Genomic DNA, 143,734 nt, shown 5'->3' on the forward strand with positions numbered 1-143,734 from the left:
CACAGCAGAGACGTCGCACGAGCAAGCTTGCTTCCATGGCTGCCACTACCTGACCTCGGTATCACCTTGAAACGACGCCGTACCGAAGCACAATCATGAGAAAGGGACACACAAGCTGGCACTGCACGTGACTTCACCATAACCACCACCATGTCCTCCACCAATGTCGTTGTTCTAGACAACGGCGGCGGCCTCATCAAAGCTGGCTTCGGCGGCGAACGCGACCCCGCCGTCATTCTCCCTAACTGCCTCTACCGCGTCCCCTCCTCCAAAAAATGGCTTCACCCACACCCTCTTCCAACCACAACTACTTCCACCGATTCCTCCGCCGCGGAGCCGGACCTCACCTCCGCCGCCGTCCGGCGCCCATTGGACCGAGGATACCTAATAAACTCCGATCTCCAACGAGAAATCTGGTCGCACCTCTTCTCGTCAATCCTGCGCATAAACCCAACGCAGTCCTCTCTTCTCGTCACCGAACCCTTGTTCACTCTTCCCTCCATTCAGCGCTCACTGGACGAGCTCGTCTTCGAAGATTTCAATTTTAGGGCACTGTACGTGGCAGATTCCCCCTCGCTGGTGCACCTGTACGAAGCAAGTCGCAGGCCCGACGGGCTTGTGTCTCGGGCCCAGTGCAGCCTTGTTGTTGATTGCGGGTTCTCTTTCACGCATGCTTCGCCTGTGTTTCAGAATTTCACGCTGAATTATGGTGTTAAGAGAATCGATTTGGGTGGGAAGGCGCTTACTAATTACCTGAAGGAGCTTGTTTCGTTTCGGTCTGTTAATGTGATGGAGGAGACCTTCCTCATTGATGATGTCAAAGAGAAGCTCTGTTTCGTCTCCCTTGATGTGCCGCGCGATCTCCGCCTTGCCAGGTACCCGAAATGCTTACTTTTCTTTAGCAATTAGCATGCATTAGTGCAAAGGGGTGTGTGTTTGGAATCAACTTGTTGAATCTTCATGACATTGTATTCATATTTTTCTAAATCAACTGCTGGTAGAGGTAGCCACAACTTCCTGTGCTTGACTAGTTAATTGCTGGTAATGGGGTCTGGATACTAATAGTATGGTGAAAAAAAAAATAGATATTTGAATTCAATCTGTGGTTTGTAATGAGTATGAAAATAGATTGAATCACTGTGTTGCGTTGAATCCATCAAGAATTGATTGAATGGGGAATTTTAGGTTATTCATTTTGAGTTGAAATCCTTGAATACTTGATTTGCAAATCATACTCAGATGAGTCTGGTTTGATATTGGGTTGTTTGAAGGAACTGAATCCGTGAGGTGTTTCTCTATGATATTATTTAGTTTCAAGTAAAAAGGTAAATCAGTTTTAGGATGGATTCAATTTAGTTACCACTTACCAAATAGGTGGTAAGGTTTACTATTCATAACAATCCTTTTGCCTAGATGCGTTTATGTGGTGTATTTTTCTTTTTTCTTTGTCTTCACTTTTTTTTTTCTAAATAGGGAAAGTGGAAAAGAAAATCTCTTCAGGTGCACATATGTGCTTCCCGATGGTATCACATACACCAAGGGTTTTGTTAAGCATCCAGAGCGAATACACAACTATCTTGCCTTGAAGGATGGCACTTGTGGCTTTCCTCCTCTTCCAGAGGAAACAAAGGGGAATATGAACCGCCCAGAAATTGCTGAGATGCCTCAAGACCGAAACAGAATTGATCTATCGAAAAATGTATTTGTAGGCGCGTTTCTTTTAGTATGAGATGTTGATGGCAGTTGTTTGATTTTCCTGCTTTCATTTTATTATTTGTAGGAATTTGACTTGACAAATGAACGGTTTCTTGTCCCTGAGATGATCTTCCAACCTGCCAATTTGGGTTTGTATTCATATACAACACTCTTTGTTTGAATATTGAGTTTATCAAGTTAATCTAAATGGGGATAGTCCGGTTCCTAGAAATATAATTTAGATACCAATGGCAAAAACAAAGAATGATATTAGTCTACTTGGCTCTTTGCTGCTTATTATCATCCTGTGTTCTCTGAAAATACTAATAAAAACAGTTTTGCAGGTATGAATGAAGCTGGGCTAGCAGAATGTATTGTTCGAGCTGTCAATTCGTGCCATCCACATCTCCACCCTGTACTCTATGAAAGGTTTCTAATTCAAACCATTTACTCTGATGGTTCTGTTTATGGCTATTTACACCTTGATTCTCTGTTTCATCTTGCAATCTATCTATGCGATTTTCCTTTTGGCAGCATAATTTTAACCGGTGGAAGCACGCTGTTTCCTCAGTTTTCTGAGAGATTGTAAGTTCTTTGTCTTATCCACTATACCTTGTTCCATGATAACATAATTTTTGTGCACTTTGCTTCCCTGTGTTTAAATTATCGACAATCGACAATGTAGAGAGAAGGAGCTCCGACCACTAGTTCCCGATGACTATCATGTGAAGATAACTACTCAAGAAGAGTAAATCCCGTTCCCTAAGTAGTTTTGTTTCATTCATGTTGGGAGAAGTGAAGTTTCCATAAACTAACTCGTTTTTGTGTTGTAGTCCTATACTAGGTGTTTGGCGTGGAGGATCTCTGTTGGCGTCAAGTCCAGATTTTGAAGCAATGTGTGTAACTAAGTCTGAGTATGAGGAGCTTGGTTCTGTTAGATGTCGCAAGAGATTCTTTCATTAACTTCTGCATGCCATAAACTCTATTGCTCCGAGCTTGTACTAACCCATATTTTCACTATTTATTAGAGTTCAATCTACTAGATGGATTGTGAGGTGTATGTATCTTTTATTGCAAAACTTGCACTTAACATGCAGCATGCTTAGGTAGTTAGTTAGGTATGTACAGCTTTTAAGTTTATAACCACTTGGAAAGGAATCAGTAATAGCTTTGAGATTCCAAAGCTATTTTTTTGGGGGTAAGAAGATTCCAAATTTTGGTGCATTGCAAATTCGGCAAATCCACAGTGGACTAGACATTTTTGTCATCGAATTGGGCCTTGATCGTACCTCAGTTAATTGAGACTAATTTCTTATTTTTATATAGACCAAAATAGAAAAAGGACTAAAAGTCGTAACAAACTACAGATTTTTTAAGGTTATTTTTCTTTAGATTAATTTTCCAAAAAATAGATTAAAAATAATTCTAAAAAACTAAACTTTTTAAGTTAATCGTTTTTTGTTTAATCTAAGTGCTATTTTTTTAAAAAAATTTGGCTGAATACTTTTTGTTTTTTGTAAGAATTTGACTAAATACTATTTACCCCAACAACTAAACCAAATACTATTGAAGTGTTAGTTTTTCATTTTCTTTTGGTAGAGAATTGTCAATTTTTCTTCCAATTGAAATTTACCCATTATATGTTATGGGCCGAAGAAAGGCCCAAATAAAATCTGACCTAAGATTAGTAGATTACATTTAGCGTAAAGTATGTCGGAGAGATGTTTAATAACATGACCCGTCCAAAAATTAACAACTCCTCACATGATAGTTCGCTTGTCTAGTTACATGCTCCCTATCCATAAAAAAGGAAAAAAAAAGTTACATATTTTTTTCCCCCTCAAGTTAAAAGTGAGACAATCTAAAACTTTTAGTTTTTAGGTGAGGATGGAGAAACTATATCATTTGAATTATAATTTTTTGGTAAAAAAAAAAGTTAGGTTAATCTAATAGTTAGCTCAGTCCGCTTAAATAAATGTCGGGGTTCGAATCTAAAAGAAAAAAAAAAGTTAAATGACTAATTTACATAGTTCTAAAAACCAAATTAGATCAGTCGATTCAATTAAATTAACCGAAAACCAGTCACTAGGCCGGTTTGGTTAGTCCCCTAAATCGTTTGGCTAAAAATTGGTCAAAAAACCGTTCAAATCGGTAGTTAACCGTCGGTTTTTTACAAAGTTTTCGGTTTAAAACACTCCCGGTTCAAACGACATCGTTTTAAATTTAAAAAAAAAATTATAAAAGAACCCTAAATCCCCAACGCCCCTGTTCATACCCTGGCCCAACGACAAAGGCCCAGGTCCAAATAAAAGGCCTAACCTGAAGGGTTACGCCTAAACAAATACCGACCTTCACATAAGAAGTCGGTATCAACCACGACCTGATCTGAAGAAGTCGGGCAAGAGATTAGCTGGCAGATAAACACTCATTCAAATGAGTAACCGCCCCGAAAATCTCTCTAACCACTTCATGAAGCCGTATCTTAACCTCCCCAAGATAATGGGGACGGTTAGCACCCTAAAAATACGGCACTACACCAACGGTGGTTATTGGCTCACCACTATAAATACCCTGACACCCCTCAGGTATCTCTAAGCCCAATACTCTCTAGACCTGCTTACACCCTTGCTAACTTAGGCATCGGAGTGTCTTTGCAGGTACCACCCCCCATTCACACGCGAGCACAAGTCGGACGGAGCCTCCCGAGCTGCGTACCTACCCGGAGTTCTCATCCATCACACACTTGGGCCGCCAAACGCCATCCGTCGTATTAATCTCCGGTTACCTATCGTAACATTGGCGCCGTTGCCGGGGACCTGGAGCTCAACTCTTGATAATGGCGGATGATCAATAACATAGTCAGACAACCACTCGACATGAATAAGATGCAAGCATGTTAAAAAGAAGCTGGAATACAGTTTCTATGGATACTAGAAATCCCGTAAAAACTTCTCCCAATGAGCAGAGGATATCAAATAGGGATGATGATTCTACTTCTACAGTTAAATTGGATTAAAAGAGAAGAAAGCATTGTCCCAAGGCCATTGTAGAAAGCAAACCAAGATGAACTCGAAAGCTAATTGAATAAAAGAATTTTCAATTCAGAAAATTCAATTGGCAAAAGAAGTTACGTGAAAAAAAAAAGACGAACTCGAAAGCCAATTGAATAAAAGAATTTTCAATTCAGAAAATTCAATTGGCAAAAGAAGTTACGTGAAAAAAAAAAGACGAACTCGAAAGCCAATTGAATAAAAGAATTTTCAATTCAGAAAATTCAATTGGCAAAAGAAGTTACTTGAAAAAAAATAAACTCGAAAGCCAATTGAATAAAAAGAATTTTCAATTCAGAAAATTCAATTGGCAAAAGAAGTTACGTGAAGAAAAAAAAAAGAGGAAAAGGGAACGTGACTAATCCCAACCTCTTCGTGAAATAGGATGGACAATGACATCTGTGCCAACTTACAATCTCGGAAAAATCCATGATACCCACTCATGAAATGGAACAGTTGCATGTTCCAAATACACAGCATCAGCCAATTTGAACGCAACCCAATCCGACAACGGAGTGATGAATCCAGTTTTTTCTTCAGTGGATTCACCTGTCAATTACAACAGTGAATAACACAAAGAATTCTCATGGTACATCTTTCGTTGGTTGCTCACAAATTACATCACTGCCAATGAATATGGAAAGAAATATTCCTGTGGTAGAATTTGATGTTGTTTGCACACCAATAAAGATGGATGTCTTCCATGAAGAAAACTGGAATCCGATCCAAAGAAAAAAGAAAGTCGGGGTGACAAAGGCCCAATCTTCATTGGAGGGAATGATGGTCAGACTCTTCTTCAAAGGTCGGATGAGCCGGGAGCTCATCAAAGAAAATTCGACCTCTTTTAGAGAGCTCACGAATAAAAGTCCGACCTCTTTTAAAGGTCAGACTTTACAATAAGGTCGGATGAGTTGGGAGCTCATCAAAGAAAATCCGACCTCTTTTAGAGAGCTCACGAATAAAAGTCCGACCTCTTTTAAAGGTCAGACTTTACAATAAGGTCGGATGAGTTGGGAGCTCACAAAGAATATCCGACCTCTTTTAGAGAGCTCATGAAGAAAGTCCGACCTCTTTTAAAGGTTAGACTCTACAATGAGGTCTAAAACCTCATTGCTCAGAAGAATCCGACCTCTTTAGATCCGACAAGGAAAAAATCCGACCTCGTTTTGGAGTCTGTAAAAAATCCGACCTCTTTCACGATCAACTCTACAATGAGATCAAAAACCTCGAAGAATATCAGAAAGAGATTCCGACTTCTTTTAAAGATCAGGGTCTACAATGAGGTCGAAAACCTCCAAGCTTAGAAAGAAATTCCGACCTCTTTCCAAGCTTAGAAAGAAAAATCCGATCTCTTCTAAAGATCCAAGCTTATGAAGATAATTTGACCTCCTCTGAGGATTCAAGTCTACAAATAAAAATCCGACTTCCTTTAAGAGCTTACAAAGAAAAGTCCGACTTCTTTCTTGAGGTACAACTTCGAGAACCAGATCCCAAGCATAAATGGCCATGAGAAGGTCATACGAAGAAATTTCTCAACTGATAACCTCGTCTTGATCCAAAATGACATCGGGCCAAAAGCGGACGAAGAAAAGCCAACACCAAAATGAAAAGATCCAACAAAGTCACTTAAGACTTGAAAAAGAACTACTACAACATACTCAACTTACTCGAAAACAATCTACCTAGATTGTGCCATGTTTACAACAAAAGGGATACTACAGCTAGAAAGCGCACCTTACTCCTTAATGCACACTTTTTCTGACTTGAAGTGATGAGATCCAAAGTGGCGCAAGAAGTTATAAATGCAAATCGTGGTCCGACCTCATTAAGCCACTTGTACTAAATCAAACTGGCAAGGGGCAAAGCCTAAAACGAATTGCACAAATAACTTAAGGACAACGTGATCATAATCAAACATCAACACGAAGAGGATGTAAACCCGACGTCACAACAATTTGTTTAAAACAAATTGAGAAAGGATGGCGATTTATAAGAATGCCTCCTCAAGCCAAGAGATAAGTATCCGACCTTACTAAGTTGACACAACAAGTATAAAACAAGTTATCCGACCTCCCAAAAAGAGAGTCCAAAATAACTTGTAAAAGTCACATAGCAACAAATAGTAAGATTCAAGAATGGCATGACTGAATACTCGAGTCCGACTTTATAAAGCTCGACCTCGAGTAGGGGGCACTAGCTTATCATGAAAGCTAAGTCCAAAATTATTAAAAACTAAAGACAACATTCTACAATGATGCTAGAGCACGAAAGAAGAACGTGACCCCCTTCCAGAAATATGAGAGCAAACTCAGATAAGGAAAGAGCTCTTGAGACAAAGGATGGCTACGAGATTCGCCGCAAAAGACCTCATCTTGATAAGAAAAAATATCAGGCTACTGAGTTCGGGCGAATGAAAGCTGACAACAAAAAGGATAGGACTCTACAAGATTACTGAGATCTTAGGAAAAGGTTATTACAAGGTGACTGACTTAAACAACACCGAGCTACCAAGGTCGTGGCATGCTTGTAACATGAAAAGGTACTAAAAACGAACTCTACTCCCTGATGTACTCTTTTTCCAACTTCATGATTTTTTCCCAAAAATTAAAGGATTTTTTCTGAAGAAGGGTTTTTAACGAGGCATCGTAGTAGAGACTAAGGGATCATAGATAGTGAAAAACCCTTAGTAGCAATAAAAGTACCTTCGCAAATAAATAAAGATCTTTTATCTCTTATAAATTCCTTCTCGTTTTTCTTTCTTTCTACGAAACGCACCGACTTAAGCTCGACAAAGCGTGAAAATCCCATGAACCGACCTAGATGGTCGTCAGGATAAAACGACGAGGTACAAGTCGGTGTAAAGAGGTTATAAAAGTCGATCGTAATAAACTCAGGAAATTATCTGACCTACAAGTCGGAAAAACCGAGAAAAAAGGAAACGCATCGCAAAAATAACCTAAATCATAAGAGCTCAATAAATCAAAAATTGAGTATAAGGAATACCAAAAAGAGATCAGGAAACCTATTGAAAGCATTAAGGCAAAAGGCTGTCCCGAGTTGTTAAGGAAAACTTAAAAGAAAGGGACAGTCAGCCAAGGAAAAGGTTTTTCAAAATAAAGATCAAAAAGGTTTTTTTCCTAAGATTACTGAAATCTTAGAAAAGGGCTACTACAAAGTGTCTATCTTTGAGGGTGAAAAAATACCTAGGTCGCAACACACCTCCAACATAAGGAGATAAAACAATTCCTTATGAAAATTGATTTTCTACAATTAACACACACCAATTGAAGCTCGATAAACCGCGAAAATCACGGGCCGATCATATAGAAATCGCCTGGATGAAGCGACGAGGAACCAATTGGTGGAAAGAAGTTACATATGCGAATTGGAAAGAAAACACCTCAAAACAGCTCGGGCCAAACGGGTTGAAAAAGTTGTGTTTAGAACAAGTCGCAAAAGTAACTTGACTAAATATGTCCCTTGAGGCATAAATACGATCTAACAACTCGATCCACACGAGTAACAAATGGATCGTACAAAATCTCAAGCCCACAATCTCATCTCTACAAGTTCTAAAAATAAACGACCTAGTCGTATAAAATGGAACACTTTCACGAAAACAAGTTGTTCCAAGAAAACTCGTTCTAGCATTCACAACAACATAAGGATAACTTGGATTAAACGAGTTATGCCAGTCAACCATATTTTCAATGAAATTGTGTTAAGCACAAGTCGTGTCTATCTAAAAGCAAAGCTTTAAAAGTGATTTATATCAAAATGAATCACTTCAACCAAACGACTCGTATAGAAACGAGTTAAAAAGGAAGGATTGTAAATGTTTTTGAACAAAATCAAAACGTAAAAACTATCCTCCAAAACAACTTGGATAAAACAAGTTGTATCATACACAAGGACGACAACCTTGTAAAAACTAGAAAGGGGAGGGAATAAGCATATAATCCCTTCACCTAAGGCGCCAACTTATGCTCGACAAAGCGCAAAAATCACGAGCTGGCCTTTTCAATGGTTGCTCGGATAAAGCGACGAGGTATAAATTGGTGTCCAATGGTTATAATACGGCTTGATGATTTAAAACAACTCAAGCCCATGAGTTGAACAAAATCGAGTAAAAAATAACCATATGATCTAAGTAATTTAAATTGTGCAAAACAACTTGATACATAACGAGTTGTGCTTCAAAAAAGTGACTTGTATAAAAAACAAGTCATCGAGAAAACTCAGAATGAAGGAGTTCAACAAAAAAAGGCTTCATTCGAAAATCCTTTTTGCTTGATAGCTCGAGTCCGACTTCATAAAGCTCGACCTCGAGCAGGGGCATAATGGATAAAGCAACGAAGTCCGATGGTTATAAAGATGATCTGATAGTTTAAAAGGACTCAAAATAAACAATTTGTACTTGAAACAAGTTGTGAAGTCCTAAAAAACAGCTCGAATTTAAATGAGTTGTATGAAATTAGATCAAGAAATAGCCACGTTTTAATTAAACGATTTGAAATGGAACAAATCGTAAGACCTTAAAACTACTCGCATTGAACGAGCTAGATGAGGTTATACTAAAAAAATAGTTACGAGTTTTGAAATAAACGATTTGTATCAAAACAAGTCGTAAGAAATCAGAATAAGTTTCAGAAAGGTGATTTGTATTAAAACAAGTCATGCATCCTCAAAACAACTCGAACTGAACGAGTTGTACAAAATTAGGATAAGAAATGTTTTCTGGTTAAGCACGATGTGCTAAAACCAGTCATACAAAGCCTACAAGCCTTAAATAACTCAGAAAGAACGAGTTGTACCAATCAGTCTTAGAAAAAAGACTTGGCCAAAAACAAGTCGTTTAAAGAGGGAAAAGTATTTATAGCACGCCAGGGGCATAAGGGTAAATTGACGCGATCATTAAAGAAACGCGCTGTTACCAAAGTAACTGCTCCCACGTGTAAATGCGAAAACCCCAACAGACGCGACATTTGATTAGACTTGGCGGTTAAGAAATTTAAAATCACGCCAGTTTTAAAAGTCACGTCAGCTACAGACCAAGTTCAATACTCGAATCCAACTCATAAGCAAAAGAGATTGGACTCGAGTAGGGGCACTGTTCCTACCCTGACCCAACGGTATGGCCCAGGTCCAAATACACCAAAAGGCCAAATCCAAAGATTGGCCTTCGTTATTCACCGACCTCTTCAAAAGAGGTCGGACTCAACACAGACTTCTTTCCAAAGAAGTCGGGCTCAAGAAATAGCTGGCAGATAACACTTATTCAAATAAGTAACTGCCCCTAAAATCTCTCTAACCACTTCTAGAAGCCATATCCCAACAATCCCTAGATAAAGGGACGGTTATCCACCTAAAAAGGTGGCACTACTCCAACGGTGGTTATTGGATCACCACTATAAATACCCTGACACTCCTCAGGTATAACCAAGTTCCAATACGTTCTAAACCTGCTTAACCCCATGCTGACTTAGGCATCGGAGTGTCTTTGCAGGTACCACCCCCCATCTCTTGGAACACACAACTCGGAGGCGGCTCCCAGACGTAAACCAAGTCGGAGACCACACTCCTCCAGCGCTTGGGCCTCAGACAAGCCCAACCACCGTCCGGTTCTAGGTAAGCCCCGAAACAGCCCCCAACCGCATTCCTCTCCTCTCCTCCCTCTCTCCTCTCTGAAACTGAACTGCAAATTTTAAATTGAAAGCACAAAGAACCCTATCCCTCCAGAACTCCTTGCCACCGCAGCCACCGCGCCCCACAGCCCCTAGAGCCCCGCAACCACGCTTCATTGTCATCGCCAAACTCGTCTCCGCTGGGTAGAGGCATCGCGTGCGGAAGCTTCGTCGCTGTCGCAGGAGCTGTGTCGCCATTGTAGGAAGCTCTGTCGCCATCCTAGGAAGCTGTGTCGCCATCGTAGGAAGCTCCCTCACTTCGTGTGAAAGCTCTGTGGCCGTCCTCGTCTCCTCTGTTCGAGTGTGCGCGCTCTCTTTGTGTTCGCCGGTGTCGTTGTCGCCGTCACTCCCTCTCCTCCTCGCCACTGGTAAGCACTGTGACTTGGATTTTGATAATACCGTGTTCGTCGGTGTCGCCACCTCCTCCTCGTCTCCTCTGTGTTTGCTGGTTTTACTGTTAATAATTGAGTTGCTGATTTAGGGTTTGTCATTCTGAGTTATTAATTTTGTTAATTCGTGTTTATTTTGTTTATTAGAATAATTTTGGAATAATTTATTAATTTTTTGGATTAAGTCTTGAGTTGTTGTTAATTATGATTTGTGATGAAGAGTTTCTTTATTTAGTTAAATTTTTTTTATTAATTTATTTATTTTGATTTTAGAAAGTATAAAACTCACCATCTCAGTTCTATTGATAAAAAATTATAGGATGAATTTATATATTTAAAATTATATATAAATTTTTTAATATTTAATTAAACTGGTTGATGTTCAGTCGAACCAGTAAATCGATAATCTTATTGTTTTATTGATCGGTCCGGTTCTCAGAATCTTGCTAATTTATAATTTATAAATTTTGCAAAGTTGAGGGGTTGATTTATATATTTTAAAAGTTGAGGGGCTATAAATTTGCAAAGCAAAAAAAGATACGTATATAAAGTATGAATTGCTCTTCCCTCAAAACCCTCTTTCCTGTTGCCTCTTCTTAGCCGCCATTCCCTTCTGTTTAACGAAGAGGTAGCAGCTGCAGCAGCACTTCTATACTCTCTCCAAACGACAACAACGAACTCCGTTTTGTTTGGATCGCGTTTTGCGTTTTAATGGGAAGGGTTAGTGGAACCGAGAAGCAAGAGTTTACTGAGATGGAGGACACTGAATTCACTGATTCTCAGCTAATTTGTCATGTTAGAGATGCACTTTTAGCAGTCACTTTGGTACGTATAGCAAAATATCATTCTAGAATCTTTTTTTTCTTAGATTTTTATTATTTTTCTGATAATTAAAATGGTGGATTTTACTCACTCTTAGGGTGACAGAGAGAATTATGATGAGCTTGTTGGTTATTTGCACCGGAAAGAGAGTCTTAATCCCGATCAGATTGCTCTACTTGAGGTGAGTTCTTAAATTAGAGCACGTGAAAATTGTGACATTAATTAGTACATAGTGCTGATATTTGATACGATGTTGGTTACAGACAACTTTGAAGGCACTCTCTGGAACAGTCTCATGCATAGATTCTGTTCATCACGAATCTCTTCTTTCTGCAGTAAGTTCTTTTTCACATTGGACTTGTTGCTTGTGTTTATGTTTATTTTGTGCTTGAAGTGTTGAACTTGTTAATGTTGGAAGGAAATGGACCATTTATAAAGATATAGTTGTTCTCACTGAAGTTGTTTTTTCCAGGTTTATAGAATGAGCCTGTGGAATTATGGAACTTCTATTATGGATGCACTGGTTGAGCTGATTGTATCCTTGGTACGTGTTTCTTTTCTGTTTTTTCCCCCCTTTTTATCTTTGTTATTAGGAGCCATTTGCAGAGTTTTCAATGTTCTATAAAGCTTCGTTGACCTTTCTTTTCTTTTTTACCCTATTTGAAGGCTGCTTCCAATGGGAAATATATCGATTGGTCTTTGGAGATGCTTGTGAATAACTTCACTCCACCTTATCACCTCATGGATAGTCTGAAGCAGGAGAGTGGAATTGAAAAGAAGAATAAAGTTCTGTCTCGTGTGCATGCTGCTTTTGAAGCCATAGCTGTTTTGGTGCCTCTTGCCCCTTTGCGACTCTCTCCAATAGTTGTCCAGAGGATGCCCTTAACCTACAGTAAGGGACCGGTGAGTTCAATCTTCACTTCCATTGGAAGTGCTTAAGTAACCGCTTTATGCTAGTTGTTGCTCCATTTTGTGAATTTGTTGTTGTATGTGATGGACTGTCAACTTGGTTGACTGCAATGAACATCTATCTAAGCATCATTTCCCCACCTTGTTGTATCCCAAATTTATTCATGTTTACAATGTGGAGGCATTATTTATTCTTGCACTCTGAACTATCCCCGGTTGCTCCAGTAATCATTTACATGCTTTTGTTGTATGCATTTTGATGCCAAAACAATATGAGGAAACCAATATGTTAATTTGTGGAGCATTTCTAATTTTCAGATTTCTTTTATTTAGCTTTTCGACATATGTAAGAACTAATTCGACAATTGCAGTATTTTGTCAAAGTTTAATTTACTTCTTTTGATACTTGTAGGAGATTCTCATGTACGTGGAGAACATGTTAAAGTTGGAAAGTGGTGCAATTGGAGAAATTGTTGGTGTTACGATGCTGCCTGCTATTGTAGATAGGTTGATAGAACTTGATGTATGTTGGTTAAGCCGCCCTTTAAGTTTTGGTTAAAAGAAAAGTGATGGCAGTTGACCATTAAATTAATCCCTTCTGATCTATTTCAGGTCGAAATTGGATGGGATGGCCTCTTGCAGGAAGATGCCAAAGGCATATTTGAAATGGAATTAGAGGATGCCGAATTCGCAGATGCGGATGGGGATGATAATCTGGTATGGTCCAATATTTTTAATTTAGGGTTCATCTTGATGTCTCCTTTTTTTTTTTAATGGCATTTTGAAAATTAAGATCATGCTCCTCTTAATTGGTCAGATAAAAAAATGAAATTAAAATTTCAGCAGGGGAATCTCTTATTCTGTTTAACATGCCTTGTCTGTGATATAGTGTGTTTTTGTGTTATCTAGTGAAGTTTTGTTAATTTATGTTCCATCTCTTATGCTTTGTGAAATGAAAAGTTTGAACGAGGTTGCTATTATTGCTTAATAGTTCCATAGTCATCCATTGATGCTAGTTCATGCTGCTGAAATGGTGCTTGCTAGAGTAATGTGGAGCTGTGAAAGAGTTTCCTTTTTGCAAATTCACGGTCTGAAGTTTGATGTTTCATCACCTGCCTCTTTTATTGGTTTTATATGCATGTCATGGAACACGAACAATGATCTGCCTGTCAATTTAATTGGCTACATATTCTTTTGATTAGTTCAATCATTGCACTATTAGATGACCTGAAACACAATCACCCACCAAATCTTGTCCTCTTCAATACATCTGTTAGCAATTTCTTAGCAAGAGATGTAAGATGGATGTTGATGGGAAACAGGAAGATTGAAGTTTATCTGAAATGCAAGTTGTGGTCAATCTGACATAGGTTGATGTTTCGACGGTGATTTTGTCAGAGCATGCCTGTATGTATGTTTATAAGGCTGTGGAAGTAGCCATTAGCCCTATCAAACTATGAAGGGCCTTATTCTGGTGTTTGCCTGTTTCAGGCTAACATGCCAAGCTGATTATATTCAGGCTTGGCTTAATCAGGCTGTGAGTGAGGTTAGGTGGCTTTGTGAAGTGGCAAAACTTCATATGGTGAACTCAGGTACTTTAACTCTCTGCATATCATATACCAAGTTGGGATTGAGTTGTCCATGATGAGTAATTTTTAAACCATACTAGATATGTCCTATACATGTCTCAATTGCAATGTTTTGAGCTGTCAATATGGAAGACCGGAGCTTGTTTTGATCATCATGATATTTTGTAGATTTTTGAGATACGAGTAAACATGTTCTGCTTTCGTTTTCTTTGTGAATCTATACCAGTGTCTTTTTTTCTCCCGTATTTGGGAGCGGGGACATAAATAGTCCGTAACTGGATGTATTGTTGCGTAGAATGGGTTCAAACTACTGAACTTCTACTACACCCAATATTCAAAGTATAACACAACTCTTAAAGCACAAAGGGGTGTATTACTACTATCTTTAGGCAAGAGGCACCAATACTGTCTGCTTGCTTAAGAAAGGTGTTGATATTGTTTAAAGAAAAATAGAGCCTCGTAAATATTGGCAGTTGTATTCATTTGCCGTACAATTTGACTATTTATGCTCGTCCATTTATATTTAAGGGGTAAATTAGTAGTTTGCAATGGGGAACAATGACAATGGGCAGTGTATGTGAGTCATGTTAACAGTTGCATGACGTGGTATAGACTAATTGTTGCGGGAAATATCAGTGTTGTGATAGAAAATGCAAGGGAAAATCAAATTGAATAAAAGAAAAAATCCATCTTTTGGTATGTAATTATCTTGGCAAAAGGCCAAAAATGAGTAGGACCAGAAAGCAAAACAGCAAGGACTTGGAAGCAAACCTGGTATAATTTTTTCTGCCAAATCTAACGACAAAAGTGAATGTAGATACATTATGGTAAAACTGAGAATATGTTGAAATGTGTACATAATAGAACTTGGAATTCAGAAAGTGATTAGAATGATTGTTTATATAGGAAAGAGACCAAGAATGCAGCTCAGCCTTAGAGTTAACTCTTCTGCCATAAACTACATTGACATGACGTATTGCTGGATTCCCAAGAAGGGAGTCATTGTGCAGTAAACTTGTAGTGGACAGGTGTATACAATTCGCAATCACATTTCCGTATACAATTCAGAAGAGTTATAATATGATAGTAATTAGAGTTTGGCCGGTTCATCATTTTTCCTTTAGCAGAGATCATTTGAGCTCTCCCTTTATAGTACTTTTAAAGTTCATTAAGCTAAGATCATGGATGAAACTCCTTTCCTGTCATGGCAAAGCCTTGCTCATGCATCAGATTTGAATCTTTGTTCTGCAGTCAGCTTACTGTTAATTTTTCAGCCAACTTCTATGTGAATTAGTTGCAAGGTTTTGAAAGATGAATGTAGTTAGGTTCTATTAGGCTATTGGCTCATCTATGAGCAATATATTTCCAACTTTTATTCATTATGTAATTCTTCCAATTTACTACGTATGTTAGTTGCCAGTCTATATATCATCTTATTAACAGAAATATGTGTTCTAGATTTTGTCTTCACTTGTGTGTTTCACAATATCACATATCTTATGTGCTATCTCATGGTTGTTTTTTATTTTATTACAGCCTGCTGCAGAATATTTAAATAGGAAAAGTTTGGAGGGAAACACAATTGCTGAGAAATTAGATAGCTTGATTGAGCTGACCTTTTTGCATCTTGAGTCCTGTCAAAGCAGTGGCCGTTTGTCTGAGGTATTTTTCAGATATTGCATATATTTGCTTTGAACACTTTGTACTATATACTTAACTTCTATATGTTCATTAAATTCTTAATTAGGTATTTGATGTTCTAGTGAGATCATTTCAAAGGACTATTTTGAATGCCTACAAGTCAAAATTCACCCAGGTTCTCTCTCTCTCTCTCTCTCTCTCTCGTTGGTATTGTTTTGTGAAATACATTATCAATGCCTTTATTCTGTTGCAGTTTGTAGTGTTTTATGCATGTGCACTTGATCCTGAAGATTGTGGGGAGAAGTTCGCCATGGTTCTTACAGAGATGTTTCTTAGCAATGTTAATCCCTCCAATACTAGGTAAAATTGATTTTACGTTGTGGTTGAAACTTGAAAATTAAAAGTTCAGGTGGCTGTCAGCACCAATTGATGAAATCTTAAATATTTTGCCCCCATTCATTGTGAAGTGTCGTAATTGATGTTAGTGTAGTGATATGTATTTTTTTATTTTTGATTGATATTTTTTTAACTGTAAATGATTTGATGCTTGTCAAATGGGGCCCCTTAGCAGCTTATTATAGAATTTAATTATTTAATTGAACTTAAATGATTTAGTGTGCTTCTCCTATTTATTGAATTATTTGTTTTGTTTTAACATCATTTTTGTGGAAGATGTAATGTGGTGCGTATGATGCTGAGCATTGTATAGACTTCACATATGACATTACTAGTTGTTTTCATTTATCGCAGGATGAGTGCTGTTGCTTATCTTGCTAGTTATTTGTCCCGAGCAAAGTTTGTTTCAGGGGCATTGGTTGCTAGCATCTTACAAAGGTTTGGGAACATTTAGTTTCCTTGCATGGCGTAATTACTTTTTCTGTCTTATCATATAAAATAAGAAATGGTACTAACTGATATGATTATCTTCCCACGAGGTTTCAGATTGGTAGATTGGTGTCTTAACTATTGCAAGTCACATGATTCTGTTATGAACCCGCGAGCACATCAAGTTTTTTATTCTGGTTGTCAGGTATGTCGATTAGCATTTGACATGCTATTCTTGCATATGGTGAGGGAAGGGATATAAACCTGATGACTTGTCATTAATTGGACAAGTAATGTGTTATACCTTGGAGAGAGAGAGAATGCTGACTCAGCAGCAAAGGGAAGAAAATAATCCCTTTACTACCTTATCATTATTCTAGAAGAAGCAATAAAGAAAAGGGAGGAATAATAGGCAGGAGAAATGTGTAATCATAAGTGACAATAATTGATGATTGGATTAGTCATATGAGAGAATCAAGGAGGCGTAATCATAGGAGTTGAATGCTAATTATGATAATTAATTTGAGGGAAGGCAATAAAAGGAGGAGCTGATTAGGTGAGAGGTAGGAAAAGAATTGGAAAGGCCTAGGCTAGGAGAGAAGAGGACTCTCGAAATTCCTCTATTATCTTTTACTGTTCTATTGTATTTCTGAATTCCCATTAAAATAAATACCAGTTTAACAACTGGTATCAGAGCACCGGTTCTGGGTGTTCTGTGCGTGATGTCCACGCGAGCTGCCATGGAGTCAAGGTTGGAGGCGGCGGAGAAACGGATTGAGGAGTTACAGGAAGCTCAACAACGATCCTTGGAGGCATTCTCAGCAAATATGTTGAGACAAATGAGGGAGTTGCTACCTCAACAGCACCAAGGTGGAGGCGCTGGTGCAAACGACACCGGGGGAGGAAATGACGGTGGAAGGAACGAGCAAGATGACGAGAGGGTAGAAGGGAACGGTGCAGGAGACGAAGGGCAGAGGAGATTCGAACCAATTCGAAAGATTGACTTACCGGTATTCTTGGGGGAGGATCCGAATGGCTGGTTGGTTAGAATGGAACCCTATTTCAGGGTAATCGGAGTAGTTCCGGCGCAGAGGCTGGATTTTGCAACAGTGAGGGCCTCCCCTTCCAAAGCCATTGTTGCAAAATCCAGCCTCTGCGCCGGAACTACTCCGATTACCCTGAAGTAGCGTTCCATTCTCACCAACCAGCCATTCGGATCCTCCCCGGAGAATACCGGTAAGTCAAGCTTTCGAATTGGTTCGAATCGCCTCTGCCCTTCGTCTCCTGCACCGTTCCCTTCTACCCTCTCGTCATCTTGTTCGTTCCTTCCACCGTCATTTCCTCCTCCGGTGACGTTAGCACAAGCACCTCCACCTTGGTGCTGTTGAGGTAACAACTCTCTCATTTGTCTCAACATATTTGCTGAGAATGCCTCCAAGGATCGTTGTTGAGCTTCCTGTAACTCCTCAATCCGTTTCTCCACCGCCTCCAACCTTGACTCCATGGCAGCTCGCGTGGACATCATGCACAGAACACCCAGAACCAATGCTCTGATACTAGTTGTTAAACTGGTATTTATTTTAATGGGAATTCAGAAATACAATAGAACAGTAAAAGATAATAGAGGAATTTCGAGAGTGCTCTTCTCTCCTAGCCTAGGCCTTTTCAAGTCTTTTCCTACCTCTCACCTAATCAGCTCCTCCTTTTATTGCCTTCCCTCAAATTAATTAGCATTCAACTCCTATGATTACGCCTCCTTGATTCTCTCATATGACTAATCCAATCATCAATTATTGTCACTTATGATTACACATTTCTCCTGTCTATTATTCCTCCCTTTTCTTTATTGCTTCTTCTAGAATAATGATAAGGTAGTAAAGGGATTATTTTCTTCCCTTTGCTGCTGAGTCAGCATTCTCTCTCTCCAAGGTATGTAACATAATGCAACAGGAATGATGTTATAACATTCTAAAGATTCTCTTAAAACACAGATATAATTAATCTCTAGAAATATTTATAAGAAAATTCTTAATTTAGTAATTAAGAGGATGCTTGGCAGAAGTTGATAGGAAGATAAATCATTTTTCAATGCCATTGTTTGAAAGCTTCCAGTTATTGCTTCCTCTGATATGTGCTTTTGAGCCCTCAATCCTCTTCTGTTTCATTGGCTGTTTATTGTAAGCAATTGGTTTGGTTTGGTTACCTTACAAATTATTTTAATCTGGTTAGAAAACTTAAGTATTTCTATGAACTGCAAAATCATTTTGTGTTGATGGTATCATGTTTATTATTTTTACTTTCAAGTTTTTTGGTAGATTATTTGGATTTTAGTGTTCATAAGCTTGTTTTCGTGAGCAGGCTCTCATGTATTTGCTGTGTTTTCGAATGAGATCTCTGATGGATGCTCCAAGGCTCAAAATGCAACTTCTAAATATGCCCATGGAGCCAATCTTGCAACATAAATTGAATCCTTTGAAGGTAATGAACTTTTCAAAAGCTATCATCGTTTATAGAGAGCATAAAATGCTAGGATTTTATGGATAGCGATATAGTCGCTGAAGACTGGACTGATTTTGGTTAACTATTCTTATTTGCTCCAACCTTGATTATTCGATCTAAGATGTATAATTAAGCTTACGTTTCTCCAACAGGTTTGTCTACCTACTGTAGTAGTGGAATTCCTAAGACAAGCAAAGTCTGCTAAACTCTTCATGACATCGGAATCATTTGCCTTCGATGATATGCTAGAATCTGATCTTTCGAGGGCATTTGGCGGGATAGATAGACTCGACATGTTCTTTCCTTTTGATCCTTGTTTACTGAAGAAAAGTGAAAGGTTTGTAATCTAGTTTTATGAAGGAAAAAATCGTTAGATTTGTCCAAACTTTTTTCTTAGTTTAGTTGTTGGTGTTGCTTCTGCCTTCCACTCTAAATTTCATTGCTGTCTACAGTTACATAAGGCCACATTTTGCACGCTGGTCAAAGATCAAATGTGATGGCGCCGACGATGGCGAATTCAGTGAAAGTGGCAGCGATGCATCTGATGATGAATTTGCCGACATGAATGAGAATGATATGATTGAAGATGACATGACAGTGAGTATACAAGCAGGTTTGGATTTCAACCCCGACTTGAATAGAATGTCTATCACGCCCAAGAACAAGTCTTTGTTACATTTTCAACAGCAAAATGCAAGAATGCCCGCAAGAATCAGACCATCCACTAGTCCGGAGTCTTTGTAATGATATTATTGTGTCGAAAAACATGTCAATTTTGCATGTTTTGATGTGGTAGGATTAGGAAGTCTATGTTGGTGTTCTTTATAGTGAAGAAAACAGGTGGGAGCATTGTGCAGTGTTTTGGGGTATTTTGCCCCCATATTCGGGCAATTTATGTGTAGTTTTTAACTTAATGTTCATTTTGTGCTGCCTACTGAAGAAAATGAGTAGAGGAGTCAACATTTTTAATTCTGTTCCTCATCACTATCTTGTAATTGTAATGTTTTAAAGATCATATCAACCATTTTAACCTCCACATCTTACGAATCACTCCCACAATTTGTTGCTTCTTTTTGCGATGATTCAAGACTATTTTTAGCTTTTACCTTGTCAACTTTTGCTCTATCTTTGATTGATTTAATAATCAACAGCTTTGGAATTGTTATTTTTGCCATTGGGCTTCTTGTCTTGTGCGCTACTTTTCTAACCATAGTTAAACCAATCGTCTGCAAAGATTTCATATCACAAAACCAATTAAATTAAACACTAATTTTAGATAATACTATTTTCATTTTCTTTCGTTTATTTATAACTACTTGTGTTTAGGGGTGGCAAGCGGGGAAGTCCGCCCCGCTCCGCAGATGCCCGCCCCGCCCCGCCTAGTGAGACAGTCTCAGAATCCTAATCCGCCCCGCCTAACGGCGGGCTAACGGGTCGGCGGGCTAAGCCTGCTAAATAACCTTTTTTTTCTTTTTTCTTTTTTACTTTTAACTATTAAATAATATATATAAAGGCATAAAAAATTATCTCCTATTTTTTACTTTTAACTATTATAATTTCTAAAAGTATAAACAAATTATAATTTTTATATTCACAAATATTAAAGTCTTTGTAATTATAAATATCTAATAAATATAATTATAAACCAAGTTTTCATCCAAAACATAATTATAAAGATTGTTCCCAAAGCAAAATAAACATAATCCAAAACATAATTATAAATATTGTCTCTAAAACAAAATAAATATAATCCAAAATACTCAATTTTCACATTCATTCTCTTGTAAGTTGGGTTGGGGGAAGTTGAGTTTTGGTAAAAAAATTATAAAAATACCCTCTTGCTAAAAAAATTCTAAGCCCAGCAGAGAAGCCCGTCCCGCCCCGCTAAAGCCCGCGAGTTAGGCGGGTTTTTACTATTTGGCGGTCCTATTTTTTCAGCCTAACCCGCCTTTTTTGGCGGGTTATACGGGCCGGCCCGACGGGTTTAGGCCGTTTGCCACCCCTACTTGTGTTCAGATGAGCTATGTTCACAAAAAATTAGTAATTCTGTTTAAGGTAATTACTTCTGTTTATAACTTTCACCGTTGTGATCATTTTCTGTCTAAAGTAATTTTGTTTGCACAACTATGTATGAATAGGGGTTTTGTAATATGAAAATAATTTAGATGTGCTAAATCTTAATTTTCACTACTTTATTGATTTTAGGTTTGAAATATTAGTGTACTTTGGATGTGTAATGATATAATTTTAGATGTGTTTATTTTATTCATGTTAATATTGGATGTGTGTGTTTCTGCTATGCCATGTCTAATTTTCAGAAATTATATATGAGAGTATTATTATTCTTGCAAGTGTTTATTAGTTTAGAAATTTTGAATATTTCAAATACATAGTGAAAAAACTCAACTAATAATAAAATAAAGTATTACATTTTATTTCTCTTCTAAATTTTGGATGTGTTTATCTTATTCACTCAATTTTAGATATGTTTTCAGTAAACACTTTATATTTAACCTTATAATTAATACAGAGATGTGTCAATAGAGAAAGAGTTTGAGAGAAATATGTACATGTGGTGTGATGGTGGTGCACAAAAAGAGAGAGAAAATAAAAAACAAATAATTTTTTTGAACAGTCAATACTTGTGAAAGTGGGTATTTAAATTAATTAAATAATAATGAATTTTTAAAAATAAAAAACATAATTAATTAAAGAATTAAAATAATATATTATTAAATTTAAAAGTTGACCAAAGATTAAATTTTAAAAGACAAGTAGTAGTTTTTTAATACTATTAATGAATAATAATGAAGATACAAATATATTCCTTTGATATATATATCATTCTAGTTGAAATTCCTTAAGTTATTGATCTCTAAACACATTCTTGTCCAATTTTATCAATTGAACATTTCTATATCATTCTATTTTAAACTAATTACTCAAATATCACCTTTTTAAAATAATTATAATTAATCATAATTAAAAAAATAAAAATCAATTATCACCTTAATAAAAAAGTGATATTTAAGTTAAAAAAATAACATCTTAATAATAAATATTGAAAAAGATGCCACATTAATAAAAAAGTCAGAAATCAGTAACTAAATATGCATCGAAATTACTGGGAAAGTGATACGATTCTAGAAAATAAAATAAATAGGTTAATTGTTTTTTATGGAAATAAAATTTTTGAAGTGTTCATTACCGAATCAGTTAAAAACTTAAAATTTATTACCATATATATGGGAATGTATATAGTAAATGGAGGAATTTTATGAGGGTAATAACAAGAATATAATATATTATAATTTATAGATATACAAAAAGATCGTGTTAAAATTGAAAATGATTAACCAAGTTAAATTGATCAAATGATCAATTTAATTATTTATTTAAGTAAATATTAAATTTAAATATTATTTTATATATACAATAATTTATCAGCTAAGAGGTAAATTCTTAAATAAAATTTAAATTGGTAACAAATTAATTTTAAATTTATTAGACTTAAAAATCCTATAAAAAAAAGTTAAAAATAATTAAACGCCGATAGCATAATTATTTTAAAATATCACAATTTCTCATTCGAGCATACATATAAAATAGTGACATCAAATGGAATTAATGCAAATATCTATGGCCGCATGCAAGTATAGATGTATGGATTTATATATGAAAAATGTTATCACTATCAAAATTTATTATTTTTAGTTTTTATTTAGTCATTAATTTAATTTTTTTAATTTTTTTTAATTTAATAATATATTTTATTTTATATTTTTAAATATTAATAATTAACTAATGACAAAAATAATAAATTTTAAAAATTCTCTAATATTTTTTTATATATTGTATTTCAAATTAAAAAAAAAAGATTTTTGCATTAGAATACCGGTTAAAGTATAACCATTCATCTTTATCTATTTAACAATTTAAACTTTTAACATACACGATTTAAGTGCAAAATAAGATTTGTTACTGTTTCAATAAATTTGGGGTTGGAAACCTATTAAAATAAAGGAGAGTATCGATGAGTCTTTCATTTGTAATTTTTAAAAAAATGATCTCCTGAGTTTTCGAAATATGAATTTTTATTTTTTTTAAATTAATTTTTATGAACATAAAACAAGTGCTTCCAACTTTATTTACTAGTTATATCTGTCGATGGCTATACTAGACCAAAAACATTTTCCACTTTTTTTTTTTATTTGGTGTCTATAACATACAAATACTGTACCTGTATTGATGACAAAAGATAAAGTTTGAATCGGAAAATAAAGTAAAATAATAAATACACATACAATTATACCCTCAACTAGACCATACATATATGATATATATGTAGAAAATATATTATATATAAAGGTCTTACAATGCCTCCATCAAGAAATAAACACGCAAAACGTAACACAAATGTAGAAAATGCCTCCATCAAGAAACAAACACGCAAAACGATACACAAATGTAGAAAATAACAATCTATGTATATTAAGGTCTTAGAATGCCTCCATCAAGTAATAAACACGCAAAACGTAACACAAATAATGTTCCAGAAACATAGAAATGCTGTTCATCAAGTGCTAGAGCTACCTCGAACTCCAAGCAAGCAACGGCGTCTCTGAAAAATAGGGAAATGATAGAAAGGAGTGAGATAAGAATTTTCAGTAGAAAATGGTACTCATATATATGATGATGATCTACAAAGTAACCACAAGCCACAAGTAGCTAATAAATACCTTTTTAAATAAAACAATAAGTGTAGAGAATGCAAGTAGTATATGCATGTCTAGAATCTAGATATGATAATTGGGTAATAAAAAAGCCTGAGAATTCAACACTTTTATTAAAATTTAGTTAGTATTTAATTATTAAAAAGAATTGTATAATTTTATACTATTAAATATAATTATATTATTAAAAATATTAAAAATAATTAATTGATAATTACAAATTATAAAATATGTTGACTCATATACATTAAAAAAAGAATTCATTAATAATATGCTATATATGTACCTTACCTTGGTATTCATGCATGCTCATATACATTAAAGGCTAAAGCAAACAAGAAAAAGGCAAATATCTTATGGGAATAGCATGTGTTAAAATTATTCTAAATTTATTTTTTGAAAATAATTTTATAACAAATATATTAAAAATTGAAGTTTTGTATAATTTTGATAAAACTTTCTTATATTTCATAGCCTGGTCATCTATTTTAAAAATATATTTTAACTAAATTTGTATATATAATAAAATTACATTTCAACAGTCATATTAAAGAAATAATAACCTAAAATTATCTTAATTAACTTAACATATATAATTTTATAAATATAACATTCATATTGTACAGTAATTAAAAACTAGAAATAAAATAATTTAAACTATTTTTGTTAAATATTTTTAAGGAATAAGATAAGGTCATGAAAGAAATTAATAAAGGCGTCTACCTTATTATTGGTATCATAAATCTAACACAAGGCTTTTCACGCCCAAAAATGAAGAAAATATAAATAAAAAAAATGTAACACAAGTCATAAGATTCGGAGTCTAACCTTGGCTTTCATCTTCAAAAGATTGCCATTCATCAGTATCGTCTATCTCTGTGCCATTCAGTAAAGCACGGAATCTCTTAACGAGAATTTCACAATTCGGGACAAAGGCCTTGACCAAGAATGGTTCTAGCATGCCGTCATAAGGATAGTAATTTTTGTCAAGAAGCGTGCCATCACCGAATGAAAATAGCATCTCCTTCACTACTGAAGCTTTAGTCGCATTCTCATTATGATTATGATGCTTCAAAAAGGCCAGCAACTCAGCCTGCTTGTCCCAGTATTGGTTACGGCACCTTTGAATTTTCCGCGCTTGATCTTTGACCCAAGTATCCCCCTCAGTTAATTCAAATCTAAACTCGTAGGCCTTCTTTAATATGTAATTAACATTAGCCATGATAGACACACCACGCAATTCATAATCATACGCATTATTGATGGTGGCTTCCAAAGAGGCCTCAAACTCCTCGATATTCCAATCTATATATTTTGTAATCAAAGACCATCCCCTAAAAACTCTAACTTTGTCACTGGGATATGCTTCGAGGATTGGTTCAATGTTGTCCCTATTTTTAAAAGCAGTACCCAGGCGGTGCATTACTTTGATGGTAATTGGATGAACTTCACAAGAACTAGACTTGTCAATTTGGGGAGGGAAATCATTATCCCGGAAATAGTGATCCCTGATTTTTGTCCCTACTGTTCTTGCGAGGTCGACTACTTCAGGGGTCATGAATTGCTCCTCAGGAAACAGTGATTGGAGTGACTGGAACTCTGGAACAATTAGGTCACGCACTGTTGTGAAAACCAGCGTTATTTCAGGAAAATCCATCAGTGTAGGCATATCATCTTGGACAAAACTCAAAATATCTTGTTTGACATGACTGCAAAAGTGCATTAAACACCGTTGGGAGATGGGAGAGGATTTGCCAAGGATTTCTTCACACAACACTCTTTCGTTGGGAATTAGTATCTTGAATGCTATGTTGCAGTGTTTAATCCACTTCTTGATCACACTCACGGGAGCCTCCTTGTCCGGTTCCAACTTGGATTTGCACATCACAAAAAACTGTATCCGACTGGATTTGTACCCCGTCTCCAACAATTCCTTCACTCTTTCATCAGTGGCTGTCATACCAGTCACTATTGTGCGAAGAGCCTCAACTGTCGGCTTAATCGTATCCCTGATGAAGTTGGTGTCTTTCATTATTGGCACTGGAATCTCGTCGGTCCAACCATTGATGTACGCAATCAAACCACCCCGTAAATTCCCAGCAAGTTCCTGATCCTTCTCGTTAAGAGCACGAATGATGCGATCTTGAGTCGGGCTTAGAGGCGAGGAATCCGTTCTAGTATCTGGGAGGAGGAGGGGGGTAGTGTTGCTGTCAATTGGATCGTGATGTGCATCTCTGCCGGCGTGATCTTCTGCTAGGCTTAGAGGCGAGGAATCCCTTGTAGTATTTCCCAAGACGGAGGAGAAATCCCTTCTAGTAACTTGCCGGAGATCATGGGTGGTGTTGTTGATGCAGTCTGGGTCCCTTCTACTAATTGGGATAAGGCCCTCTTCAGGGACAGATGGTTCTTTACACGATTGGAAAATGAGGAGCAAGAAACTGAAGAGAGCTCCTAAGAAGCCATAATACCATTTTATCTTGGTGAGCTCCACCACAAGTTGTTCCACAAAGAAGTCCATGAGTTCTTTAACAAATTCGTAGTTAGTCTGAATTGACAGAGCCAAAGCCATCAGAGCAAATCCAAAAAGCGATACGCTACCATATAATAACTTACTTTTTGGTGTCTTATTGTGGTGTTCTTGTTCTCGTTCTTCTCCTTGACTAGAAAAGAAGGTGTAGACATAGATCAGCAACAGGGCCCCGAATACACCACATGCTTTGATTTGACGACGATAGGATGAATCTTTCACTTTTGGCCATTCCAAACGACGAAGGATAGCTAGCAAAACAACCAAAGTAACAGAGACAATAACGAAAACAATGATTTTCCACAGTTCTTGGTTTGATTCTCCCAGTAGATGCTTCAAGTTGGAACTTGCAGGAAAAAATGCGATTCCATTAATAGCTCCAACACCATAGAATATCCACCAGCCATAGTGTTTCTTCATCGGCACCCAATTGCGAACCCATTCTTCCAATGAATTGGGTCTATTGCCGTCGCGGGTGGCGTTATGAGTTGACATAGAGCGAGCTGTGTGTGAAGCAAGGTTCGGAAAACCGGACCGGTCATCAAACCGCTCTAGTTACTGGTTTACTGGTTTATTGGTCCAACCGGTTCAACCGGTGGTTCAACCGGAAAAACCGTTTCAGAATAAAAATAATAAATAAATTATATATAAACATTATAAAATATAATTATAGTCTAATATAAATCTTAAATATCTTCCAAATTTAAAACATTATATGAAATGTCAACCAAATCCATATGATCTTATCAAAATACAAAGTTAAATAGTGAAAAGAGCAATGGTGCAAACAGCAACAATACAACTAGAAATAATCATTAATCACTCCTAAATTAATTCAAAATAGTAGCATAACAAATAATCACCCCTAAATTAATTCAAAACAGCAGCATAACAAAATCACAAATCACAAATCACAAATCACAAATTCAAAATTCAAAACACTCAGTGCCATAATTTCATAACAAAACAGCAGTATAAGTGCATAACAAGTTAACAACAGCAGCTTAACAAGCCACAATCAATAATCACAAATTTCAAACTCAAATCAGCAGCATTACAAAAGACCCAAGAAATTACAAATCACAAATTCAACCTCAAATCCCTAAAAGAGTAACACAGACTCAACTTTCCACTAACCTCAAATCAGTAAATCAGTAATCAGTAAATCAGTAAATCAGCATTGATCAAACTAAATGTATACCAGCTACCTTCAATTTATTTTTGTATTTTGCAACCCCTGGTTTTGTTTTGCAGTTTTGCTTCCTTCCACTTGATCACATTAGATGTATTGAATCTAATTGGTGCAGCCCCACTTGCCCATTAATGTCTCCCACAATTTGGTGCAGAGGATTGCATATTCAGCTTGACAAAAATGTTAGAGCTTCCATTTCCACCAACCTCGGAAGTTCAACCTGAAATCCTTGAAAACAGAGTAACACAGACTCAACTTTCCCCTAACCTCAAATCAGTAAATCAGTAATCACAATAAAAATAGGAGGATCGACAAGCATGTTATTATTCACAGAAGCTAAGAACAATGAAAAATGGAGAAAGATTCAACAGTTTTCAACCCAATTTTAACAAAGCTCATCACAATCATTAACAACAATAAAAAGCATTGAAGGAACAGTGAATCAGTAACATAGGCAGTGCAAATTTAAAATTTAAAAGCTATCAATTTAAAATTTATCATCAAATACAATCAGAAAGCAAAGCCAATCAACCAAGCACTGAATGAGCATTCTGTTCTGATTATGTGACTGGGAAGCAACAAATTCAGCAACAAATTCAAGTTATAGCAACAAAAACATAATAGAAAATCGTTTATGGTTTCTATTGTATATTGGAAATTTTGCTATTAATTGTTTATGATTTCAACAAAAACACAATGCAGCAGCAGTAGCACAGTGGAGCCACAAAACACACAACAACACACTAGAAGCCAGAAGCCACAGCAGAAAGCCAAAGCCAGAGAAAATCAATGATTTCAACAAAAACACAAAACCCTATCATCATTGAATGATTTGTTGATTTCAGAACAGAGAGTCACATAATAAAACGAAAAACGAAGAACAAGGGCACACCAAAGCCACTGACCTTCGAGAGGGCGACGGCAAGCAGGACGAATCCGATGGAGGATGGGCGCCGAGCGAGGAAAAAGACAGCGAACAGGGGGTTTGACTTGGATAATGCCAACAGACGAAGAGAGACTCCTTGGTGACAAACCCCTGACTGCTACAGATGGCGACAAACAACAGCGACAAACAACGGCGACAACACGACGGCGGCCGAGCTCAAGGAAGAAGCAGTGCACCTGCGACTGGTTACTGCGAACAGATCGAAGACTTGGAGAACTCCCCTGACTGTGACGCACGAAGACTCGAGGAGACAAGCCCCTGACTGCGATGGACGACGGCAAACACGGCTCCTCCCCGCGGCGGTGGTGGCGGCTAGGGTTTTTCCCTGGTTGAGGCCAAGCGTGTTCTGCACTTCTGCTCGAAGGAATAAGGAAGGAGATGGTGAAAGGCGTTTTGTTTCTCCCCTTAAGCGCGAAACGGCGCCGTTTTATTCAAACCGGGCGGTTCCGGTTCCGGTTTGACCGGCCGGTTTTTGTCCGGTTTAACGATTTATATCCGGTTTTATAATTTCCGGTTTCAAGCATCAAACCAAACCGTTTATGTCTCCGGTTCGCGGTTAAACCGGTCGAACCGGCCGGTCCGGTCCGGTTTTCAGAACATTGGTGTGAAGTTTGATAGTGACAAAGTGATATTCTAAGCGGAAAGCTCTTCAATTTGGGTCCATAAGTTCCAAGGTATTCTACCATATCCTTAAATAAGTTTTAATCAAGACTCAAGAGAACTAGACAAGATGAAGCTCTCTCCTATGTTTAATATTTTTGTATCTATAAAATATACCTTCTCTTTTTTTATAAGATTAAAATAATATATATTTTAATTTATTAATCAAAATACTTTCATTATATATATTTAGTATTATTTATTTACTTAATTCAAATAATAATATATTTATTATTATTGTAAACATTTACGTTATTTTAATATTTTATTACATAATATAAAATATTTTAATTTAAAATTTAATATATTTTTCATTAATTATAAATATTAAAAAATAATATTTATTATATTTTTACGTTATTATGATTATTTGAATCAATTAAATAATTATCACTGCTTTATATCAAAAAATCTATTTACATGATATAATTAGTCACTAAAATTAGTTATTATGTAATTTAACTCATTTTTAATGTATATTTTATATTTTAATGTGTATTATATTATAATAGTTAATTTTAGTAGTTAATTTTAACGTACACCTAATATATATATATTAATCATTATTGGAAAATATTTTGGCCAAATAAACTAATCAATACATTATTTTAGGCTAACAAAAAATTTAAGTGTATATTTTATAAATAAAGAGAAAGAAAATGGCAAACATCTTTTGAAAAAGACAAATACCATTTTCTCTTAAAAAAAAAGACTTCATATTAAAGACGTATTAAATGTATTGATAATATTAGGTAAACATAGTTTAAAAAATATTGAATAAATGTTAATTTTTAACTTAGTTCACTATATATGTGAAAATTACATATTATATTGCAAGGTTGAAGACTGTCTGTTACGTTGCTTCCTTAATTCCCACGTTTCTTCATTGCGGGAAAGAAAAGGAGTGTGAAAGGAAGGAAACAAAGTGGGAAATAATGAATTGAAGATGGTAGGTGATGATGATCAAGTTGGTCAATTTGCAATCTGTGTTTTCCGAACAATGTTGCAACAATATATATAATAATAATATAGGAAAATGATCACATATACCGGAGGAAAAAAGCTGAATATGGTATTCATGGTACCAAAAGTTAGCCCATTTGCATAGATGTTGAGAGGACAAAAATAAACTTGGTTACAGAGGCAAAATGTCAACAAAGAGTAGCTCTAATTCCTAGTGGCTTAAAACCGGTGTTAGTGTGTGGCTTGTGGCTAAGTGATCACTATAGACTCATATATTATTTCAAAAAAAATATTCTCAGAAATACGTTATTTACTTATTTTCACTTTGAAATTTTGGTTTTGTTACAAATATAATTTGTGTTTAAAATATTTACATTTCTTTATTATTATATCTTCATTATAAAATATAATTGAAAATACTGACAAAAGAATTTTAATAATATCCCCTATTTTAATTTAAAACTAACTACATTTTTAATTTTAAATTATGAGTTTCACAAAATCTATGGTTTGAATTACGATCCTTGAATTAGACTAAAAATATTTAAATTTTAAATCTTAATTTCATTTTAAACATAAATTCCATATAAATTGAGAGTATGTGTTGTCTCAAATCTTTTATTTTATTGTATATTTCTTTAAATTTTAATAGTTTAATTATTCTGTATTTATAATTTGATTGTTATAAAGGTATTCGTAAATTAAAAGTATTCATAGTTAAGAACTTAATCAGATCTTTAATTACATATTTTTTAAGAAAAATATTCTATTAATTTTAATATTTTTAACATAAAAATAATCCAATTACAAAATTAAAAGCAGTATAAAGACTAAATTAAAAATTATAAATATTTAATTATAAATTTGATAAAATTATAGAAACTAATAAAATAATTAAACTACTTTTAATTATACAATTTTCAAAACCGTATAAATCAACGCTAATTATTTCATATGAACTTGTCAATTTAATAATTCCTTTAATAATATAACCAACAGAAATCATAGTACTTTAATTTAAAGTTTGAAGAGATATATTTTTTATTCAAATTATTCAGAGTGATTTTTTTCACTTATTGATGATCGATTAAATTTGTCCTGAATACGAAAATATTGCATAATATTAAAGAACTCTATATTATTTTCAATTATTCATTTTATAATACATTAAAAAAATTTTCAACTTTACCTCACAAATAATTTATCCATATAATATATAATAAACAAATAAATACAAATTTTATATGCATTTAAATAGTTCGATTTCATGATAATTTCACTCAATTTTTTCTCTCATCAAAAATATTATTTTATCTATCACTGTATTTTGCATAATTTAATTCATCTCTTATTCTTTTGGAACATTGCTGTATTTTTAAAAAAACAAATTATCCAATTACATGTATAGTATTCTTTTCATTCAATTAGGATCATTTCTTATTCATTCCATGATTACCAAAAATTGTTTTCTTCCATGATTACACCCCTATTTCTAACAAATTGCCTACTCAGCTGTATGCTCAAGATCACGCGAAAAGCCGAAAACATACCATGACACCAAGCTTCATTGCACATGGTCAAATAAAATAATATATAGGTTTCAATACTTTTCAACTACATAGCCGATTTGAAGTCCACCATAAGTTCTTTCTCTTCATGTTCACTCAAAAAAGCTTCCAAAATCTTAAACGTTCAAATAATTTATATTATATCTAAATGGTCAACATAAATGGAATATCACATTCCGCTAAATATAATAGGAGAACCGCTTCCATATAATATATATTACTTTCATGACTTTCTTTTCTTTTTTCACAACCAGAGTATTTGTAGTCAACTACACTTACCATTAGGGTTGTTCCTTTTTCTTTTGTTTGCTTTCTTTTCTAGTCACCCTAAAAAATTATGGATTACCTCCAAGTCTTGTAACGTACGTACCAACTTAATTTAAAGTTGTTCCGACCAATAAAATCTATATCTATTTCTAAATAAGCTGTAACAACCCCTCTGGTAATTTGATACACTAACTTACTTATTTCTATGTTTTCTGTGTTTGGTTAGACACAACTGCATGTGTTAACCATGTATGCATGGTATAAATAAGGGAAAAAAATTAGATAAATAGAGTGAGAAATTAGTTATTATTTAATGTACGACTTTTATTATATACAAATTTTATTATCTTAATTTAAAAATAATTAAGTCTGATTTTTTTTTTAAATTACTAAGTTTCTCATTTTAAAAAAACTAAACTAAGTTTCGGTATCTTGTTCAAGAAACTAAATTAATTATATTATATAGTATAAATTTAAAAGTATTATATTGTTTAAGAATTAATTAGATAATATGTATATATTAATGTTAAACACTTAAACTTAAAAACTCATTTGTAAAAAATATTTATATTTTAGATATAATTCGATATAATTATTCAAAAAGAATATACAACAACAAAAGCTTTGTCAATTTGATCTCTTTTTAAATATTGACTTATGCGTGTTTTCTAATATTTTTATATAATAGAAAAAAAATTATATGCTTTATAATAAAATATAATCAATTCCAAGATAGATTTCTTTTTATTTATTGGTGTAAATATATTTTTCATAAGCAAATCATTTGGATTTTGAGAAACAAACTATATTTATTTGTTGATATTTTTTAATAGATGGTATTCTATAGTTAATTTTAAAGTTTTTCTTTAGTATATTTGGAGATATAATTTAAAAAAAGAGCTAAAAAAATTAATTAAGAATGAGAATATAAAAAATATAGTATAACATTATAAATATATTTTATTAATCAAGATATATTGGAATATATGTATAGTAAACAAATATTATTGTGTCATTATATATTTTAAATATTTATTTGTAACTAAAAATTGTTATTATTATAATTTTAATGTATATATTAATTATATTTAATTATTATTTTTTAATTCAATTGAATAATAAATGTTAAAATTAATCACTTTTATACTATTATTATATAAAAATCTATTAATTTTATTTTGTTAAATTATAAAATTATTATCTTTACAAAATTACTGATACAGTATAATTACATAAATCAATGTCATAAATTTACTATATAATAAATTTTATTTTTATATAATAAAAATAGATAAATATTATATCCATGGCCAGATCATACACAACTACCCTACACTATCAAAAAGAAAACAAAGTGCAGCACTACCTTTGAGTAAAATATTTTAATGCTATAATAATATATCATTAATTGATGCATGGCTCGTATGAGACTATTTTAATGCCATAATAATATTTTTTTAATTTTAATCACACTATTCTCAGAATTAACATTGTGAACCAAATTTTTCTCCGTTCTCCACTAAGTTCCTTAAATTGAGGGAAATTTTTAAATTGGACCGAGTTAGAATATAATAGACTCTAAACTTTCATGGTCCTTGAAAAATACATACTTTAAAAGACCACAAAATTACATTCATATCCGTCTGGTCTTTGTTTTATTTTCTCTATCAACTCCAACATTCTACCCACTGCCATTGTCTCCAATCCTATTCGAAAAATATTATGAGTCTAACATTTTTTAATAAAACAGAAATTAAAAAATTAACTGTGGGATATGAAATTTGAGAAAGAATGATGTAATAAGGATAAGAAAAATTAGTATATAATTCTTATTCTGATACGAAATATTATCTAGAATCTAAATAAATCAAATTTGGACATGACGTCTAAGCGTCTTTAAGTAGAAATTTTGATTTATTTACTGGAATGGAAGAAAGTTTGACATACTTACCTGGATAGCAATGAAAAAGAGATATTTATAAGAAATTTAGATATTTAAAGATGTGTTTGGTTTGCATTTTTATTTTCTGTTTTCATTTTTAATATTTTTTAATTTTTGGATTTTATAAAGAAAAAAGTAAAAATAGGAAATAAAAACAGAAAATAGAATTTTATTATTTTTATTATTTTTACTCTTTTCTTCACGAAATTCAAAAAATACTAAAAATAAAAACAGAAAATGAAAACCTAAACCAAACTTACCATAAGTTAGCAAAAGTTTTAGCATCTTTATATAAAATTAGATCGAAAAACAAATACCTGTGTGTTGTAATATTTATAAAGTAGCCATATAGAACTTAATCATTTTTTGGAGATGACTTATAAAAATTATAGGACTTCCTTACAAAGTGAGAGATTATCCCTTATGTTTAAAGTGGTTCTCACTTGAGGATGATAATCGAAGTAATTGGAAACATCAGATTTGCTCTTCAAGTTGGCTGGGATATGAATTTCAGAGACCCGTATCTAAATTGTTCTAACCTATGCAGATTAGGCCTCATGGACTGGATATTCACTATTGGATCGACTTGTCAGGCTCAATTCTGAATGTACCTTACCAACCAAGAGAAAAGTGGGGGCTAAGTATAAACACCAACCATTCATCCAATTTTTTTTATGGCCAAGATTTGTAGAATCGTAGAACATCTCCCATGGAAGACTCCAAATTTAATCCCACTTGTTATGAAAGTGAATACACGTATGTAAAGTATCATAAAAAGCATAAATGGGATCTAGAGTACCTTTTTTTTCCCCTAGCAGGAGGGGCAAAAGCTTGGTCCCTTAGTTGATCCCACATGCTTAATTATTAAGTTTATAAAGAAATAAAAAAAATACAACGCTGTAAGACACTTAGTCCAAGCACATTGCAGCATCATCAATACCTCTACCAGTCATGTTCATTTCTGATGTTTGAAGATTATATTAAAAAGATAATGACAGCATTATAAATCATTTGGTAGGGATTATAAGTTCCATCAACATATTGCACGAAACTCCTCATTCAAATATCATAGGACAAAGCTAATTACTTAAGGAGTAAATATTTGCACTAGTTCTATTACCAAAAAAAAGAAAAATATTTGCACTAGTTCTTTTTTCTAAAAGAATATAAATAAAAAATTCCATTAACCAGTCCATGCAAAACCAGTTAGAACCGATTCCAGTCTAAAATTATTGCTTGTGTTAACGTGTAACTATTGATTAACATATCTAGAAGTGTTTTAATGACCCAAATCAATAATAAACAAGAAACAAAGATCCAAAAGAGGACATGTATACAGATTTTCCATGTAACATAAGTAGTTTCCTTCAATCCCAAGGAAGATGAATATTATAGAATGAAAATAATTAAAAAAAAAAAGGAACAATGTACAAGATCTATTCATCGGCAACTGACTCCAACCTAATGTTGGTCGAGGCTGCATTCTTGAATTGAGGCTTTGAAGGAAAAACAAAAACAGAATTTGAAGAACTGGAAGGCTGGTATGCTGCAGAGTATCTCACTGAAGTCATGGAAAATCTAGGTAACTGTTGCAGCCCAGAAGCAAGTGGAACTAATTTGTAACTGAGAATGAGCTCAGATTTTGGAAGAACATATACAGTGTCATTATGATACCCTGATAATACAAAACTTTGTGCATCTGCCAGTGTGTATTTGATTTCCTGCAACAATGGTGTCTGGTTCAAAATCCTAATATAGTATGTGAAGGGGTCTCCCAAGATGGCATAAGGAGGACATTCCAAATTCACAATCAATGGTGGTAGCTCGACATTCATGTCTGGCAGCTTTTGCTTGGTCACAACCCAAGGCAATGTCCCCATGGTAGAAGCAGATTGCTCTTCCACCCCCAAGTCCCTCCTCCATGTCAAACACACAGTTCCTAGTACAAGCTTTGAAATGTTTTTGTCGGAACTCACTGAGAATACCTTCTTGAACTCTCTCCCAGGAGCAACAAGGGCAGGGTTTGAAAGCTCCTCATTTCCATGTTGGTTAGAGCATGTCCTTTCAACATCATTGTCTGCTTCTATGGAAATGGACTTCAACCTTATTGGCAACTCCGTGCAATTCTTTGTGCTGACAATGAGCAGAGTTTTTTGGTTTAAGGGAAGTGATTGTGAAATATTAGATTCTGAAGCTTGCTTGTTCTTAGAGAGAATTAATGGGTCCCGTCTGAATGGCATCAAAAAATGATGGTTAAGTTCAATAGCATTTTGCCCTTCAATTTGCAAGTTCTTGTGGACATGGACCATCTGAGGATTTGACTCATTATTAGTAGGAGTATAACCCAAAGATACATAAAGCATAATTGGTTTAGGCCGGTGCCACTTGATTTCTAGTTTGCATGACCAAGAATCCCCATTTTTAAGAAAAGGGACAGAAATTAATCCAAATGATTGCTGTACTTGCTTTATTTTGTCAGAATCTAAATGAGAATCATCTTCCCCTTCTGGTCCAGAAATACCAAGCAGCTGGACATGATGACTATCCAAGGCGTGCGGTTCATTTTCTCTCGGACTAAACAAGCCACCTCCCCTCACATCTACAAGATTGATCTTCAACTCACCTGAGTACACATTATGACCTTTGGAAATCACTGTAACAGGTACCAAGAAAATCTCTCCTACTAATGCAGGACCAAAGGCACCAAGACGAACATCTACCTGTGGTTCTGGTTCTTCAACTTGGATGATCTTCTGACCAGATAACACAAGAACGGAATCTTTAATTGGAACACTTTGCATACAATCATCCAATGTCCAAATAGGTAAACTATCCAGTGAAGCAGGGCTTTCAGCTCTGCAGCAGATTCTGAAGTGTGGTCCAATTTTTGCAATAACAGACTGGCATTCGAGTTTTCCACTTTGATCTGGAAAAGCAAGTAGAGTTTCAAATCACGATAAAAGAGAAGGGGGGGGGGGGGGGGAATGGCTAAAGCAAAAGCAATTCTTCTAGTCGTAATAGTTATGCACTCATCAAGATGGACAATAAATTAGACATAGATCCTAACCAGAACCAAGAAACTGACAAATTTTGTTACAAATTTTGTTGACACAGGAGCCAGAAAATCCCAGACCAATTTTTAAAGAAATATTGGAGGACTTTGCATGGTACATAAATAAGCAGTCATCTCATTGTTACTTATATAATAAGTTGGTTAAACAATCACATCAATAGAAACAAGACGCGTAAGGTAAAGAAATTTAGGGTCACAAAATGGTAGTTAAATGTATAATATATCATGTTAAGTGAAGTTTTTCTAGATATGTAACATACCGGATGTAATGTCATAGGTCAACCTCAGCCATTTGTTTGGTTCAAGTACAAGTGAAGTTGATGTCTCCACTCGGTGCTGTTGAGTATCAGTAACTCCTACTGATTGAGGTTTTTGCGCATTTGAAACAAAGAAATTACAACTAGGTTGGTTGAACTGGATTTCTAATTGATCAATCTCAACAGTACAGGGTAAGTGGGAAAGAAGTGATACTGAAATCGAGGTCAATGACCCAGGCTTCATTGTCTGTTCATGGAAAGCAACTAAAGCAATCATTGCCAACCTGAGAGGACTTACAAGATCAACCTGAAGCTGAAGTGGTTTGTCCCCATTGATCTTGAGGTTATTCAGTTGTTCATTTGTTTCTGACACTGAATCTTCCATAACGAGATCAAAAACCTCCTTGTGTACAGTTTCTCTTTGGATTCGACTTGCAGGACCAGCTGGACCGGTGTCTCTCTGGAGATTGGCATCAGAAGATATTGGGAGTGCAGCCATTTCAAGAGAATACTCCACAAAATCTTTAACATTAGAACTCTTCCGTGAGCACTCCCGCAAGAATCCCAAGACATCCCACAACAAAGTTATCCATCCCTCTTTTCTATATAGGGAAGCAATACTGTCAAAAATCTGCTTTGCATTGCTTGAATCACCCTCGGAAAAATATTCCTTACCCATCTGGAACCCACAAAGTGCGGCCATCCTCTGAATGTTACTACTATTGAAGGATTCGTAAGCTTTTCTCAGAAGAGCAATAATTTCAAGCGAGTCTCGGAACCTTCTTCCTTCAGACACAGCATAGCGCATGTACTCTTCATCAGTGAGACTGCAAATAAAAATGAATATTTAGATGATACCCATTAAAAAATAAATAGATAAAATGAACTTATTTCAACCAATTAAAACTTACGCCATCATATCAACATTATCTCCTAGCTCAAGTATCCGAGCAAATTGACCAACATAGGTTGAAGGAACAACAGAATCAACACTATCAGTATCACTAGAGGTTTCTGTCGTTGAGATTACAAGCTCCAGTGATGACCTCTTCTGGCCCAAATAGTGGGCTGCTAACTGTTTCATAGATATTAATCAGGATCACCCAGTGAGTTTACATAAGCACATGAATAGGTTCATAATACAACTTTGCACATATAAACGAGGAGTAACAGTTTGTAAAAACGCACATGGATGCTGAAAACATACATATATTTTAGTACTATAGGGAACTCAATGTAGAGGACTCTCCCAACTAAGATTGGAACCATGGATCACAGCAATGTGGTAGAAACCCCCTTAATAGGATAACAAACTTGTAATTTTCTTCTCGTTAATGTTTAATATGAATAAGGGGTAGGAAATTAAAAAAATAAAAACAAAGCCTTATCCCACTAGATGAACACGGTAGATAGGAAGTTAAAATACATAAATCAATCAATAAAATGCATTTTATAAATTTATTTTTAATAAAATAACATTCAAACTTTACATTGCCAAGCAGTCACAAAAATAAAAGTATTCTGAAATTCCCACCAAGCGTTAGCATGGATTTTACATGTAAACGTTTTATTGAAGAAAGTTCGAGAATAAAATTCAAACCTCTATGTTGCCAATGTTATGAATACAACCTAAAACTGGTGTAGGCATTTTCTTTCCTAAACATGTTAGCAGCATAACAAAAGTTAGGTAGTAAAAGAGCAGTTCTCACTTGGTAGTAATAGGCTGGATGAAATTCCCACTCAGACAGGGGTTTAGAAGCGGAACCTAGAGTAATAGGAGGAAATATTTGAGCTGTTTTTGAACTAGTCTCCAACAATTCACCAAATACCAAATACTGCCTACTCATCCAGTCCCAGTGAAGAAATATAGCTTCTGGAGTACCAACAAGCCTTTTGTATGCATTCTTGTGCTGATGAAACCATGCCACTGATTCTGTGACCTTCCCACTATGTAGTAGTAAGGTGCATATCTTGAAATTCAACTGTTCAGAAACATATTTTATCTCAACCAACCGTTGTATTGCAGGTAACCTTGTTGTCACCCCAACAATCTGTGTGATGAATATAAACAGAAAAAATGCATGTCAACTTTAGCATTTGCTTTGGAGACAAATGTTACAAAAACACAACCAAAATCGAGTCAAACACATGCAACTTCATTTGATAGTAGGGGAGACAATAGAAGATTTCAAGCATCTTAGACAACAGTGCATATAATATACTACAAAATCATATCCTATAGATGCTCTTGGAGGATGACAAGACAAACTCCTTGCAAGGCTATAACTTCTAAATAGAAATATAGTTGGCAGATGATAATTGAGATATTTCGATAGTTGACTAACAGTAAATAGTAATACCAATGCTACTTACGCTCAATGAATATATCTTGTCAATCGTCAAGAATGAAAACAAAACAGATAAAAATTAAAAATGCAAAATAAACAATTTTCAAAGACTATTCACATGAAACGCACCTCTCGCAGTGTATGATATCCCTCCTCATAAAATTTCAGCGCCTCGGGCCAGTCACTTCGGAATTCTGCATATACAGCAACCTAGCAATTCATAGCATCTAGATAAATAATGCACACTTTCTATTTGATAAAAGTATAAAGAAGCAAAGCATGCACAAGTTCTTGAGTACAATAAACAACATAAGAAAGTCAAAAGGCATGATCACTGTAATTCCTTTTCTACTCCTTCAGAAAGCATGATCACCGTTATTCCTTTAATCCTTTTTCTACTACTAAAATTCAATCAATCATACATTCATACATGCATCCATACATAATATATGCATTTGGCTTTCCAACTAAAAATAGCATCCAACAGGACCTTGGTTGGCATGTTAGTGGCACCGGCATAAAAAGTAATCAGGAAAAGAAGAAAAATGAATTCCTACTTTGAAGCAGTAGCGAACAATCAACTCAACCGAGCTAACATTCTTCTTTTCTATCCTTTGTTTAATCCTTCTTCCTTCTTCTCGGTAATACATAGTGGCTAATCCATAAAACGCATTTGCCATCCTGCACAAAAAAGGAGAACAGAGCATGACGACAATGTTGCTGTTTATAGAGAAAATAGACAAAAAAAATTTAGAAAGATAAAGCATGCCTGTCAAGTGACTGATTGAGATCTGAGTTGTCATTTGGGTTTAACATAATTACATATTTAGCATCTACATCTGCTCGCTTTCGTAAGGCAATCATTCTATCCTCAGTGATCTCATCTGCAATCAAAGACCCGAAAACATATTACAAACTCATTGCAGACCTCTATCTGTAAATGACATTAAAAGAACAATAGTGTCCCTTCCTCTAGTCGCTGCCTACCAATCAAACAGAAACAGAAATACAATAAAATACACCCAAAAAGAGAAAGGGGGAGAAAGAGAGAAAAGAGGGGGGGGGGGGGGGGGAGGTTCCCCATTTGCATATCAATTCCAATCAAAACCATAGCAAAATTTGGCCACTCAATGATGTAACAATCTAAATTCACTCTCCTCATACAGTTTGTGAGTAGAGCGCACGGTGAAGTAAAGTGACGAAGACAGAAAAACTAGTAAGTCAATCACCTGCACCAGTGTGGATAATTACAACAGCCAACTTGATGTTCCTCCCACGAATCACAGCCCTGCACACAAACAACCCCAAACACATTTCAGAAAAATCAAGTCCAAGAAATGAAAACAAAACCAAAACCCCACATCCAAAACCAACACACGTTCAAATTGTAGGTCATGCTCTGAGCTAAAATCATAAGCGTATGACTCAATCACGAACTATCTTGAAAGTCTTACTATGCAAGTCTAAAATTCTTCTCCACTTTCAGTACATAGTAATTGAACTCAAAATAAAAGCCATTATATTCATAAAGCAAATAAAACCTCAAACTTGCCTCAACAACAATCCCTTGTTCCCCTACATCTCAACATACATTAAATATCTCCATTCTCCAAAACAAGACAGCAGCTTCCTCAACATACAAACCGTGCTCAATTATGTTACTTTCTTATGCAACATCCTCAAACCCCCAAACAATAGCTAAAAATCGACATTTTCACTTAAAATGCAAAAAGTAAACACTATCATCATCTACTTAGTTAGCTGCCATTGTTATTGTTGTTCACTCATAATGCTGAATCGCACCTTCTCCGAACTCCACCATCCAAACACGCACTTAATAGAGAGAGAGAGAGAGAGAGAGAGAGAGAGAGAGGTTTTACTTCATGGAATCGAGATCGGAGCAGACATTGAGCCACTGAGCAGGGTCACCAAACACGTGCTCCGCCCTGAACACAGCACCGAGAACGGCCGGAACTTTCGTCCGGTGCTTGAGGAGCCAGTCCTTCTTGAGGACCCCGCCGACAACCGTAGGAGGCGGTGGCGGGACTTCGGCGTTGGAATCCTTGGGCTTGCGTTCGAAGAGGTAGATCTTGGAGAGGTCAGGGAGGGCGAGGGTGTTGATTGGCGGCTGAGCGGAGAGAAAGTGAGTTGAGATCAGAGGGTGGAGCTCCGGACAACCCACAATCGCCGCCAGCGTCACCGGCGGAGTTCGCAACTCTTCTGGATATTCTTCCATTTTTTTTTTGTTGGCGATTAACGCAGATCGGAATCAGAATAGAAATAGAGTGAGTTTAACTCACCATGGAGTATGGAGTTAAGGCGAAAACATAAACAATTCATCAAGCCATTTTTACAAAAAATAAAACAAAACAATTCCTTTTTTAATTACTGAAAAATAACAAATGTTTGCGCCTTTTTTTTTTCACGAACAAGAATAAACTCCTCATAAGTTTAACATGGAGACTGGAGATGTTCATAAAGTAAAACATGTAAAAAAATTTAGTTATTCTTAAATTGAAGTAGTAAAATGTATATATGATAAAAGAACCATCAATTAAAATAGTACAAGTTTTTTTCCAAAGAAAATGAAAAGTTGAAAAATAAACAATTATGATTTTATAAGAAAAGTCAATATCTCGTTGAAAAAAATTAAAGACAGCAAGTATCATATTTAAATTTTAGTGAAATCAGTATATATTTTTAAAGAAAATTATAAGTAACCAACAATATTTTTGAACAATGTGTGAACAATATGAATTAATAGGATTAAAAGAGTAAATTAATCTTAAATTTAATTAATAACATTAAATTAGAGTGTAGTATATTTTTATTTGATTGATAATTGTTCATATTGTTCAAGATGATCATTGTTTACCTAGCACTCTCCTATTTTTAAATATAGAACAAATGTTGTCTCTAAGATTACCTAGCCAAAATATATTCTCCATTAGTGTAATTTACTTAGACTGATAGAATTAAGATTTGATAATTTTAAACTATATAACTCCATGTCAACTACCCAACCACTCACCATTAACCGAATTGTAAAACCTTGGCTTAGTAGTTTACGACTTTTCACTTTTCAGAAATTGTTACTTGATAAATTTTAGTTAGGTATAAACGATTAAACGAAGAATGTGTTTATATATATATATATATATATATATATATATACAACATCTTATGATATAGGAATATACGGAGTTTTAAAATTATACATATTAGAATATGGATATCAAAAGTTCAATTGGAACTAGTTTTGTTCACGTATGAAGGATATGAATAAACTCAATAAACACTTTCCTCTTCTTGCATGTGAAAAGTAATTCAGGTAAAAAATACACGGGCAAACAATGGTTTCATGAAATAATTTACATATCAGACACCCAAAAGAAAAATCACATATCAGAAGGAATTGAACAAATAAGCATATTTAGTGTTGTTGAGTTGCAATCATCCAAGAATGAATCTAAGGTCCTATCAACTACCTGTTTCTTATATAAGCCTAGTATTGAAGATTAAACAAAATAGTCACATTTACTCCTCTGCCGCTGTCTCCTCCTCCTCCTCTTCCGCATCTTCTTCTTGCCCAGGCCACCAAGAAACAGGGCCCAGTCCGTCATGATCTATTGATCCCTACAAAATAGATGCCGCCATAAGTCACCTTTTCAAAAATCTGCAATGATAACCACCACCATTTTAGTTAGATAATGCACGTTTACTATGACTTTAAAAGCATCCCCACAAACTTTGTCAATATGCCATTCCCAGGGTCGGAAACTTGGTTGGTTTAATTGATCCTTAGCATAGAGCTCATACATGAAAATTCACACCCCATTTTCATCCGACAACCAAACATACCCTCTAAAGTACACATCCCCTACCACAGTTTATTTTAACATAATGACTCCAAGAAACAAATATTTTGCACAAAATTCAAAAGCCATATGTCTCAATATCTCACTCATGTAGAAAAAAGAGCTAACTTACAGTGACCAGCATAGGGGCAAAAGGCTTTGACTCTTTTGGTTGTTCAACTGGGATTGAAGGATAAGTCACATTTTGAATGCGGAACTTGATCTGCCATATTGGAAGCCAAAACTTTAACGCATATATATTGTTTCTTAAGCATACAGTTAACATTAAAGGCAAAGAAAGCTAACCATATCGCTATCATCAACAGGATATGACTGCTCCTCATATTTCCAATACCATGTTCCTTTTGTGCTGTACTTTCAAAAACAATATATTAGCACATTAATAAATCTGCATCTAATAGGATGGATTACAGTATTTAAAAAGAAGAAACGAGTGCAAGCAAATATACTATTTGTTAAGACTAAAAATTAGGTAAGGGTAACGACACCTATTTTTTGATTCAGCCTTAAACTCATTTGGGCTGGGTAGGTGCTGTAGGGGAACATAAATGTCATCAAAGAATCCAAGTGATACTGCAACCACGAATTCAGCCTTACTAAGCATGAACAATCTTTAAGCATAGCAACATCTGACAATCATTAAATCTTTCACGATATGCAAACATTGGATGGTGTCGTTATATACACAAATAATGGGCTGCTGACGGTGTCACAAGTCGCAATATAGAAATGAAAACACAAAAAATCGGCTCTGCTAGCAAGCAATTGTATGGTTATGTCATTCTTGTGGTCTTTCAAACTTTCCTTACATTATATTGACATGCTTTGAGTTTCAACTAAATTACACTTGACTCTGATTTTGCTCACAAAAAATAAGCATGGACAAAACGACAAGCAGAGACATCAAGGCAGAGCAGTAATCACATACTCTTTTTTTTGTAGTAGCAAAATATTTTATCATGAAATTCATCAATAAGAGAAGCCTTAAGACAAACTTCAAGCAACTATCTTAAACTTTTATTAAAATAAAAAAGAAAAGAAAAAGAACTCCAACCATGTAAACCCTTTGTGATCAAAAGAGTAGAAGAACTTTTAAAAAAAGTGAAAAAAAAAAAGAAAGAAAAACTCATTATGCTGCAGCCTTCATGTAATAGATGTATGAAGCAGAACTATGCACTGATAAGCATGGTCATTATCCATCAATAACATAAAACAAAGAAGTAAGTAAAATGGAACTAAATTAATTAAGTCAAGCGAAAATTAAAATCAAGAAAGCAACTGAAATCTAAGACATACATCTTAAGCCATCAGCATCAGACGAAAGAAGCTTTGCAGTCATAATCTCCCCAACAAATGGACGAAACATAATCAAATTGAACACTACCTGCCAGGAATATCAGAAGTCAGAACAAAGTTATTGCATTGACAGCAACAATCACACACAGAATCCCTACTTCTGACGTCGAAAAATTTCAGTTTATAATACAAGAAATACGGAAATTGGAAACACAATAGCTAAAAATACACACAACCTTTTAAGTCCTCAAATATTCTCAAAGGAACATAGTGTAAAAAAATGGCATATTCACATTATTGTGCCTGGATATCATAATCTAAGCCTCAAAACTTGAACAAACAAAGTTAAAAACCATTCAGGGAAAAAAAATATTAAACATAAAATCCTGCATTCAACTTCACACTGTGATCATGTTGAACTTCAAATCTCAGGACAAAGAGTCAAAAAACAGAAAAGCAAGCCGTGAGAACTTGTACCGTATAAGTTGGAGCACCATCTCCGGGGTAAATAAATCCACCCTCAATGGATTTTATATCATAGACAGATATGCAGAGGCCCAAGTTTGCAATAACCTGAAATGATTGCAGAAAACCAAAACCAATCATGGTGAAATATTATCAAATGAAGAGCACATGAGTAAAAGGGGAATGGAAAACATTAGAAGCAGAAAAACCTTATCCAAGAAAAGCTTCTCAAGTTCAGTGTGTATAGCTTCTCGAATTGGACGACTTAGCTGAGGAGCAGGCAATGGCAATGTGTGTTCAATCTTGCTAAGATAGAACATTGAGACTGAACAAATAGAAGAAAATACAAAAATTCATATGGATGAAAAAAAAGGGTGAGACTCTAGGGGAAAAAAAACGTATGAAAATGAGAATTTTTCCAATTTATCATCACGGTATTAAATAAAAGTGAAAAAACAAAATTCAAAAATTACAATTCAAACAGTGAATTCACGAAACACTTGAACCATGTTAGTTGTTAAGTAAACTAACCATGTTACTTGTCAAGTAAACTAAGTTACATTTTTTAACTGATTATAGAAATTTATAAATGATGGAGGTTTCAGCAGCAGAAGAATGATTTCAGGTAAAAAACCTGAAGTGGTGACTTGGACGCTTTGATATCTTGTGGCGGAGCAGACGGCGGCAACGAAGAACTCCTACTGAAGCCAGCTGTAACGAAACCCAATTCAGCGGCAACAAAGGTTTCAGTGAAGTTTTTTTCAGATTGTGGGTTATTGGGCTTGTCTGATGGGCAAGTATTGGGTCATTATGGCCCATTAAAGCACTTGTTGTATAATAATGCATGGCCCAAGACCAAACGAAACACAAATTCATTGCATGAACATAGAATTTGGAATATACAGAAGCATGTTTCCTCCAGAGATTTGCAAGGCTACTTAAGGTTCTGAAAACTGGACTGGTCATCAAACCGCTTTAATTACTAGTTCATTAGTTCAACCGGTCCAACCAATGGTTCAACCAAAAAAATCGTTTTAAAATAAAATAATAAATTATAAAGGACCAAAGATAAGGGTACTCCAAGAACTCCTACTAGATGCAACATCATTCAACATTATCACACATTCTCACACACACAAATACAAAGTCTTAACTCAAAGAACAACCACAGCAAGTGACTTGGAAAGAAAATGTAAACACAGAACAATCACAAGCATACACAACATGTGAATATTATTATAGCAAACATAATAACAAAATAGCTCTTCTAATGCGTCTCCAAAAATATCCCAAATAAAAAAAAAACTACATAATCTGATCCACTTGATTCAGAAAGTTACATATATTAGAAAAATTAAGAATCAACTAAAAGAAAAAGAAGAAGGCCTGGTTGATTCGATTCAATTGCCTGAGATGAAGAATCAAACAGGGTTGAGAAGCTGAGAGTTTAAATGTTAAACCTCAATATTCAAATAACATGACTCCATTATTGTTATTATTACACCCTTCTAATGTCACAAACTCAATATATATTATAGTCCGTTGACACTTGTGTATTCACAACTTGGCCTCATCATTCTGATTCATTCCTTAAGTAGAAGAAAAGTCCCAATCAGCTTTCGTTGAAATTTTATCCAGAGAGTTGGGGTTTTGGTTCGGAGTTCATGCCGATGATGACGACGAGAGGGATGAATCCGTGAATCAGTAACATAGGCAGTGCAAATTTTAACAAAGCTCATCACAATGATTAACAACAACAAAAAGCACTGAAGGAACAGTGAATCAGTAATATAGGCAGTGCAAATTTTAACAAAGCTCGTCACAATGATTAACAACAACAAAAAGCACTGAAGGAACAGTGAATCAGTAAGATAGGCAGTGCAAATTTAAAATTTAAAAGTTATCAATTTAAAATTTATCATCAAATACAATCAGTGAGCAAAGGCAATCAATCAAGCTCTGACTGAGCATTCTGTTCTGATTCTGTGACTGGGAAGCAACAAATTCAGCAACAAATTCAAGTTACAGCAACGAATTTAACAAATTAAATCGCAGCAACCTAGCAATTAGCAAATTAAAACAACAGCAGCCCAACAATTTAGCAAATGATCAACTTAACAAGCTCAAGAACAGAAAATCACAGCAAAAACAAAAATAAATTAGAAGTAATAGAAGAACAACAAACAACAACACAAGAACAATTAGCAAATTAACAAGTTCACAATTACAGTTAAAATTTACCAGAAGAACACTAATGCAAGTGGAATCATCATGCTAATATGTTTTCTGCAAAGATGCTATTTGTGCAGCTAAAATTTCCTAATTACTAAGATCCAATTATTCTAATTTCACATGCAATCAACTTACTAAGTTTCTAAAAGCTAGAAATTATAAAACCAACCAGAAATATGGTTAAAGCATTTCATCAAACATGTTGAGTGCCGTAAAATTAAAACGAAATAAGAGAATTCAAAGCTTAATATCAATGTGATAGAGAAGAGAACATAGCTATTGTAACTTCAATTCAGAAAAAAAATCCAAATCACTACCAAATCAAATAGTTACTTATTGTAATAGAAATCAGAAGTTGCAGAGTTTGAAGCAGAGTATTGGTGTTGTGTGAGTGTATTGTCTGGTGGCAGGTTTAGGGAACTTACGGCAGCGACAAAAGAGAGCAGTTCGACGGCTAGGTGGAGCCCGCGGGTTGGTCGCAGAGTTTGAAGCAGAGCAACGTGGCTTCCAGACGAACACGAATGCGAACTCGAATGGTGAACGGCGAGTGAACGCGAACGATGAACGCCGAGCGAACGTGAACGGCAAAGAACGCGAACGAAGACGACAGCTGAACGAAGATGCGAACGTGAACGGCAAATAAACGGCGACGGAAGCGCGGGTGAACAGACAAAGACGACGGACGCCGAGCTCGAGGAAGTAGCCGCGATCGGTGACAGCGAACAGGGGTTGAAGACTTGGAGCAAGAGGACAGTTAGATAGACGGACGGATGGCGAACTTTGAGTGCGACGGACGGCGGCAGTATGCTACTCCTTGCGGCGGTGGTGTAGGTTTACAGTGCTAGGGTTTTTTGTCTGGGTTTGTGTGATTTCTTTCTGAATGAAAGAAAGAGAGGGAGGATGGGAGAAAGAAACGAAGGAGCTTCCGTTTTGTGTAAACCGGCCATGATCCGATTCGGTCTGACCGTCCGGTTCTTGGCCGGTTCAACAGTTTTTTACTGATTTTTTTTATCTGCGTTTTACATGCTTGACCGGATCATTATTATTGTCGGTTTGCGGTTGAATCGGTCCGACCGACCGGTCCGATCCGATTTTTAGAATCAGAACCCCAATCAGTGTTGTGAACAAAGAGGATAACTTATACTTGCCTGGAAGAGAAGACGGTATATATAACATAAAGCGCAGCAGAAGTAGGGAACCTACAATTAAATTGGAGCATTCAACCACCATTAGAAATTCTGCATATTATTCAAAATGAAAGCAATAATTAATAAGATCGACAAGATAAGTGAATTGATGAGATACTGGGAGCATACGTTGAGTTCAAGAAAAATTTGTGTGATGCCTCGTCGATTATATGCAGTAAATACAGAGTTTGATATGAGCAGCTGCAAGAGGAGAGGGATACGCAAGTTTGAATGCCGGGTCGGGTTCGGTCATGGGCTTCTGTTTTCGGTCTGGGCCACGTTAGTAGCCCGGATCCATGACAAAAACCAAAAAAAGATATACAATTTTTAAATTTTTGTTAAGAATAGAGATATAATATACAGACTTGTCAAAAAAAATCTAAAATTAACAAAAAGAATCAAATGGTTAGATTGCTTTCTTTATAGACAGAAAAGCCTGTAGGAAATAAAAATACTTACATAACAAATTTATGTGGTATCATATCAACCCTGAATCAACAAAAAAATTATTTAAGGATAAGTTATTTTTATCAAATGTTCTAGATTTTGCGATAATTATTTTTCTTTTTTTGACATTTTTCTTATTTTTGTCGACGCCATTTTGGTGTTTACCAAATACTAAATATTTTCCTTACAAAGCCAAAAAATATCAATAATAAAAAATTAATAAAAAAATTGTAAAAAGAGTGGGAGAAAAATAGTAAGAATAATCGATATTCAATAGCACGTTGGACGCGTGGGCACCGTGAAGAACAGGCAGCGCGCCAAACCAATGAAACCATTCCCATGCACCAAAATCTCTCTCTATAAATCACTCTCTGAACTCTCGGAATTTCTTTCATTTTCAACCGTTAGCTCCAAACTTTTCCTTCCCTTCTTTTCTCTGCTTCTGGGTTTCTGTTTTCCTTCGGTTCCTTGATCTACATTTTCCCCAAACGTAGATCAGTTTCCGAAAGGAAAATGGAGCTTCGCCGGAGACACGTCGCTGCAGCTGCCGTTGCCGCCGGCGAATCACTCAAAATCCAGAAGCACGCTGGAGACTCGTCAATCTTCCCTCTTTACCTAACCAACGCGGTTTTCTTCGGAGCCTTCTTCTCCGTCGCGTACTTTCTCCTCCACCGCTGGCGCGAGAAGATCCGTACATCGACCCCGCTTCATGTCATAACCGCTGATGAATCCGCTGCAATTGCTTTACTCGTTGCATCTGCCGTGTATCTCTTCAGGTTCTTCGGCATCGGCCTCTCACGCGCTTCCGTTGACGATGATCTCTCTGACGAAGAGATAATCGCCAAGGAGGACGGCCGGACGCCGGGGCCGTGTCCTGCTGCCCTCTCAGAAGAGACGGCTGTAATTCCCTCACCAATTCCGGCTAAAGTCTTGTTTATGACTGATTCGGATTCATGTAAGTTGTCCTTTTTTTTTCTTTACTTCTTAATTTTATAAAACTAGGGAGGAAAAATCAAAAAACCATTTCAACGCTGAAATAAGATTTGTTTCAATGAGAAATTTTGTCGTGGTATTACTTTTAGTTATGGATGTATAAATGAATTTTACTCGTTTTGTGCGTACAATTCTCCTTTTATGTTGACAAATTCTGGACTTCTGGTAATTAAGTCATGGTTTATAATTTTGATTATGTAGCATTGCTCTAATTTAATATTTGATTTTATGTTGCAGTGTCAACGGAAGACGAGGAGATCATCCAGGCTGTGGTTTCAGGCTCTGTGCCATCATATTCCCTGGAATCAAAGCTTGGAGACTGTCGCCGGGCGGCGGTTGTTCGGCGCGAGGCTGTTCAGAGGTTGACAGGGAGGTCATTGGAGGGTTTGCCAGTGGGAGGATTTGATTATGAGTCAATATTGGGGCAGTGCTGTGAAATGCCAATAGGGTTTGTGCAGATTCCAGTAGGTGTGGCAGGTCCATTGTTGCTTGATGGGAGAGAATACATTGTGCCAATGGCAACCACAGAAGGGTGCCTTGTTGCCAGTACCAACAGAGGCTGCAAGGCCATCTATGCCTCCGGCGGGGCTACCTCCGTGCTCATGAGGGATGGTATGACAAGAGCACCGGTGGTTCGGTTTGCCACCGCCAAGAGGGCTGCACAGCTCAAGTTCTACTTGGAGGATCCTCTCAACTTTGAGTCTATAGCTGTAGTTTTCAACAAGTAATTTTTCTTATCTCAGTCTCTTATTGTTCTGCATAGTCCAATTTTTTGTTTCATTGGTAATTATGGCAAATATTTGATGCTTTCCTTCTTTAGTAATAATTGAACCGGAGATTGAATCGGTATGTTAGCAATGTTTTTGGCTTGTTGTTAATGCTAAGCTGATGTTGAATTTGAAAGCGTCTAAATATAATATATGGCTATTATATGATTCAATCGGTTCAGAAGATGCTTTTTGTCGGGTTTCTAAGAGTTGAGTCTTTCATATTTGTTATGTGAAGATTAGGGAAATGGTGCAAAGAACTTAATATTTTGTTTTGAAATTTGAGAACTGACAAAAAATATTAGTTGCAGGTCAACTTGGTGTAAAATTTAGATATTGATAAATGCTTTTGCTTAAATCTAATCTTTGTGTTCACATTTTTTAATGTAAGTTTGTATCTAAGATGATCATGGAATTACCTATGTGGAGCTTTTACCAGTTGTTATAAAGGATGGCAAGCTGAAAGTAACAATGAAACTGTTCTTGGTTTATTAATGCTTAATGGGTATGTGCAGGTCAAGCAGGTTTGCTAGGTTACAGAATATTCAGCCTAATATTGCTGGCAAGAATTTGTACATTAGATTTCGTTGCAGCACTGGAGACGCCATGGGGATGAACATGGTTTCCAAAGGTGTCCAAAACGTCCTTGATTTCCTTCAAAGTGACTTCCCGGACATGGAAGTTATTGGAATCTCTGGTAAACATGACCTTTATGTGTTTTTCACCCCTCACTTGCAAACCTACACCGTACTATGTCACAGTTAAACTAGTTGCTAACTTGCCGTGTACCCTGATGCTTGCACCAGGAAATTTCTGCTCGGACAAGAAGGCTGCTGCTGTCAACTGGATTGAAGGTCGCGGTAAGTCTGTGGTCTGCGAGGCTATCATTAAGGAAGAGGTGATAAAGAAGGTGTTGAAAACTAGTGTGGAGTCCCTAGTAGAGCTTAACGTGCTTAAAAACCTTACCGGATCAGCAATAGCTGGTGCTCTTGGCGGGTTCAATGCCCATGCTAGCAACATTGTCTCTGCTATCTACCTAGCCACTGGTCAGGATCCTGCTCAGAATGTGGAGAGTTCCCACTGCATCACCATGATGGAACCAGTGAACAATGGCAAGGACCTTCACATATCTGTCACCATGCCTTCCATTGAGGTACAATCAATTCTAAGGTCTTAAATCAGGGTCTCTTAGAATATCTTTTTCTAATATTCTTCAATGGAAAAATCCATCATTTTTTATAATTCTATTGAATACAAGTTATAGTACCATTTGGCACATTTGATCTTTCCTTGCATATATCAGTTATATAATTTTTTCTTAAGGTACGAGAAGATCAGACTTCCTTTGTGTCTGATCTATATTTTGTCTCATGATTCAGGTGGGTACTGTTGGAGGGGGCACACAACTTGCTTCTCAGTCAGCTTGCCTCAATTTACTTGGAGTCAAGGGCGCCAGTAAAGAAACCCCCGGTGCAAATGCTAGGCTACTGGCCGCCATAGTAGCAGGTTCAGTCCTCGCCGGAGAGCTTTCACTCATGTCTGCAATCGCAGCTGGGCAGCTTGTTAAGAGCCACATGAAATACAACAGATCAAGCAGAAATATCACAAATGTTGTATCATGACATGACACCAATGACAGCAGATTAGTTTTGAAAAATAATAACCGCCCAAGCATCTAATATTGGCCCAAAAAAAAGTAGCTAGGTAAGATTCAAAGGGCTACTTTCTGTTGATAAATAAAAAGTCATGGTCAACTAGTCTCCAAGATAATGTGGTACGACACAAATAGAGAAAAAGAACACAGGCTGCATTAGATTCAAATAAGTGTGTGCTCCATGTGATGTCTTGTCTCATTTTTTTGAGGCTGCACGGAGAAAGGAGACTTCAATCAATGGGTGGAGGATAAAACAAAGAAGCAGCTACACCTTTGGCATTAGTTTTAATTCTTTTTTTCTTCAAGTAATTTATTTATGTGTTGGGTGCTGTTCTCTAGTTTTAAGCTACTGCCTTAAAGTTGTGATAATTTAGTCTTCAGTACGTTGTAATCTCATCTTTTTATTTGTAAACTTAGCAAGAACTGCCGCAGAATACAGAATATTATTAGCCTGATAGAGATTGGTCTAACTGTGATTGCTGGTGAAATTTATGCATCAATTATTTAATTCTATTTTCTATCGGATAGTGTTTGCATCGAGAAATTCAAATTATGTTTAAGGTCATGTTTTCACATTAGTATAGACTTATAGTGGAAGATTTAGATCAATTACATCAACTTATTTCATAAATAATTGAAAATCAAATTAGGTCTTATGTATCATTTGTTTGATTGCTTGTGAAATTTATGTATCAATTATTTAATACTATCGGATAGTGTTTGCATCGACAAATTCAGATTATGTTTGAGGACATGTTTTCACATCAGTATAATAGAAAATCAAATTAGGTCTTATAGATTACTTGACTGTTTTTCCAAAAATAAACAACTAAATTTAATAAAATTATGCCGCCGTCTGTGGGAATCGAACCCACGACCACGTGGTTAAAAGCCACGCGCTCTACCAGCTGAGCTAAGACGGCAATTGATTTTAAATAAAGTTTAAATATTAATTACATGTAAGATTATATTTTTTTTCCACCTACTCCAATTTGAAAAAGCGCTGTCAAACTAAACCACAATATTTTTGGATCTGACGATCTGTAGTGATTAGCAACAGAAACCAAGCCCAAATCTCCAGAAGTAATTAATTTTCATTTACTATTATATAATTATTTTATTTATATCATTATATCTCAACACTTATTCGGATGTAAAGATAATTATAATGTGGAGACTTTAGCTGAATTTGTCACTTCTTTTATCTTTTCTGGTTTTTTTAGTTCTTCCCTGTACCCAAAAAAGAAAATCACGACTGAACTCAAGTGACGAGTCCTCTACCAGTCTGGATGCACATCCTTAAATAAAGACACCTAACACTATCATTAAGTAGTTCGATAATCCAACTACACAGTAAGAGGATGCTTCTTACACGTCTTATATGATACATGAGTAAAAATATAATATATACAAAGATTATATAACAAGAAATTATAATGTGATGTATGTATAAATTATACTATCTTCTTAGCATAACCAGTCAAAGTATTAATGTGATGAGTGCAATCGTCTAATCTAGAAAAGTGATAGGCATAAAGTCTTGTATGTGTTAGTTTGACACATCTAATAACAATTTGGAAAGCAATGCCTAAATTTTTTTTTTTTTTGGTGACTAAGCAATGCCTAAAATATTGATGAGCTAATCTGATCTCTAATTTTGAAAAGTGATGGGTAAAAACTTAGGCTAGTTTATTTAATATAAGAGGCTCTATCTCTGTAATAATAAACGTGAATAAACAGGTCAATTTCGTAGGCACGATACAGTAATGCTTACATTCTTCATGTATTATCAGAAGTCTCTGTAATAGAAATTAATTAAAAATATATATTCGTAAAAATAATAAATGAAAATTGTATAACTGTAATCTTCGAACCTACCATTGTTTAGATTATTAATTAATGAATCCAATCTATATAAATAAATAGATGACGAAACGGACTGATAACTATATATAATATATATAGTCTGGTGCAAATGAAAGTCGTGGTACTAATAAATATGCATGGCTCTGCTAATAAAGAGAGCACGTGTTTGATGTTTATTTGGTTTGGAAGAAATTAAACTACCAATATTATTATTTGATCATAAAGGACAATTAATATATTACCAATCTATGACTCACCACCTTCAATATCGAAGCTAGGTTTCTTGCATCAAGATGGGGTCGCCTGTTATGTCAATTCTCATTATACATGAAAAAGCACTTATTACTGTATGAATTTTAAATATGGATAAATTCTTATTGAATGCTCTGAACTAAAAAGGGTTCGATCTTGTTATGTTTCAATGTCAAGAAGAAGATAATGATGAATAATGTGCTGTCACAATGGCAGTTACATAATTATCACTGTTTTATTAATTAGAAGGACGGATCTTGGAATAGGAATATTATTATGGAATGCTGAAATTGTATGTATGTAGTCTTTTACTCTTTTACCCTGAAAAACCAAACCGATAAAACCATGCAAGAAAGTCACCTCAACTGATAGTAGAATTACTGATTAGTGATTTACTCTGTCTCATTCAGTTATATTAGCATAATGACTTTTATATTATATATCATAGCTAGTTATGTTTTAATTTTTTAAACTTTTTATTTATTTGAAATATTATAAAGGTCTACTATGCTGATATGATTGACTAATATATTTTTCTAAATATTTATTTTAAGGTGAATTTTATCGTATTCTTTCTAAAATAAAGGGTAAATTATCCCTTGTGATATATATATATATATATTAAAAGTAATTCACCATATGAGTTCTATGAAGTGGAAGAGATCTTTACTAATGCAATTGATACACTTGAAGGTAGATGGGAGTTTTACTCTCTTATAATCCGTGATGATAGAAATCATTAAAGACATTTGAAAATATTCTTTAGATTCTCAAGTCGTAAACACAGTTAAAAAAATTGTTGTTGATGATGTCAAATACAAGTTTTAAGGGATGGTAAATTTGGATCCTCGTGAGGTTAAAGACATTGTCGTCGATGAGGTGGAGATCAAGTCGAATTCAATTGCAGACAATAGGATTTGCAAGACGAGGTGACAATTATGCACAAGAATTTAATCACTTTCAGGGGACAAAAGTTTTGTGGATAGTAAACTCTGAGAATGTTATCATCATACAGAAGAGGATGGAGGAGGCGTAGTGGGTGTACGCTGAGGTTGGGAAGTAGTTGCGCCTATGTAGCAGAGATTCTTTGTACTTCGGTAGCACAAATGTTGTCACACGTGTAACAAGCTGAATACGTACTTGCACCCTGTTGATGGATTTGTGAGTTCATTTCAAAAAATTTCTCTAATGGTGACAGCCACCACCACCACCATAGACTGGTGATGTTAAACTAAATTTAAATAATCACAAAAGAAAAAAAGAAAAATAGAGAATATATACTTAATTGTTATAGTTAACATTTAACTTCATTGTAATTATAAACACCGTATATATTACAAGGAATAATTTACTCTTTATTTTAGAGAAGGTATGATAGCATTCACCTTATTTCAATGCTAGTATAATAATTCTTTATACTTTATCCTTTTTATTTATGAGATATCAAATATACATTTTCGTCTCTTATAACACTTAAATAATCGTTGATTTAATCCATTTTAAAATATTGTTATTAATTTTAACTAGATCAATGTTAATTTCAATGATTTATTAATGAAATTTCGTTTTGCAAAAATACCTTTAGTAAAATTTTTCTTTATTCCTTTATCATGCAGTTTACCAAAATTTTATGAGTTTTGCATTAAAAGATATTTTCATAGAACACAAATTTACTAATGAATTATACATTAATAAAATATATTTTTTATTATTATTAAAAATTTTTAGTAAACATAATAAACAAATTATTTATTAAAGGATATTTTTGTAAAATAAAATTTAAGTAATAAAAATTTAAAAATAACATTATCCTAGTTAGAATTAATCAATTAACAATATAAACAAGTTAAGAGATTGTTTAAATGTTATAAATGAAGAGTGTTACTCTTGAAGAACTAAAGTCGACTGTTTTCAGTATGCATTCTTTTAAGGCGTCGGACCCTGATGAGTTCTAGGCTTTCTTCTTTAAAAAATACTGAGAGATTGTTGGTTTTGATGTTTGGACTTTGGTTCGTCATGCGTTTTCTGGTTTGGATATGGATCCAAGGATGATGGAAACTCTTGTGGTTCTTATTCCGAAGGTAGAAAACCCGATTTCCATGAAAGATTTCCGACTTATTAGTCTTTGTAATGTGGTTTACAAAGTTATAACAAAGGTCCTGGTCAATAGACTTCGTCCCCATCTCAAAGAGATTGTTGGGCCTCTTCAAGGAGGGTTTATCCCGGGAAGAGAAACTCCAAACAACATCATTGTAGCACAAGAGGTTCTCCATTTCATGAAGAAGACAAAGTCAAAAAAAGGCACCCTGGCCTTTAAGATTGATCGGGAGAAAGCGTACGATAGAGTGGATTGGGGATTTCTGAAACAAACCCTTATGAGTTTTGGCTTTCTTTCTCCGACAGTCAATTTGATTATGCGTTGTGTTACTGCTTCCTCCCTGTCTATCCGCTGGAATGGGGATAGATTAAATAGCTTCACTCCGAGCAGGGGTCTTAGGCAAGGAGATCCTATATCATCGTATCTGTTTGTGTTGTGTATGGAGAGATTATCCTGTTCTATTAATCAACAAGTTGATAGGGGCTTGTGGAAGCCGGTTGCGGTTTCTAGAGGGGGTCCAAAAATTTTTCATTTGATGTTTGTCGATGATTTGCTTCTTTTCTGTAAAGCCGAAAAATAGCAAGTTCAAATTGTAATGGTAACTTTAGAAAATTTCTGCAGAGCCTTTGGGATGAAGGTTAATATGGATAAATCTAAAGCGCTATGCTCCAGGCATGTTTTAGCAACAAGAAAAGAGATTTTCATCGAAGTGTCATCCATCAGATTCGTTCAGAACTTGAGCAAGTATTTAAGGGTGAACCTTAATCACTCTCGGCCCTCGGGTGACACACGCAACTTTCAACGATGTTCTAGACAAGATTCGGGGAAGGCTAGCCAGCTGAAAAGGGAGATTGCTTAATAAGGCGGGCAGACTTTGTTTGCTCAACTCGATAGTGACTGCGATTCCTACTTACCGCATGCAGGTATCTCTCTTCCCTAGAGGGATAACTAATAAGATAGAATCCATGATGCGAAACTTTATATGGAAGGGTCAAGCTGATGGTAGAGGCCTGAATCTAGTTAACTGGAAAGTGTTAATCATCCCTAAGAAGTTTGGAGGTCTGGAAATTAGAGATCCATTTTGTGCTAATATTGCTCTTCTTGGAAAGCTAGTTTGGCAACTTTTTCACCATCCTGACAAGCTATGGGTTCAACTGTTGACGGAGAAGTACCATTCTCCTAAGGATGATTGTTTCAGTCGGTCTTGAGGAAGGGGATCTTATGTTTGGAAGAGTATATGTCGAGTTTGGGATATCCTGAAGGAAAGTCTTATTTGGTGCATTGAGGATTTGGAACAGAATTTTTGGTTTTCTAAATGGAGAAGAGAGGGGCGATTGTGTCAGGAGATGGATTATGTTCACATTTCTGAGTCGAATCTCAGGATCTTGAATCTTTGGTCATCTGGACAGTGGAACCTTGAGAATATCTATTCTCCTCTGCATCAGTCTCTGTAGAGCAACATTAACTCTTACAACTCGGATGTTCAAGCTGGTTCAGAGGTCGGTTGGTGTTGGATTGGTGCGTCTTCAAAGGTTTATGATGCTCGTAGTGGTTATTTGTGGCTTAGTAAGAAGATGTATAGTTGGGAGGATAGGGGTAATTGGCTTTGGCTTTGGCGTCAACGTATTCCGGAAAAGCACAAATTTTTGGCCTGGCTATGTCTTCGAGAGGCTCTTTCTACTGCTGCATTTCGTTTTAGGAGGGGCATTTCGCACACGGATAGCTGTCCACGATGTTTCTCAGGTCAGGAATCGGTTTTACATTGTATTCGAGATTGTCTAAAAGCCCAACTAGTTTGGCAAGCTTAAGAGATCTCAATCAACTAGTAGATTTGATGAGTTGGTTCTTACATAATAGCAAATAGCGTCCCTTTAGATTCTTTTCTGGTCTTTGGTGGATTTGGTGTTCGAGGAATAACGAGATCTTTTATCCTCGGACCACAGACAAGGTGATTGGTATAGCTTTGTCCTTGGAAAAAGAGCTCCGAAATATTTTTGAGTTGCAACGATTGTCTATCCCCTCCACCATTAGTGGCTCTTGGATTCCCCCTCAATGGTACCTTTAAGATTAATTGTGATGCTAGCTATCCTGGCAATGGTGTTCAAGTTGGTTTTGCTTGTGTTAGCAGAGATTAGAAGGGAAGGTGGCAATGAGGCTATTTGGGAATAATTGAGAGTCATAGCATTTTGCAAGAAGAGTTGTTTGCTATTTGGAGAGGCTTTCTTTTAGTATGGGACTCGAGACATTATATGTGAGACAGTGGAGGCTTTTACTATTGTCAATAATTGACAGGATTGCTCTGGGTTTATTGATCATTTGGTATTCAAAATCCGAGATATTATGTATTGAAAATGGCGTGTTAATCTCCGGTTGATCTTGAAAGATGCAAATACAGTAGCAGACATCATGACAAAGACTGCAATGAGGATCCTTTCTCCCCAAGTGGAACTTCTATTGCCTTGAAAGGAATTTGAGAGTAGTATTCAGCGGGACTACCTTTCTTAAGCAGTTTTTTGTTTATTTTTTTTTTAGTTATTGTTTTTTTTTTCTTTTAAGCCACCAAAAAATTAAGTCACCAAAAAATAAAGAGTGTACATTGAAAAGGAAATAGTATTTTAGCATCTTACAGAGAGAGAGAGAGAGAAAAGTGACGTTTTCTCTTGAAATAAAATAGACCGGTCAATAATAACCAACATAAATATTTTTGCCATCATAGTTAGGGAGTCTAGAAGAGATGCATCCATAAACGTGAATATGTGTATGCTGTTGTGCTTCAATTCTGCAAATCAAATGCTGAATAGTGTAATTTACATATAAAGTAAACATTCTTTTTTTTCTCTTTCCTAGGTGAAAGTAAACATTTATTATCATGAATCATCCCCACTTCATAGTCAACTACTCGTATCTTCATGTGTACCAATCTCTTGCAAGTAATGCTCTGCATCCAGTGCTGCCATACATCCTGCACCAACAATATTTCCATTAGCATCTGGGAAAAAAAGCTTTGCATATAGATCTTATTCTAATTGATTATGATTTATTGTTGATACATCTGATAATGATAAACAATAAAGATCACATTGGGTTTGGCAAGATTTCTAACATAGAAAGTTAATTGCAAAACAGAACAGTTTTAAGTTTTCAATTTATTTATTTCTTAAAAACTTCTATCATGATTCATGAGTGACCCTAACAAGTTTCCAGGTACTTGTTAGCCAAACACATTCATTTTGAATTACTTTAAGCTCCTAAAATTTGAACGCAAATATAAAAACAATGGTGATTCCAAAATCTTATAGTGCATCCCCTGCAAATGTGTGTATATAAGCACATCAATATGCACTCAAGGGTTTACAAGTTTTATCATAACCAAAGGCCATTGGCAGGTCATCTTTGACAATTTTGTTTTGGTACAAAAAGATTAGATCAAAAGTCAAAACTCCCATAACCTATCATTGATGAATTTTAACGGGTCATAATACTACAGCCAAACCAACTCTCACTGAATGCATTCTATACCAAATCTTAATAACAGCAACAGAATAAATCAGAGTAATATAAGCAAAGACAGCCAACATTAAAATAAATTTAAAAAAAAAAATAAACATATGAACAGACATACATGAATGATTGAAAAAGGGCAGCCCGATGCACAGGCATCTCGCGTTAACGCAGGGTCCGGGGAAGGGCTACACCTAAAGGGTATAATGTACGCAGCCTAATCTGATGAGCATTAAATCTACATACCAGCATATGGGCTTGGAGAAATTGAAAAGTAACCTATATCTACTAGTAAATGGTATAAGAGTAAGAATGAAGGAAGAAGAAAATGCAGGCATACAGCCTTAGTCAGAGATTTATGGTATTATAATTGTCTAACATGTCAGAACGGGGAACAAACATGTACTAGTACATAGGAAACTGCCTGCCCCAAGAGCAGTCCTTGAAGGACAGAAGACAGATACCAAAACATCCAGGGCAGCACAGGTTCATGGATCATGGATACTTTATTTTCTTTTGTTTATGTCATTTGATATTACTTCTTTACATTATGGAAAATCCCTTAACATCTCATTTCCTTGTATTTTCATCTCTTGTATGAACATCTATTATTAAAAAAAGAGGTCAGAGCCAAGCATCCGAATCATTATCCATTTTGAGCTTCAATTGTTAGAAACATTTTCCTTTATATGGATAGGAATCGGATTCAGCCTCTAAATCAAGGTATGACTTGCAAATAGACATAATTTTGAAAACACAAGAACTTCCTTTTCCATGATTTTTAAGTTCTGAGAGAACTCTATTTTATCTTAAGAAAGTTGATGACTCTATCTCTTACAATTACAGCTAAAATGGCAGCAGTAAAGGATGATCAAAATTGTTCAAAACAAAGTATATGAATGGATACCCTAAAAAAATGAGGAAACTTCGCTTCAAAACCTTACCTATTAAATCAATTTATCACATGAATTTATAATGATCATAAAACACCTTGCATAGCTCAGAATCTAAAATCACTGTGAAACCTGTTTAGTAAAATCCAATCCATTTCAACATGGCTTTCAAAACACTAAATTTCAAAACCAGGGCATTATTCACGTGAAGCTACAATAATCACAAAACCTGGTCAAAACAATCAAATCCAGTTAGTTCCATTTCAAAGAACATAGCCAGAAAAACAAGGAATTACCGGTTCCAGCGGCTGTAACGGCTTGCCTATACTTCTTGTCCTGGACATCGCCGGCCACAAACACACCCTTAACACTGGTCATTGTAGTCCCTGGCTTGGTCACAATGTAACCATCAGGATCCAGCTCAAGCTGGCCATTCAAGAACTTTGTTGCAGGCTCATGCCCAATTGCAAAGAACAACCCATTCACCTTCAAATCAAACACATCATCGTTCACTACATTCTTCACCTTGATTCCGCCAAGAACCCTGCCACCACTTTTTTCATCACCATAGGCACCAACCACCTCTGAATTCCACAAAACCTCAATTTTAGGGTTTTTCAAAACCCTACCCTGCATGATCTTAGAAGCTCTAAAATTGTCCCTTCTATGGATTATATACACTTTGGAACCAAATTTGGTGAGGAAATTAGCTTCCTCCATGGCTGAATCGCCGCCGCCAATAACCGCCAGCGGCCGGTTCCGGAATATTGGCGCCGCTCCATCGCAGACCGCGCACGCTGATATCCCGCGGTTCCAGAATCCGCCAGGACCATCGCCAGCGCCGTCGAAGGACAGCCGCCTCGCGACGGCGCCGGTGGCGACAATGACGGCGTCAGCTAGAACGGTTCTAGAATCGGTGAAAATCCTAAACGGACGCTTTGAGAAATCAACCTTGGAAACCGTCTCAGTGATGATCTCAGCGCCGAATCGGAGAGACTGCCGGCGGCAGCGGTCCATGAGGTCAGAGCCGGAGACACCATCCGGAAATCCGGGAAAGTTCTCGACGTCGGTAGTTGTTGTGAGCTGGCCGCCGGGAGCGACGCCATTGGCCATCCATCCTTCGAAGAGAACAGGCCGGAGCTCAGCTCGCGCGGCGTAGATTGCGGCGGTGTGCGCCGCCGGGCCACTTCCGATGATGCAGAGCTTCCTTCTCTGGTCGTCGTCGGTTGAAGAGTCGACGGGGAAGGAAGAAGTGGAGGAAGGAGAATCGGAGGTGGTGGTGGTAGTGTAAGTGGAGGAAGTGTCGGCGGAGGAGGAAGTGGAGGATGAGGCTCCGGCGGCGGAAACAGCGGCGGACGAGGCGAGCCCGATACCGATGAGGTTGCGGGCTTTAGTAAAGAGCTTGTTTGGGCAGAACCTCATTTTTTGGCCCTGTTAGATTGCGGCCGTTTCTTTTTGGCGAATCGCGTTTCGTTTTGAGGTTTCTTTTCCTTTCCTTTTTTTAGGTATTATTCTCTTATTAGTTATTAGTATTGATTGTATTTTAGGTGCTGCTTCTTCTTCAATGAAGGTTTTGAGAAGAAGATGAAGCAGCAAAACAAGAATACGCATTGTGAAGGGAAGGAATGTGCTTAGCTTGTTCGTTCCAAGCATCACTCGTGTTAACACACAATTCAATCTAGATGCTAATTCAAAACTTTATGCATGCATGCATGGTTGTTACTTAGAATATGGAAGAACCAAGAACATTACTTCTCTAATTTACAGTGGTTTTTTAAGAGAATAACAAGTACAATAGCAATTCAAGAATTCGCCAGAGAATTCAAAGCTCGCCACCAAAAAATATAACAAAATAAATCAAAGACACCAAGAGATTGATTATTTTTTAAGTTTAATTATTCTGTTAGTTCTTATAATTTCGTGAAATTTTTAATTAGATCCTTATTTTTTTCTTTTTAATTAAGTCTTTATACTAAATTTTTTTTAGTTAAATTTTTTTAGTAGTAATTGACTTAATTTTATAGGAATCCAACTAAAAAAAATTAGTATAAGAACCTAAATAAAAAAAAAAAGTATAGAGACTCAATTAAAAAAAAAATTGATACAAAGACTCAATTAAAAAAAACATATAGAGACCTAATTAAAAATTTTGCGAAACTACAAGATCAACATAATAATTAAACTTATTTTTTATCTTTGCTTTGTCACAGCAGCCATGGTTGTGGCGCTACCCAATATTTATTTATTTATTAGCTGAAGATTACAGCTAAGCATTATTAGCAGATGACTAATCAACATCAAGGGTGAATTCAATAGGGTTAATAGCTACTAGATAGGCTTCTATCATATAGTAATGATTCACTTTCATAATTATTTAATCAAATTATTATTAGGAAAATTGTCAATGTCCTTAAGAAATAAGATAGGTTAAAACATGAATACTGCACATATACATTTATATACAAATTAAAGTACTTTTACATTATCCTTGTTTATATATCAATAAAAATGAGTTGCATTATATTTCTTATGTACTAAATAAAGGTGAGATAGACAAGGATTAAAATGTTTTAAAATAAAAAATTTAATAAAATAAGAATGTAATCGTCCTTAAATTATAATATTAAAGCTTACATGTAATAAAAATTATTAACTCAGCTGTGATTAACTTCTTATTTTATTATTTTATGATATTATCTTTACTTTAAAAGTTTTTTTTATATGTAAACAATATTTTGACAATCAGATTAGAGACTATACGTATATGATTGCTTTATATTTCGGGAGATAAAACATAAAAGTTCATATAGTAATTTTAGAGAATAAAAACTTAATCTTAGAATAAATTATTGTATTAAACTAAATTAATTCGAATTATACCCTATACAATATATAACACATCAATCCGAATAGTAAAACTTTAATTGTTTTAAAAAAATGATAGGAAGGAAACAAAACATAAATAATAAACTGAAGGATGTATACCGACCTGGCTCTTTGTTCTTGTTTATCACCACTACTATGTAGATTGTGACCCCTTTAATTTCCAATGTCAACAATAAATCAATAATATTTTCCTTCAGGCGGCTTAATCTAGGTAATATTATAAGATGAAATAAATAAATAAATAAAAGCAAGTAATTTTTTAAATATAGTTGTAAATTAAGTGTCCAAGATTGACATCCTTTCTACTTAATTAGTTTAATCAAATTCAAAACTACTACTACAACAATAATAAAATCTTATCCTATTAGGTGAGATTTGCTATATGAATCAAACAATGTCATTGAATTCTATTATGTATCATATCTACAAAAAAATTATTTACATGTAAATTTCGTTTAACCACTTCATAAAATAATCTTTTTAGGTCTTTCTTTGTCTTTCATTTTTTGTTCATTATTTTTTATCTCATCCACCCTGGCCTCTTGACTAAGTAGGTGTTAAAGGGAAAAAAAAAAAAATAATAGTGTTGTGTTAGGTGAAAATCCAAACTTAGAAATCTTCATGACATTAATACTAAAAATCAACATGCTCTAATTCGAATAATGAATTGAAATTTTCAAAGTAGAACATAGTAATATAGTATTACAAGTTGAACCTCTTGACATTTCTCATACACATACATGTTTACACAGGATTTAACTTCTAATTATGTACACAGGAACAAAATTTTCCTAAGCAAACCTAGGGGTCAAAAGATAAAAATTAATAGGACAAATCAACATATATAAATTGGCAAAAAAAAAAAACTAATACCTTAATGCATGTATATATATAAAATTAATTATATAATTGTATCTACCAAAAATAATGAGGAATTTCATGTGTTTCTTCTATCTTGAATATGGCTAATATGACTTTGGTCCATAGATGAAGATATTGATGTTCTTTTGATGAACTCCAAGCAATCTGCAATGGCTTCTTCTACATAGATAGAATTATTGGACCTAACATAATAACATTGGAAATTGACTTGTTCCTCTCTCTTCACCAAATTGATTCTTTTGAAGCCACCACCTTGAATGCAAAACACTCTCTTCAGCAAATGAAGTGCTTCACCATAAGACAATTTCAACCTATGGAAGAGCCTAAGAATGAAGGTGAACCTCTTTCTTAGCCTTATTAGGACCAAAACCCTTCTAGGGTTTAGTAATCTAAATCCTCTACTATACCTTCTAGGGCTTATTACCCTACCACTACCAACTCTTTGGTACTTCATGTAACTCATTTTTTGGTTCTTTGTGAGATGGTGCTAATAAATTTTGTTCTTGAAAAGAACCTTATGACTTTATATATAAAGAGAAATTAAATTAGAACCAAGTGTGTGTAAACTATAAAGTTGAAGGGTGACTTTTTGGGAGGTGAGGGTAATGATGATTATGGTGTGAATTGAATAGAAGAATCAAAGGAAGGTGCATAGGAATTTGAAGTTTGGACAATTTTGGAGCTTTAAAGAGAGAGGCAATTTAGGGTGTGAATAATGGATGACCTATATATGTATGACCCGGATTAATTAGTTAAGCTAACGAAAAATTATTATTATTTAAGTTTTTAAATAGATTTTTTCATGCGATAAATTAAATATTAGTTCGTGACAGATTTAAATTTTATTTAAAAATTAAATTAAAAAATTAAATTTAAACTCTCAAAATACTTGATTAAATAGATATAAATAAATTGACTATTTAACCAACTAATTATATTAGTTATATATTAAAATTAATTATTAATATAAAATATACATTAAAATATAAATATATATTAAAAATAAATTTAACTACATATATTTATAAATAAATAGATAATAATAAATTTAATAACTGATTTTTAGTATACCGTTTAACATTTTTTTAATCCGACCAAGTTGATTAAAAATTAGCCAATTAGATATGTTGAATCACATGAGAGGGACTTAATTAATTGAAAACATTATTAATTGCTTGGTATGGTGGTGGGGCCATATTAGGGAACAAGGAGGAAACAAAAAGGTAAAAAATGACACCAATTTCGTTTTCAAAGTAGGCGACTAAAGCGGCATAAGAATGTGATAATGGGTATCAAATTAGTGAAATTCCAAAATTTGTGCTAACTAAACCTATATTATAATGTGGTTTAATCTAATCCTTTGTTAATGCATGTAGCAAACTTTGACTTCTGAATTGGCTTTTTATGGTAGAGTAGGGATAGCTTTCTCCACTAGGGATTAGGCATTTGTTGGTTTCATATATGCTTTTCTGTGTAGCTCATGAAAATTTTAACTTGGTTTTATCACACATTTTATGAAAATAATGGATTGAGATTTGAGAAAGGACAGACAATTGATATTAACAATATTTTTGTTATTTTATAGAGAAAAATTAATTCTACTAATTTAATATGACTATTTTTAGTACTTAGATACTATGGTTGAACTTATATAAAACAAAATCCGAAAGGATGAGTATAATTAATTAATTACCCCCTAATTATTGCAGTTTTGTGACAAAATATCCGCTAATCATTCTATGGAGTAGCTGTCCCACATTCTTCATAGAAAATTGGGCACATACTTCCATACCATTACCACCTAAGCTGCAGCATTTTAAAAATAATTTATCAATTTATTGTTCTTAGTTAATATCAACTAATTTTTTAAAATAATTTTTTATTTTAAATTCTAAAATGTAAATTCTAACCTTAATTTTTAAATTCTTTAAAAATTGAGAGTTGAAATAAAACAATTTAAAAGAATTAATTAATGTTAACTAATTAATATTTAATTTCATATACTTATTTTTTAAATGGATGCTTATATGATTACATGCTTATGATAAAAAATAATTTTAAGGTTTTTTATGTGCGGTTGTCTTTTTTCTGTTTCAACCAGGGGTTAGTGAGTTATTGGTGGGTTATTATCTTTTTGTAGCTATTAAGTCTGCATTTTCTGATCCACCAAAAAAACTATCATTTTTTTGTTATGTTATGGGCCTGGATAATCCTGGGAGGTGGATCTAATCATCTGGTAATTCTATATCAAAACAAAAATTCAATATAAAAACAAAATACCTATACCAAAATAAATTATGTGGTAATTGACCAAACAACAACAATAATAGGTTAATACTCAAATTCGTCCCTGAAAAATCACGCGATCTTCATTTTTGTCTTCGAATAATTTTTTTAATCAAATTAGTCCCCGAAAGATAAAATGTAAGTCAAATTAATCATTCTGTCAGAAATACCACGCGTCATGATGACGTGGCACACCACGTGGCAGGTCAGCGACACGTAGCACGCCACGTGTCACCTGACATGTAAAAAAGTTTTTTATAGTCAAAATAGTCATTGAAAGTCTAGACGTAAGTCATTTTCATCCCTCAAATTTTAAAAATTAGTCAAACTAATTCTTATATAATTTTTTTATTTTTTCTTTATAATATTAAATTTGAAATATTTTTTTATACTACTAATTTTAATAGAAATGTAATTGACAAACAAAATATTAGTAATCGTATCTTTTCTTCTTAAAAATTTTTTCAATAAAATTATCTCTCTCATTTAATTCTTCTCAAAATCTCGCTTATTCTTTTCTATTCTAAAACATTTTTCTTATATTATTACATTTTACTGGATATATATATATATATATATATATATATATATATATATATATATTTATTAACCTAAACAAAGTTATATGCTCAAAATCAAAATTTATGTATGTTAAACTAAACAAAGTTATACCATTATTTTTTTTCTACTACATCTTTTTAAAACATATAGGATATAATGGTATAACTTACATATAGGATATAATGGTATTACTTACATATAAGATGTAATACCATAATAGAAAAAAAAAGATGTAGTAGAAAAAAATAGTGATATAACTTTGTTTAGTTTAACATACATAAATTTTGATTTTGAGCATATAACTTTGTTTAGATTAATAAATACATACATTTTAATTTTGAGTATATATATATATATATATATATATATATATATATATATATATATATATATATATATTCCAACAAAATGTAATAATATAAGAAAAATATTTTAGAATAGAAAAGAATAAGAGATATTTTGAGAAGAATCAAAGGAGAGAGATAATTTTATTGAAAAACTTTTTAAGAAGAAAAGATACGATTACTAATGTTTTGTTTGTCAATTACATTTCTATTAAAATTAGTAGTATCAAGAAATATTTTAAATTTAATATTATGAAGAAAAAATTAAAAAAATTATATAAGGACTAGTTTGACTAATTTTTAAAATTTAAGGGATGAAAATGACTTATGTCTGGACTTTCAAGAACTATTTTGACTATTAAAAATTTTTTTACATGTCAAGTGACACGTGACATACCACGTGTCACTGACCTGCCACGTGTCATGACACGTGTCGCTGACATGCCACGTGGCGTGCCACGTCATCATGCCACGTGACATTTTTTGACATAAGGACTAATTTGACTTACATTTTATCTTTTAGGGACTAATTTAATTAAAAAAATCATTCGAGGACAAAAATGAAGATCGTGTAATCTTTCAGGAACAAATTTGAGTATTAATCCACGACAATAATAATAATGTGGTAGACTGTTATAACATTCATGGTAGTTTTTATGGGTTAATAGTAAAATTAATTTATAAAAGATAATTTATTTTTTAAATTCATTCTTAAAAAATATTATTATATAAAATATTTAAATATTAAATTATTTTTTATATTTTAAAAAATATTTAAAAGAATATTTTTTTAAAAAAATATTAAAATAAATCCTAAATTTGCTCATAAATGAAGGTTATTATTTTGACAAGCTTCTTATTCAATCGTAACAAATTTAATTTTATAACAAAATTCAATTCAATTATATATTCTCATGTTAAAATAGTAAAATCTTTTTGACAAAACACCTCAAAAATTGCAATTTTTTGGTAGTAAATTTACACTTATAGAAAATAATCAAAATATAATAAAATACTTTGTAATAATAGATTACAAATTAATTAGTTCCTATTTATTTTTTTTTCTACAATAATGGCACTATATCATCACTAGTCATTGACCATCTAACAAATAATAGAGTATTATATTATAATTATCATAAAAACCAATTCAATTTGTCTATATTAAAAATCAAAATAAAAAATCATTAAGAACTTAAGGATAATAATGATTTTTTTAAGAAAAGAAAAAATTAAGAAAATGTAAGAAGGAGAGAGATACATATACGTGAGAAATTATTTATTTATTTTTGCACATAATAATACTACTTCTTATGCACTTGGTGTTGCGCCACACCATGACGCTTCCTACTGATTCGGAACCACCACCACCTTCTCCTCCTCCACCGGATTCCGCCACGGACACCGCCACCGCCACAGCAAACGGAGCAACCACCACTACCACCACCACCACCTCCTCCTCATCTTCCGAAAATCCACCGGATTCCCTGCCTACACCGCCGCAAGAGCTCCAACTCCCAATTTCATGGCCGCAAGACGGAACCTTGAGCGTCGAATGGATCCACAATCTGATGCAGTGCTTCGATTGGTCTTCGAGGAACTTTCCTCCTTCCGAGTTCCCTTCCGTTCTTCCCGTTCAGGTATTCGACTCTCTCATCCTCGTTGCTTCCAAGATGCTCCATAAGGAACCCAATTGCGTCACCGTTGATCCGTTTCGCCCTAATTCCGGCACGACGGCGTCGGTGGTGGTCGTTGGTGACGTTCACGGGCAGCTGCATGATCTGCTTTTTCTCCTCAAAGACGCAGGTTACCCTTCCGATGATCGAATCTTCGTCTTCAATGGTGATTACGTTGATCGTGGAGCTTGGGGGCTCGAAACTTTCGTGCTCTTGTTAGCTTGGAAGGTGAAAATTTTTAGACTTTATGGTCATTTCATAGTTTTTAGGTGTCTATGGCAAAATTGAGTTCTCCAGTTGGGATAGATTACTTGGTGTTATTTGAACTCTGTATTGCGAAAAAAAAAAAAAATCAAGTTTTGTTTGAAATTTTCGCAGCTAGATTTTGTGGTTTTTTGTTCTGTTGCTTTTGTTTAACTTTTATTCTTGCTTCACTTGTGATGAGAGCTTTTCTATTTATGTTGTGGTATATGGTATTAATGTGCTTTTGTTTGGCAGAATCATGAATCGACCATGCACAGAGTTTTATAGTTTGTTTTAGATGCTGGTGTGATACTTTTGAGCTGAGATAGTTGTAATCATCTAGGCTAATTTGTCTAAATGTTATATGTAAGCTAGGGTTTTATATCCGAACAGGGTATACTCTGAGAGTCAATGAAGGAGGAGATGATTTTGGTTGTTCACTTTTTATGTTATTTATGGAAATGTGATTATTTTTGGATCAGGTGTTTATGCCTCATAATGTATATCTGCTACGTGGGAATCACGAATCAAAATACTGCACATCGGTCTATGGTTATGAGAAGGAAGTGATGGCAAAGTATGGTGATAAAGGTAAGCATGTGTATCGCAAATGCTTGGGATGCTTTGAGGGTCTTCCTTTGGCTTCCATTGTAGCAGGGTGTGTATTCACAGCTCATGGAGGACTCTTCCGCAGTGTAACAGTGACGCCATCAAAGAGATTAAAAGGGAAGAAGAACAGAAAGATTCTTCTTAATCATGATAACAAAACTCTAACTCTTGGTTCCTTGGAAGAATTGTCTAAGGCCCGACGGTCAGTTCTTGATCCTCCTTGGGAAGGCCCAAACTTGATTCCTGGTGATGTTTTGTGGTCTGATCCATCGAAAAATCCTGGTCTTGCCCCGAACAAAGAAAGAGGCATTGGCTTGTTGTGGGGTCCCGATTGTACTGAAGAATTTTTGAAGAAGTATCAATTAAAGGTGATAAGTTAGTTTCATATGTTCATGGTGATCTGTTTAATTGTCTTGGTGAAATTATGTCATTTTATTAATTGTCTAGAATGATATCGCAATGTATTTTGAGAGAAAGATTACTTTGACATATGATGATGATATGAGAGTATTGTTATTTTCAACACTTTCAGATACTTTCTTGATTAAAACATGACTTTTCTAAGCATAGATTTATCATGATTTTAATGTATTGTCTGAATAATATCTTTGTATGTGGAGGACATAATGAAGTTATTGATTGTGCTGTTTGAAACTAGTGAAAGAGGGATAAACCAGAATAAGTATATCATAACTTTGTCGTTAAGCAAGGAGCTGGGAAACTTGGTTTGGCCAACACCTACTTCTTTTCAGTAAGCTAGCCAAGTTCAACAGTAATTGAAACCTACTATATTGAATGTAGTTTATTTGACACTACCCGAGAGTTCATTTAGATTTAGGGTTGAATGGCAAAGGTATTTGTTGAAATAGTTTCTGGAATTTGTTTAGATTGAAAGTTGCATGGAAGGAAAATTCATGGATGAACAAATACCAAATGATAGCATTTATGTTAAAATATTTAGTCACATACAATTATGTTTGGTATCTAGTGATTAGATAGCTACTGCTAATTAGGAAATCAGTTAGCTTGTAGTTAAGTCCAAGTATTACATTAAGATCGAGTATGCAGCCCCCAATGCGCACCTAATATTTGCGTTCTTCATTAAGTTCTATGTTTTATTGTTGTTCCCTTGTTTTTGTATGATTATTTCTTGTTTATTATGGTTTTTATGCTTATGTCTATCTACCCTAACTTCTATGCATGAATTATTATCTTTATTTCCCCCCTCTCAGCTGGTCATCAGGTCTCATGAAGGTCCTGATGCTAGGGAAAAGAGGGATGGTTTAGATAGAATGTCTGAAGGTTACACTATTGATCATGTTGTGGATTCTGGGAAACTGATCACCCTCTTTAGTGCTCCAGATTACCCGCAATTTCAGGTTTGTTAATGTTATTCTTGGCTATGCTTTTTATACAAATAAGATTCTTGCCTTTACATATGTCGTCAACTTCTTACTACTTACGGGAAAAATCAAACTAATTCAAACTCGCACACAATCACTTTAACGTGACCCGTGTTTGGTTCTGATGATTGGTTGTTGATAATTGGTTGAAGATGTCCAGCAGCTTACAGTGAATTCTATTTTATCTTTCTGATCATCAAGAATAACTATTACTTTGTCACGGCAACTTTATAATAAGACCCTTTTTTTTTCAGGCAACAGAGGAGAGGTATAACAACAAAGGAGCCTATGTTGTTCTTGAACCCCCAAATTTTGACAATGCCATATTTCATGGATTTACAGCAGTTACTCCAAGGCCAAAGGTAAAGGCATCTTACTCAGCTGACCATTAGGGAAACATATAATTAGCTCTTTAGTTAGGCATCTAAGTTGCATATCTTCAACAGTTTCTAACAATAAACTTATTTGTATAGTGGTTAGTTATATCTATGTTCCGTTGTGCAGGTGAATGCCTATTATAATTTTGAAGAGGTGATAGATTCTGACGAAGAGTTGGACTTGGAGTCTATGGTGACTTCTTGAGTTAAGGCAGTTTTTTGAGGAAGAAAGAGTGGATTTGTAAAATTGTATCAAAGCTTTTTGTTGTTGTTATTGTTTTTGAAACTCTGTTTTTATCGTTAAACTATAGTTATTTATAGTGTTTCCCGTTAGATATTTTGTCACTCCATCCCTCCAAAAAAAAAAAAATTTGCCAGATTGATTTGAAACAATTGTACAGTTTTGCCATGCGTATTAAGCTAAGTTACACCATTTTATACCATTCACGTGCTTCAACTCAAGAAAATTATAATAAGAAAAAATGTGTGGGTTTTAGCCTTTTAGGTCATAAATGTGTGGCCTATTTCTATAGTCTTCATGCCAATTGTAACTAGTTCACCTTAAATAGACTTGTTTGCACCCATTATATATAGTACAGGAAACTTTGAATATTTCAAATTTTTAGATAAAATTTTAATATTTATAGATCACTTTTTATTTTCATTACTCCAATGAGTAGGAACTGCTGAAGAACTTGATCTCTACATTGATAAGATCCAACATTAGTATATTTTTACCTTAAAGTACTACGATAAATAAGATTATAACGTGAGATTGATTAAGTTGGCAAAATATATTGATCAATTAACTAGAGATATTGAGTTCGGATTTTAATTCGAGAATAATAAAAAATATATATGTTTTTTAATAATAAAATCAATATAGATTTTTTCATGCTCCCTGCTGAATGCTGATTGTTGGATATGAAGACTAGTAGTTAGTTCACGGACAGACACAGCTTCAGTTTTACACATCATTTGTCCATCCAATAATCCAAAGGGACCCAAACATTTATGGTAATAATTCGACTAATCCTTATGGTCATGATTGAAACACTATACTATATATATAAACAGAATATATACGGGAGCTTATATGAAATATATTAACGGGTTCTCTAGCTCTATACATAAATAATCAATACCTATCTATCTATCTTGTGCTTAGGTTCTTATATTATATGATCACATTAGTGATCATCAATGGCATTTTGGGACCTGTTTTTGGTGGCATTAGTTCCTGTTCTGGAGACACTATTGATCACTCTTCTTGGTTTGTTCATTGCTACCGAACGTTTTAATCTCTTGAGAGACATTGATGCAAGAAACTATCTCAACAACGTGAGTTACTTCATCACTTCCTTATTAATTAGCTTCTTTAATTTTGGTTTCTTATTTAATTAGTTAAGTACTGCTTTGAATGTATAATTAAACTTACATTTTAAACGAGGGTAACAATAATCAAATTTTAGTTTTTTTTATTCTTTTTTGTTAATTTGTGGTTGATTTATTATATTAGTAATATTATTATATTATTGCAGATAGTTTATTACATTTTCACTCCGGCACTTATCGCTGCGCAATTGGCCGAAACAATAACGTATGATCGATTGGTTGAAATGTAAGTATCTCACTCATATATAATCATAGATAGTGACTATACACATGCATTTATTTATTTATTTTTTTATGTTAATGTAGAAGTGTTTTTAACTTCTTTGTGTTTGTGGGATGTGTAAAAATAAATAAAATAAAAAAATAAATAGGTGGTTCATGTTTGTGAATATCTTCTTAACGTTCGTGGTTGGATCCGTGTTGGGTTGGATGCTTAACAAAATTGCAAGAACTCCTCAACATCTTCGTGGCCTCGTCAATGGTTGTTGCACTGCTGGTAATTGTAATTAATTAGCTTTCATATATTATCTTATGTATTAAATAATTAATAGTCGGATAAAGTATATTTTTTATTCATAAAATTTGTTAAAAATTTTTAAAATATTTTTAAGTATTATTTTGTTTTAATTTTATTTTATAAATTTTTGAATTGCATCAAATATAATTCGGACAGCTAATTTTTAAAAAAAATACGACTAGTTCAGCAATAATTTTACAAGAATAATATTTAACACAAGCAAATCAGATATAATTGTTATGCATTATTACTGGATTAATTTTAAACTTTCTGAAAATTTAGCTATTAGGAATATATTTAATGCAAATCGAAAACTTTAGAAACAAATAAAATTAAAATAAAATAAAACTTGAAAATACTTTTTAAAATTTTTTAGAAACTTCAAAGACAAAAATTATACTTTATTCTTAATAATTTCATAATCTAATTTTATGCACCTATAAAAAAATTTACACCGACAATCAATGAAATATTGTTATATGACTTAAAAATAATTAATTTTTATATTTACTATTAAAAAAGTATTTATCTGAACGTGTCAATATTTTATACCACAGTATATTAAAATTAAACTCATGGTTTCATAAAAAAAAATTATTAAAATGATTGAATTAATTTCAGGAAATTTGGGAAATTTGGTTCTTATAATTGTGCCGGCGGTTTGTGATGAGAGTGATAGCCCATTTGGTGATTCATCCACTTGTGAAACATATGGTGACGCTTATGCATCTGTCTCTGCTGGAGTATGTTTCTTTTTTTTTTTAATTAATTATATATATATATATATATATATATTATGCTATTTCATGAAGAATGAGATCTATTTCTTATACCAAATAAATAATTGATCAGTTTTTGATATATCTCAGGTGTCTTCACTTTTTATTTGGACATATTTGTATATCATCATGGGGGCAAATATGGAAAGGAACACTGAAATTATGAACACTTGTAGTGATTACTCAACCATCACTGAATCATTGATTATTCCTTCAACAAACATAGTCAGCTCTGATAACATTTCTATTCAATATGATGAGTCAATATCTAATAACAGAATTGGGAACAAGGTAATACCATAATATCTGCTTAATAATTATTTATTGCATATATATTCCTTTCATTATTGAATAAAATTTAACTTCTCTTATAATGGAATCAATGATGAGAAGTTTAATCTCTGAATTATGAAGGAATAACAATGCACAACGAACTAAGTTGAAAATAAGTTAAAGAAAATATTTGGTAACAAAAAAAATTAATTAAAAAATAAGTTAGAATATTATCGATAAATTAAAGAGTATAAATATTAAATAAAATAAGTTTTGATTATTTTTTTTTATTTTTCTAATATTATCGATAAATTAAATATCAACTCTAGAACCATGCATGTAAAATGAATTAAAATTGAATAGGTCAATTAATTATGAATGCCACCAGTTTACAATAATTTTCTATTATATATATTGCAGATGTCATTCTTGGATTATATTACATGGCCAATTACGAAATGTAATAAATATATCAAGCTCGAGATGGTGTTTACACCATCAACAATTGCAGTGGTATTGTTATAATGTTATATTTGATCATTATTTCATATTTATATATGTATATGCTTCCATTAATATATATATATATGGTTATTATTAATTATTAATGCTACCTATATCATTATTATTTGATATTTCTGGTTCTCTTTGCATTGGTCAGATCATAGGATTTATCATTGGAGCAGTCTCTCCAATTCAAAAGCTCATGGTTGGTGATGATGCTCCTCTTCGTGCTATTATCAAATCTATAGCTTTGGTAGGGTATGTGATCTTAATTTAATTAATTTGCTTGTCTCGTGTTTTTTTTTACTATATATAGTATGAAAGCTTCAAACTACTATATAATCCTATCAATTTACAAAAATAAAAAAACCTAGCTATTACACATCATTCTTATTTAAAAAATATTCTATATACACTCAAATCAATTGCTATATATTTACATATATTTATATAAATTATTTCATACATTTTTTAATAAAAAAATAAACTGTTACAATAATCAAACCTTTAATAGAATTAGACGAATAATGAAATAAATTTATTTATAGTAATATAATATTTTTAATTTTATGAGGTTTCAAATAATATTTAGGATTAAATACGATTTTTATCTCTAAGATACGGGTTAAAAATTTTTTTCGTCTCCAACTTTTTTAGCTTACAAAATCGTCTCCAAAATTTAACTTAGTTTTAAAATCGTTTTTCAGACCAAAATACTTTTTCCCTTCATCTCCAAAATCCTCATTTTCTATTCTTCTTTTTTTTTTGCCATCACAACATCATCTCTTCTTTTTTCTTCTTCTTCTTCTTCATCAAAGCATCAGCAATAACAACAATGAAACAATGTAATAAACGTAAAAAAAAGACAACTAAAATCAGAAGCAGAAAAAACCAGAAGTATCAACAAATCTGTATAATCTCTATCACTATCTCTCTTAACTCCAAAGAAGAAGAACAACAACAACAACAACAAAAGAAATAGAAGCAGAAACAACCAGAAGCATCAACAACAACAATGGATAATAAAATTAGAATCAGAAGCAAAAGAAATAGAAGCAGAACCATAGAAACAGAATGAAATTAGAATCTACACAATAATAGAATCATAATAAAAAATAATGTAATTAACAAAATCAACAAATCTACAAATAAAAAATTCAACAATATAATTAACAGTAGAAATAGAAGAAAATAATGTAATTAACAAAATTAACAAATCAGAAATAGAATTAGAACCCTAAGAAGCACAGCGGCGAGGACGCGAAGCACAACGACGAGTGACAAAGAGCAGCGGCGACCGACAAAGAGCAGTAGTGACTGAGCGAGAAGGAGGAGCAGAAACGCCGAGCGGCGTGTGACATCCACCCTCGCGAATCTGCTGGCGTCGACGTTGAGCAAAGAAGAAGAGCAGCTGCGAGATCCAATTGTGAGATCTAGTAGTGGCGAAGATGCGAACAACGAAGAGCAACGACGAACGGCGAAAAACAGCAGCGGTGAATTCCCTTCCGCGAACCCCCCTTCCCCAAAGCGTGATTCCCTTTCTCCTTTTAACCCACCAAAATTAAAATTTTGATAAAAATGACGATTTTAAAATTAAGTTAAATCTTAGGGACGATTTTGTAAGCAAAAAAAAGTTGAAGACAAAAAAAATTTTTTATCCTTATCTTAAAAACCAAAATCGTACTTAACCCTAATATTTATATATACGATAGTTGATTGTTTATAGCTAATTTTTTATATACATGTAATATAACGTGTTCTTATTATTATATTGTCCCATTGAATGAAAAAAAAAAAAAAAACTTATTATATACCTAATCGCAGGGAAGGAACAATTGTGTCCATGACTTTGATAGTAGGAGCAAATCTTCTTGATGGTATATTTAATTTTATCAATTGTAATTATACTTTTTTTTTTTTACATATCAAATTTGACAATTTTTCTTACTTATTTAAATGTTATTCCAAATTTATTTGACAGGTTTAAAGCAATCAGGAATAAGCTGGTATCTAATAATAGGGATTACGGTAGTGCGGTTCATATTATCACCATTATTGGGTGTTTTGATTGTTAAGGCTGCATATTATTGGGGATTGGTTGGATCATACAATTTATATCAGTTTGTTCTTATGCTTCAGTATGCACTTCCTCCTGCAACTTCTGTAGGTATGATCAATTCAATCCACATATTTATTTGTAATAATTAGGGGTTTTTTGAGTTATTAATATCTAAATTTGTATGTGATAATCATAGTTTAAATATATAAGCCTAAGTTTTAATTAAGAGAATAGATTTATACATTGTTAGTGAAGGCAATATATACTAATTTTTTTTATATAACACTAAAATTTAGACTATTATCATCACATGTTTGTTTAAGTAGTGTCTAAATAATGAGACTTATTTTTTTTTAAGATTTAATTATTCTGTTGATCTCTATAATTTTACTGAATTTTTAATTAGGTATTTATATATATATTTTTAATTGAATCCTTATACCATATCAAGTTTTATAACTAGATTCCTTTTGTAACAAAAGTGTTGGAATTAACGAAATATTCTATTAAATAAAACGAAATATTCAGTCAAGTATTAGACATATTTATTTGTTTAACAGAATATTCAGTTAATTCTAATATTTCTGTCAATTACAAAATCTAATATGGTATATATAGAGATCCACTTGAGAAAAAAAAGTATAAAGATCTCTAATAAAATAAAAAATTCAGTAAAATTATAGGGATCGATAAATTAAAGTAATTAAATTTTTTTAAATATTTTATTATTATTTTTTATCTATGTACTTTTCAAAAAATGAAAATTTTTTACCTACGATCCTTAATCACTAGATTATAATTGATTTATATGCGTTTATAGCATGTAAAATATATACATACATCTATATTCTAAAAATACGACTTGATCGACAAGAAGCTAATAAACAATAATAAGACTGTGTAATTATAATTTGTCAACGCTAATTAATTAATTAATTAAGGTTGAATGCATGTGCATGCAGGAACAATTGCTCAGTTGCTTGGGGTTGCTGAAAGTGAATGTTCCTTAATAATGCTATGGACCTATGCAGTTTCTACATTTACTCTCACTCTTTGGTGCACTTTCTTCATGTGGATGCTCGACTGACTCATTTTCAAGCGTTATTCAAATAATATATATTTTAATTGTTTCAAGATAGAAAACAAAAAGAAGGGAACAAATTCACCCTTTAATTATTAACTATTTCATTCTCATTTGGTTCTCTTCTTTGAAATTTTCTTTTCTTTTTCCGAATATATAGGAGGTATCCATATGATAATAATAATTATATCTATTACATATAATCAAATTAAAGGAGTTTCGTCATACAAATAGTGTTGAATTCAGAGTTTCTATTTTTTTAATTTAGAAGACTGCAAATAGTGTTGCCGGCTAAAGCAGCTGCTTCTGGCACGGACATTCACTCGAATTGGAGTCAACTATGGAGTGAACTTCAACATCTAATAGATTTAGATATGACCCTAGTCAATTAATTTGGTTTTGTCTCTTTTTTCTTTTTTTTCTATTTAGTCACCCAAAAAAAATTAAAGGAGTTTCGTCATACACAATATTATTTTTTTCCTAACTATCATTTTCATATATATATATATATATATATATATAATATTTTTTTGTCCTTAAAATTTAATTTGTCAAAAATTTTAAAAATATTCTTGAATTTTATTTTGTTTCACTTTTATCTCTAAAATTTTTAATTTACATCAAGTATATCTCTAACAGTTAAATTTTTAAAAAGCTTAGGACTAATATATATATAATCCAATAATAATGCATGACAACTATGTCTGATTTGTTTATGTTAAAAATTATTATTATAAAATTATTGCTGAATTATTACTCTTAATTTTTTTAAAAAATTAAGCATAAAAAACATATTTAATGCAATTTAAAAATTTGTAGGATAAAATTAAAATAAAATAATAATTAGAGATATTTTTTAAATTTTTAATAAAATTCAAGAATAAAAAATATAGTTTACCATATATATATATATATATATAATAATAATAATAATAATAATAATAATATGTTATTTCTAAAGTTTAACCTTATTAAAATCTCTTATTAAAAGAATAAAGTATTTATTATTTTAAATAATTATAATCTCACATTTGTCATTATTACACATATTTAATAGTAAACAAATTTTATATAACTATTATACTTTTAAAAGTAAATACTCACGTTTTAATTTGTCCCTAAATATAAAATGATAAATCAATCTAATATTTGAAAATTTAAAACGTAATTCACGTTAATATACTATTTGGTGCCACATATTAAATACGAAATCTATAGATAAAACTCCAATAGAATCTAATGCTACTCAGTCCAAATTAACATGATAAATATAGGGAGACAATAAATTTAATATACAACGTTTACAATAAAAATAAAAATAAAAATAAAATTAACATTAAATGATAATTAAATTAATTAATTTTTAATAATTTTTTATTTGAAATTTAAAGTAAATAAGGATTTGCAACAATTACATACACTACAAAGACAGTTTCTCTTTCTTGATGTGACTTCCTTCTCGTACATTCTCTTTTTGTCTCACTAGCGCCGTGCCGCCACCAACAACAGCCATTGTCGCTCATAGCTCTGACTGACGTCATCATGCACACCGTGAACGCTCGAGCAGAACCATCACGCAGTTTGTGTCATTCGCTCGAGCAGCTTAGGCAGTCTTTTTTACTCTCTCTATACTGAAGCTGTAAAGATCACCATCGTCTGTCATCCAGAACGCAATCCGACACCGTCCAACTGTCTGAGAGCGTCCGACGAAGACACCCCCTTCGTGCACGTTGCGTCCGTCGCATAGCCCACCAATGCGGCGGTCGTACAGCCCCCGGCAGTCGGCGGGTTTCAACGTCCTAGCATCATCATCTGCGACATACAGCGGGTGGGGATGGTGCCACGTGTACAGTGATTTGGAGTTCAGTAGGTTACCTCCGGTGGATGTGGTGCATCGGATTGATGATATCAAGAATGTGAGTGCTTTGTTTCATGGTGTTGCAGAGGTTTCTGGCTAAGGTATATATATTAATGGACGAATTTAGATGCTGCATGTTCAATTTACTACGTATGTAGATGGTTATTTTAATTCTTAATTGGATGATTATTTTGTTTGATCATTTTAATTATATGCAATTAACAAATATTGGATGGTCATTTTAATAAGTAGTCGAATGTTATTTTAAGGGTTAAGTACTGTTTTTGTCCCTAAGGTCTGGGTAAAAATCAAATTCGTCTTCAACATTTTTTTGTTATTAAAATCATCCCCAACATTACAAAACGTTATAAAATCGTCCTTTTTTTTATCTCAATTTTATTTTTTGACCAAATTGTCCTTAACTATTAATAAAAAAAATAAAAAATATATTAAAAAATAAAAACATAACCCAATCCTAACCCCAACCCCATCCTCATCCCCATTCCCATCCCCTTAACAAAAAAAAAAAAATGAAACCCCATCCCGATCATCACCCCATCCCCATCCCCATCCCCATCCCTTTAACAAAAAAAAAAAAATTAAACTTCATCCCACCATGATCATCACTTCCCATTAACCATCTCTTCCTCGTTAACATTCTCATTAACACCCCATAAAATTATCAGCAGAATTCGTTTTTCCTCCTCTTCCATCATCACCAACACCACCACCAACATAAAACAGAGCCTTTTTTCCAATATCTTCAAATTCTAAAATGGTTAAAAGCTCCTAAACGGAAGGACAAGCAGTGAATCTTTCAAGGAAACCTCTCTCGTGTACGGTTAGAAGAGAAAGGTTGTGAACTTTTCAGTCACAATTATGGCAGAATCATAGAGAAGAGTACGTACAGAGCTTTGCTGAATCTGCTCCATCTTCCTTTCCACGCCATACTCCTTCACTTTCTTCAGAAGCCACAAAATCTTCCCTTATCTGCTGAATGAGGCGGAGGTGAAGAAAAAGAAAGAGGCGCTGGTACAGTTGAAGCGAGTGGTGAAGGACCTGCAGCAAGGACCAGTTCCCCTAACTCGTTTCAGTTCATCGGATGCTTCGAACTCCCAATCGTTCCTCCTGCTTCAACCATAGACCCCTTTTGAAATGGCACACATAACATAAACATCATTTTTTATTTTTTTTTATTTTTGTGGTTGCTGATTTGGGATTTGAAGTGCGATTGATGATTGTTGAACTCTTGTCAAATTTAAAATTTTTAGTGATTTATTTTGTGGTTGTTGCTGCTGAATTTGCTATTGTTGAATTTGTTGTTGTTGCTATTGAAGAAGAGAAGAAGAATTGTTGTTGTTGAATTTGGTTATTGTTGTTGCTGAAGGAGAGAAGAAGAATTGAGTTTTTTTGGATACGGTGTTGGAGTGTGAAGGAAGGGGTGGAAGAAGTGAGAGGCGTTAAGGAGTCAAGAATGGAGTTGCTAGTGGCGGAAGAGTAGAGGAGAGAGAGTGCGAGGAGAGGGCGGAGGAGGGTGGCGGTGTTGAAGTTGAAGAAGAAGAGGAAGAAGCTGTGTTTTCTCACTGGGAAGAGACATCGGAGGTGGAGGTGGGGTGAGGGTAGGGGTGGAAACAGGCCAAGCCAGACCAGGCTTTGCTCTTAATAGGCCTTACCTGTCATACAGCTGATTGGCCTGAGCCTGGCCTGCAGCCTGTTATAGGCTCTTTATAAAGTACTAGGCATGGCCTGTTATTCAGCCTAGCCTGGCCTGAAGCCTGTTAAAAGACTTGATAATTTTTTTTTACAAAAATAAAAATATTATTTAAAAAATTATTTTTTAATAAAAATAGTTATATGTAATATGTCATATATTTAATATTTATAAAAAATTTTAAACTTTTAACATATTTAAAAAATATAAAAATATTTATAATAAAATATAATAAATTTAAAATATCTCATAATTTTATTAATAATAAATAATTATTTATATATTTAATTATATTTTAACAGGCCTAGACAGGCCTGATAGGCCTATAAGGCTAATTAGTTAGCCTGCGCCTGGCCTATTAATGTATTAAGGCTTTTAAAAGAGATTGGGTCTGTACCTATTTTATAACAGATCAGGCCAGGCTGCAGGCCCTGGCAGGCCGCCTGGCCTTTTTCCACCCCTAAGTGGGGGGAGGAGTTTTTTGTTTTTGTTTTTATTTTTTATTATTTTTATTAATTATTAAGGATAATTTGGTCAAAAAATTAAAATTGAGATAGAAAAAGATGATTTTATAACGTTTTGTAACGTTGAGAATGATTTTAATAACAAAAAAATGTTGGGAACGAATTTGATTTTCACCCCAAATCTTAGGGATGAAAACAATACTTAACCCTTATTTTAATAACTACGTAGATGGTTGTTTGATGGCCGATGAAAAAGCTTCTAACGCCAGAAAGATGGAATAATTAATGAGAGCAAGATAACAGATGGTTTTGGGAGGAGGGGAGAAGATAGTGTTTGGGTGAATTCTTTTGATGACAAATTAGGATTGAAATGATTAATTTTTTAAAGTAATTAGTTGGATTTTTTTTTGTATTAGACCAAATTTAAAATTTATTGTACACATTATTAAAATTTCTCGTGATGTCTCTAATTGTCTGTAAATAAAAGTCCAATAAAATTTAATACTACTCAATCCAAATTAAATATGCCTCTAAACATGTTTTTCATGCGAGTCAACATATGCAACCAACATCATACATCAAATTAAATTACCAATATATAAAAATGCTATTTTCACTTTCAACTATGCATTACAAAATAAAGGGGTTGTTTTCATATTATTTGTCTTCTTATAATTTTCAATCAGCAGATGACGATGAAAGAAGGGAATAAGGTTGAATGGTAGATATGCTTTATTTAGAAGACAAGTTGGTCACTCTAATTATCATTCATTTTAAAATGTGTCAATTTGATGCATAAGTGCATGAACCGCCAACTATCAATTTTGTCTTCTCCACCCTTCAATTCTTGAAACGGAAACAAGAAAAAACTTTATAAATATTTTTTATTCATTTTGAAGTCTGCTTTAACATGATGATAATACAATTAGTTATTAGTAATTTTTTAGGAAATAATAGTGTGTATTCAATTAATTTTTTTGTTTACTTTATTGCATTAAAAATGACTAATAAGTGAGTATTTTCTTAGAAGATACATATTTTATTTTGCATAACTATACATATATCTTGCTTTAAGAATTGATTGAAATTGATGTTATTAATTATTATAGCAAATTATCATAACAAAAGTTAATTTATACATATTGAGAGACTTGAATGTCTTATAAAATTCTTTTTCATATGTTAACCCTTCGATGTGAGACTCTTTTTAAAAATTCATAACATAATTACATAACATGTCATGCACTAATGTTTTATAATTATTTTGAGTTTTGACTTTTAATTTAAATGACTTAAAATTGTTCTTGTTGGGCCAACCGTGGAGAGCTCTCCACGGCTGGCCTAACAAGTAGTATCAGAGCCGATGGTTAATCGGTCTGGTGGTTTTAAGGGATATTTAAGGTGAAGCATCGAAAGTCTTCTCGGCAAAAGTGGTCCGAGCGGCGTGTTCTGTGGTGTTTTACGGCGGTGTGATGTACGAATATTCATGGTGGTGGAGTAGTTAGAGGGGAGTTGATGCTTGATGTGAATGCTCACACTTGAGGGGGGAAATTGTTAGTGTTGCAAGTGTGAGGAGTGTTGAAGTTAGTCCCACATTTAAGAAAGCATGGAAGAGTGAGAAGTTTATAAAATGAGAGACCCATTAACTTGACACCTTAAGATTTTGAGTTGGATGTGGTGTCTTTTCATCTTATGTTCTCTCACTTGATTCTTTTCCGAATTTTTCCGGTTGTCGAGAGCTCTCCACGGTTGGCCCAACAAAAATAAATAGATAAAAAGAAATGTCTAAAAAGGTAATATAAAAAGTTCCTTATATATATATAAGTACTACTAGCTAGAAATAACAAATTAAATCAACAAGGCTGGTTAGGTTATTAATAATAATTCTAAATTAAATCAGATAATGACGTTAAGCAATTGATCAGAGAAGGGTTTAATTTGATTATGGTTGATGATCAATGAACTTGTACATTATTAGCAGGACGATATCGTAATATTAAAAAAAAAGTAGGACGAACTAATATTATTGCACACTTATAAAGTTCCTTTGCAGTATTTCGAAAAATGAGCGGTAATAATATAACTTTAGTAAAGTCACTTTATTTTTTCTCTTAATTACCGGGACAATGATTATGAATTTATGATAGTAAACCATATGTGTCACGTTATATAATTTATTTATTTTTATTTTTATCTATCTCCAAATAAACTTTCAAATCTTATTTATTAACATACACAATCTTAAAGACCATTACATACGAAAAAGAAAATGAATTAATACTTGAAGACCAACGTGTTGAATAATTTTATTTAATAATTCTACTACTTTTGCTTACAATTTTCCAAATTCTTAGTCAAGAAGATTATTCTTTAATTGATTTGGCTATAAATTAAATAACCTCAACTAACCATGTATAAGATTGATGGGCAAAATTTAGTGAATTTACAATCTTAATAAAAACAACAATTAATTTACGGCCAATTTAAAACCACAAAAGAAAACCAATTTATAGTTTTTAAGTAATAATTATTTGAGATATTCATTTTATTTTATTTTTAATTACATACATAGAAGTAGAAGAACTAACTGTTTTCATCACAAAATGATTGAAAAAATCTTAATTTCAAATAAACTAAATTAATTGTAAAAGTTATCTTTATAATTTCAACACATTTATTTTTACAAAAATAATATATGCATGTCGAAACTCATCTACTAAATTAGTCACTATATATTTATGTATAAGTATATATATAATTTAATTTATTTTAAATATGTATTATATATTGGTGACCGATTTTAATGTAAACCTAGTATAGTTGTAATTTTTCTTTATTTGATAAAATTACTAATACAATTTAAATTAATTGATATTATATTATTATCCAATTTCTAAATAAAAATTTAAAAATAGATATTTGTTTGAACCAGGAGATAGTGCATATAGAATAGCATTTTTAATATATAGAATAATAATATTTCTTTTTAATGGTTTCCAAAATAATATTTCTATATCTATATTGTTCCTTTTTTTTTTCTTTGTGATTGAATTTTTATATTAAAATTAAATATATCTTTTTATTCCCCGTTCTTATCATTATCATATGGCTCACTTTTGTTTCAAAATTAAATATATCTCTTTATAAATTCCTTTGTTTTTTATTCTCTCTATAAACCTTATATATAGTTTTTATTCTCCTTAGCGTTTTGTTGCAACACGTAAATGTTCCTCTCATGACACCATTTTCTTCTTCCTTATCATCTCAGCCATCACTATGACACCATCAAGCTAAGGCAAAAACCATTTTTCTCTCTCTCTCTCTCTAAAGAAGTAAAGATAGAAGCCCCTATTCAGGTGAGGAATCTACAATTAACAGTCACCATATTATAGCACGTATTCATTCTTATTTTCATTGCATGTGTTCAACCATAATCAAATATATATATATATAATTATCAATCACATGCTACCCATATTTTTGTTTCTTTTGTATTGATATTTTAATTAATAATTAAAAATATATATATATCACGGTATCATTGTCAGTTAATCTTCTGCATATCAATGTCAGTTGGTCACATTGTGTTCAGTGTTTGTGTCAGTTCATTGGAAGATGCATTTGTTGGTAATTTACTGTGTACGAATTTATTATTAAAAAAAAAAAGATTTTTTATGCACCCCATTAATAAATATGTTTTGAATGGTTGCTAGCTGCAACATATAATAAGACATTGAAGTTCCTCTTATGTTCATATGATTTGGAATAAAAAGGTTGCTTGGTCTTATGTGAATGCTTGTCGGTTTCTTCTTTTTTGTTGGGGTTATGTTTTGTTATTTTCAATGTGAACAATGTAATTCAGAATCTATTTTAACATGAATTATTGTGTGTAGGATTATATTACGCCTTGTTGAAAGTGCAAGAACTTGTGACAATAATAGATGGGGTTTCTGGAGCTCTTTAGTGTTGCTTCCTTTCCAGTGATCAAAGTCTTGCTTGTTACTGCAATTGGTTTGTTTCTTGCAGTGGATCAGATTAGTATTCTTGGAGAAGATTCAAGGAAGAAAGTCAATCATGTAAGCTTTATTAATTTGTTTCTGTGTAACTTGCTAATCCTAAAAGAAATTATTAAAAAGTATTTAAATAATGTAATCCAACAAAACACAAATATGATTTATGATAGCCAACTTTAATTACTTGTAGCATTGATCTTATTTTCTGTGACAGCTTGTATTTTATGTGTTCAATCCTTCATTGGTTGGTAGCAGTTTGGCCAAAACAATTACTTTGGAGAGTTTTCTATTAGTGTGAGTATTGTTTTGTGATCATAACTAATTAGAGGATTATTATTATTGGTTTGTTGAATTGAATTGACATATTGGGTTGTGTGAATTAGGTGGTTCATGCCAATCAACATTCTTGCTACATTCATATTAGGATCAGGATTAGGATGGATTGTGATTAAGATCACAAGGCCTCCAAAACACATTGAAGGTCTAATAGTAGGTTGCTGTTCTGCAGGTACATACCTACATACATACATAAATACATACATACATACATACATGTATCTCTATGATGCTTTCACTATAACATTAATGTGTTTGCACTATATATACTTAAGGCACCCTTTTTGGCTAGTAAGTCTTTTAGTTCAAAAATTAAGTAAATTGGGAAAATTTCATTGCAAGACAGGGAAATTATGCATGTTTTTGTATCTATCTCCTCCTTTAAACAAATTTCTGTGTCACAATATCTTTGTATTTCTATTCTGAGATAGTTATCAAATGCAACCTTTTGCAACCATAGAAAATGAACTCCTGCTATCATGGCATATTTGAGAATCTTAGATAATCAAAATGGAAATATTGTTAGATAATGTCTATAATCATATTAGAGCTCATATGTTTCTGTTAATTTGTACAAAGTTGTTCAGATTCTTCAACAGAATATGTAATCCTAGGAAACAATGTTACTTCAATGTAACATGAGATTGGTGTCACAGATTTCTGGTTCTCAAGTGACATCCAAATAATGCTTATTGTTACCCATGAAAACTTTGGAATGTGCCATTTCTGTGATTTTGTTTATCTTACTTAAGCTTCAAATTTCATGTATTCATTCATCATCATGTGAAACAGGAAACTTGGGAAACTTGCTGGTAATTATTATTCCAGCCACATGTAAAGAAAAAGGAAGTCCTTTTGGAGATCCTGATCTCTGCTATCAATATGGAATGGCTTATGCTACACTTTCTATGGCGGTATGTAACTGTCGTTTTATCTGTATAATTCTCGAAATAAACATTGTGTTCTGTCTTGAAATAGTTACCAAACGCGCCTTTGATGTCAATGTTGAATTTGCTATTGTCAATACTTATTGGTGAATCTATTCTAGAATGAAAGAAAGAAAGAAAGAATGAATGAATAAAACAAAGGGGTTAATCTGTTCTAATTTTGATTACTACTCATTGGGGAACCTTAGATTGGAGCAGTTTTCTTATGGTCTTATGTTTACAACATAATAAGAATTTCATCAAGTAGACTCCAAAAAGAATGCACCAACAAAGTGAAGGCTTCAGGGGAGATATCTCACTCAGAAACTCTTAATCCTGCAAAAGACACATTGGATGATGCATACACCATTCTGCTTCCAACCCCAGAATCTCAGGAAAAACTCAAGGTTGCCACAAAAACATTGTATATATTCATGACTTTAATTTAGATAAGCAAATTTTGTTAATTTTCACACACAATAATATTTTTGGTGTCATTTCTCCAGATTTCAATGTCAAAAAGAATTAAGAACCAAGTGGAGAAGATTGTTAGCAATGTCAATTGGAAATCCATGTTTGCACCATCAACCATTGGAGCAGTATGACACTTTATTCTCTCTTAAAATTCATATTTTGTATGCATTTTTGTAATATAGGCTGCACTAGTACCTTAGTTTTGTTTGTAAGCATGAGGAGTGCATGAAGTTAGTCTCACATGGAAGAAAACAATAAAGAATAAAGAGTTTATAAGATGAGAAACCATTAAATTAAATTTAGTATTTTTTCATCATAAGTTATATGATATGTATTTTTTGTTTTTCTCTTTTTCCTTCTTAGATTTGTGGCTTTATGATTGGTTTAATTCCCCAATTAAGAAATGTATTGATTGGAAGTGATGCTCCACTTCGTGTGGTTGAAGACTCTGCATCCATGTTGGGGTATGCCTCTCAAAACTTGCTCATCACGATCTTAAATTATAAGTCTATGTTTAAAATAATATACATACCATTTTTTTTAAACCACTTTAATATTGTTTGATCCATGCACTCACTTTTTTTAAAAAAAAAAGTTTGCTTCTCTATATATGCAAATATGCAAGTTGTAATCCTTACATAACTAAAAGGAAAAAAGTAACTTTCTTACATGTTTTTGCATGTTCCAAAAGTTCAAAGAATAACTAAACAGCTACTTTAGTTTTTATTTAAATGTATTATGTATGTAACCCTTAAATAGAGATGGACTTTAACTAATGTATGCACTTTCTATTTTCTTAATTATATGTTGTCTAAGTAATTTTGTGCCATTATTTTGTCTCTGGGATTCTAAAGAATACATCTCATTTTCAATTTTCAGTGACGCAGCCATTCCAACCGTCACACTTATAATGGGTGCAAACTTACTCAGAGGTACACTATTAATTGCAGCGGTTTTTTTTTCTTTTTTTTGTAAATTGCAATGGTAGTTTAGTTTCTTATATACAAAGCTTATTTTATTGGGTTAAATAAATTTATATATTAATATAACTTGTACTTTTTTTCCTAGAAGCTTTTGTACAGTATACAAATTTCCCAAGAAGCGAGACTTAATTGAAAAATATTTGTGTAATATAGGAATTTAATTAAAAGTGTTATTAGAATATTAGTTATAGGAGATTGATTGAAAATTGTTGTGAAATTATAAAAATCTCTCTAAGGAACTAAATCTTTATTTATTGTTATTTTTTACACTATACCAATTTTTCAAACAAAAATTGTTTTATACAGTGACTTTTTTTTTTTCAAAGTTAAGAGTGAAACTCGAATTCGAAACTTTTGGGTGAGGAGGGGAGACTATGTCATTTGAGTTATAGCTCGTTGGCTTCTAGATACAGTGACTTATTTATAAGTGATGTATACTACATGATTATTTTTTTTAAAATTAATGTTATGAATGCATTGTCCAGGCTTAAGGGGAGCAAGTACTCCATTATGGACCATTGTGGGAATTATTGTAGTTCGGTACATTTTTCTGCCACTTTTGGGTGTTGTGGTTGTTAAAGGAGCAATACACTTGGGTTTGGTTCAGTCTGATCCCTTATTTCAATTTGTTCTACTTCTTCAATATTCACTTCCACCAGCTATGAATATAGGTACACACACATTTATTCCTACTTTTTAATTACCAGTTTTATTCATTATAATACTAATAATATTCTCCAAAATTAGATTATGAAAATATACATTAACTTTTTTTTTTCCTTCTAAAATTGAGATAATGTTATATTTGATTGATATTCAAGTACTTTTTTGAAATGTAACACTAATTCTATTTTATACAAAGAATCAACTGCGTGTGAAACTTTTAGAGATAACTAACCATGAGTCCACATTGTTAGGAACTATGGCTCAATTGTTTGGATCAGGTGAAAGTGAATGCTCTGTAATCATGCTATGGACATATGCTTTGGCTTCAATTGCTGTTACTCTTTGGTCAACCTTCTTCATGTGGCTAGTTGCCTGATTTTGTATTCATATAATAATTATTTCATTTTTATTAATTATTTCATTTTTATAGTTTTTTTCCCCCTCAAGTTTTCACTATCTCTGCTTAAAGAAATTTTGTTCTATTGTAAAACTTTATTTCAGCAATTGGTCATATTGGACAAAATGTTAGGAGAAAGAAGAGTAGGGAAAGAAATTGGTGCATGTATAGGTACATTCTGAAGTGTCATAATATTTGTTGATGAAGTGTTTGTTTAGGTATCATTAAATTATTAGAAAAAGATAATTTTTTTAATATTTTTTTTATTTTTTAATGTGTTTAGTAAAATTTTAGTAGTAAAAATAAAAATATTAGAAAAATAATAATAATAAATATTTTTTTAGAAATTATAATTTATATTTTTTTAAAAAAATTTTTTATTTAAAAAAAAGATATTTTTAACATAATAAATAAATAAAAAAATATGTTTATATTATTATATTCAAATATTATTACTAAATAAAAAAATATTTTTATATAAGATATCTAAATATAAAATTATTTTTACTTTTTTAAAAAATATTTACAAAAAGTCACTTGAAAAAAGGATCTTTTCGTAAAAATTACCCAAACAAGTTTGAAGTCTTACCTGTAATACTTTAGAATATTCAACTTTTATCCATAACAATAGAGTCTTATTTAAGAATAAAGTAAATAATGAAGATTCAAAGTATAAAACTGAATGTGAATGATATATTATGGAATGAAATAATATGAGTTACTATATGGGATAAGTATTATTTTAGTCTTTAATATTTAGGATTAGAATTGAAATCGACGTAATTTTTTGTTTAGAATTGTCCTTAATGTTTTATTTCATATTAAAATTGTCATTTTTAATAAAATTTTAGTTTTATTATTAAATTACTCCTATCCTAATAAAAAAAATTATAAAATTAAAAAAAAAGACGCGAGGGGAGAGGAGAAAGGAAAAGGGAAAAGGACGCGAGGGAGAGGGAGAGGGGAGGGGGCATCTGGCGAAACTTGTAGCCGCCGTCGTCATCGCAAACTAGGGAGAGAGCTTCTGCTTCTGCACCGCTGTTCCTCACCGTTGCGTTCTCGCCACTATTCTTTGCTGCTGCGCTTTCCTGCTTCTGCTTCTTGCTTCGACCTCTGTTTCTGCTTTGGCTTATGCTTCTTGCTTCGACTTCTGCTTTTTGCTTCGGTCTCTACTTTCTGTTTTTACTTGAGTTTCTGCTTCTACTTCTTCTGTTTTTGGGTCTGTTTCTGCTTCTACTTCTAATATAATTTTATTTGTTATTTTCTGATTTCATTGTTGTTGTGTGTTGATTTGGTTGTTGAATTTGATGTTATTGTTTCTGGATTTGAATAATGTGTTATTATTGATGTTCTTGAATCTGATTATTAGTATTTGATGGGAGTAAGAGAGGTGATGGTGGTGGAGTAAGGGAGGTGGTGGTAGTGGTAAAGGTGCTAGTGGTGGTGGAGAGTATTTTTGTCCGTAAAAAATTAAAAGAACGATTTTAATACGAAATAAAACGTTAAGGACGATTTTAAATAAAAAATTACATTGGAGACGATTTTAATTCTAATTCTAAATATTAAGGACCAAAATAATACTTATCTCTTACTGTATCTGGGAATTGGAGTGTTCCTTAATTATAAAGACTAAAGAGGAACACTTTATACTAATAGAGAATGACATAATTATTAAGGTGAATTCCCAAAAAGGAAACACAAGATAACTACTTAACTGATGAATTTATTACATTAAGAAAAACATGAAATAAGGAATAATACAGACGATCATATTCATGGCCTTGATTGATTGTAATCAAACAATTTTCAACGAAAGGTTTGGATACCCAGCTTGAGTTCTGTAACGTTCAAAAAGATCTTGAAGTGCTTCAATAAACTGACTATGTACTTTGGCAACCTAAAATTTATTTTCCATCTAGTGTTAGTATTCAAGTCTTTTAAATAAATGTTCAATTATGGTTCGAAAACATCTATTATATAGAAAAAAATGTATGAAAACCTTTTTCTCTTTTCTTTCTAAAACTAACATAAAATTTAAAATTAGGAGTATATATATATATATATATATATATATATATATATATATATATATATATATATATATATATATATATTACATACCTCCTCCATGGTTGGTTCTGGATTTTTGTTGACCTCAATAGGTTTACCCACCACAACATACATTGGACGTTTGAATGGTATTGGAGACCTGAATAGAAAAAGAGGACTTGTGCTTAAATTATATTTTATCAGCCTCAAAAAGGAAAAATTACTTGGGTTAATTATATTCTATAAAAAAATATTTTCTCAAATAACGCAATATACTTAGTGAAAATTCAGGTGCAGCTAATTTTATGTAAAGTTGATAGTTGGTAGTCGTTAGATGATAATTTAGTCAAAATTTTCAAATTATTTAATAATTCTCAACTATCAACTTCATATGAAGTTAACTGCACTTAAATTTTCACCTAACTAAATCACTTAGCGACAGTTATTCAAGTGTCATTAAACTGTTTAGCAACGGTTGAAAACCGCCACAATCTATCATTAGTATTGTAATAATTCTTTAGATAAATTCATGAATTCTAACCATTTTTTTTATTTATACACCACCTTCGATCATTTCTATTCAAGATTCTAATTAGCCAAAAAGTATACATTGACATAAAAAATAAACACAAACCCGAAAATTCCCCAAAAATATATAGGGGGAATTTGATGGCCCTTGCAAAATTGAGAATCAACTTCCAATTTGGTTTCCACCAATTATAGATATCTGACTATATATAGCACCATTGCATCAAAAGAGAAATTGTGGTTAGTTAAAATGAAAAGCATGAAGTATTAAAAGGAATAATATAGATCCATGAAATTACCTGCCCAAAGCAGAAAACTGGAACAAGAGGTTTGCCCTTCTCCATTGCTACGCGGACAAATCCTCTTCTTTCCTTAAGAAATATAATCTATAAAATATAAAATAATTATCTTTTAATAATATGAACAATTTTTTTTATAATTAATTCATATAATGAAAATAGTAATAAGGTTTTTTGTCTTGAAAGTAGTCCCATTTTATAAATGTTAATTAAATCCTCTTCAATAACGCCATCAGTCCATCTTATCCAATACTCTATACTATAAAGAATTTAGCTAACATATATTTTAAGAATACATAATAAATTTATTATTAGTAAAAAATTTTAAATATTTTTATTTAATAAATAAAATTATAAATGCATAAAGATTTAAATTTTATTATATTTTTAATAAAAAAATTTATTTTATAATCTTAACATATGTTCTTAGAACATAAGATAAATAAACTATTCTACTATAAATAAGAATATAAAATAATATAACACATAGAAAACATAACCGTTAAAACTGATATATATGTAACAGGAATAAACTCTCTCCATTTTTTTCATGTAACTTGTCGTTTTAACTTTTAGGGATAAGTATTATTTTGGTCCCTAACGTTGAGAGTCAGAATCAAAACTGTTCCTGGTGAAATTTTTTATTTTAAATCATCCTTAATGTCGTTCTTGAATTTAAAATCGTCCTTTGCAATATAAACTTTTGTATATGACGAAGCTACCCTTCTGAACTTTTGTGTTTCACGCGAAACACTTCACCTCTTCATATGCTTGTAAACCCTCAACGTTAACCACAACATTAATCACAACGTTTCATAAACCAATATAGTTGCAGCGTGCCCTAACTAAGAATCAGGAATGACAGAAGCTGTTCTTGGACTGAAGAGAGTAGGCAATTTCGGTTTACTGGAAGGCAGGGTCGTGTGCAGTCCGTCGGGTATGTTTTTGTCCTTTCATTGACTATGGTAACTCTCCTCGTAGTAGTTAATTTAGGGTTCGAAAGTTAGATTTTGGTAGTTGTTAATGATTGAATGGAGTCGCTTTTTATTGGGACTAGGGATTAACATAACTGTGTGGTTCCTTTTTTAATTTTTTCTTCTATTGTTGCGGTATGGTACTGTGTATAGGGTGTTGGAGAAGACAATAGTTTATTTTAAACCAAAAGTTTACCATGGAGGATGGTTTACCTATCAGAATGGGCCGTTACAATATATGACAGGAGAAACAACAGTGATAGAAGACATTGATGATGATCGGTGGTCCGTATTTGAAGCCTATGCAGAGCTAAAGCAGTTTGGTTATGTGGAGGAGAATAAATTTAAAAAGTCGCTTTCTAGTAATAAATTTGGTTGAAATGAATTAACAATGTTCTAAGAACCAAACCGAAAATGTCCTTTTTTACGTGATTTTTTTTTAAATTAATGTTATGAATGCATTGTCCAGGCTTAAGGGGAGCAAGTACTCCATTATGGACCATTGTGGGAATTGTAGTTCAGTACATTTTTTTTGCCACTTTTGGGTGTTGTGGTTGTTAAAGGAGCAATACACTTGGGTTTGGTTCACTCAGATCCCTTATTTCAATTTGTGCTACTTCTTCAATATTCACTTCCCCCAGCTATGAATATAGGTACACACACATTTATTCCAACTTTTTAATTACCAATTTTATTCATGATCATACTAATAATATTCTGCAAAATTAGATTATGAAAATATACATTTAACTTTTTTTCTTCTAAAATTGAGATAATGTTATATTTGATTGATATTCATGTATTTTTTGAAATGTAACACTAATTCTATTTTATACAAAGAATCAACTGCGTGTGAAACTTTTAGAGATAACTAACCATGAGTCCACATTCTTAGAAACTATGGCTCAATTGTTTGGATCAGGTGAACGTGAATGCTCTGTAATCATGCTATGGACATATGCTTCGGCTTCAATTGCTGTTACTCTTTGGTCAACCTTCTTCATGTGGCTAGTTGCCTGATTTTGTAATCCATAAAATAATTATGTTAAGTTTGAAAAATTTATATTAAATTAATACGATGAACAAAAATTTTTAAAAAGTGTTTAATAAATTGTTTTCAATTGTTTGTTTGATGAATTTAGTGAGTGTGCAGAAAAACGACTTAATTTTCATAGTGGCCTAAGTTAAACAAGTCCAATTTGATCATTAAATAAATTCAACTTTGTGCAAATATTATTTCACAACAAGTGGTTGAACTTTGAAACTAAAGAAGAATAGATAAGTCTAAATCACAAGTCCATGAACCAAAATGAATGAATCAAAGAAAGGAGCCCAATATTCTCAAAGCATGCTTCAGTTACTCCATCCCTTGGTAATTGGAATTTGGAATTCAATTTGATTTAACTAGCAGAAGACGCGAAGACGCGTGCGTGCACGAGTTGAAAATTTCTATTCTTTGTTGGATTTATTTTTTTGGTGTTCTTAGATTGTCACTTTTTACATTAATAAAAAATATTTATTTATTTATTCTATCACTACTCAATACATAAGTATTTTTTCTAACTCTTCATAGTTTGCATAAGTATCGTTACTTTTCAAAACATTAATTTTGATGAGCACATCTTAGAATTGGCTATAAAAATTCTGTCTCACAAAACATTGTATCTTGTTCAACTTTATAAATTATGTAATAACAAATACAACTTAAAAATATAAACAACACAATTAAGAAGATAAACATAAATAAGAACCAAAACCAATATAATTTATATATATAAAAAAAATTCTTTCATCGCATTAAAATTTAAGGAAGGGAGCAATTGAAATTGAACCGTATAGAATTTTATAAGTTTTTTTTACGTATTACAACAAAAATATATTATTATTCAAATGCATGAAATTAAATCTTCTAACATTGAGATAAATAAGAGTCAAAATTGAGAAAAATCATCAGTAATCGAAAGAGTAAAAATTGCTTTAGTTTTATACTTGAACCTAAAAGAAATATCTGGTTTCCTAATAAATTAAAAATGTTATCAGTAAGACATAATAATAACACGAAAAATTCATATTAGTTATTAGTTATAAGATAAATAAATAATATAAAGTTTAAAAAAATTTCATACACATACGCAAGTCACAAATTTATTAACCTAAGATCTCAAATGCAAGTAATTTTCCTAACACAATCAACTCCATCAATTTCAGTAACTCCACCCAAACAGCACTTTGAAATCAGTGTACTCGGATACCGATATAAAAAAGAAAAAAGAACAATTAATCCTCTTTGGTTTCCAAAAGTTCAGTGAATAGAGAGATTGTAAGAGCAGATTTTGGAATAAAATTGCAGTGGTTCTAAATTGGAAAATCAACTTAAATTGATGCTTAATGGCCTATAAGATCCTTAGTTGGCACAACAGAGAAGAGCTTCATGACATATACTCGACCCTCAGAGAGAAGTTGTTTGAACCTGTAAATCATAGTCTTCCGAATAGTAGCTTGTATCTTGCACCCCTACCAATCAACATAAATTATACTAAAAATCTGATAAATGACAAATCGAATAAAGAGAAAAACAAATTTAAATGAAACAAAATTTCAGACTTTGATATAAAAAAGGTAAGGAGAAACACATCTAAATACAAAAAACAAACAGCAAAAATTTTTTAATAGATTTAGACCATTATAACTCACAAATTCATCAACCAAAATCATCTCCATGAAATTTGGGAGAAGCTGACCAGTGAAAGTAGGAACAGTCCAAAGCCTAATCACCCTAACTTTGAGGTTCTATGCTTCCTTCTGAAGATTAATCTTATTAACCATATCCATGGCAGTTGTCATATTGAAATACAATTAAAGGAATGAAAGAGAAAATAAATTTCAGTCAATAAAACAGCAACTAAGAAACACATACAACAGCAACATGAATGTCAGAAAAATCTGCCATGATCAATGGGTTCTGCCTTTATTTATAAACACAAATCAATTGAGTAATTTGAATTTCGAAATCCATAGAACCCTTATTTTGGGAGGAAAAAAAAAGAAGCAAGATAGAGATTTAAAAGATATTGATGTTGATTGACCTTAGATATCAATCGAAAGATATTTGTATTGCGGACCCCACTAAATAATTCTATATATAGGCCCTAGGCTAATAACAATTGTTATACAAATAAGGTGTATAAATGATAAGCTACATTAACCCTAAGTTATCTTCTATATAAATTGTAAGTTAATAGGAGAAGAGAGGATGGGATGAGAAGAGGATGAGAGAAAAGAGACAGATAACAAAGACAACATGAGGTAACACCTAAAGAAAAGCGAGATCTAAGACCATCTCTAGTAGGGAACTCATCCCCATTTCTATTTATGGCACACCTGTCATAAAAAGTAATTCCACATCAGTTTTTGCGTCATAAACAATAAATAGGAACTCAACATCTCTCTCTTCTCCATTAGGAGGAACTAACTTTAGTCCCTGTTGTGGTCCGACTTAATTAATTAATTAAAATAATTAAAATTAATGTAGCTATTTTTTTTCAATAATTTTATTTAAATTTATATATTCAAAAATAATTCACTTTTAAAAGAAAGACATAGTTAAGTTTTATAGTTAACGACAAACATTATAAAATTGCCATATGTGTTCAATCAAATTTTCTTTTAACTATCTATGCTGCTGTGTATTTAATTATTATAATTATTAATTAATTTAAATTAATTTATAAAATTACTTAATATAAAAAAATATAATTAAACTAATTTACAAAATTAATTAACATACATATAATATGTATGTAATATATATTTTAATTTATTTATATGTAACATATTTTTTAATTCATTTATATATATGGAATAGCAACACTTATAATATATATGTATACGATACAATTATTATTTTATATATATGTTTTAATTTTTTTATTGACATTTCACATGTCAAATTTTTGTTGGAGGCTGAGAGTTTCTCTTAGTAGAAACTCTCCTCATCGATCTATGTGAAGGAACTCATTTGAGTTCACACTCCAATGGACAAAAGTACCCTTATGTCAGAGGAGGAATTTAGGATAATTACCATTGGAGTTGCTCTAAAAATAAAAAGAAAATATATGCATAGATTTAGGAGTGGTAGATTTAGATGAGGATACACACAAGATAATTATCTATCTATATGAAAAATAAAATGACCATCAATAAAGTTCAAAAATTATACTCAAAAGAAAAAAAAAGATATACAATCAAGGAATGAAGATATAAACAAAAGAGAATAACAAATAAGAATACATTTTTTACTAATTTTATTTAAAAAAATAAGAGAACAGAATCAAACACTCAAACTTCTCAAAAAAAGTATCAAGATAAGCTTAATAGCTAAATAGAAAATAAAAACCTAATTTAAGTAAACATATACAAAGAGAAATATCTATTAACTTCATCAAGCCGCTCGTTTTTCCTAGCAAACAGACCCTTGATAATTCAAGACGAAGGGATACAAAATAAAAAAATATTTTAAATAGCGTACTAATAAAAGTCAATTGGTCTACACTTGTACATAAATAATGTCCAGGTAATTCTGACTTTCAACAAAGAAAAAAAAAGGTACAAATGTGAATTTGACACTCAATTTGGTTGTGAAACTAAAATAAATTTCTGGTTTTCTATTAAAGTGAAACTAAAATAAATACCACAAGTGATTTAATATCACAAATGAAACTAAAATAAAATTTGATGAGTATCTCCAAAATAAAAAACAAAGCAAATAAAAACAAAAAAAGAGAGAAAAAGACAAAAAACAAAATAAAGAATAATAACAAAACTTCTAAACAACTTTTAAAAATACAACTCAACAAATCTAAAATATGAGATTCGTCTCTGTAAAGTGGGATAAAATATTTCTCACTGAAATTAGAGAAACTTAAGGAGATAATATGAACCGGCTCAATTTACATAGCATTTTCAACTATTGAATTGTAAATAGTTGAAAAACTATTAGGAAAATAATGACAACAAAGCAACATTCAATAATTCAATATTTATCGGATAGTATAATACCAGAAATTTCAGATTGAAACAACTAAAGTAAAATTATAGCTTCTGTTAATTCAGAATTGAAATTCATTGCAAAGTTGTTTTCAATTTCTTTACAGAAAATGCTATTATTATAAAAAAAGTAACTAAATTTTCTTTTAAAAAAAACATCACCTTTATGAATTAAGTTTTAAATTCTAAAATATTCTTCATTTTTTTGTCCAGTGACTAAGGCAAACCAAAGATAAGAAAGGAAGGAGTTTCAGAAGGCATACAAAAGAAGAATTTACACCAGCAACATTTATCCTAAGGAATTGGTGATTTCGGAAGAATGAAAGAAGAAATTGAAAATAAATTCCTTTGATAAAATAATAGTATATCTTTCTATCACCTAAGTATCCCATGCTTAGAAATATTATAATAAGATATCCATAAATTCCTTTGATAAAATAATTTCTTTTTAAAAAGGTTTCATCTGACTAAACAAACATATGGACTTAGCCAATTTCACCTACAAGATTGCAAATAAATCTTATGGATGGACAAAAAAGTTAGATGAATGTGCCAATATATACACAGAAACTAAGACAGGATTTTTTCTGTAATTGATGGTAATTTTGCAGCAGCAAGAAGAAATAAAGAAAAGAGCATCATATTTGAGTAACAAATTATAAATGTATGCATGAAGGATCAAGGTCATGTAAGGAAATAATGCCCATGCACTATTCTACGCAAAGTACATAATACAATAGCAACTATAATTAAAATCCAAGATAAACATGATAACAGAAACTTGCCAATCATCTCTTCATCATTTTCCACTTTTCTGTAGCAAGCGGCTCAACTCGTCTGATTGCCTTCCTAGCTTGATCATTTGAAGGATCAATTTCTAAGATCTTTTTCATATCTATCAATTGATATTTGAAAAAATAACTAAAATTAGTGAAGTGAAAAAATTATAGTATGAATGAACTCAATGATGCAAAAAGGAAAAAAAATAACCTGAATGGCATCAGTATGCAAAACACGTACTTCTTCATTAAGATCCAACAATAATTAATGCATAATGATACTTATACTGACTTTCTCTAGGTTGGCAAATATCACATAACAGTGGCACCTTTTCAGTTTACCCCCTTAATGTGCAAAAGAGAATAAAGTTCAAGTCGTGCTTAAAGTATTATAACCCCTAATATAAGATCTGAACTTACCAGCAATGGTTTCTTCAAAATGTTCAAGCTTTTCATGAGCTTCTCCTCTTCTTACTAAAGCTTTAATGTACACTGGATTCAGATCTAATGCTTTTGTGCATTCTTAAACTGTGTTGTCATATTTTTTTGGGATATGTTTAGCATAAATTAAAGGAAATTAGATTCTTGACTTAATCAATTTCAAATATAAAAGAGCAAATATGATGCAAGATTCTATACCAGCTTTATCTATGATTAAAATGACTTCAAAAGATATGATTGAAAATTCAAAAAAGAGGTACAAAAGAGTTAAACCACACTTAAAAGGTCTAGTTAGCCAAAAATGGTCCCTCGGATGGATGCACGAGGTATCTAGTTTGTGAGCTCCCATATTATATTTTTACTTTAAGCATGCCTTTTAATTAAGCAAGTTAGGTTCATGTTTTGCTCAGACTAATTACATTTTGGAAATAATAAATATGTATATTAATACATGCACTATCTCAAATAACAAATTAAAACCACAAAAAAGGAACAAAATAAACATAATTTCTATATAAAAAAAGGCAGAAAGAGAAATTATTTAACATAAGTCGCAAACTTTCTGAGTCCATTTCTTTGCCCAGAAGAACTGTGCTGCAATCTCATATCATAATCCAACAAGGATCCTCAATTGATATTTTAAACACCTTTATATACCAACAGATCACAATAAAAAATAATACTAAATTAACATTTATTTGAAAGACAATCAAATAAATCCTAAAAAATACGATGATAACCTTCAGCTTTAGGATAAAGAATTTATCATGTGACACCATTATTTCTTTTCTTTTTTCCACACAACGTGGGTCCAAATTACAGGATAAAGAGCACCTTGTTAGAGAGCGAGAGTAAGAGAGGCACTCTGGGACCAACGTGATCAAACTCCAAAGGAAAAAAAACAAAAAATAGTTAGTTCACGTGTATTTACTCAAAACACATCAAATAAAATCCTAAGAAAACACAACAGATGAATAAGCATAACCATATATCAAAAGATAATGATACAAATTTATCATGAATTAGTTTATTTTTTTCTCGGGTTATGATGATAATACAAATCTGAAGAGATCACATAAATAGTTAAAGTTAATCCAAAATTTAACACCTCACAGATGACAAAACAGTAAAGTTAATCCAAAACATCTCATCAAATGAGTTCAGAATTTTAAAAAATAAACTTGCTTTCTTTTAACCCAAGCAGCAATATATTTTTATTTTTAAGAAAAAAATCTTTAAGAAAACCAAAGTTAAAGTCAATTATACACAAGATAGTCTCCAAAAAAATAAGAACTACTAAATCTCTATCAATAATTTATCGAAAATATAAATTTCAGAGAAGTTATGTAAACTTACATTGGCATACCTGAAGAACAGTTAAGACCATAGCATCCTTCAACTTATGCCAGCCACCAGGAAGTTCAAATGCGAGAGCAAAGTAGGTCCTCTGGCCATTCAAAATATGTTAGATTTGACACACATTTCTTCACAAGTGACAAGTGTAATAATAAAAATATGAAAAGAACAAAATTATAAATATGTCTTTCTGATGCATACTCCTGATTTAGTGTGGCATCTATAATCACCCCTAGTATATACAGATTTGGGCTCCTCTGGACGTGGTACATTAGGTAGGTCAGACAAAAGCGGTTTTGCAATAGATAACAATTCCTCATGCTCAACACCAGAAGCAGCAAGTACTATCCGAGGTGCCGTATAGTTTTCCTGATGTTAAATAAAAAATGGTCTGAAAATGAGATAAATAACAGCTCAAAAATATTTAAATGCTTTAGAAGCATCAATTTGAGAACTTACGGCAACAAATTCCTCCAGAACTGAATCATTTAGTCCGTTAAGTGCCGATTCTGAAGCTAAAAGAGGATTTGCCAAGGCACCAGAATATCCAGCAGAATGAATCGCTTCCAAAAGCAAATCTTGAGGATTTTTGGAAGCTTCACCAACCTCAGCCTTCACTTTCAGAAGCTATATATGGCAGAGGACAAGCATAAAGCTTCTAAGTTAGAAACATCCCACCACACTCAACCTTCTTTTACACTACTGCCCTTTATTTCCAGCTAAACCAACACACCAGCCTTTCACTATTTATTATTGGGTTTTGCTAACTTGTACCCTAAGGACATAGGTTAAGCATATTATAAAATGAAATGTTTTATAAAAGTTATTGCAAAAATTAATTTTTTTTTACATTTTCAATGTATTGAATACATAAAAAATATTAAAAAAGTTTCTATTATCAGTGAGATAAAATTTTTACTACTAAATCTCTACCTAGCGAGTGTCATTTCATATTAGTGAGATAAACTTACAGTAGCTATTGTCAACACCTTTCAATAATCTCAATGAAGATTTCTCTGAGATCTTCATTTACAGCCCTTTTGGTGCACAAAAATTACACTCACACTATGTAATTCCGCACAACTAACCACCAAGTGCACTGGGTCATCCAAGTAATACCTTACATGAGTAAGGGTCGATCCTACGGAGATTGTTGGCTTAAAGCAAGCTATGATTATCTTATTATTCTTAGTCAGGATACCAATAGGTTTCTTTAGTTTCAATTGTAAAAAGTGAAAGAGCATGAAATGAGTAATTGTTACGCAGTAATGGAGAATGTGTTGGAGTTTTGGAGATGCTTTGTCTTCTGAATCTCTGCTTTTCTGCTGTCATCTTCTTCATGCACGCAAGGTTCATTCTATGGCAAGCTGTGTGTTGGTGGATCACCGTTGTCAATGGCTACCATCCGTCCTCTCAGTGAAAATGGTCCAAATGCACTGTCACCGCACAGCTAATCATCTGTCGGTTCTCGATCATGTCGGAATAGGATCCATTGATCCTTTTGCGTCTGTCACTACGCCCAACACTCGCGAGTTTGAAGCTCGTCACAATCATCCAATCCCTGAATCCTACTCGGAATACCACAGACAAGGTTTAGACTTTCCGGATTCTCAAGGATGCTGCCAATGGATTCTAGCTTATACCACGAAGACTCTGATTAAGGAATCCAAGAGATACTCATTCAATCGAAGGTAGAACGGAAGTGGTTGTCAGGTACGCATTCATAGATTGAGAATGGTGATGAGTGTCACGGATCATCACCTTCATCATGGTTAAGTACGAATGAACATCTTAGAGAGAAACAAGCGTGTTTGAATAGAAAGCAGAAATAATTGCATTAATTCATCGAGACGCTGCAGAGCTCCTCACCCCCAACAATGGAGTTTAGAGACTCATGCCGTCAGAGAATACAAAGTTCAGATCTAAAATGTCATGAGATACCAAATAAGTCTCTAAAAGTTGTTCAAATACTAAACTAGTAACCTAGGTTTACAGAAAATGAGTAAACTAAGATAGATAGTGCAGAAATCCACTTTTGGGGCCCACTTGGTGTGTGCTGGGGCTGAGACTTAAGCTTCTCACGTGTCTGGGCTGTTTCTGGAGTTAAACGTCAGGTTGTAACCTGTTTCTGGCGTTTAACTCCAACTTGCAACCTGTTTCTGGCATTCAACGCCAGAATGCAACATGGAACTAGCGTTAAACTCCAGTTTACATCATTTATCTTCGAGCAAAGTATGAACTATTATATATTTCTGGAAATCCCTGGATGTCTACTTTCCAACCCAATTGAGAGCGCGTTAATTGGACTCCTATAGCTCCAAAAAATCTATTCCGAGTGCAGGGAGGTTAGAATCTAACAGCATCAGCAGTCTTTTTTCAGCCTGAATTAGATTTTTGCTTAGCTCCCTCAATTTTAACCAGAAAATACCTGAAATCACAAAAAACACACAAATTCATAGTAAAGTCCAGAAATATGAATTTTGCCTAAAAACTAATAAAAATATACTAAAAACTAACTAAAACATATTAAAAACTACATAAAATTACCCCCAAAAGCGTATAAAATATCCGCTCATCACCTTTTATGAAGGTACTGTTCTTACAATCTTGCCCCATCTTAAATCTGTCACTCCTCATCATCTGCGGCCAACAACAAACATTAGTAAAAATCATACGAACATCATGCTCAGAAATAAAAGAACAAACAACAATAACAGATTCCAAAAAATACTTAAATTAAATGAACCCAAAACCCTCACATACCTACTTCCATGATATATTCATGGATTGGCAAGACAACTTTTTCTTTCTGCAAAACTCAAACAATATTGATCTTGCATACCAATCAAGTTACCAATCATTGGCTTCGAATATGAGACACAAATAGCTAGATTCAGATGAAAAACAATTAAGGCCTTAAAAGTTAGAATAGTAGAGGAAGAAGACAAGGAACTAACCCCTTTATTACCAGATAAATGGCTTTTTTTGTCAACTAAGACATAATATACGCAAGCAGAAGATAAGACCCAATTTTTAAAATTTTCATGTGGATAATAGTTGTAAGGGATACATAAAGAAATTTCTAACACACAAGATATCCTTACTTATAAAATCAAGCAAGGCAAAAGAATTTACACCAGAGCACGATGCTTCTAAAAGTACCACAGACATTGCGTAACCTAAAACACCAGTATTGCGAACTCCAAAGAGTCCCAATATCTGATTCTCATTTGTATAGTATTGTAAAGGCAAAACATCATTTGAAGGATATGATTTCACGGAATGGGAATAAACATTTTCAGAATTAACACATTCATTACATTCTAAAATCTCCCACTGCAGTCGCAAAGACACAAACAATAACTACCAATGAAATATCACATTCCAAAATTAACACATTCATTACATTCTAATTCTAAAACTGTTAGTAATTTGTAGTTCATGCCAACCCATCATTCACCTCCAAATAAAAAAAGAAATATCAATTAGTTGGCAGAGATACGGTGTAAATATATCTAGAATTGCGATTTTCAGAAGTGGCTAGAAATCTAAATGGAGTACCTGAGATTATGCTCATCAGGGGCTACCCTGGCGCAGCTTTGCATAGATTGGGAGGATCCAAAAGTGAGAAAACCTACATTTACCGGATAGGCATGAGTGGATAATTTTAAAACCATTAACATCTCGAATTGGCTTAAAAATTGGGGGCATACTATTTGCAATAAATCCTCTATGAGATCCATTTTGACCCTTTGATCTACTTTTGCTACGCCAGATTCATCACATTCACCTTCAGCCTCTACCTCACAGCTAGAATCAAATCCATCTCTTGGACCAAAACATTCCATCACCAAGCCAATAATCATACCGAAATACAATTTGAGCTTATAATTTCCAACAATGTTAACTTTAAAAACAAAACAAAAAAATAACAGAAATCTTACTTGAAATGATGGAGAAATTTGGTGCGCTTACGGTGAGAGGAATCGGAGCTGCTGCTAGCTTCTCCGGTGAGGTGCCGGTGAGCGAAGGGTACGGGTTTCACGGCATCATCACTCAACATGAGGCAGTGGTTCTTGGAATTGTCGTTTTGGGACAATACAACTTCGCGGGTGATACCTGAAACAAAATAAAAAAACCCTTAAGAGGAAGTCGGCCACGAAGAGAGAGAACACATCTGCCAGAGGTCACACTCACCGCATCAGAGGAAGAACTCCTTTCCCATCGAGCCCTCCTCCACCCCGTTATAGTCCATTTCGCCTCTTTGACTCCACATCGCCCTCTTCCTGTGATTGTTCTGCCACTACTGCATTTGGGAGGGAGAGTCACTTCCTCAGAAGGAGAAGTCTCGAGCTGTCCTCCGCCCTATTATAGTCCATCTCGCCTATTGTGTCTCTGTGGGTTGAGGATTTCGGAGAGGTCTCCTACCTCCACCACGTCCTCCTCCTCTTTGCTTTCAGCCAACGAATTCCAGCTGCTGGGGTTAGTATTTTAGGTGGGGTCGTAGGGATTGGTGATTTCGGAACAATGAAGGAAGAAATTGGCGAAGATTGAAGAGAGTGAGATACTGACACGATGAAGGAAGGAGGACAAAGAGAGAGAGAGAAAGAGTGAAAAACTGATTGTGTAAGAGAATGAGCAGCGCAGAGACAGAAATAACTTTACGTTTAGGTTACTCGTTTTCATTTTTTTATTCCAAAATAACGTGAGAGCAACACGTGGCTTAATGAGCCACGGCTATTATACAAGTAATAGATTTCATTAAAAGCTTCCACCGAAAGTTTTTCTCTTCTCTCTCCTCTCTCTTGCTTCGGTCACATCATGTGTTCATCCAAGAAAAAGAAAGAAGAAAATAGAAGGTTCAGAGACTAGATTTTGAAGAAAGGTAAAAAGGTTTTTGCCAAATTAAAGTGAAGAAAAGAAGGATATAAACTATAGCTACTCTCTCGGTCAAAGCACACAAAAAATTTTATTTCTTCATTTGTGCTTTACCGAGGATCAAAGAAGAAAGTTTCAAGGTCTCATGCATGGAAGAGGTAACCATGGAGAACGTAAAGCCTACATGGGTCAGAACCACATCAACAATCAGAATAAAAACTTGGGGCCAAAGTCAAGCTCAATGGCCTAGATTAAAGAAGTTGGAAGAAAAAAGATTAGAGAGATCTGGTGACATGCATGCAATAGATTTGACGCTCTCTCTCTCCTCTCTGTTGAAGTTGCTGGTACTCTGATGTTGGAGAAGAAGATGTTGTGAAGGCTGAACCGGTTTCCACCTTGGAAGCTTCACCCCTTTATATTAAGGGTGAACGGCCAAGGGTTGTGACAAGGAGAGTAAGTGAAAAGTACAGAGTTCACTCTCATAGCTACCCAAGCTATTAGAGTTCTTCTCCTTCATGTTGTTCATATTTTTTTTCTTAATTTTGTCTGTCTGAGTCTCATGGTAAAAAAAGTAAATATGGTGAGGTTTGTAAGAAAAAGCCAATGAGAGAGAAAAAAGCAGTGAGCAAAATTAGAAAAAAGTCATAAGATGTCTTAGGTTTGCTTTGTACATCTTTTTGTTTTGTGTCATGATCCTGTGGGGATTCCCTTACAAGTTGGGTTAGCACTTTGTAGTTGAAAGTTAGGTTTTGAGTCCTAGTCAACTTTGGATTGGGCTAGAATCTGGATTTGTCCTTGATAGGATTGGGTAGATCCTAGGAAAGAGTTTGTGTTTGTAATATTGAAAACGATAGTGAAATTCCATCATTGTTGTGATGGAGACTAGATGCAGGCTACATTGCACCTAGTAGCTGAACCATGATATATCTGGTGTCATTTCTTCTTCTCTGATTCTTTTCTGTTTCTGGTACTCAAGAGACAAAATGAAAAATGTCTCTCAACTCGTCACAAGACAAAAGTGAAAATATCTCCTGAAGTCTTATTGAAAAATTAAAAGTAATATTCTGCAAAAAGGGAAGCTAAGATTCAACCTCCCTTCTCTTAGCCACTAATTACCATCAATTAGTAGCAGAGCTTGATCTCAAAGAAATCAAGCTTTGAAACTTGGAGAAAAAATTCTGATGGCAAACAATAGTGGTTCTAATGTGGTGGCCTATACTCTGATAGAAGGGCAATCAAGCAACTGACCTCCGTTCTTCAATAGAAAGAACTACAGCTACTGGAAGGAGAGAATAAAGATTTTTGTTCAGTAGGTAGATTACATACTCTGGAAGATAATTCTAGAGGGCACACAAGTCCCAACCACAACAAGAGCTGATGGTGTGGTTATTTGAAAGGCTGAGTCTGATTGGAATGACGATGACAAAAAGAAAATAGAGCTCAACGTTAAAGCTGTCAACCTACTTAATTGTGTTGTCAGCTTCAAGGAATACCGACGGGTATCAAGATGCACAACAACAAAAAAAATCTGGGACAAGCTCCAAGTTACCCATGAAGGCAGAACCCAAGTCAAAAGAACCAGAATAGACATGCTAAACAAAGAATACGAAATGTTCTCAATGAAGGAAGGAGAAATAATTGATGAACTGTTTGAAAGATTCAACGTTATCATCACTGGCTTGGATGCTATGGGTACCAAACACTCAGAATCTTTGCTTGTGAGAAAAATATTGAGATGTCTTACTAAAGAGTGGGAAACCAAGGCTATAGTAATAGCTGAGAGTAGTGGCATTGATGAAATGACTTATGATGATCTGAGAGAAAACTTACTTGTCTTTGAAAATATTTATTTGAAAAAGGATATAAAAAAGAAAGGAGTTGCTCTCAAATCAGTCACTGAATCTCTGGATGATGAATCCAGTGATAATTTATCTGACGATGAGTTTATTTTGTTTGCTAAGAAATTTATAAAAATGATGAAGATGAAGGAACGAAACAAAGGAGGCAGTTCAAGGAAACCAAAGAGGGATTTAAGCAAGGTCATTTGCCATAATTGCAGAGAAGCTGGACATTACAAGTTTGATTGTCCAAAACTGAAGAAAGAAGACAAGCCGAAAATGAAAAAGAAGATGGGACTCATGACATCTTGGGAAGACTTAGAGAATGACTCTGAGGATGAGAAAGAATCAGACAACAAATCTCAAACTTGTCTCATGGTTGATCAAACAGATGAGGTACATTTTATTGAACCTACCACTGAAAATCTTCATCTTATGATTGATCATCTCACTGAAAAACTTAGATGCTTCTTGAATGAAAATTATGAAGTTGAGTATCAAAATACCATTCTAAAGGTAGAAAATGATTTTCTCAAAGATAAATTAAGGGAAGTCGAAACCCCTATTGATCGTGTTGAAGAATACAAGCGGTTAAAGGCTGAAATTAAGGGCTGTGAGAAACAACACTTTCTAATTGCATACTTAAATTGTGTTGAAGAAAATGAAAGGTTACACAAAGAATTAAAAAGCCAAAAGAGTAGCTAGCTAACTTTTCTCAAAGTTCTGAAAATCTGAATCAACTCTTGGCTAGTCAAAAACCTCTTTATGATAAAGCTGGGATGTATTTTCACAAAAAATCTGAAATATTTATTGAAAAATATCCTTTTTCTAATATGGCTTCCACTTCAAATGACATAAGATTTCAAAACCCAACAAATTTGAAAAAACATCAACCTAAAAGATTTTGTAGATTATGCAATCGGAATGGTCATTTTCCTATTCAATGTTTCATAAGTGAGAAAATGATTGGAGACAAAGTGTACAAGATAGTAGGCAACTACAATGGTCTTGGCCAAAGAAGATGGTTTAACATTAAAGGATCCAAAATGATTTGGATACCTAAGGTCACTTGAGTATCTTTTGTAGGTTTGCCTAGCATCCAAGAGAAAAGAATACATGTGGTACATGGATAGTGGATACTCTATGCATATGACCGGTAAGTCTACATTATTCATCAAGCTTGATGAGTATGATGGAGGCTTTGTAACTTTCGGTGATAATGGTAAAAGGAAAGATAGTAGCCCTAGGTAAAGTTGGTAAGGACTTTTCTTCTTTCATAAATGATGTTTTACTCGTTGATGGATTAAAACATAACCTACTAAGCATTAGCCAATTATATGATTGAATATTTGGTTATTGTTCCGAGGGTTACCTGAAACTGGAGGTCGATCTCGGATGAGATCTTCTGTACTGGTCGGTGCTAACGTGTCCGGCTGGTAGGAGACAGCCGGAGCTGTTGTGTCCGACTTGTTGGACTTGTTGGTGGTGCTAATTCCTTTGTCCCCGGAGGGTGGGGGGTACCTGCAAGGGACTCCAATGCTTAAGCTAGCAAGGGTATTAAGCAGGTATTGAGTAGAATCAGAGTATGAGTTATACCTGGGTGCTTCAGTGTATTTATAATGGTGAGAAGTGACCTTTCTAGATAAGATAAGTTAGTTATCTTATCTTATCTTATCTTTAGGTGAGGTCAGTTTATCTTCAATGGAACCGCCTTTATCTCTGTAGGCTAAGATTGCCTCTGGATTTGGGTCGTGTTCCTCTATTTGGGCCCTTTATTGAGCTTTCCTATCGATTTGGCCGAGCTCTTTTGAGAAGAGGTCAGATAGTCTGACCTGAAGAGGTCGGTCGCCTTGTCGCTAAACATCCCAGGTCGGTCAGCTCGACCCAGGGTATGAACAGTTATATTTAGAAAATTGGATTGCTTAGTTGTTTGTGAGAAATCTGGTGATGTTTTGTTTGAGGTAAAAAATGCAACAATGTGTATGGACTTACTCTAGAGAACTTAAAAGATAAAAAAGTAACATGTTTTACATCCATAGAATCCGAAAAATGACTTTGGCATAAGAAATTTGGGTATGCTAGCATGTACCAAATTTTCAAGCTTGTTAAGAAAATTTTAGTTAGAGGAATTTCAAACATTAAATTTGTCAAAGATATTACTTGTGAAGCTTGTCAATTAGACAAACAAATAAAATCTTCTTTTAAGTCCAAAGATGGAATTTCTACTAAAAGGCCATTAGAAATATTGCATATTGATCTTTTTGGTCCCACTAGAACTCAAAGTTTGGGAGGAAGACACTATGGTTTGGTGGTGGTTGATGATTATTCAAGATATGGATGGTTCTTTTCTTGGCTCATAAAATGATGCTTTCTATGCCTTTTCTTCTCTTTGTAAAAAGATTCAAAATGAAAAGGATTTAAAAATTGTTCACATAAGAAGTGATCATGGAAAAGAATTTAAAAATCAAGATTTTGAAAACTTTTGTGATGAATTTGAAATTGAACATAATTTTTCATGCCCTAGAACACCTCAATAAAATGGGGTTGTTGAAAGAAGAAATAGAAGTCTTCAAGAAATGACTAGGGCAATGCTTTATGAAAATGATGTTCTAAAATTTTTGTGGGTCGAAGTTGTAAACACAATATGCTACATCCTAAATAAAACCATCATTAGAAAAGGTTTGAAGAAAACTCCCTATGAGCTATGGAAAAGAACTCCTCCTAATCTCAAGTACTTTCATGTTTTTGGATACACATATTTTGTACTTAACAACAAAGAAAATCTTAGAAAACTTGATCCAAAGTCTTATGAAAGTATGTTTATTGGGTATTCAACCACTGGCAAAGCCTATAGAGTTTATCTTAAAGAACATAGAACTATTGAAGAGTCCATACATGTATCTTTTTGTGATGCTAACTCTATACCCAGTGCTATTTTAGATGATGATGTAGGAAGTAAAGCAGAAGCAAGTCCTCAAGTAAATCAAGCAAATGCCAAATCCGTTCCAGCTGTGAAAAACGTCAGTCCAAAAACTACTCCTCAGAATGAAGGAGACATTTCCATTTTGTCTCCTGACTAGGCCAGAGAATCCAGAATTGTGAACTCACTAGAACCTTACCAAAGTCATAACCTGAATCATCTTCTCAAAAGCCACGTGAATGGAAGTTTTTGAGGAATTATTCTCATGAATTCATCGTTGGAGATCCTTCACAAGGCATAACCACTAGGTCCTCAAGAAAGAAGCAAGTGGAATCTAACAACGTTGCTTTCTTGTCCCAATTAGAATTTCTCAATGTGAAACAAGCTCTTGAAGATCCCTCTTAGGTGAAAGCAATGAAAGAAGAGCTAAACCAATTTAAGAAAAATGAGGTTTGGATACTTGTACCGTACATGAATAGTAAAATGGTAACCGGTACTAAGTGGATTTTCAAAAATAAATTGGGTGAATATGGTAGTGTTGTTCGTAACAAGGCTAGATTGGTGGCCCAAGGTTACGATCAAGAGAAAGGCATTGACTTTGATGAGTCATTTGTCCTGGTAGCAAGAATGGAAGCAATTCGGTTGCTACTTGCCTATGCTGCCCACAAGGATTTTAAAATGTTCTAAATGGATGTTAAATGTACCTTTTTAAATGGATTTATTGATAGAGAAGTATTTGTAACTCAACCCCCCAGTTTTGAAAATAAAGATTTTCCTAATAATGTTTTTAAACTTTCAAAGGCCCTTTATGGCCTTAGGCAAGCTCCAAGAGCTTGGTATGAAAGACTTAGTGCATTCTTATTGAAAAATAAATTTTAAAGGGGTATTACCGATACTACTTTATTTATAAAAGCATCTAATGATGATATTTTACTTGTTCAAGTTTATGTGGATGATATTGCGTTTGGATTGGCAAATGAATCCTTGTGTGAAGAGTTTGGAAAACTAATGACTAGTGAGTTTGAAATGAGTTTGATGGGAGAATTAACTTTCTTTCTTGGACTTCAAATCAAACAAACTCCTAGTGGCATCTTTATTCACCAAGAAAAATATGCCAAAGAATTAATAAAGAAATTTGGTTTAGAAAACTCCAAACCAATTGGTACTCCCATGCATCCAAATACTAAACTTGACAAGGATGAAAATAGCAAAGATGTTGATGAAACAAGATATAGAGGAATGATAGGATCTCTTATGTATCTTATATCCTCTAGGCCGGACATTGTTCAAAGTGTGGGTGTATGCTCTAGATTTCAATCTCACGTAAAAGAGTCACATATTTCAGCCGTTAAGAGAATCATTAGATATATAAAAGGCATATGTGATCTTGGCTTGTGGTATCTTAAATCTAATGAGTTTGATGTAATAGGGTATTGTGATGCAGATTATGTGGGAGATCGTGTGGATAGGAGAAGCACTTCGGGGATGTGTTGTTTTCTTGGGAACTTCCTAAATATGTGGTCAAGCAAAAAGCAAGCCACTGTTGCTTTATCCACAGTTGAAGCTGAATATATATCAACATTTGCTTGTTACTCATAATTAATTTGGCTTAAAACTCACTTGAAGATTACAAACTGAAATTAATAGTATTCCCTTATTTTGTGATAATATGAGTGCTATAAATATTTCAAAAAATCATGTGTTGCACTCTAGAACTAAGCACATTGAAGTGAGATATCATTTCATTAGAGAACATGTGCAAAAGGAAACTATTGATATTTAATTTGTAAAATCTGAAGAGCAATTGGCTGATATTTTCACTAAACCTCTGTATGAAGATAGATTTTGCAAGCTAAGAATAGAACTGGGAATGATTGATTTTAGTTCTGTTGATAAATGATGATTTTGTGCTCTCTATGTTATTTTGTCTTGTAGGTAGCAGGGAGACTAGTGCACAAAATTGTGATCTCTAACAATGGCATTCAACTTGGTATGCGCATCTACTAACTCAGCACTTTCTTCACAACTTCGCACAACTAACCAGCAAGTGCACTGGGTCGTCCAAGTAATAAACTTTACGTGAGTAAGGGTCGATCCCACGGAGATTGTTGGTATGAAGCAAGCTATGGTCATCTTGTCGATCTCAATTAGGCGAATAATAAATGGTTATGGAGTTTTCGAATAATAATAATAATAAATAAACAGAAAATAAAGATAGAAATACTTATGTAAATCATTGGTAAGAATTTCAGATAAGTATATGGAGATGCTGTGTTCCTTTTGGATCTCTGCAACATACTGCTTTCATACTTTCAATCCTTCTTACTCCTTTCCATGGTAAGCTGTATGTAGGGCATCACCGTTGTCAATGGCTACATCCCATCCTCTTAGTGAAAAACGTCCAAATGCTCTGTCCCGGCACGGCTAATCATCTTTTGGTTCTCGATCATGTCGGAATAGAATCCATTGATTCTTTTGCATTTGTCATCACGCCCAACAATCGCGAGTTTGAAGCTCGTCACAGTCATTCAATCCCTGAATCCTACTCGGAATACCACAGACAAGGTTTAGACTTTCTGGATTCTCATGAATGCCACCATCAATTCTAGCTTATACCACGAAGATTCTAATTAAGGAATCCAAGAGATATGCGCTCGGTCTAAGGTAAAACGGAGGTGGTTGTCAGTCACACGTTCATAGGTGAGAATGATGATGAGTGTCACGAATCATCACATTCATCATGGTGAAGTGCAACGAATATCTTAGAACAGGAATAGACTGAATTGAATAGAAAATAGTAGTAATTGCATTGAAACTCGAGGTACAGCAGAGCTCCACACCCTTAATCTATGGTATGTAGAGACTCCATCGTTGAAAATACATAAGTGATGAAGGTCCAGGCATGGCCGAATGGCCAGCCCCCAAAACGTGATCACAGGATCAAAAATACAATCCAGGATGTTGAAGAACTGAAGATTGATGGTTTAGAAGTTATAGTAAACTCTCGTTGTAAGTATAGTTACTAAACCAAGCAATCAACCTTTCTTACAAACATTTTGGTTGTCACAAGTAACAAACCCCTAAATAAATTGATAACCGAAGTATTTAAACCTCGGGTCGTCTTCTCAAGGAATTGCAGGGAGGTATGTTCTTATTATTGGTTATGAAGATTGTAAATCGGGGTTTTGAAGATGAGGAACAAGTAATTTAAATGGCAAGTAAAATAAACAAATAACTGTAAAATAGACTTTTGGCAAGGTATGAGAAACTGGAATTCCTATCCTAGTTATCCTTATCAATTGTGATGAGAATTGGATTTTTCTCCCCCACTAAGTCAACCTCTAACTATGAAGGTAAGTCAAGTGGATGAATTGATTTTAATTCCTCAGGTCCTAGTCTTTCCTTAGGAAAGGCTAGAGTTATTGGAACTCGAATTAATTTTTGAAGGATCCCAATTTTCAGTCAACAATGAGTTTGACAACTCAAGAGTTACCAATTAATTAACCAAAGCCAAAAGGGAATAAAATCCACTTGAATGAAAATAATTTGGATAAAGCTAAAACATCCATAATATATAAATCTGAAATACCTCAAATTATATTAAATAAAAATGTCAATTCTAACATGGACAATATCATCAGCCAATTGGGCAACATCAATCAAACACAAATAAAAATATCAGAGTAAATAAAAGTAGAAGAGAAACATAAATTATTGAACCTGATGAAGATAAAATAATCCTGAATTGAAAAGAAATCCTAATCCTAAAACCTAAGAGAGAGGAGAGAACCTCCCTCACTAAAAAACTACATCCAAAACCTAAAATTGTGAGTAATGAAAGCATGATTATCAATGAATGCATTCCCCCACTTTATAGCCTCTAATCTGTGTTCTCCGGGCCGAAAACTGGGTCAGAAACAGCCCAGAAATCGCTGATTGTGAAATCTGGTCCGTACAGGTCGCGGCAAAGTGACGCGGAGGCGTCATCCACGCGTCCGCGCGGAATGAGATTCGCAGATGCGATGCGTTCGCGTGGAGCACGCGTTCGTGTCGCCTAACTGTACGGCCACTATATTGAATTATATATCAAATCGAAGCTCCGGACGTTAGCTTTCCAACGCAAGTGGAAGCGCATCATTTGGACCTCTGTAGCTCAAGTTATGATCGTTTTAGTGCGAGAGGATCAGGCTGACAGCTTTGCAGTTCCTTCAACTTCTTGTATTCCTTCCACTTTTGCATGCTTCCTTTCCATCCTCTAAGCCATTCCTGCCCTGTAATTCCTGAAATCACTTAACACACATATCAAGGCATTTAATGGTAATAAGAGAGGATTAAATAAAAGGAAATAAAAGTCAAAGAAACATGTTTTCAATCAAAGCACATAATTAGGAAGGCAAATATAAAACCATGCAAATAGTATGAATAAGTGGGTAAAGAGTTGATAAAAACCACTCAATTGAGCACAAGATAAACCATAAAATAGTGGTTTATCAACCTCTCCATACTTAAACATTAGCATGTCCTCATGCTAAGCTCAAGAGAAGCTATAAGAGAGTGAAGAGGAATGGTACAATGTATGAAATGCAACCTATCTATATGAATGCAACTACATGCAGAATGTTTCTACCTACTTGATTAAAAGTAAATAAGCTTTTTCAAGACAAACATGAATCAAATTTCACTAATTCAAATTACACAATAAAAGACAGGTAAACTTGTAAGAAGATAGCTTATGAAAGCAGGGAACATAGAATCAAGCATTGAACCCTCACAGGAAGTGTATATGCACTCTAATCTCTCAAGTGTATAGGGTAATTCACTCTACTCTTCTCTAATCATGCTTTCTAAACTTTGTTCTCCATCTAACCAATCAACAAATATTTAATGTATTAATGCAAACATCATGAGGTCTTTTCAAGGTTGTAATGGGGCCAAGGCAAGGGTGAGGGTATATGTATGGCTAAGTGAGCTATAAATTGAATCTTTGAATAACCTGGGCTATCACCTAACATACATACATTCTATATAACTTCTAAAATCATGCCTAGCTACCCATAATTCCCACTTTTTTATCACATACTCATGCATCAACTTTTCTTTTAATTTGTGTCACATATGCATTGATCTTTTATTAACTTAACATTGGGGTAATTTTGTCCCCTTATTTATTTATTTATTTATATTATATATATATATATATATATTTTTCTCTTTTTTTTCTCTTTTTTTTGAGACATAAAAACTAAAATAACATATCAATGCATATGGAATTTTTAATTTTCTGTTTTACATGAGTAGATACCCAAATTTCCCAATATTCAGAATTAGAAACATGATACATTCCCTTATTAACCCATGTTCCCACAGTTTCCCCACACTTAGTTGATGCATAACCTCTATCTTAAGCTAACCAAAGATTCAATTGGGATATTTAATTTGTTTTTCTGCTTAAGGCTAGTGATGTGGTTATAAAACAGAAGGGGATTAAAAGCTCAAAGTGGCTAACAAGGGTGACATAAAAGGGTAGGCTTTATTTGGGATAAGTGAGTTAATAATCAAATATGGCCTCAATCATATGCAAGCATGTAAATACACTAAACAATGGACATATAGACTGAAACAAAGTAAAGATTGTAATTATAAGGAAGAAAACACACAAGAATAAAATATTATGGTTAAATAATGTAACCATGCAATTAAGCTCAAAATCTCACAGGTTGTGTGTTCTTTGGCTCAAAAATCATTTTCCAAATACAACTTCAAACAAATTTAACAAAATATTTTCAATTTAAATTAGTGAAATACTATAAAAATTTCTTGAAAAAGAAAATATTACTTCAACCAAGTAGTGGCTAAATGCATAATATCAAACAAACATGCAAATGCAATAATTAACAAATTAACATTGGTGTTGAGAAGGGATTAACTAACCCGCAGAGATCGGTATCGACCTCCCCACACTTAAAGATTGCACCGTCCTCGGTGCATGCTGAGATGTGCAGGTGGATGGGGGTTGTGGTTTCTCAACTGGTGCTCTTTTTGTTCCTTTCCTTGCCGGTGGTTTGGGAGTAGCTTTCTCTCTTTACCCTTCTTGGTGGCCATCCTGAAAGGGGAAAAGGAAAGTAATAAGTAAAGCTAGGGGTTCCAGCAAGGAAGAGAATGGGAAATGTGGTAATCAATGCACAGTAAAGAAGAATGACGTTAACACATGGTCATGACTACATGTGAAAAGTCATCAATGGAAATATAGCAAGTGCATGTAATAACAATTAAATGCAAGATTTTATTGGCATGCTGGCAAAGGCATGAGTAGCATAGATCAAGCATTCAATGTTCAAGTTAGATTACCAAGTCTTCCAAACTAACAATATGTTTGTAATGACAATTATAAATAATTAATAAAATATAAAAAGGGTTTTGTGAAACAGGCATGAAAGTAGGATAACAGAAAAGTAGTGCGTGATGCCATACGAACTTTTTCACAAACACATAGCATGCATGGTAAATAAGTTATTGAAAGTGTTAAATTGAACATGCAAGAAACCCTATAAAAATAATATATAATTGTCAAACAGTTCCTTTTAATAATTCACAAGCAAAATGTGGAAAATAATGATCCAAATAAATTTCCAACACCAACATAAAAATGCATGAAAATAAAAAAAAAGAAAGGAGAAAGAAGGAAGAAGAAAAGATAGAAGAGATTAGGATTAGAGAAGAAAAAAATAAGATAATTGGCGCTGATCTGGATAAGTTGTGCGGCGCAGGTGACGCGGACGCGTGGTGCACGCGAACGTGTGGGGTGTGATGAATTCAAGTGACGCGGACGCGTGACTCGAATTGTGCTAGTGGCGCGAGGGTAGCCTCGCTCACGCACAACTCTCTGTTTAAATGCATTTTTGCCAAAAATCTAGGGTGACGCGGTCGCGTGGTCGACGCGATCGCGTGGATGGCGTAAACTTGAAATCGGCGCGGACGCGTGGGGCACGCGTACGCATGGCAGGGCTTGTGCTTCTAGCATGAATCTAGCCCAATTCTAGCTCAACTTTCAGCCATACACCCTTTTTACGTCGATTTCAGGGCACGCGTTCGCGTGGGTGACGCGGACGCGTGGGAGGCATTTTTCCCACATGATGCGGACGCGTCAGCAATACGGTCGCGTCGGTCAAATTGTGCCAAAGGCATGCCTCCAGCCACGCTCTTGCGTGACTCTCTGTTCAATTTATTTTCTCTCTAATGCACATACGACGCGAACGCGTTGGCGACGCTTATGCATCGGCGACGCTTACGCGTCGCTTGCGTAATTTTTTTTATGATTATGCAGTATGCAGAGTGCAATGCTGAATATGAATGCTATGCATGATTCCAGGTTCAATAAAGTAAAATAAAACTCAAAAACAAATAAAACTAAATAAAATTAAAATTGCAAAAGGAACGATCATACCATGGTGGGTTGTCTCCCACCCAGCACTTTTAGTTAAAGTCCTTAAGTTGAACATTCTGGTGAGCTCCTTGTCATGGTGGCTTATGCTTGTACTGATCTAGGAATCTCCACCAGTGTTTGGAATGTCAGAATCCTCTAGGGTCCCAAACAAGGTACGTAAAGCCCTTACGTGAGTTCAAAAAGGCTTCAAGGCTCCCGGAGTGTTGAATGTCGGGATAGATTCCAAGATCCCAAACTCTACTTTTACACCCATCTTTGTCTTGATCTGCATTTTTCCAGCCGGGTGGTGAGTAGTCTGAATTCTCACTGGTGTGACCAATCAGCTTCCGAGATCCTTGCAATTGAACATGATACCAATCCGTGCACTTCAAGTAGAAGCGTGGAACCTTATTGAACCTTGTGCACCAGCTCTGAGTATGAGCCATTTCCCCTTTACTCTTAAAGCCGTAAAGAGCTCTAAGCTGGCCGTCTGTTTCAAGTAAACCATATTCAAGTGGAAAAATAAAGATAAGAGTCAAGGATTTTACCCACTTGAAGTCTATGTTGGTTGGTAATGGCCTTGGGATCAGTGTTTTTAGTGGTTCTGCAAGCTCTACTCCCTTGTGGTTTTCAGTGAATTCATCCACCTCTTTGCAAATTTCTTCAACTTCACCCATGTCTTGATCATAGTCATTGATATCTTCCTCATCACTTGAGTCATAAACAGGAGGTTGAGAAAAGTCGACCTCTGCATCATCTTCATATTCACTTGGGGAAAATTCTTCCATCTCTAAGAATTCACTTGCGGATGCAAGTTCGTTACTCAGAGAACTTGACTTGTGATCATCATCATCAAGGAAACATGTGTCTTGGGTAATTCCGTCTAGTTCCCCATAAGATATCTGCATTGGGGGCTGCGCAACATCCTCTTAGCATCAATTGTAACATCCTTGACGGAATTCTCCACAACTCTGGATTCAGGTGGCGGTTCGGCATCTCCTAAATCTTCAACCAACTATTATTCTTCTACAATGACAGCTTCCTCTATTTGTTCCAGTACGAAGTTATGCTCTATGCTGTCCACTGGAGCTTCTAGTGTCTTTTTCGTGCTGCGTTCTTTATTGGATTTTCCACATGAAGCCATGGGAGTCTGTTGAGTGCTTGAACGTTTGGAAGATAATTAATTTATTGCCTGCTCTAGTTGATGAATGGTTGCAATAAATTATTTTACTGATTTTTCGATGCGAACCTGTGATTCTTGGCTTGATTGATATGGACATGGTGCATAGGAGAGTGGTGGTTCTTGGGAGTAATTGGATTGGCGTTGGGGTGGATAAGGATCACGTGGTAGTGAATGGCGAAAAGAGACTTGTGAGTGTGGTGGTTCGAAGTTATGTCGAAGGGATGGTTTCTGAGCACAGGGTGGGCTTGTTGGTAGCTATAAGGCGGTCCACCGAATCTATCAGTTGGGTATGCATTGTAGAATGGCCTTTGTCCATGATATCCAGGATGATGTTGTTGCCTAAAGGGTTGATCGGATCCTTGTGGCTCCATCCATCTTTGATTGCTTAGACCTTGATGCATAGTCCTGTTATAGCTTCCATTCCTTGCAACAAAATTAGAACCAAACTCAAAGCGAGAGGGGTGAGAATTCATAATAGATATCAGAAATAAGAGGGAAGAGAGAAAACAAATAAACAAGTAAAAGAAAAATATTTTTTTTGAAAAATATTTACAATAACCAATAATAAGGCACACATTTGCAATTCCCCGGCAACGGCGCCATTTTTGAAGAACTGAAGATTGATGGTTTAGAAGATATAGTAAACTCTCGTTGTAAGTATAGTTACTAAACTAAGCAATCAACCTTTCTTACAAACGTTTTGGTTGTCACAAGTAACAAACCCCTAAATAAATTGATAACCGAAGTATTTAAACCTCGGGTTGTCTTCTCAAGGAATTGCAGGGAGGTATGTTCTTATTATTGGTTATGAAGATTGTAAATCGGGGTTTTGAAGATGAGGAACAAGTAATTTAAATGGCAAGTAAAATAAACAAATAACTGCAAAATAGACTTTTGGCAAGGTATGAGAAACTGGAATTCCTATCCTAGTTATCCTTATCAATTGTGATGAGAATTGGATTTTTCTCCCACTAAGTCAACCTCTAACTATGAAGGTAAGTCAAGTGGATGAATTGATTTTAATTCCTCAGGTCCTAGTCTTTCCTTGGGAAAGGCTAGAGTTATTGGAACTCGAATTAATTCTTGAAGGATCCCAATTTTCAGTCAACAATGAGTTTGACAACTCAAGAGTTACCAATTAATTAACCAAAGCCAAAAGGGAATAAAATCTACTTGAATGAAAATAATTTGGATAAAGCCAAAACATCCATAACATATAAATCTGAAATACCTCAAATTATATTAAATAAAAATGTCAATTCTAACATGGACAATATCATCAGCCAATTGGGCAACATCAATCAAACACAAATAAAAATATCAGAGTAAATAAAAGTAGAAGAGAAACATAAATTATTGAACCTGATGAAGATAAAATAATCCTGAATTGAAAAGAAATCCTAATCCTAAAACCTAAGAGAGAGGAGAGAACCTCCCTCACTAAAAAACTACATCTAAAACCTAAAATTGTGAGTAATGAAAGCATGATTATGAATGGATGCTTTCCCCCCACTTTATAGCCTCTAATATGTGTTCTCTGGGCTGAAAACTGGGTCAGAAACAGCCCAGAAATCGCGGCAAAGTGACGCGGTGGCGTCATCTACGCGTCCGCGCGGAATGAGATTCGCAGATGCGATGCGTCCGCGTGGAGCGCGCGTTCGTGTTGCCTAACTGTATGGCCACTATGTCGAATTATATATCAAATCGAAGCCCCGGACATTAGCTTTCCAACGCAAGTAGAACCGCATCATTTTGACCTCTATAGCTCAAGTTATGATCGTTTTAGTGCGAGAGGGTCAGGCTGACAGCTTTGCAGTTCCTTCAACTTCTTATATTCCTTCCACTTTTGCATGCTTCCTTTCCATCCTCTAAGCCATTCCTGCCCTGTAATTCCTGAAATCACTTAACACACATATCAAGGCATCTAATGGTAATAACAGAGGATTAAATAAAAGGAAATAAAAGCCAAAGAAGCATGTTTTCAATCAAAGCACATAATTAGGAAGGCAAATATAAAACCATGCAAATAGTATGAATAAGTGGGTAAAAAGTTGATAAAAATCACTCAATTGAGCACAAGATAAACCATAAAATAGTGATTTATCATATGTCTAATACAATAATAAAATGTCTTATTTATACTAGATTAGCTATTAGGGTTTACAAAAATAGGTAATTAATGTAGAAATCTACTTCTGGGGCCTACTTGGTGTGTGCTTGGGCTGAGCTTGAGCTTTAAACGTGCAGAGACTTCTTTTGGAGTTGAACACCAAGTTGTAACGTGTTTTTGGCGTTCAACTTTGGTTCGTGACGTGTTTCTGGCGTTTGACTCCAGAATGCAGCATGGAACTGGCGTTGAGCGCTAGTTTGCGTCATCTAATCTCGAATAAAGTATGACTTATTATATATTGCTGGAAAGCTCTAGATGTCTACTTTCCAACACCGTTGAGAGCGCGCCATTTGGAGTTTTGTATCTCTAGAAAATCCATTTCGAGTGCAGGGATGTTAGAATCCAACAGCATCAGCAATCCTTTGTCAGCCTTCTATCAGAGTTTTGCTCAGGTCCCTCAATTCCAGCCAGAAATTACCTGAAATCACAGAAAAGCACACAAACTCATAGTAAATTCCAGAAATGTGAATTTAGCATAAAAACTAATGAAAGCATCCCTAAAAGTAGCTAGATCCTACTAAAATCTACCTAAAAACAATGCCAAAAAGCGTATAAATTATCCGCTCATCACAATCCCAAACTTAAATTGTTGCTTGTCCCCAAGCAACTGAAAATCAAATAGGATAAAAAGAAGAGAATATACTATAAATCTCAAAATATAAATGAATATTAGTTCTAATTAGATGAGCGGGACTTGTAGCTTTTTGCTTCTGAACAGTTTTGGCATCCCACTTTATCCTTTGAAGTTTAGAATGATTGGCATCTATAGGAACTTAGAATTTTAGATAGTGTTATTGATTCTCCTAGTTAAGTTTGTTGATTCTTGAACACAACTACTTTTATGAGTCTTGGCCGTGGCCCTAAGCACTTTATTTTCCAATATTACCACCGGATACATAAATGCCACAGACACATGACTGGGTGAACCTTTTCAGATTGTGACTCAGCTTTGCTAAAGTCCCAAGTTAGAGGTGTCCAGGGTTCTTAAGCACACTCTTTTTGCTTTGGATCACGACTTTAACCACTCAGTCTCAATCTTTTTACTTGGACTTGCATGCCACAAGCACATGGTCAGGGACAGCTTGATTTAGCCGCTTAGGCTTGGATTTTATTTCCTTGGGCCCTCCTATCCATTGATGCTCAAAGCCTTGGATCCTTTTTACCCTTGCCTTTTGGTTTTAAGGGCTATTGGCTTTTTCTGCTTGCTTTTTCTTTTTCTTTCTATTTATTTTTTTTTCTCGCCACTTTTTTTTCACAAGCTTTTGCTATTCACTGCTTTTTCTTGCTTCAAGAATCAAATTTATGATTTTTCAGATTATCAGTAACATTTCTCTTTGTTCATCATTCTTTCAAGAGCCAACAATTTTAACATTCATAAACAACAAGATCAAAACTATGCACTGTTCAAGCATTCATTTAGAAAACAAAAAGTATTGTCACCACATCAATATAATTAAACTAATTTCAAGAACAATTTCGAAACTCTTGTACTTTTTGTTCTTTTACATTAAAAACATTTTTCATTTAAGAGAGGTGAAGGATTCATGGAATTATTCATAGCCTTAAGACATAGTTACTAAATACTAATGATCATGTAATAAAGACATAAAACATAGACAAACATATAGCATAAAATCGAAAAACAGAGAATTAAGAACAAGGAAGTTAAGGAATGAGTCCACCTTAGTGAGGGTGGCGCCTTCTTGAAGGACCAATGGTACTTTGAGCTCCTCTATGTCTCTTCCTTGCCTTTGTGGCTTGATCCCTAGTGATTTTGGTGCTCCTATCCTTAGTTGCTCCCAATAATTGTATGGAGGAAAATGTATCCCCTGAGGTATCTCAGGGATTTCTTGATGAGGGAATTCCTCATGCTCTTGTTGAGGTCCATGAGTGGCTCTCTTGATGTGCAGTCAAATGCTTTACTACTGAGCTATGGACCTTTGAGATGAATTTTTCCATTTCCTATGACTCAGAGGTGGAAGCGATTGCCTTCCCTTTCCTCTTTCTTGAGGTTTCTCTGGCCTTAGGTGCCATCAATGGTTATGGAAAAACAAAAAGCTATGCTTTTACCACACCAAACTTAGAATGTTGCTCGCCCTCGAGCAAAAAAAGAAAGAATGGAAGAAGAAGAAGATATGGAGGAGAGGGAGAGATGGGTATGTTTTGGCCATATGGGTGGGATTGGGTGGGAAAGGATGGATGGATGTGAGTGGTGAAGAGGTGATGGGGAAGATAGATTGAGGTGATTGGTGAAGAAGAGAGAAGGTGAGTTGAGGTAGGTGGGGATCCTGTGGGGTCCACAGATCCTGAGGTGTCAAGGATTTACATCCCTGTACCAATGAGGCACGTAAAATGCCATTTGCATACAATCCTGGCGTTCAATGCCAAATTGATGCTTGTTTCTGGCGTTGAATGCCAGCTTCATACTTGTTTTGGGCGTTCAACGCCCATTTGCAGCATGTTTCTGGCGTTCAGTGCCAGCTTTCCTCAGGGTGTATTCCTGGCATTTAAACGCCAGGATGTTGCTTATTTCTGGCATTCAATACCAGATCCATGCTCTGTTCTGGCGTTGAACGCCAGCTAGATGCTCCTTACTAGCGTTTAAACGCCAGTAAGCCCTTCCTCCAGGGTGTACTTTTTCTTCTGCTGTTTTTTATTCTGTTTTTAATTTTAGTATTTATTTTGTGACTCCACATGATCATGAACCTAATAAAACATAAAAGAACAATAAGAGAAAAATAAAATTAGATAAATAAAAATTGGGTTGCCTCTCAATAAGCACTTCTTTAATGTCAATAGCTTGACAGTGGGCTCTCATGGAGTCTCACAGGTGATCAGGTCAATGTTGTAGACTCCCAACACCAAACTTAGAGTTTGGATGTGGGGATTCAACACCAAATTTAGAGTTTGGTTGTGGCCTCTCAACACCAAACTCAGAATTTTATTGTGGGGGCTTTGTTTGACTCTGCACTGAGAGAAGCTTTTCATGCTTCCTCTCCATTGTTACAGAAGAACACCCTTGGGTCTTAAACACAAGGTAGTCCCCATTCAATTAAAAGACTAATTCTCCTCTGTTAACATCTATCACAGCGCCTGCTGTGGCTAGGAAAGGTCTTCCAAGGATGATGCATTCATCTTCCTCATTCCTAGTGTCTAAGATTATGAAATCAGCAGGGATGTAAAGGCCTTCATCCTTCACTAACGCGTCCTCTACCAATCCATAAGCTTGTCTTACTGACTTGTCTGCCATTTACAATGAGAATATGGCAGGTTGTACCTCAATGATCCCCAGCTTCTCCATTACAGAGAGTGGCATAAGATTTATGCCTGAGCCTAGGTCACACAGAGCCTTCTCAAAGGTCATGGTGCCTATGGTAAAGATTATTAAGAATTTGCCAGGATCTTGTCTCTTTTGAGGTAAAGTTTGGTGAATCCATTTATCTAGTTCATTAATGAGCAAGGGAGGTTCACCTTCCCAAGTCTCATTACCAAACAATTTGGCATTCAGCTTCATGATGGCTCCTAGATATTGAGCAACTTGCTCTCCATTTACATTTTCATCCTCTTCAGAGGAAGAATAGTCTTCAGAGCTCATGAATGGCAAAAGGAGGTTTAATGGAATCTCTATGGTCTCTATATGAGCCTCAGATTCTTTTAGGTCCTCAATAGGGAACTCCTTCTTGCTTGAGAGACGTCCCATGAGGTCTTCCTCATTGGGATTCACGTCCTCTCCTTCCTCTCTAGGTTCGGCCATGTTGATTATGTCAATGGCCTTGCACTCTCTTTTTGGATTCTCTTCAGTGTTGCTTGGGAGAGTACTAGGAGGAGTTTCAGTGATTTTCTTACTCAGCTGGCCCACTTGTGCCTCTAGATTTCTAATGGAGGACATTGTTTCACTCATGAAACTTAAAGTGGCCTTAGACAGATCAGAGACTAAGTTTGCTAAGTTAGAGGTTCTCTGCTCAGAATTCTCTATCTGTTGCTGAGAAGATAATGGATAAGGCTTGCTATTGCTTAGCCTATTTCTTCCACCATTATTAAATCCTTGTTGAGGCTTTTTTTGATCCTTCCATGAAAAATTTGGATGATTTCTCCAGGAGAAATTATAGGTGTTTCCCTAAGGTTCACCCATGTAATTTACCTCTGCCATTGCAGGGTTCTCAGGATCATAAGCTTCTTCTTCAAAAGATGCCTCTTTAGTACTGTTGGATGCATTTTGCCATCCATTCAGACTTTGAGAAATCATGTTGACTTACTGAGTCAACATTTTGTTCTGAGCCAATATGACATTCAGAGCATCAATTTCAAGAACTCCCTTCTTTTGAGGCGTCCCATTGTTCATGGAATTTCTCTCAGAAGTGTACATGAACTGGTTATTTGTAACCATGTCAATAAGTTCTTGAGGTTCTGCAGGCGTTTTCTTTAGGTGAATGGATCCACCTGCAGAATGGTCCAATGACATCTTGGAGAACTCAGATAGACCATAATAGAATATATCCAGAATGGTCCACTCTGAAAGCATGTCAGAAGGAAACCTTTTGGTCATCTGTTTGTATCTTTCCCAAGCTTCATAGAGGGATTCACCATCTTTTTGTTTGAAAGTCTGAACATCCACTCTAAGCTTGCTCAGCTTTTGAGGAGGAAAGAACTTAGCCAAGAAGGCCGCGACCAGCTTATCCCAGGAGTCTAGGCTATCTTTAGGTTGTGAATCCAACCATATTCTAGCTATGTCTCTTACAGCAAAGGGGAAAGGCATGAGCCTGTAGACTTCAGGATCTACTCCATTAGTCTTAACAGTCTCACAGATCTGCAAGAACTCAGTTAAAAACTGGTAGGGATCTTCTGATGGAAGTCCATGGAACTTGCAGTTCTGTTGCAGTAGAGCAACTAGTTGAGGTTTCAGCTCAAAATTGTTTGCTTCTTCCATCAAATTTGGAAGTTGGTGTAGTATAGTCACCAAGCATCTTCCTTGCATTATTATTTTCGGCTGCCATCTCCTCTTCCTTTTCGAAAATTTCTGTAAGGTTGTCTCTGGACTGTTGTAATTTAGCTTCTCTTAGTTTCCTCTTCAGAGTGCTTTCAGGTTTAGGATCTGCCTCAACAAGAATATTCTTGTCCCTGTTCCTGCTCATATAAAAAAGAAGGGAACAGAAAATAATAATAGGGATCCTTTTTACCACAGTAGAGAGATTCCTTTATGTTAGTAGAAGAAGAAAGAAATAGAAGAAGGAAAAGGTAAGAATCCAAACACAAGAGTGAAGATAGGTTCAGATTCTTGAGATGAAGAGAAGTGTTAGTAAATAAATAAATAAATAGAAGAAGATGAGAGGGAGAGAATTCGAAAATTAATTTTGAAAAAGGGTTAGTGATTTTCGAAAATTAAGAGAAGAAATAAAATTAAAATTAAAATTTAAAACAATTAGTTAATTAAAAGAATTTTAAAAAAGAGGGAGGTAATTTTCGAAAATTAGAGAGCTAAAATTAGTTAGGTGGTTTTGAAAAAGATAAGATATAGTTAAACAAACAAAGAGTCAACTAGTTAGTTGAAAAATATTTGAAATTTAATTTTGAAAAGATAAGAAGTTGGAAGATATTTTGAAATCAAATTTTTGAAAAAGATAAAATTTTGAAAAAGATATGATAGAAAAGATATTTTGAAAAAGAATTGATTTTTTAAAATTAAAATTTGATTATTTGACTAATAAGAAACTAAAAGATATGATTCTAGAATTTAAAGATTGAACATTTCTTAACAAGAAAGTAACAAACTTCAAATTTTTGAATCAATCTCATTAATTGTTAGTAAAGTTTTTGAAAATCATGAATTAAAGATAAGAAAAAGATTTTAAAATTCAAATTAAAATTTTTCGAAAAATAGTAAGAAAAAATGAAAAAGATTTGATTTTTGAAAAAGTTTTGAAAAGATAAGATTTTTAAATTTGAAAATTTGACTTAACTTATGAGAAATAGTTAAGTTTTAAATTTTTTTTGACTAAGTCAACTCAAATTTTTGAAATTTATGAGAGAAAAAAGGAAAAGATATTTTATTTTGATTTTTGAATTTTTAATGATGAGAGAGAAAAACAACAAAAATGACTTACAACATGAAAATTATGAATCAAAATACATGATGCATGCAAGAACACTATGAATGTCAAGATGAACACCAAGAACACTTTGAAGATCAAGATGAACATCAAGACTTATTTTTGAAAAATTTTCAAGAAAAGAAAAACATGCAAGACACCAAACTTAGAAATTCTCAATGCTTAGACACTATGAATGCAAAAAGGCATATGAAAAACAACAAAAAACATAAAACAAGAAAATATCAAGATAAAACTAGATGACTTACCAAAAACAACTTGAAGATCATGAAGAACACTATGAATGCATGATTTTTCGAAAAATGCAAGAACAAGATGAATATGCAATTGACACCAAACTTAAAACATAACACAAGACTCAAACAAGAATCACAAAATATTTTTGGTTTTTATGATTTTATAATTTTTTTTGTATATTTTCTTTTATTTTTCAAAATTTTATAGGAAAAAGAAAATACAAAATTCAAAAATTTTTTAATAAGAATTCCAGGAATCTTTCAATTTTAGCCTAAAGCTCCAATTCAAGGGTTGGACATGGCTTAATAGCCAGCCAGCTTTAAGATATAAATCAGGCATGCAATAGCTGAAACTTCATGTAACTCCATATACATGCCTTTTATGTTGACAAGTGGAAGCCTCAATCCAAAAGAATTTGGATCTGGCTTTATAGCCAGCCAGGCTTCAACATGTTACCATGAAACTCTAGAATTCATTCTTAAAAATTTAGAATAATTTTCGAAAACAAAGGGAAAATTTTTTTTTGAAAATTTTTTGAAAATAAAACAAAAAGAAAATTACCTAATCTAAGCAACAATATGAACCATCAGTTGTCCATACTCGAACAATCTCCGGCAACGGTGCCAAAGACTTGGTGCACGAAATTGTGATCTCTAACAATGGCATTCAACTTGGTATGCGCACCTACTAACTCAGCACTTTCTTCACAATTTCGCACAACTAACCAGCAAGTGTACTAGGTCGTCCAAGTAATAAACCTTACGTGAGTAAGGGTCGATCCCACGGAGATTGTTGGTATGAAGTAAGCTATGGTCATCTTGTAGATCTCAGTTAGGCGAATAATAAATGGTTATGGAGTTTTCGAATAATAATAATAAATAAATAGAAAATAAAGATAGAAATACTTATGTAAATCATTGGTAAGAATTTCAGATAAGTATATGGAGATGCTGTGTTCCTTTTGGATCTCTGCAACATACTGCTTTCATACTTTCAATCCTTCTTACTCCTTTCCATGGCAAGCTGTATGTAGGGCATCACCGTTGTCAACGGCTACATCCCATCCTCTCAGTGAAAAAGGTCCAAATGCTCTGTCCCAGCACGGCTAATCATCTGTCGGTTCTTGATCATGTCGGAATAGAATCTATTGATTCTTTTGCGTTTGTCATCACGCCCAACAATCGCGAGTTTGAATCTCGTCACATTTATTCAATCCCTGAATCCTACTCGGAATACCACAGACAAGGTTTAGACTTTCTGGATTCTCATCAATGCCGCCATTAATTCTAGCTTATACCACAAAGATTCTGATTAAGAAATCCAAGAGATATGCGCTCGGTCTAAGGTAGAACGGAGGTGGTTGTCAGTCACGCGTTCATAGGTGAGAATGATGATGAGTGTCACGAATCATCACATTCATCATGGTGAAGTGCAACGAATATCTTAGAACAGGAATAGACTGAATTGAATAGAAAATAGTAGTAATTGTATTGAAACTCGAGGTACAGCAGAGCTCTACACCCTTAATCTATGGTGTGTAGAGACTCCACCGTTGAAAATACATAAGTGATGAAGGTCCAGGCATGGCCGAATGGCCAGCCCCCAAAATGTGATCACAGGATCAAAAATACAATCCAGGATGTCTAATACAATAATAAAATGTCTTATTTATACTAGATTAGCTACTAAGGTTTACAGAAATAGGTAATTAATGCAGAAATCCACTTCTGGGGCCCACTTGGTGTGTGCTTGGGCTGAGCTTGAGCTTTACACGTGCAGAGGTGACAAACCCCATTTTAAGGGTTTATCTTGTGCTAATTTCAAAGGGGTTTATCAATGATTTCACACACTTTCTGCATGAAAATACAAGGAATTGCATTCTTTTCCTAGTTTTGCCTCATGAATGAAAACATGCTTATTTTGCACTAAAATAGATACATTTCTAATCTTCTCTTGATGCCATTCGATGCCGTGACTTGTGTGTTAAGTGGTTTCAGGATATAGAGTAGGAATGGACAGGAAAAGAAAAGGAAGACGGGTGCAAAAGGAAGAAAGCATGAGAATTAGGCTTTGGAAATTTCCACATGGGCGCGTGCGCGCACCTGGCGCGCCCGCGCGGATGAGAGCAACGTGAAGCCGAGACTAAGAGCCAAGCCACGAGCCGGTTTGAGTGGCGGCTAAGCCAGGATCCTCAGGGATGCGCACGCGTACATCACGCCTCCGCGCACAATACAAGACGCCTCAACAGGCGCGTACGCGTACCTTGCGTGTGCGCGCCGATTTGCGAATGTGTTTTTTTTTAAGAAGTCACGTGACTTAAGCATAGAGGTAGTTGAGGATCCCACTTTTGGGAAAATGCTTTGGCGGGAAAAGGCTTAAGAGGACCAAGGGGGCAAGGGTAAAAGACACTTAGTTCATTTTCTAGTTTGGAGATATTTTTGGGGGAGAGAGGAGAGAGGACTCAAGTTCTTACTAGGGTTCTTCTTCATCAAAATTCTGGATTTTTACCCATTCCTTGGTGAGATCCATTGCAACTTTCATTCCACTTTGTTCATGTAATAGGTTTTCTTTTCCAATTTCAAGTTGTAGTTGTAATTGCTAAAATTCCTTGGATCTAGGATTCAACTTTATGATTTTTGGATTCCATTGATGTTTTGAGATTTTGATCCTCATTATTGCTCCTTGACAATTGTTTGTTGTTAATTCCTTGTATTGCAATATCTTTAATTCTACTTTTCTCTTCATTTTACTATGACCTTCCTTCTTGCTCATTACATGTTTGATAAAATGTCAACACTAGCTATGGAGTAGAATTTTTACACTTGGCATAGGGTTTGGTCATTGGAATAAGTTGAATAGTTGTGTCAATGGTTGATTTGGAGTTAGGGATTGCCAATTGACTTGGAGTGCACTAAAGCTAGATTCCCATGAGGTGAAGCTAGAACTTGTGACTCAAGTTGATCGTTTTCATTTGATTTTCCTCTACACTTGGGGGATAACTAAATGGAGCAAGACCTAATTGTATTTAACATTGAGTGGACTATAATGATAAGATTTCTAATGCCAACCCTAAGTCAAGTCCTTTTGATAATTGATTGTTTGTTTCTCATTACTTTGCTAAGACCTTCAAAGAACTCAAACAAGGCTTACTAAATCAATAAGATGCACACTTTGGCAATTCCAAGGGAGAACGACTCGGGAGACTAGTACTCTTGGATATAGATTGTAGATTTGTTTGATGATGGATTTTGCGTTGGTTTAGACTATACTACGATTGATCACTTGATAAATTCTATACCGACAAAAATTCATTTGTCAAAATGGCGCCGTTGCCGAGGAATTTGCTTAGTGTGCCATGTTATTGTTTGGATTAAGCGTGTATATATGTACATAGTTGCACTTCATTGTAAATAATTCAAGTGACTAACCCCTCATTCGTTACAATGAATTTCATTTCTCCTTCATTGCATGACGCGTTCACAACCGAATCCGAGCTTAGTCCCTTTTGATCCGGAAATAGAACGGACTTTGTTTCATATTAGACAAGCTCGGAGGCGGCTTAAGTTTGGAAAAGGGGAAGAGGCTTTCACCACCTCAACCACCTTATTAGAAGTGAACATTGAACCGTCACTCAAAGAAGGCATTAATCCTACTTCCATCAATTTCACTAACAAATCTTCTTTTGTTCTAGGTACTAATACCATGGATGCTCCGAGGAGAGTTACTATCAAGGAAGCGGGTGCACCGGATTATGTCCTTCAACCCCTTCACGTAACTCACCCCAACTTGAATGCGAACTTCGAATTGAAGACTGCTTTGATCAACCTCCTACCCAAGTTTCACGGACTTCCCGCACAAGACCCTATTCGACATCTCAAGGACTTCCATCGCATATGCTCGACTACTAGACGGGAAGGGTCCGATGAAGTTGTTATATGGTTGTTTGCTTTCCCTTTCTCTCTCGAGGACAAGGCTAAAGAATGGTTCTACACCCTCTCGAGTGAAGTTACCTCTGATTGGGACTTACTTAGAAGGGGATTCTTGGATAAATTCCTACCTCCGGAAAAGATGGATAGGCTAAGGAAGGAAATGTCTTGTATTGTGCAAGGTGAGACGGAACCACTCTATGAGTATTGGGAACGGTTTCGCAAACTACTAGATGCGTGCCCTAATCACATGATCGACACTCAAGTATTGCTTGGATACATATGTCAAGGGATGCGAGAGCAAGATAGAACCCTCTTGGACACTTCTAGCAATGGTTCTTTGTCCAAATATAAAACCGCGGAGGAGGCATGACAACTTATTATTGACTTAGCCGAATCCAATCAACATATGAGGCGAAGAGTCAACCGTCCAAGGACCGTGAATGAGGTATCAACTAATAGTGAAACCACCGCTCTAACTCAATCCTTGAATGAGATGACATCCATCTTGAAGCAACTCCAATTGAACCAACAACAACAACACCCTCCACCACCTCAACAACACAACCAACAATTGGTCCCTCAAAGAGTATGTGGCATCTGCTCTTGCTACTCTCACTACACGGATGAGTGCCCAAGCCTTCAAGAAGACAATACCTTGGCGGCTACCCACAATTTCTATGACCGCCCCAATCAAGGGTACTACCAAGGCGGTAATCCTAACCAAGGGTACTCTTATCAAGGAGGAGGAAGCTACAACCAAGGAAGTGGACACAATAATCAAAATTGGAGAGACAACCATCAACAAGGGAATAGGGACAACAACAACAATGGAGGAGGTCAAAGATGGGGTAACAACTCACAAAACTTCTCACAAAACCGACCATATAATTCACAAAATCAACCATACAATCAACAAAACCCACAAAGAAACTACCAAGCATATCAACCACCACATCAAAGACCACCACCCAACCAATCACAAGCTTCTCAACTCACATATACAACCACCACCTCCAACCAAGACGAAACACTCCGAACCATTATCCAAGGTCAAAAGGAACTACAAAACACACTTGCTTCCGGTCTCACCGGCCTCACCTCTACACTACAAGCTCTTCTTGCACGCATGGATACACCATCAACTCCCACTCCTCAACCCCCAATCCAAAGTGTCATTCCCTCTCAACCTCAACCAAATCCAAAGGGAGGCATCAATGCCATCACCCTTAGATCCGGTACACAACTAAAAGAGAAGGAAGAAAAGGACTCAAGTCCTATCACAACCACCCAAGAAGAGGAGAGAATAGATATAGAAGAGGTAGTAGAAGAGGAGACACCACAAGCCATAGTTGAGGATGAAGCCCAACCAACAAGGGAGACAACCAAGGCCAAAAGAACCTTGGAAGAAGAAGTTGCTCAACCACTTCCATTTCCAACACTTGCGAAGAAAGCTAAAAAGCGCATAGAACTCGACCCCAAAATGGTAGAAATGTTCAAGAAAGTTGAGGTAACCATCCCCCTCTTTGATGCTATCCATCAAGTTCCTAGATATGCCAAATTCCTCAAGGACTTATGCATAAACAAGGATAGAATTCTTGAATTGGAAACCATCCCATTGGGGAGCTCTATCTCCGCTCTAATGGGAACATTGCCCGAGAAATGTGATGATCCGGGCCCTTGTATGGTCACTTGCACAGTCAATGGAGTTCAATTTAGAGATTGTATGTGTGACCTCGGAGCATGTGTTAGCATCATGCCGCTCTCCGTCTACCGGGTATTGAAGTTTCCACCACTAAAAAGGTCGACGGCAAGATTCGTCCTAGCGGATAAAAGTATAATAACCGTAGCGGGTGTCGCGGAAGATGTGTTGGTGAACATAAAAGGGTTGATGTTTCCGATTGACTTCTATGTCCTTGAAATGCCATCAAGCGAAACCGAGAGAGCATCGTCTATCCTACTTGGAAGACCATTCTTGAGAACTTCTAGATTTAAACTTGATGCTTACTCGGGGAACTACTCATTTGAAATAGATGGGAGAATCGTAAGCTTTAGCCTAGAGGAAGCAATGAAGCATCCACCGGAGAACCACTCTTTATTTCGGTGTGATCCAATCGATAACATAGTGGCCGAAGTGCATCTAGCAAAGTTAGATGAGAAGTATATGGTTGAAGAAGCAAATGAAAAGTCAAGTGAACTAAATACCACACATCATACAAACCATCCGGAAACTCAAACTTCAAAGAATGACAAGAAGATGGAATTGAAGCCACTACCACCTCACTTAAGGTATTCATACCTTGATGAAGCACAAGAGCTACCCGTGATAATTGCACAAGAGCTAACCCCTCAACAAGAAGAAAAATTGCTAAACATATTGAGAAAAAACAAAAGGGCAATCGGGTGGAGTTTGGCGGATCTAGTGGGAATAAGCCCCAAAGTATGCGAGCACCGCATATTCCTTGAAGAAGGAGCAAGACCGGTCCGACAACCTCAAAGGAGACTTAATCCAACCATTCTTGAGGTGGTAAAGAAAGAAGTAACTAAGCTACTTGAAGCAAACATCATCTACCCTATCTCGGATAGCGAATGGGTAAGCCCGGTCCAAGTGGTGCCCAAAAAGTCTGGAGTGACAACAATCAAAAACGAAAGTGGTGAACTTATAGCAACAAGAGTGCAAAATTCTTGGAGAGTATGCATAGACTACCGAAGATTGAATGCGGCCACAAGAAAAGATCACTTCCCATTACCATTTATTGATCAAATGCTTGATCGATTAGCCGGTAAATCATATTATTGTTTTCTTGATGGCTACTCCGGATACTTCCAAATTCATATTGCTCTAGAGGACCAAGAAAAAACCACATTTACTTGCCCCTTTGGGACGTATGCTTACAAGCGTATGCCATTTGGCCTATGCAATGCACTGGCAACGTTCCAAAGATGCATGATGAGCCTATTTGCGGACTTTCTAGAGCAATCAATGGAAGTTTTCATGGATGACTTTAGTGTGTATGGTGATTCATTTGAGCATTGCTTAGGTAACCTTGAAAAAGTCTTAGAGAGATGCACCAAAACAAACCTTGTCTTAAATTTTGAAAAATGTCATTTCATGGTCAAACAAGGCATTGTTTTGGGACACATAGTATCAAAGGAGGGCATCTCCGTAGATCCGGCAAAGATAAATGTCATATCCAGTTTACCTTACCCCTCCTCCGAGAGGGAAGTCCGTTCTTTTCTTGGACATGCAGGATTTTACCGGAGATTCATCAAAGACTTTAGCAAGGTGGCCTTACCTCTCTCTCGATTACTACAAAAAGACACCGAATTTGAGCTAAGCAAGGAATGTATGGAAGCATATGACAAACTCAAAGTAGCATTGACACAAGCTCCTATAGTGCGAGGCCCCAATTGGACTCAACCTTTTGAAATCATGTGCGATGCTTCGAATTATGCGATAGGAGCCGCGTTAGCACAACGCGAGGTTAAGATTCCCTATGTCATAGCTTATGCTTCCAAAACATTAGATGGAGCCCAATCCAACTACACTACTACCGAAAAGGAACTACTAGCTATTGTTTTTGCTTTGGACAAGTTCCGGGCCTATCTTCTTGGTTCCAAGGTTGTAGTGTACTCAGATCATGCGGCACTAAAGTACTTGTTGGCCAAAAAGGAATCAAAACCAAGATTAATTCGTTGGGTGCTTTTGTTACAAGAATTTGACTTGGAGATCAAAGATAGGAGTGGTTCCCAAAACCTAATGGCGAACCATTTAAGTCGCCTCGAACACACAAAAGGCGACACCACTCCTATCAATGACTCCTTTCCTTTAGATGCTTTGCACGCAATCTCGGAAGTGATTCCTTGGTATGCCCCAATCGCAAACTATTTGGTTTCACACACTTTCCCTCCTAATCTCGATAAAAACAAGAGGGATAAGCTAAAAAGCGAATCCAAATACTTTATTTGGGATGACCCCTATTTGTGGAGGTGTGGAGCGGACCAAATAGTGCGACGGTGCATACCTCAAACCGAATTCCAAGCAATCTTGGATGCTTGCCATGCTTCCGAAGGAGGTGGTCACTATGGGCCCCAAAGAACGGCAAGAAAAGTCCTTGATTGCGGATTTTGGTGGCCAAATCTTCTCAAGGATGCGTCTCTCTATTGCAAATCTTGCCCCCAATGTATTAGGACTGGAGATATTTCCAAGAAGGACGAAATTCCCCAACAAAATATGATTTTTTGTGAAATCTTTGACGTATGGGGAATCGACTTCATGGGACCATTTCCAAAATCCAATGGCTTTCTCTACATCTTGTTAGCCGTCGATTATGTGTCAAAATGGGTGGAGGCAATCCCCACCCGAACGGATGACGCTAATGTTGTGTACTCTTTTGTGAGGAACAATATCATTTGCCGCTTTGGCGCCCCAAGAGCAATCATAAGTGACCAAGGATCACATTTTTGCAACAAAAAAATAGACGGCCTCATGAGAAAATATGGCATCATCCACAAAGTCGCACGGCTTACCACCCTCAGACAAACGGCCAAGCCGAAGTCTCTAATCGGGAAATCAAGCATGTCTTAGGAAGAATTGTAAAGCCGAATAGGAAAGATTGGAGCATTAAACTCTCCGATGCACTTTGGGCCTATCGGACGGCTTACAAGACACCGATCGGCATGAGCCCCTTCCGGCTTGTATATGGTAAAGCATGCCACTTACCGGTGGAGATCGAACACAAAGCGTATTGGGCCGTAAAGGAGTGTAATATGAACTTGGGTGGGGCCGGCGTAGAGAGAAAGCTTCAATTGGCGGAATTGGAATGCTTGAGATTAGAAGCTTACGACAACGCTAGGCTTTATAAGGAAAAGTTGAAAGCCATCCATGACAAGAACATTAGGAGAAGAGAGTTCCGACCCGGTGACCTAGTCCTTCTCTACAATTCAAGGTTGAGATTACTACCCGGAAAGCTTAGATCAAGGTGGGATGGACCATACCAAGTGGAGAAAGTAGAACCTTATGGGGTCTACCACTTGCGCCACCCAACAAGCCCGGACATCTTCAAGGTAAACAGGCACCGTCTCAAATTGTATCATGGTGAGCAAAGAAAGAACTCCAAGGAATTTGAAGTGTTCCTCTTGAGGGATGCAACTCTTGAACAAGCACTATGAGCTGCTGGAAGTCCAACTTAAGGACGTTAAACAAAAGTGCTAGGTGGGAGACACCCCACCATGGTAAGATCTTCCTTTGAGCTTTGTACATAGACACTTGACTTCATGTTTGTTAGATAGATTTTAATGTCGATTCCCCGTTTTTCTTTCTTGTTTTGTGTTAAATTCATTGATGACTTACCAAGCAAAATGCCCTGCTATAGTGCTTAAGCAGCTGTTTGGAGGGGGGAAGTTGAAATATCAAAAGAGATGTAAACACATGCAAATTTAGGAAAAGCAACCCCTTCCGTGCGTGCGCGCACCTGGCGCGTACGCGCCCTTAAGGCACTCGACGATCACCTACGCGGACGCGCACCGTGCGCGGACGCGTGGATTGCGAATAACAGCCCTCCATACATTTACCCGAGACTTGCGCCCACACCATGCCAGGACCATGCCTAAAGCACATGAAGCTCGCGCGCGCGCACATGGCGCATCCGCGCACTTGGGCGAAATCTGCCAATCGACGCGCAAGCGTACTGTGCGCGTCCGCGCCGATCGCCCTGCTGCACTCCTGGTACATATTCCAGAGAGTTAAGCCATTCTCAGGCCTATATCAAGCCACCAGCCCAAAAACCTCTGCCGCGTGCGCGCATCTGGCGCGCACGCGTCCATACACTGCGAGCACAAGATGCGCGCGCGCGCCATAGCCGCGCACGCGCCCTTTGATCCTGCACTCCTCTCTGAGCCATTTCACAGAGAGTTGAGCCCCCTCCAGGCCCTTCTCATGCTTGGGGCACAACCGCGTTGACGCGTACGCGCACTGTGCGCGCGCGCGCCAAAGGTCCTGAAGCAATCTCTGGTACTGCGTCCAGAGAGTTGTGCCACCCCTGTGCCTCCCTTGTGGCCCCAGCCCAAGCGCATGGACGTGCACGCGCACCGTGCGCGCGCGCGTCCCTTTCCACCTCGCCTACCTGCGCAAGCGCGCATGGCGCGCGCACGCGCGGATGATCGGTGCCAATGTAAGAAGGGGCACCCTCACCCCTTCACTTTCACTTCACATTTTCTTCCCCCTCCCATACCTTCTACTACACATCCAACTTGAAAAAGGGGCACACCCCCCTTTTCACCCTCATCCCTCCATTCCTTCTTCTACACTACCTTCTACCACTTACTACCTTCCACACCACAACCTCCTCTCCCATTTTCTTCATCATCTCACAAGGTACTATACTAAGCCACCATCTCTTGTGATTCTTATTCATTTAGTCTCACCTTCTTTTAGTTAGCTTCTTTCTTCTTTTATTTTAGTTACCTCTTTAGGAGTTTTTTGTTTTTGTTTTCTTTTTCCTTTTTCCTCTCCCTCAAATTAACTCTTCATGGGCATTTGGGTCTCCACTTCACTTGCATTAGTAGATGAGTTGTGTTGCTTGTTTTTCTTACAATCACTGTGGACCGTAATCATTAATATTGGATTGTGAATTACTCCATTGCTTTCACCATCTTCTAATCACACACTACAAAAGAATGCACACCAAGTGTTCGACGAAAGGCATACTTGACTTTTGAGCCCACTTTGACTAAATTGCCTCTCAACTTATCACTTTTAGGCGCATCCCCATTTCCTCCAATCCATCCACTCACATTTTTCTTAACATTACTTTCCATTTGTGGTCCTTAAGGGTATGTGCCTCTCATGCTTCCTTACTTGCATGCTTAAATTACCCTTACACCACACGAATATGATTTGCCTTGCTCTTCCCATGTTATCTTAGTTACATGTTGCAGCTGTCATGTGACAATGATACCCATATTCTACGGCATAACTTTTCATTGTATAATCACATTTACTTCCACTTATTTGGGTTTGATGTTTTTTCCCTTTCTTTGTTCTCATAGGATGGTCATCAAAAAGAACAAAGGGAAAGCCCCAAGAAGCCAACTTCCAATAAAGCGCACCACGACTTAACGGCCAAGCCACTCTTAAGGAAGACTAAGGGCCCCGTTGATGTTTCAGAGAAGGACAACCCTCCTAAGGATTCGAACAAGTTTCCCAACCGTTACTGCGAACTTGTTTACTCAAGAATGATCGAAAGGAATTATCATCCGGAACCCCTCCTAGTCCTACCGGCTCACCTCCGTCCAATTGTGATGCCACACATTGACCGGAGGCAATGGAGGTTCCTCTTGAGGCAACCAAAGGAGGCCAATCTCTCATGGGTAGTGGAATTTTACTCCAACTACTGTAGAACCTATGCACAATTACTCAAGAGGGGGGTGAATTGAGTAATGCAACAACAATTTATCTTTTTGCGAAATTTAAGGACAATATATAAAAGTGTTATTGTACTAGTATTTTTCCAAGAGCTTAACTCAATTGCTAAGCATTTATAAGGAGCTTTTACTTTCCAATAGACACTGACTCAAATAAATTGATCAAGATTTTCACCAATCAGACTTAAGCCACTCCTTAAGTACTTACGAAGCTACTTTTCGATCACAATTTATTTGCTCAAAAGTAAAGAGACAATATTATTGAAGAGATGAGTTTAGAGAGAAGCAAACGCTATTTAGAGTGGTTCGGCACAATCTTTGTCCTACGTCCACTTTCTTTCTCAATCGCAATTGAGAAGTTCCACTATTGCCAAGCTTCAAGGTGCTCGCGCAAAACCTTTTACAATCTGAGTCCTTAGTTTCTAACACCTCACGGTATATGATCACCACTCGTATACTAACCCACTCCACTTAGAGATACCTTCTCTAAGATTTGCCTTGAGTACTTAGTATACCTCTTTGGTATCCTCACCGACTATAGTGTTTATAACTCTTGACTCAACCTTGGAGATCACACTCCAATTCACAAGGTGTACAAGAAAAACAATTCTCAAAGAATTGTTGAGATGAAGTGAGTGCTCTCTAGAAGAGTGTGTGATTACAAGTTTTGCACTATTGAACCAATTGATATTAAATCACTTGAAAATGTGTAGAATGTAAGAATATGAATGAGGTATTTTTCTGAATCAAAAACATGTGAAATAAGGCTTCAATCCATCCATTTATAGATTTCCCAATCCTTAGAAACGTTGGGGAATTAATGGGATGGAGCATTTATGTCAAAACTAGCCATTTTTTATGTTTTTGAATTATTTGCATCGATGCATAACACTTTGCATCGATGCAAATGTGTCTTTGATGCTGAAATTTGAATTTTCAGCTAGGTTGCATCGATGCAAGCATCTTTGCATCGATGCAACAAGTCGTTGCATGCTTTGCATCGATGCAAGATGAGTGTGCATCGATGCAAACCTCAAAGAATGGTTTAAAAACACTTCAAAATGCTTAGGATTGATCTCAAACTTGTTGGAGTCAATTCCTATGCTTTTGTACCTTTGAAAACAAGTTTTTAAAACCTTTTGGCTAGCATTGAATTGCAAGATGTGCATCAAAACATTTTGTGAGTGTGTGTTGAGAGATTTAACAATTGGTTCTTAACAAGAAGTTACCTAAGTCCTAAGACTCTATACTTGTCTTCAAAAGTTGTGGACTTGAGTTTCTTGTTGTTGTTGTGTTTGCTTTCAACTCTTCATGTTTGTTCATTCAAGTTGTTTGTTGGTTTGTCTTTTCATGTCGTTTGTTGGTTTGTCATTCATCAAAATCTACGAATACAAACTTCGCATACAAGCAACATGATTTACAATTTCCCCCTTTTTGATAATGACAAACCAATTTTGAGGATATGTATTTATAAATGATTTTTGAAAGCAACGATAATGCACTTTGTTTTATAGAAAACTTAGGAGAAGACCTTTTAAAAAAAAGAAGAAAAACTTTTGCAAGAGTTCCCCCTAAATATGTGCATTTGTTCCTTTAAAAGGGTGTTTATCAAAGGAAGATGATTTTGATATCAAAGTTTTTGCTTTAGCGGAAGTCCTTTTTGAAATCATTGTTTTGCAAAACTTTTTCCTTCTTTTCAAATCCTCAAACTTCTCTCCCTTTTTAAATCTTCAAATATTTCAAATCTTCAAATATCCTCAACCTTTTCTTCCCCCTTTTGACATTATCAAAAAGAAGAGAGTTTGATTTCCTCTTTTTATATATGATAAACATGCATGTTTCCCCCTAAAGAAGTGGAATATATCAAAGCATGCATATTAACTTAAAATAGGGGTACCAAGCCTATTTTGAGTCATTTTAAAAAAAAACATTCAAGCATTTAATCATTAAACAGATATCAAAGTATTAAACCATAATAGAAATCCTTAGCTTACTAGGAGTTAGTTCAACAGTTCATATACTCAACTAAACATAAAGCAATAAAAAATGACTTGATGAAGAGGAGATAATCAATCTTGGTCTTCATTATCATCACTATCCTCTTCATATGGTAGGTGGATGCCGAAATGCTCATATAAGTCATCAATACGACGATCCAAGCGACCCGTGCGATGATCTACACGAGACACACGACGATTAAGTGCTTCAAGTTGCCTACCAGGCTCTACTTCAATCCTTTGGATGTTTTGGTTGATGGATTGTAATTCTCTCATTACATCAACCAAGGAGGGTGGTTCTTGAGCTTGAGGTGCTTGTGGAGGAGCTTGCTCTTGAGGATCTTGCTCATCAACATTTCTTCTTCCCATTTTATTGAGAAGATGAGTGTTGATACAAGATTGGGGTGGTACTTCCTTGGCAATCTCATTTGATACATCAATACCAACATAATCGAAGACTTTAGACCATAGGCAAAGGAATCCTAATCCACCATTCCTATCCTTCATCTTGAGCCTAATCATATGTTGTAATATAAAGTATGGCCAATTAATCTTAATCCCATTTATCATAGCCCACATGACAATCAAATCTTCATCAGTTACATTCGCATGCCCGGATATTCTAGGTTGCAATACATAAGTGACTAGATATAACAAAGTTCTATGTTCCGCACTCATTGAATTGCAACTAATTTTGGAGTGAGCTCCTTGTACAAGGTTGAACAGATGCATGGCATTTTCCTTAGAATAACCCCATTCATCAATTGGGGTTTTACCACCTTGAAACAAGTCACCTTGATTTGGCAACTCCCAAATGGTGGCTAACTCATCATCATCTAGCCTATAATCCTTTCTTCCTATTTTGAAGAACAATGTGAAATTAGATTCATCTCCCTCAACAATCTCAATCATGAGTGTACTATAGGCTATGGCAACTAAATCCGGATAATATTTACTCTTAATTTGAACAAAATCCATGAGACCTTGATGAACTAGAATAGCCTTAAGAGTATCAAACTTATGATTGACAAGAAGGGTCGGATCCAAATACCTCGGAGGAATTTCCTTTCTTCCGGCGAGCTTCTCCTCATAGAATTGAAGATCTTCATTAGAAGCAAAGTACCTTGCCAAAGGATGGTTACTTGGAGGTGGAACCACACTTGAAGAACCTTTTGACTTCTTCATGGTTCTCTTGATTCTAGGCATTGTTGATGATGTTGTTTTATGGGTTTTGTAGAGGAGAATGTGGGGACTTCAAATATGTAGTTTGTTTGTAGTGGGTATCAAGGTTTTGTGAGTTGTATGAAGGTATGTGTGAGCTTGTTTTGGAGGTTATGGAGGTTTGAA

At 34.6% G+C, this 143,734-nt stretch overlaps 12 protein-coding genes and 1 non-coding gene across 40 annotated transcripts in view; 8 read left to right on the plus strand and 5 right to left on the minus strand.

Annotated features, from left to right (window-relative positions):
• Nucleotides 1–2,900, plus strand: part of LOC112797487 (actin-related protein 6) — a 3,051-nt gene extending 151 nt beyond the window's left edge. Inside the window, exons 1-7 of the mRNA XM_025840463.3 lie at nt 1–875; nt 1,474–1,699; nt 1,781–1,844; nt 2,040–2,124; nt 2,230–2,280; nt 2,381–2,443; nt 2,529–2,900. The exon at nt 1–875 is cut by the window's left edge and continues 151 nt beyond it. Of these exons, the coding sequence (XP_025696248.1) occupies nt 151–875; nt 1,474–1,699; nt 1,781–1,844; nt 2,040–2,124; nt 2,230–2,280; nt 2,381–2,443; nt 2,529–2,658 (1,344 nt within the window). The 5' untranslated portion in view covers nt 1–150 and the 3' untranslated portion in view covers nt 2,659–2,900. The remainder of the gene's footprint in view (nt 876–1,473; nt 1,700–1,780; nt 1,845–2,039; nt 2,125–2,229; nt 2,281–2,380; nt 2,444–2,528) is intronic.
• Nucleotides 2,901–11,334: 8,434 nt separating this feature from the next.
• LOC112797495 (uncharacterized) lies at nt 11,335–20,139 on the plus strand. Its single transcript, XM_025840473.3, has 15 exons — nt 11,335–11,643; nt 11,738–11,821; nt 11,904–11,975; nt 12,113–12,184; nt 12,307–12,543; nt 12,962–13,072; nt 13,162–13,266; nt 15,675–15,800; nt 15,886–15,954; nt 16,033–16,139; nt 16,530–16,613; nt 16,722–16,809; nt 18,963–19,082; nt 19,256–19,440; nt 19,556–20,139. The coding sequence occupies exons 1-15, from the start codon at nt 11,530–11,532 to the stop codon at nt 19,845–19,847; spliced, it is 1,866 nt and encodes a 621-aa protein (XP_025696258.1). The 5' UTR covers nt 11,335–11,529; the 3' UTR covers nt 19,848–20,139.
• A 3,270-nt stretch (nt 20,140–23,409) lies between these two features.
• On the minus strand, nt 23,410–29,165 carry LOC112797506 (uncharacterized). Of its 18 annotated transcripts, none has more exons than XM_072233778.1 (5): nt 28,461–29,165; nt 27,572–27,775; nt 26,450–26,866; nt 24,665–26,381; nt 23,410–23,724 (listed from the first exon to the last, which is right to left on the minus strand). In XM_072233778.1, the coding sequence occupies exons 3-5, from the start codon at nt 26,516–26,518 to the stop codon at nt 23,693–23,695; spliced, it is 1,818 nt and encodes a 605-aa protein (XP_072089879.1). In that variant the 5' UTR covers nt 26,519–26,866; nt 27,572–27,775; nt 28,461–29,165; the 3' UTR covers nt 23,410–23,692. The 18 variants fall into 18 exon arrangements, with proteins under 18 accessions (XP_072089879.1, XP_072089876.1, XP_072089878.1 ...); XM_072233775.1 differs by having other exon boundaries at nt 26,450–26,929; XM_072233777.1 differs by having other exon boundaries at nt 26,450–26,929; nt 27,565–27,775.
• Nucleotides 29,166–35,215: 6,050 nt separating this feature from the next.
• On the minus strand, nt 35,216–42,084 carry LOC112797524 (uncharacterized). The gene is made up of 9 exons (XM_025840515.3): nt 41,460–42,084; nt 40,809–40,867; nt 40,349–40,463; nt 40,137–40,260; nt 39,709–39,789; nt 38,941–39,282; nt 38,143–38,306; nt 37,235–38,058; nt 35,216–36,827 (listed from the first exon to the last, which is right to left on the minus strand). The coding sequence occupies exons 1-9, from the start codon at nt 41,813–41,815 to the stop codon at nt 35,338–35,340; spliced, it is 3,555 nt and encodes a 1,184-aa protein (XP_025696300.1). The 5' UTR covers nt 41,816–42,084; the 3' UTR covers nt 35,216–35,337.
• Nucleotides 42,085–42,862: 778 nt separating this feature from the next.
• On the minus strand, nt 42,863–48,860 carry LOC112797535 (uncharacterized). 9 transcript variants are annotated; one of them, XM_072234872.1, is made up of 10 exons: nt 48,767–48,830; nt 48,599–48,649; nt 45,853–45,929; nt 45,428–45,543; nt 45,231–45,326; nt 44,754–44,841; nt 43,946–44,030; nt 43,743–43,806; nt 43,570–43,659; nt 42,863–43,215 (listed from the first exon to the last, which is right to left on the minus strand). In XM_072234872.1, the coding sequence occupies exons 4-10, from the start codon at nt 45,536–45,538 to the stop codon at nt 43,117–43,119; spliced, it is 633 nt and encodes a 210-aa protein (XP_072090973.1). In that variant the 5' UTR covers nt 45,539–45,543; nt 45,853–45,929; nt 48,599–48,649; nt 48,767–48,830; the 3' UTR covers nt 42,863–43,116. The 9 variants fall into 9 exon arrangements, with proteins under 9 accessions (XP_072090973.1, XP_025696337.1, XP_072090989.1 ...); XM_025840552.3 differs by having other exon boundaries at nt 47,876–48,649; nt 48,767–48,820; XM_072234888.1 differs by lacking the exon at nt 45,853–45,929 and having other exon boundaries at nt 42,863–43,255; nt 48,767–48,860.
• A 442-nt stretch (nt 48,861–49,302) lies between these two features.
• On the plus strand, nt 49,303–52,968 carry LOC112797557 (3-hydroxy-3-methylglutaryl-coenzyme A reductase 3). Its single transcript, XM_025840568.3, has 5 exons — nt 49,303–50,039; nt 50,315–50,801; nt 51,360–51,541; nt 51,651–51,997; nt 52,224–52,968. Exons 1-5 carry the CDS (start codon nt 49,598–49,600, stop codon nt 52,464–52,466), a joined length of 1,701 nt encoding a protein of 566 aa, XP_025696353.1. The 5' UTR covers nt 49,303–49,597; the 3' UTR covers nt 52,467–52,968.
• Nucleotides 52,969–53,348: 380 nt separating this feature from the next.
• On the minus strand, nt 53,349–53,421 carry TRNAK-UUU (transfer RNA lysine (anticodon UUU)). The gene has a single exon. It is a non-coding gene; the product is annotated as a tRNA-Lys (tRNA).
• A 3,231-nt stretch (nt 53,422–56,652) lies between these two features.
• LOC140179683 (uncharacterized) lies at nt 56,653–57,922 on the plus strand. The gene is made up of 3 exons (XM_072219274.1): nt 56,653–57,134; nt 57,336–57,543; nt 57,638–57,922. Exons 1-3 carry the CDS (start codon nt 56,653–56,655, stop codon nt 57,920–57,922), a joined length of 975 nt encoding a protein of 324 aa, XP_072075375.1.
• A 1,475-nt stretch (nt 57,923–59,397) lies between these two features.
• LOC112797567 (thioredoxin reductase NTRB) lies at nt 59,398–62,973 on the minus strand. The gene is made up of 2 exons (XM_025840580.3): nt 61,405–62,973; nt 59,398–59,676 (listed from the first exon to the last, which is right to left on the minus strand). The coding sequence occupies exons 1-2, from the start codon at nt 62,528–62,530 to the stop codon at nt 59,606–59,608; spliced, it is 1,197 nt and encodes a 398-aa protein (XP_025696365.1). The 5' UTR covers nt 62,531–62,973; the 3' UTR covers nt 59,398–59,605.
• Nucleotides 62,974–69,256: 6,283 nt separating this feature from the next.
• On the plus strand, nt 69,257–72,818 carry LOC112797576 (serine/threonine-protein phosphatase 7). The gene is made up of 5 exons (XM_025840592.3): nt 69,257–69,971; nt 70,469–70,963; nt 71,828–71,974; nt 72,253–72,360; nt 72,503–72,818. The coding sequence occupies exons 1-5, from the start codon at nt 69,381–69,383 to the stop codon at nt 72,578–72,580; spliced, it is 1,419 nt and encodes a 472-aa protein (XP_025696377.1). The 5' UTR covers nt 69,257–69,380; the 3' UTR covers nt 72,581–72,818.
• Nucleotides 72,819–73,473: 655 nt separating this feature from the next.
• On the plus strand, nt 73,474–79,205 carry LOC112805866 (protein PIN-LIKES 3). The gene is made up of 10 exons (XM_025848219.2): nt 73,474–73,716; nt 73,917–73,996; nt 74,142–74,266; nt 74,909–75,030; nt 75,157–75,357; nt 75,760–75,852; nt 76,001–76,101; nt 77,668–77,720; nt 77,825–78,010; nt 78,865–79,205. Exons 1-10 carry the CDS (start codon nt 73,579–73,581, stop codon nt 78,987–78,989), a joined length of 1,224 nt encoding a protein of 407 aa, XP_025704004.1. The 5' UTR covers nt 73,474–73,578; the 3' UTR covers nt 78,990–79,205.
• Nucleotides 79,206–85,988: 6,783 nt separating this feature from the next.
• On the plus strand, nt 85,989–91,017 carry LOC112797590 (protein PIN-LIKES 3). 3 transcript variants are annotated; one of them, XM_025840608.3, is made up of 11 exons: nt 85,989–86,372; nt 86,910–87,092; nt 87,244–87,323; nt 87,413–87,537; nt 88,158–88,279; nt 88,501–88,698; nt 88,798–88,890; nt 89,129–89,229; nt 89,645–89,697; nt 90,234–90,419; nt 90,666–91,017. In XM_025840608.3, exons 2-11 carry the CDS (start codon nt 86,958–86,960, stop codon nt 90,788–90,790), a joined length of 1,218 nt encoding a protein of 405 aa, XP_025696393.1. In that variant the 5' UTR covers nt 85,989–86,372; nt 86,910–86,957; the 3' UTR covers nt 90,791–91,017. The 3 variants fall into 3 exon arrangements, with proteins under 3 accessions (XP_025696393.1, XP_072091762.1, XP_025696407.1); XM_072235661.1 differs by having other exon boundaries at nt 86,367–86,411; XM_025840622.3 differs by having other exon boundaries at nt 86,371–86,643.
• Nucleotides 91,018–113,089: 22,072 nt separating this feature from the next.
• LOC114927435 (secreted RxLR effector protein 161-like) lies at nt 113,090–113,518 on the plus strand. Its single transcript, XM_029297285.1, has one exon. It carries the CDS (start codon nt 113,090–113,092, stop codon nt 113,516–113,518), a length of 429 nt encoding a protein of 142 aa, XP_029153118.1.
• The last annotated feature ends 30,216 nt before the right edge of the window (nt 113,519–143,734 follow it).

This window comes from Arachis hypogaea, chromosome 1, assembly GCF_003086295.3.
Source record: "Arachis hypogaea cultivar Tifrunner chromosome 1, arahy.Tifrunner.gnm2.J5K5, whole genome shotgun sequence".
NCBI classification, from domain to species: domain Eukaryota; kingdom Viridiplantae; phylum Streptophyta; class Magnoliopsida; order Fabales; family Fabaceae; genus Arachis; species Arachis hypogaea.

Coding starts and splice junctions, on each gene's coding strand:
- LOC114927435 (XM_029297285.1), top strand. CDS start 113,090: ATGCATCCAAATACTAAACTTGACAAGGATGAAAATAGCAAAGATGTT.
- LOC112797506 (XM_072233731.1), bottom strand. CDS start 26,858: ATGTCAACTCATAACGCCACCCGCGACGGCAATAGACCCAATTCATTG. Junction 23,725..24,664: donor TTTTGAAGATGAAAGCCAAG/GTTAGACTCCGA, acceptor CCTATTTTTCAG/AGACGCCGTTGCTTGCTTGG.
- LOC112797576 (XM_025840592.3), top strand. CDS start 69,381: ATGCACTTGGTGTTGCGCCACACCATGACGCTTCCTACTGATTCGGAA. Junction 70,964..71,827: donor TGAAGAAGTATCAATTAAAG/GTGATAAGTTAG, acceptor CCCCCCTCTCAG/CTGGTCATCAGGTCTCATGA. Junction 71,975..72,252: donor CAGATTACCCGCAATTTCAG/GTTTGTTAATGT, acceptor TTTTTTTTTCAG/GCAACAGAGGAGAGGTATAA.
- LOC112797567 (XM_025840580.3), bottom strand. CDS start 62,530: ATGAGGTTCTGCCCAAACAAGCTCTTTACTAAAGCCCGCAACCTCATC. Junction 59,677..61,404: donor CGTTACAGCCGCTGGAACCG/GTAATTCCTTGT, acceptor TTGTTGGTGCAG/GATGTATGGCAGCACTGGAT.
- LOC140179683 (XM_072219274.1), top strand. CDS start 56,653: ATGGATCCAAGGATGATGGAAACTCTTGTGGTTCTTATTCCGAAGGTA. Junction 57,135..57,335: donor CAAGGAGATCCTATATCATC/GTATCTGTTTGT, acceptor AAATTTCTGCAG/AGCCTTTGGGATGAAGGTTA. Junction 57,544..57,637: donor CTAGACAAGATTCGGGGAAG/GCTAGCCAGCTG, acceptor TACCGCATGCAG/GTATCTCTCTTCCCTAGAGG.
- LOC112797590 (XM_025840608.3), top strand. CDS start 86,958: ATGGGGTTTCTGGAGCTCTTTAGTGTTGCTTCCTTTCCAGTGATCAAA. Junction 87,093..87,243: donor CAAGGAAGAAAGTCAATCAT/GTAAGCTTTATT, acceptor TTTCTGTGACAG/CTTGTATTTTATGTGTTCAA. Junction 89,230..89,644: donor GACTCTGCATCCATGTTGGG/GTATGCCTCTCA, acceptor TTCAATTTTCAG/TGACGCAGCCATTCCAACCG.
- LOC112797495 (XM_025840473.3), top strand. CDS start 11,530: ATGGGAAGGGTTAGTGGAACCGAGAAGCAAGAGTTTACTGAGATGGAG. Junction 12,544..12,961: donor TAACCTACAGTAAGGGACCG/GTGAGTTCAATC, acceptor TGATACTTGTAG/GAGATTCTCATGTACGTGGA. Junction 13,073..13,161: donor ATAGGTTGATAGAACTTGAT/GTATGTTGGTTA, acceptor GATCTATTTCAG/GTCGAAATTGGATGGGATGG.
- LOC112797524 (XM_025840515.3), bottom strand. CDS start 41,815: ATGGAAGAATATCCAGAAGAGTTGCGAACTCCGCCGGTGACGCTGGCG. Junction 38,307..38,940: donor ATCCAGCCTATTACTACCAA/GTGAGAACTGCT, acceptor TCTATGAAACAG/TTAGCAGCCCACTATTTGGG. Junction 38,059..38,142: donor GATAATGTTGATATGATGGC/GTAAGTTTTAAT, acceptor TTTTATTTGCAG/TCTCACTGATGAAGAGTACA.
- LOC112797535 (XM_025840526.3), bottom strand. CDS start 48,680: ATGGTGGTTGAATGCTCCAATTTAATTGTAGGTTCCCTACTTCTGCTG. Junction 44,842..45,230: donor ATGGTGCTCCAACTTATACG/GTACAAGTTCTC, acceptor TATTCCTGGCAG/GTAGTGTTCAATTTGATTAT. Junction 43,660..43,742: donor CTGTTGATGATAGCGATATG/GTTAGCTTTCTT, acceptor CCAATATGGCAG/ATCAAGTTCCGCATTCAAAA.
- LOC112805866 (XM_025848219.2), top strand. CDS start 73,579: ATGGCATTTTGGGACCTGTTTTTGGTGGCATTAGTTCCTGTTCTGGAG. Junction 73,997..74,141: donor TATGATCGATTGGTTGAAAT/GTAAGTATCTCA, acceptor AAAAATAAATAG/GTGGTTCATGTTTGTGAATA. Junction 78,011..78,864: donor TCCTCCTGCAACTTCTGTAG/GTATGATCAATT, acceptor ATGTGCATGCAG/GAACAATTGCTCAGTTGCTT.
- LOC112797557 (XM_025840568.3), top strand. CDS start 49,598: ATGGAGCTTCGCCGGAGACACGTCGCTGCAGCTGCCGTTGCCGCCGGC. Junction 51,542..51,650: donor GGAAGTTATTGGAATCTCTG/GTAAACATGACC, acceptor TGCTTGCACCAG/GAAATTTCTGCTCGGACAAG. Junction 51,998..52,223: donor TCACCATGCCTTCCATTGAG/GTACAATCAATT, acceptor CTCATGATTCAG/GTGGGTACTGTTGGAGGGGG.